At 45.4% G+C, this 101,979-nt stretch overlaps 46 non-coding genes and 8 pseudogenes across 46 annotated transcripts; 25 read left to right on the top strand and 29 right to left on the bottom strand.

The window, feature by feature from the left end:
- Nucleotides 1-6,344: 6,344 nt before the first annotated feature.
- On the bottom strand, nucleotides 6,345-6,508 carry LOC135021492 (U1 spliceosomal RNA). The gene has a single exon (XR_010218741.1). It is a non-coding gene; the product is annotated as a U1 spliceosomal RNA (small nuclear RNA).
- A 144-nt stretch (nucleotides 6,509-6,652) lies between these two features.
- On the top strand, nucleotides 6,653-6,768 carry LOC135021600 (U5 spliceosomal RNA). Its single transcript, XR_010218824.1, has one exon. It is a non-coding gene; the product is annotated as a U5 spliceosomal RNA (small nuclear RNA).
- Nucleotides 6,769-7,038: 270 nt separating this feature from the next.
- LOC135021650 (U5 spliceosomal RNA) lies at nucleotides 7,039-7,155 on the top strand. The gene has a single exon (XR_010218873.1). It is a non-coding gene; the product is annotated as a U5 spliceosomal RNA (small nuclear RNA).
- A 286-nt stretch (nucleotides 7,156-7,441) lies between these two features.
- Nucleotides 7,442-7,557, top strand: LOC135021605 (U5 spliceosomal RNA). Its single transcript, XR_010218829.1, has one exon. It is a non-coding gene; the product is annotated as a U5 spliceosomal RNA (small nuclear RNA).
- Nucleotides 7,558-14,245: 6,688 nt separating this feature from the next.
- Nucleotides 14,246-14,409, bottom strand: LOC135021390 (U1 spliceosomal RNA). The gene has a single exon (XR_010218642.1). It is a non-coding gene; the product is annotated as a U1 spliceosomal RNA (small nuclear RNA).
- A 671-nt stretch (nucleotides 14,410-15,080) lies between these two features.
- LOC135021579 (U1 spliceosomal RNA) lies at nucleotides 15,081-15,243 on the bottom strand. The gene has a single exon (XR_010218808.1). It is a non-coding gene; the product is annotated as a U1 spliceosomal RNA (small nuclear RNA).
- A 152-nt stretch (nucleotides 15,244-15,395) lies between these two features.
- On the bottom strand, nucleotides 15,396-15,559 carry LOC135021381 (U1 spliceosomal RNA). Its single transcript, XR_010218633.1, has one exon. It is a non-coding gene; the product is annotated as a U1 spliceosomal RNA (small nuclear RNA).
- Nucleotides 15,560-16,230: 671 nt separating this feature from the next.
- On the bottom strand, nucleotides 16,231-16,393 carry LOC135021528 (U1 spliceosomal RNA). Its single transcript, XR_010218765.1, has one exon. It is a non-coding gene; the product is annotated as a U1 spliceosomal RNA (small nuclear RNA).
- A 152-nt stretch (nucleotides 16,394-16,545) lies between these two features.
- Nucleotides 16,546-16,709, bottom strand: LOC135021672 (U1 spliceosomal RNA). Its single transcript, XR_010218894.1, has one exon. It is a non-coding gene; the product is annotated as a U1 spliceosomal RNA (small nuclear RNA).
- Nucleotides 16,710-17,400: 691 nt separating this feature from the next.
- On the bottom strand, nucleotides 17,401-17,546 carry LOC135021537 (U1 spliceosomal RNA; annotated as a pseudogene).
- A 152-nt stretch (nucleotides 17,547-17,698) lies between these two features.
- On the bottom strand, nucleotides 17,699-17,861 carry LOC135021416 (U1 spliceosomal RNA). The gene has a single exon (XR_010218667.1). It is a non-coding gene; the product is annotated as a U1 spliceosomal RNA (small nuclear RNA).
- Nucleotides 17,862-20,222: 2,361 nt separating this feature from the next.
- LOC135021599 (U1 spliceosomal RNA) lies at nucleotides 20,223-20,378 on the top strand. The gene has a single exon (XR_010218823.1). It is a non-coding gene; the product is annotated as a U1 spliceosomal RNA (small nuclear RNA).
- Nucleotides 20,379-21,053: 675 nt separating this feature from the next.
- On the top strand, nucleotides 21,054-21,217 carry LOC135021464 (U1 spliceosomal RNA). The gene has a single exon (XR_010218715.1). It is a non-coding gene; the product is annotated as a U1 spliceosomal RNA (small nuclear RNA).
- Nucleotides 21,218-21,369: 152 nt separating this feature from the next.
- Nucleotides 21,370-21,532, top strand: LOC135021518 (U1 spliceosomal RNA). Its single transcript, XR_010218756.1, has one exon. It is a non-coding gene; the product is annotated as a U1 spliceosomal RNA (small nuclear RNA).
- Nucleotides 21,533-26,377: 4,845 nt separating this feature from the next.
- Nucleotides 26,378-26,541, bottom strand: LOC135021479 (U1 spliceosomal RNA). Its single transcript, XR_010218729.1, has one exon. It is a non-coding gene; the product is annotated as a U1 spliceosomal RNA (small nuclear RNA).
- Nucleotides 26,542-27,233: 692 nt separating this feature from the next.
- Nucleotides 27,234-27,375, bottom strand: LOC135021507 (U1 spliceosomal RNA; annotated as a pseudogene).
- A 152-nt stretch (nucleotides 27,376-27,527) lies between these two features.
- Nucleotides 27,528-27,691, bottom strand: LOC135021402 (U1 spliceosomal RNA). The gene has a single exon (XR_010218654.1). It is a non-coding gene; the product is annotated as a U1 spliceosomal RNA (small nuclear RNA).
- A 692-nt stretch (nucleotides 27,692-28,383) lies between these two features.
- LOC135021506 (U1 spliceosomal RNA) lies at nucleotides 28,384-28,525 on the bottom strand (annotated as a pseudogene).
- A 152-nt stretch (nucleotides 28,526-28,677) lies between these two features.
- LOC135021615 (U1 spliceosomal RNA) lies at nucleotides 28,678-28,841 on the bottom strand. The gene has a single exon (XR_010218839.1). It is a non-coding gene; the product is annotated as a U1 spliceosomal RNA (small nuclear RNA).
- Nucleotides 28,842-29,533: 692 nt separating this feature from the next.
- On the bottom strand, nucleotides 29,534-29,675 carry LOC135021505 (U1 spliceosomal RNA; annotated as a pseudogene).
- A 152-nt stretch (nucleotides 29,676-29,827) lies between these two features.
- LOC135021604 (U1 spliceosomal RNA) lies at nucleotides 29,828-29,991 on the bottom strand. Its single transcript, XR_010218828.1, has one exon. It is a non-coding gene; the product is annotated as a U1 spliceosomal RNA (small nuclear RNA).
- Nucleotides 29,992-36,738: 6,747 nt separating this feature from the next.
- On the bottom strand, nucleotides 36,739-36,854 carry LOC135021640 (U5 spliceosomal RNA). Its single transcript, XR_010218863.1, has one exon. It is a non-coding gene; the product is annotated as a U5 spliceosomal RNA (small nuclear RNA).
- Nucleotides 36,855-37,140: 286 nt separating this feature from the next.
- Nucleotides 37,141-37,256, bottom strand: LOC135021633 (U5 spliceosomal RNA). The gene has a single exon (XR_010218856.1). It is a non-coding gene; the product is annotated as a U5 spliceosomal RNA (small nuclear RNA).
- A 282-nt stretch (nucleotides 37,257-37,538) lies between these two features.
- LOC135021628 (U5 spliceosomal RNA) lies at nucleotides 37,539-37,654 on the bottom strand. The gene has a single exon (XR_010218851.1). It is a non-coding gene; the product is annotated as a U5 spliceosomal RNA (small nuclear RNA).
- Nucleotides 37,655-37,798: 144 nt separating this feature from the next.
- LOC135021587 (U1 spliceosomal RNA) lies at nucleotides 37,799-37,926 on the top strand (annotated as a pseudogene).
- A 593-nt stretch (nucleotides 37,927-38,519) lies between these two features.
- On the top strand, nucleotides 38,520-38,683 carry LOC135021412 (U1 spliceosomal RNA). The gene has a single exon (XR_010218664.1). It is a non-coding gene; the product is annotated as a U1 spliceosomal RNA (small nuclear RNA).
- A 152-nt stretch (nucleotides 38,684-38,835) lies between these two features.
- On the top strand, nucleotides 38,836-38,998 carry LOC135021488 (U1 spliceosomal RNA). The gene has a single exon (XR_010218737.1). It is a non-coding gene; the product is annotated as a U1 spliceosomal RNA (small nuclear RNA).
- A 674-nt stretch (nucleotides 38,999-39,672) lies between these two features.
- LOC135021663 (U1 spliceosomal RNA) lies at nucleotides 39,673-39,836 on the top strand. Its single transcript, XR_010218885.1, has one exon. It is a non-coding gene; the product is annotated as a U1 spliceosomal RNA (small nuclear RNA).
- Nucleotides 39,837-39,988: 152 nt separating this feature from the next.
- On the top strand, nucleotides 39,989-40,151 carry LOC135021541 (U1 spliceosomal RNA). Its single transcript, XR_010218774.1, has one exon. It is a non-coding gene; the product is annotated as a U1 spliceosomal RNA (small nuclear RNA).
- A 675-nt stretch (nucleotides 40,152-40,826) lies between these two features.
- On the top strand, nucleotides 40,827-40,990 carry LOC135021447 (U1 spliceosomal RNA). The gene has a single exon (XR_010218698.1). It is a non-coding gene; the product is annotated as a U1 spliceosomal RNA (small nuclear RNA).
- Nucleotides 40,991-41,142: 152 nt separating this feature from the next.
- LOC135021539 (U1 spliceosomal RNA) lies at nucleotides 41,143-41,305 on the top strand. The gene has a single exon (XR_010218772.1). It is a non-coding gene; the product is annotated as a U1 spliceosomal RNA (small nuclear RNA).
- A 9,743-nt stretch (nucleotides 41,306-51,048) lies between these two features.
- LOC135021394 (U1 spliceosomal RNA) lies at nucleotides 51,049-51,212 on the bottom strand. The gene has a single exon (XR_010218646.1). It is a non-coding gene; the product is annotated as a U1 spliceosomal RNA (small nuclear RNA).
- Nucleotides 51,213-51,867: 655 nt separating this feature from the next.
- On the bottom strand, nucleotides 51,868-52,030 carry LOC135021481 (U1 spliceosomal RNA). Its single transcript, XR_010218731.1, has one exon. It is a non-coding gene; the product is annotated as a U1 spliceosomal RNA (small nuclear RNA).
- Nucleotides 52,031-52,182: 152 nt separating this feature from the next.
- LOC135021434 (U1 spliceosomal RNA) lies at nucleotides 52,183-52,346 on the bottom strand. The gene has a single exon (XR_010218685.1). It is a non-coding gene; the product is annotated as a U1 spliceosomal RNA (small nuclear RNA).
- Nucleotides 52,347-53,020: 674 nt separating this feature from the next.
- Nucleotides 53,021-53,183, bottom strand: LOC135021524 (U1 spliceosomal RNA). The gene has a single exon (XR_010218761.1). It is a non-coding gene; the product is annotated as a U1 spliceosomal RNA (small nuclear RNA).
- Nucleotides 53,184-53,335: 152 nt separating this feature from the next.
- LOC135021421 (U1 spliceosomal RNA) lies at nucleotides 53,336-53,499 on the bottom strand. Its single transcript, XR_010218672.1, has one exon. It is a non-coding gene; the product is annotated as a U1 spliceosomal RNA (small nuclear RNA).
- A 1,381-nt stretch (nucleotides 53,500-54,880) lies between these two features.
- TRNAN-AUU (transfer RNA asparagine (anticodon AUU)) lies at nucleotides 54,881-54,954 on the bottom strand. The gene has a single exon. It is a non-coding gene; the product is annotated as a tRNA-Asn (tRNA).
- A 6,779-nt stretch (nucleotides 54,955-61,733) lies between these two features.
- LOC135021420 (U1 spliceosomal RNA) lies at nucleotides 61,734-61,897 on the top strand. Its single transcript, XR_010218671.1, has one exon. It is a non-coding gene; the product is annotated as a U1 spliceosomal RNA (small nuclear RNA).
- A 152-nt stretch (nucleotides 61,898-62,049) lies between these two features.
- On the top strand, nucleotides 62,050-62,212 carry LOC135021523 (U1 spliceosomal RNA). Its single transcript, XR_010218760.1, has one exon. It is a non-coding gene; the product is annotated as a U1 spliceosomal RNA (small nuclear RNA).
- A 673-nt stretch (nucleotides 62,213-62,885) lies between these two features.
- LOC135021433 (U1 spliceosomal RNA) lies at nucleotides 62,886-63,049 on the top strand. Its single transcript, XR_010218684.1, has one exon. It is a non-coding gene; the product is annotated as a U1 spliceosomal RNA (small nuclear RNA).
- Nucleotides 63,050-63,201: 152 nt separating this feature from the next.
- Nucleotides 63,202-63,364, top strand: LOC135021480 (U1 spliceosomal RNA). Its single transcript, XR_010218730.1, has one exon. It is a non-coding gene; the product is annotated as a U1 spliceosomal RNA (small nuclear RNA).
- A 655-nt stretch (nucleotides 63,365-64,019) lies between these two features.
- LOC135021393 (U1 spliceosomal RNA) lies at nucleotides 64,020-64,183 on the top strand. Its single transcript, XR_010218645.1, has one exon. It is a non-coding gene; the product is annotated as a U1 spliceosomal RNA (small nuclear RNA).
- A 9,594-nt stretch (nucleotides 64,184-73,777) lies between these two features.
- Nucleotides 73,778-73,940, bottom strand: LOC135021555 (U1 spliceosomal RNA). Its single transcript, XR_010218786.1, has one exon. It is a non-coding gene; the product is annotated as a U1 spliceosomal RNA (small nuclear RNA).
- A 152-nt stretch (nucleotides 73,941-74,092) lies between these two features.
- On the bottom strand, nucleotides 74,093-74,256 carry LOC135021423 (U1 spliceosomal RNA). Its single transcript, XR_010218674.1, has one exon. It is a non-coding gene; the product is annotated as a U1 spliceosomal RNA (small nuclear RNA).
- A 2,718-nt stretch (nucleotides 74,257-76,974) lies between these two features.
- On the top strand, nucleotides 76,975-77,138 carry LOC135021649 (U1 spliceosomal RNA). The gene has a single exon (XR_010218872.1). It is a non-coding gene; the product is annotated as a U1 spliceosomal RNA (small nuclear RNA).
- A 152-nt stretch (nucleotides 77,139-77,290) lies between these two features.
- Nucleotides 77,291-77,432, top strand: LOC135021504 (U1 spliceosomal RNA; annotated as a pseudogene).
- A 692-nt stretch (nucleotides 77,433-78,124) lies between these two features.
- LOC135021591 (U1 spliceosomal RNA) lies at nucleotides 78,125-78,288 on the top strand. Its single transcript, XR_010218816.1, has one exon. It is a non-coding gene; the product is annotated as a U1 spliceosomal RNA (small nuclear RNA).
- A 152-nt stretch (nucleotides 78,289-78,440) lies between these two features.
- Nucleotides 78,441-78,582, top strand: LOC135021552 (U1 spliceosomal RNA; annotated as a pseudogene).
- Nucleotides 78,583-79,274: 692 nt separating this feature from the next.
- LOC135021382 (U1 spliceosomal RNA) lies at nucleotides 79,275-79,438 on the top strand. The gene has a single exon (XR_010218634.1). It is a non-coding gene; the product is annotated as a U1 spliceosomal RNA (small nuclear RNA).
- A 3,302-nt stretch (nucleotides 79,439-82,740) lies between these two features.
- On the bottom strand, nucleotides 82,741-82,903 carry LOC135021565 (U1 spliceosomal RNA). The gene has a single exon (XR_010218796.1). It is a non-coding gene; the product is annotated as a U1 spliceosomal RNA (small nuclear RNA).
- Nucleotides 82,904-83,055: 152 nt separating this feature from the next.
- Nucleotides 83,056-83,219, bottom strand: LOC135021499 (U1 spliceosomal RNA). Its single transcript, XR_010218748.1, has one exon. It is a non-coding gene; the product is annotated as a U1 spliceosomal RNA (small nuclear RNA).
- A 674-nt stretch (nucleotides 83,220-83,893) lies between these two features.
- Nucleotides 83,894-84,049, bottom strand: LOC135021592 (U1 spliceosomal RNA). The gene has a single exon (XR_010218817.1). It is a non-coding gene; the product is annotated as a U1 spliceosomal RNA (small nuclear RNA).
- A 2,361-nt stretch (nucleotides 84,050-86,410) lies between these two features.
- On the top strand, nucleotides 86,411-86,574 carry LOC135021411 (U1 spliceosomal RNA). Its single transcript, XR_010218663.1, has one exon. It is a non-coding gene; the product is annotated as a U1 spliceosomal RNA (small nuclear RNA).
- A 152-nt stretch (nucleotides 86,575-86,726) lies between these two features.
- LOC135021572 (U1 spliceosomal RNA) lies at nucleotides 86,727-86,861 on the top strand (annotated as a pseudogene).
- The last annotated feature ends 15,118 nt before the right edge of the window (nucleotides 86,862-101,979 follow it).

Here is a 101,979-nt window from a genome sequence, read left to right as displayed (position 1 = left end):
GGCTTTATTTTTATGATAACAAATTTGTACTCTGAAAAGTGTCCACAAAGCCAAGTATCTGATTAACATCTTTGTAGGGATGGTTTTTCACCTATTACTAAATTAAACTTGCTTCATTGGAAAGGCAGCAAGATGCATCCTCATTTCAATATCTACGGAAATAATACAGGTTGACACCAGGAAACATTAACGCCACTGCATCTTTGCTGTTTTCTCATGTGGAAGTCTGTTTAATGTGAAAACAAGGTGATATCTAATTAGCACACAGGTAAGGAATTAAGAAAATCTTTATTTAAGGGTGAAGATGTTTCTCACAAAATCGTTGCCCCAATGCATCATTGAAATTCAAGCTGGAAAGATGATTTTAATATATCACTTGTACATTTTGTATTGCTCTTCTGGTGACAATGTAGTTTGTTTTTGTCAATTACCATTTTAATAATCGGGTAAAGAAAATTAATTGGATTTTTGAAAGAAAACAATACTGTCAATATACTATTAAAACAAATTAAAATGGTAAAAGTTATTGTACTTTAAGTAAAAATAAAAGAGCAAAAATATCAATCCCAGTTTTGGATTACTTTAATTAACAAAAAAAATGCATATAGCAGAGGATAGTTTCAATCTGCCTACCTCTGGGTTATGGACCCAGCATGCTTCCATTACAGTACTCTGCTGCACATGTAAGTGCAAGAGATCCTGAAGCACTCACTCATCATGGGAAAGTACCAATGTGTTTCTTCATTGGTTGATGGAAGAAACATCTTACAAAAACTCTCCACATTATTGACTTTTTAAAATGTTTCTAGGAATCGTTCTAGATGAATGCTTATTAGCCTTTGTCAGTATATACTTTTGCAAAGTGTCGCTGTGGCGCAATCAGTTAGTGTGTAAGGCTATTAACCAAAAGGTTGGTGGTTCAATCCCACCCAGGGACTTAATTGACCTTGTTATCAGATTTTGGTGATCTTTAAGTAGACAAGTCAAAATTTCAAACCCCCTGTTATGGTGTAGGGTACCTGGCCTTCTCTGATGTAATCAGAGTTAGATTTGATTCAGTGATTTTATAAAAACAGCTAGGAAGCACAATTTAGCAGTGGGTTGCAGAGAAAAAGAAATATGTGGCAGAAAAATCCAATTGAGTGATTAAACAGCTCTTCATTTTCTGGCTTTATTTTTATGCTAACTAATTTGTTCTCTGAAAAGAGTCCACAAAGCCAAGTATCTGATTAACATATTTGTAGGGATGGTTTTTCACCTATTACTAAATTAAACTTGCTTCATTGGAAAGGCAGCAAGATGCATCCTCATTTCAATATCTACTGAAATAATACAGGTTGACACCAGGAAACATTAACGCTACTGCATCCTTGCTGCTTTCTCATGTGGAAGTCTGTTTAATGTGAAAACAAGGTGATATCTAATTAGCACACAGGTAAGGAATTAAGAAAATCTTTATTTAAGGGTGAAGATGTTTCTCACAAAATCGTTGCCCCAATGCATCATTGAAATTCAAGCTGGAAAGATGATTTTAATATATCACTTGTACATTTTGTATTGCTCTTCTGGTGACAATGTAGTTTGTTTTTGTCAATTACCATTTTAATAATAGGGTAAAGAAAATTAAGTGGATTTTTGAAAGAAAACAATGCTGTCAATATACTATTAAAACATATTAAAATGGTAAAAGTTATTGTACTTTAAGTAAAAATAAAAGAGAAAAAATATCAATCCCAGTTTTGGATTACTTTAATTAACAAAAAAAAATGCATATAGCAGAGGATAGTTTCAATCTGCCTACCTCTGGGTTATGAACCCAGCATGCTTTCATTACAGTACTCTGCTGCACATGTAAGTGCAAGAGATCCTGAAGCACTCACTCATCATGGGAAAGTACCAATGTGTTTCTTCGTTGGTTGATGGAAGAAACATCTTACAAAAACTCTCCAGATTATTGACTTTTTAAAGTTTTTCTAGGAAACGTTCTAGATGAATGCTTATTAGCCTTTGTCAGTATGGACTTTTGCAAAGTGTCTCTGTGGTGCAATCGGTTAGTGTGATTGGTTATTAACCAAAGGGTTGGTGGTTCAATCCCACCCAGGGATGTAATTGACCTTGTTATCAGATTTTGGTGATCTTTAAGTAGACAAGTCAAAATTTCAAAAACCCCTGTTATGGTGTAGGGTACCTGGCCTTCTCTGATGTAATCAGAGTTAGATTTGATTCAGTGATTTTATAAAAACAGCTAGGAAGCACAATTTAGCAGTGGTTTGCAGAGAAAAAGAAATATGCTGGCAAAAAAATCCAATTGAGTGATTAAACAGCTCTTCATTTTCTGGCTTTATTTTTATGCTAACAAATTTGTTCTCTGAAAAGTGTCCACAAAGCCAAGTATCTGATTAACATCTTTGTAGGGATGGTTTTTCACCTATTACTAAATTAAACTTGCTTCATTGGAAAGGCAGCAAGATGCATCCTCATTTCAATATCTACTGAAATAATACAGGTTGACACCAGGAAACATTAACGCCACTGCATCCCTGCCGATGATAACCTCAAGTTGGGTCATTCGGTGCTGCAGAGTCGTACGCACTCTTCCACCCGTTCAAGAGCTTTGGTATAACCCCATGGTTCTTAATGTGACCCCAGCATCCTCTAGGTCGTATGAGAAAATAGGATTTTAATACCTACCGGTAAATCCTTTTCTCTTAGTCTGTAGAGGATGCTGGGCACCCGTCCCAGTCCATACTGTGTCTGCAGTTATTACTTGTGGTTATACACATGTTGTGTTATGGTTCTGGTCAGCTTTTTGCTGCAATTGTTCATGCCGTTGGCTTGTGTTCTGTTGAATGCCACGTTCTGCGGCATGCTTAAGGTGTGAGCTGGTAAGATGCTCACCTTAGTTTAACAATAAATCCTTTCCTCGAAATGTCCGTCTCCCTGGGCACAGTTCCTATAACTGGAGTCTGGAGGAGGGGCATAGAGGGAGGAGCCAGTTCACACCCTTTGATAGTCTTAAAGTGCCCATGTCTCTTGCGGATCCCGTCTATACCCCATGGTTCTTAATGTGACCCCAGCATCCTCTACGGACTAAGAGAAAAGGATGCCCTTGCGCACTATCCTGACTTCTCCTCCCGTCTGCTTACTTTGTGCCTTCCAACACACAATGCGAACTACAGGTGGTGCTGCAGGGCCCACACCCTTTTACTTGCCTTACAGAACAGCTCTGGAGCTGTTACAGTGCCCAGCTGCTGCAAGAAATCAGCTTGAATGCTTCAGGGGATGGGGCATGGCCAACATGAGCCCCACACCAAAGGAGGGTGGGGGTGTTTAATGAGAACTAGGGGTCATCCAAGCACTGCAAAAGGCCGCCATGCCCTGCACGCCCCTTTTCTCTTTTCATATGCAGATGAGGGTTCCAGCCAACTTTGGCCCACTGCTTGGATAACATCACTGTATGCAAATCCGTCTGCTGCAGACCTTCCCCCAGGAATGCTTGTACTAGATGTTGCATATGGTTTGATATTTGATGGTGCTTCAGTATTAGGCAGCCTTCCGCCCTCCCATGTTCATCTGAAAAGATGTGGTCTCCCTGCAGTTGTTGTCCCCAGACGAGAGTTCCCTTGTGCTTCCTCAGTTGAATCTCCTTAACTTGACGGGGGAGGGGCTGCCAGAGCAGACACCCTCCCCAGCCCTATCCCAACTCATACTTATTTTGCATATGAGATTTCTTGATCATGAAGATTGTTCTCACAGGGTGAGGTTCATCCATTATATTTTAAAATAGGAAGGTACAAATTACATATTTGAATTGCATTTATGTGCTGGATTCAAATGTCCCCCCCCCCCCCCTTCCATTCTCAATTGTGCCCGTCAGCAGCTATTCTAAGGTTGCTGCCAATGGGTGTGACACATTAATTTCTTCTGTGGGGTACACTGGACTCCACAAGGATTCACATTGGGGTGTAGAGTAGGATCTTGATCTGAGGCACCAACCGGCTCAAAGCTTTTGACTGTTCCCAAGATGCTCAGTGCATTCTCCTCTATAACCCCGCTTCCATGAACAGGGAGCTCAGTGTGTAGTTGGTGCCTTCAGTAGCAGGCCACTTAACAGGGGCCTGCCTCAGGCAGCCTATTCTTAGCTATAAATTTTGACAAGAAAAGAAGAACTTGTTTTATGAGAATCTACAAGGGCTGCAGCAGGCTAGGTCTAATAGACATCTTTACTGCAGCTTCATCACTCCCAGCGGCGCTGTATACTCCCGTGCCCTGGTTGCTGGGTCACTGCAGCGGAGGCTCCGGTTTCATCCTAAGGTCAGTCACACACACACCACCCTTCCGGATCACGAGGCCGCTGTTGAAGGGGAGCGTGGCCGTAGGGGGTGGACCATGTGCGCACTGGCGTGGACACTGATTACTGGGCAGCCGCTCCACTAGTCACCAGGTACAGTTAAGGAGCACAGGTCTGGGGGTTTTTCTCCTATATTAACCCAATTTTGTACTGCCCGCAGCGCATTGTGATAGGTAATAGGGCCTGATTCAGGTTGGATTGCAATCACAATAAGCGATCCAACTGCAAAAATTGCTAAGAGCATACGCATGTGCCTGCATTTTCTGCGGCACCCTGCAGAGAATGCGATCGCCTCTGCCTGTCAATCGGGGCGGGGGGGGGGGGGGATAGGTGGGTCAGCAACACTCCATTTCCAAGTCAGGGATGGAGCGGTGCAGGGGCAATGCTTCAAAATGGGGTCTGCAACGGAGGAGACACAGGGGGCGTGGTCACAGCGGCTGTATGACATCACATTCAGCCGCTGTGATCACAAAAATGGTGGCGGCTTCCTGCGCGCACATACAGTCTGCACCAGCAGGAGGCTACACCATTTTTTATGATCACGCTGAACTGCAGTGCGACTGCAATTACAGCATGGTCAAGAAGGGAGGCGTCATGCTGGGTGGCCATGCCTTTTCACTGTGCAGGAGCCAGCACCGCTCACACACTAGTCCCCGGGTGCAGCCCCCAACCCCCGGGACACCCGGAGCAACAAAATGTAGATTCAGGCCACCAGGCCACGTCCCTACCTATGAAACCATGCCTCCTTTTTACCATTGCGCTGCTTATCTGCGCGTACTGCATTACAATCTCCCTCGCCACCTCTCTGGGTGTCACCAGTAATAGTGACACCTCTGCCATGCTTGTAGCAGCTGGTCCTAAGATCTACGCCTCAAGCCCTGAGTGTTTGCCCTTGTGACTTGTTGATCATCATAGCGAAGCAGATGCTTACAGAAAACTGCAGGGGCTTAGATTGAAAATAAAAAAATTGATGGGTATAAGGTAGAGAGGAGCGGGTTCGGTTCTCCGAGAACCGAATTCCCCACGAACTCCACGTGGTTTACACTGGTCCGAGGCAGGCTCGGTTGTTCCCGCCTGACTCGGAAAACCTGAACAAGGGAAAATGTCATCATCCCGCTGTCGGATTCTCGCGAGATTCGGATTCCATATAAAGAGCTGCGCGTTGCCGCCATTTTTACTCGTGCATTGAAGAGAGAGCGGAATGGACGTGGCTATGTTCTCTCAGTGGAAATCTCAATAGCAGTGCTCAGTATCAGTGGTTACTTATTGCTGCTCAGTAATACTAGTAGTGTGTCTCTCCTGCTCAGTGTCAGTTCTCAGTAGTATCCTCATCAGTGCTCAGTATCACTGCTCATTGTCTTGTGCTGCATTGTGGTGCTCAGCATACTACAGTACATTACTAATAGTCCAGTGCTGCATCTTGCTGCTCAGTGTCAGTTCTAGTATCCTCATCAGTGCTCACTATCACTGTTCATTGCATTTTGGTTTTCTGTATACTACAGTAACATAGTAATATAGTAACATATAGTAACATAGTTTTTGAGGTTGAATAGAGGCAAATTGCCCATCGTGTTCAACCTGTTTTAAGTTGTGATGATTCTACATACTTGCTGAATAATGTTTTATGACTAGTTAGCTACTATAACTCATGTTACCCCCGGATTAACCATGTTGATATTTTAAGTATTATAACCTTGGATAGCTTTTTCATTCAGAAATGTATCCATTCCTTTTTTAAATCCAATTACAGAGTCCGCCATTACCACCTTCCCTGGCAGGGAATTCCACATCCTGATTGCCCTAACAGTGAAGATCATAGTATCTCACCTGGCAGGTAAGTAGGAGTTGGGCTAGAGCTGTGGAGGATTGCTGCTCGGGCACCCCCTCTCAAGTGAAGGAGATCCAACTGAGGCAGCACAAGGGAACTCTCGAAAGAAGAACAAGGCTAGAGGAAGATCTGAGACAAAGAAATCTGACTTTTACCAGAGCTGACCAGAGGAAAGCACAAACACAGTCCCCCACTACCACAAATAATGCAGTCGAGTTTCCCACATTTGGGGAAATCACAGGGGTCAGCATACCCAGAATGCAATGAATGAACCTCACCCTGGGAGAACAATCTTCATGACCATGGTATCTCCTATGCAAAATAAGTATGATTTGGGATAGGGCTGGGGAGGGCCGCTGCTCAGGCACATCTCTGTCAAGTAAAGGAGATTCAACTGAGGCAGCACAAGGGAACTCTCATCTGGGGACAACAACTGCAGGGAGAACACATATTTTCAGATGAAAATCTTGGTCATGCTCTGGTTTCTCTTCAGAACGAACAAATCTTTCGCCTTTTACTAAAGATTTCCGTGGAGAGGAGCAAAACTGAGTTTTACCTCAATTTTTGCATGCCCCATCTTTTTGGGGTTTCTTTTATCGGTTTAAAGATAGAATGAGTGTGCTTTAATGAAAGCTCATTTGCATAGAAATTACAGTAAATGTTTGTTTCTTTTCAAACAGAACTTTCTTGACCATGCTACTTGCTTGAAAGATCTGGGAGCACATGGAATACAGTACAAACCATGCTTATAGCAAGGAGAAGCCAGGTGAGAAATCTGCTTTCTTTCAAATTGGGCGCTCACTTTGATCTGAATGAGGACTGCTGGCATGGCACTCAGGCGACAGGTGGAATCTTGGTCATGCTCTGGTTTCTCTTCAGAATGAACAAATCTTTCGCCTTTTATTAAAGATTATCCGTGGAGAGGAGCAAAACTGAGTTTTATCTCAATTTTTGCATGCCCCATATTATTGGGGTTTCTTTTATCAGTTTAAAGACAGAACGAGTGAGCTTTCTTGTTGGCTTTAATGTAAGTTTATTTGTATAACAATGACAGTAAATGTCTGTTTCTTTTCAAGCAGAACTTTCTTGACCATACTAATTGCTTGAAAGATCTGGGAGCACATGGAAAAGAGTACAAACCATGCTTATAGCAAGGGGAAGCCTGGTGAGAAATCTGCTTTCTTTCTTTCATATTGGGTGCTCACTTTGAGCTGAATGAGGACTGCTGGCATGGCACTCAGGCGACAGGTGGAATCTTGGTCATGCTCTGGTTTCTCTTCAGAACGAACAAATCTTTCGCCTTTTACTAAAGATTTCCGTGGAGAGGAGCAAAACTGAGTTTTATCTAAATTTTTGCATGCCCCATATTATTGGGGTTTCTTTTATCAGTTTAAAGACAGAACGAGTGTGCTTTCTTGTTAGCTTTAATGTAAGTTGCCATAGATGCAGTGAAACACGCGTGTAGGGCACGGCGTGTCCGCGTGTATTTGACTCATGTGAAATGTTATAAAACAAAAATATATGATTATGATGTTAGCTGTTAGTCTCCACTAATAGGGAATAGAAGCTGAGCTATAAGAAAGGAATACACTAGATATGATGTCACTTAGCAATTACAATGTCTAAAGTGCATACAGATAGCTACTAATAACTCTTGATAAGAATGTATATCAGTGTGGGTATATTTATATGATGGGATATTGGGACTAGTGAATATATATCACTCCTGCTGTCCAGATTGGCAATAACCAGACAATTATGATAAGAGTAGAGATGTCACATGGGCTGCTATAGATATTAATTTAATGCTGTATGTGTCATTTGTTACAAATGGATACATTTTCTATGAGTCAGCCTAGCAGCTGCATGTTCTAACAGAACACTATCCTCACACAGAATCTGCTAACCTTGAGATAACTAAATGACAGTGTGTAACAGTCTCTTTACTATAAGACTGTTACAAAGTAATACAGAATCTGCTAACCTTGAGATAACTAAATGACAGTGTGTAACAGTCTCTTTACTATAAGACTGTTACAAAGTAATACCGGTATATATATTTGAAGTCAGTCTAGCAGCTGTGTGTTCCAGCAGTTTATAAGACAAAGAAAATCTCCTATTGTGGAATCTAGACACATGGGACTGCTGGCCTGTGTCATACTATTTCTATGTAATACCAGTAACATGTATATAACTGTTACATAATTGTTACAAATGGATAAATCTTTGAGTCAGCCTAGCAGCTGCATGTCCTAACAGGACACCATAAATCCTTTACAGTGTAACAAATTGATTGGTAACACTTAAAGGCTGGAGAGCAGTTATATGCCTTACTAGCATACTCAATATACCACATTATTACACCAGTTACCACGATTATTGACAGCGCATTTGATATATTATATTACCCTCACACTGAGTCTGTTTACCTTTAGATAACTAAGTGACCGAATATGTAACGGTTTCTCTATCATAAGACTGTTACAAAGTGAGATAGATATATTTGGAAGTCAGTCAAATAGCTGTGTGTTTCAGCGGTTTATAAGAAAATTCCTCATTGTGGAATCTGGACCACTAAGGGTTATTATATATATAGCACATGGAATTGCCACATCTCCCTATATGATAATTTCATTACACTGTAACATAATAAGAATTAACTCTTTAACAGTGTAAATAGAGAGTAATGAATCTCTGACACATGGAATATATTATTTCTTAGATGAATTGGATAAACCATTATGACAGACACTTTGCTTCCTAATAAGAATTGAGGTGGCTATACCTCTAAGGAAAGCATTATTGCCTACGCCTAGATCAGATTAAATAAGATCTGGCTGAATATATGAAGGAAGGTTGCTATTTATATGAGAATTGGAATTGCTATATTCCTTAAGGCAACCCCACCGATTGATATATGTTGTCAATTAAGTATATCTGAACGGCTATATCTGGACCAGATTTAATAAGATCTGGCTGATTATATGAAGGAGGGCTGCTATTTATATTAGAATTGCCATATTCCTTAAGGCAACCGCACCTGTTGGTATATCTCGCCAATTAACTATATCTAAACAGCTAAATTAAAGCTATTCATCATTTTTTTAGTTTGGATATTAATAAATATGATCTTTCCATGATGCATAGAGATTTCCCTATCAAGTGATTCCTTATCCGATATAGAAAGCTATGGTATTGAATTTAGGAATATAGTCTTAGGGGACACAGAGAAATAAGTGATCCCCATCTACCTAAGCACCCCACAAATTGGAGGTTAGCTTACCGGTTATACTCAATCACCCCCACAAATTCGCCAATGGGGATGGCTTCCCGGGAGGTAACCCCTATTGAGTGAAGGGAGTATATAGGATACGACCCAGTGGTACCTGACGACATAGATACTAACAGCTATTTAATAACATTACGCTAGAAAGTGATTATTAGCAACATATATATCTATATAAACAACCCCGCCAGGGTTGTGCCTTCAAAAATAATCACACACGGACACGCTTTTTAAACCTTTTTTTCACATCTCTTTATTCTTCTTATGCACATGTATGTTAGTTCTGTGATTTTAACCTTTATGTTTCACTGCAGTTTGGGATAATAATATTAATATTTATCCAATTTTAATACATACTTAATAAAGGTTATATTTTATGATTCATTCATTCTGTCCAGTGCGTCAACAGTGCAGATTTCTTCTTGTTTTTTCTCCCAAATTCTATAACAATGACAGTAAATGTTGTTACTTTTCAAACAGAACTTTCTTGACCATGCTACTTGCTTGAAAGATCTGGGAGCACATGGAAAACAGTACAAACCATGCAGTATCACAAGAGCCTTTATTTGATCTTTCATGAAGATAGAGCAGAATTGAGGACACGTCAACAATTTCTGCAGAAGGTGGTTCATCTTTCCACATGGTGCCTTTGGCCACTGACACCTTCGTTGAGTCAAAGTCTCTGGCTGTGGTCAGAACTTTGAAAATTTATGTCACCAGAACGGTTCAGATTAGGAAAACAGAGGCTCTGTTTGTCCTGTATGCTCCCAACAGGATTGGGTGTCCTGCTTCCATGTAGACCATTATGCGCTGGATCTGTGGTAAGATTCAGCATGCTCATTCCACGGCAGGATTGCCGTTACTGAATTAGGTGAAGACCCATTCTACTAGAAAGGTGGGTTCATCCTGGGCAGCTGGTCGGGGAGTCTCGGCATTGCAACTTTGCCGAGCAGCTATTTAGTAAACACTTTTGCTAAGTTTTACAAGTTTGATACCTTGGCTGATGATAACCTCAAGTTGGGTCATTCGGTGCTGCAGAGTCGTACGCACTCTCCCACCCGTTCAAGAGCTTTGGTATAACCCCATGGTTCTTAATGTGACCCCAGCATCCTCTAGGTCGTATGAGAAAATAGGATTTTAATACCTACCGGTAAATCCTTTTCTCTTAGTCCGTAGAGGATGCTGGGCACCCGTCCCAGTCCATACTGTGTCTGCAGTTATTACTTGTGGTTATACACATGTTGTGTTATGGTTCTGGTCAGCTTTTTGCTGCAATTGTTCATGCCGTTGGCTTGTGTTCTGTTGAATGCCACGTTCTGCGGCATGCTTAAGGTGTGAGCTGGTAAGATGCTCACCTTAGTTTAACAATAAATCCTTTCCTCGAAATGTCCGTCTCCCTGGGCACAGTTCCTATAACTGGAGTCTGGAGGAGGGGCATAGAGGGAGGAGCCAGTTCACACCCTTTGAAAGTCTTAAAGTGCCCATGTCTCTTGCGGATCCCGTCTATACCCCATGGTTCTTAATGTGACCCCAGCATCCTCTACGGACTAAGAGAAAAGGATGCCCTTGCGCACTATCCTGACTTCTCCTCCCGTCTGCTTACTTTGTGCCTTCCAACGCACAATGCGAACTACAGGTGGTGCTGCAGGGCCCACACCCTTTTACTTGCCTTACAGAACAGCTCTGGAGCTGTTACAGTGCCCAGCTGCTGCAAGAAATCAGCTTGAATGCTTCAGGGGATGGGGCATGGCCAACATGAGCCCCACACCAAAGGAGGGTGGGGGTGTTTAATGCGAACTAGGGGTCATCCAAGCACCGCAAAAGGCCGCCATGCCCTGCATGCCCCTTTTCTCTTTTCATATGCAGATGAGAGTTCCAGCCAACTTTGGTCCACTGCTAGGATGACATCACTGTATGCAAATCCGTCTTCTGCAGACCTTCCCCCTGGAATGCTTGTACTAGTTGTTGCATATGGTTTGATATTTGATGGTGCTTCAATATTAGGCAGCCTTCCACCCTCCCATGTTCATCTGAACAGATGTGGTCTCCCTGCAGTTGTTGTCCCCAGACGAGAGTTCCCTTGTGCGTCCTCAGTTGAATCTCCTTAACTTGACGGGGGAGGGGCTGCCCGAGCAGCCACCCTCCCCAGCCCTATCCCAACTCATACTTATTTTGCATATGAGATCTCTTGATCATGAAGATTGTTCTCACAGGGTGAGGTTCATCCATTATATTTTAAAATAGGAAGGTACAAATTACATATTTGAATTGCATCTATGTGCTGGATTCAAATGTCCCCCCCCCCCTTCCTTTCTCAATTGTGCCCGTCAGCAGCTATTCTAAGGTTGCTGCCAATGGGTGTGACACATTAATTTCTTCTGTGGGGTACACTGGACTCCACAAGGATTCACATTGGGGTGTAGAGTAGGATCTTGATCTGAGGCACCAACCGGCTCAAAGCTTTTGACTGTTCCCAAGATGCTCAGTGCATTCTCCTCTATAACCCCGCTTCCATGAACAGGGAGCTCAGTTTGTAGTTGGTGCCTTCAGTAGCAGGCCTCTTAACAGGGGCCTGCCTCAGGCAGCCTATTCTTAGCTATTAATTTTGACAAGAAAAGAAGAACTTGTTTTATGAGAATCTACAAGGGCTGCAGCAGGCTAGGTCTAATAGACATCTTTACTGCAGCTTCATCACTCCCAGCGGCGCTGTATACTCCCGTGCCCTGGTTGCTGGGTCACTGCAGCGGAGGCTCCAGTTTCTTCCTAAGGTCAGTCACACACACACCGCCCTTCCGGATCACGAGGCCGCTGATGAAGGGGAGCGTGGCCGTAGGGGGTGGACCGTGTGCGCACTGGCGTGGACACTGATTACTGGGCAGCCGCTCCACTAGCCACCAGGTACAGTTAAGGAGCACAGGTCTGGGAGTTTTACTCCTATATTAACCCAATTTTGTACTGCCCGCAGCGCATTGTGATAGGTAATAGGGCCTGATTCAGGTTGGATTGCAATCACAATAAGCGATCCAACTGCAAAAATTGCTAAGAGCATACGCATGTGCCTGCATTTTCTGCGGCACCCCGCAGAGAATGCGATCGCCTCTGCCTGTCAATCGGGGTGGGGGGGGGGGAGAGGGGGGTCAGCAACACTCCATTTCCAAGTCAGGGATGGAGCGGTGCGGGGGCAAGGCTTCAAAATGGGGTCTGCAACGGAGGAGACACAGGGGGCGTGGTCACAGCGGCTGTATGACATCACATTCAGCCGCTGTGATCACAAAAATGGTGGCGGCTTCCTGCGCGCACATACAGTCTGCACCAGCAGGAGGCTACACCATTTTATATGATCACGCTGAACTGCAGTGCGACTGCAATTACAGCATGGTCAAGAATGGAGGCGTCATGCTCGGTGGCCATGCCCTGTCACTGTGCAGGAGCCAGCACCGCACACACACTAGTCCCCGGGTGCAGCCCCCAACCCCCGGGACACCCGGAGCAACAAAATGTAGATTCAGGCCACCAGGCCACGCCCCTACCTATGAAACCATGCCTCCTTTTTACCATTGCACTGCTTATCTGCGCGCACTGCATTACAATCTCCCTCGCCACCTCTCTGGGTGTCACCAGTGATAGTGACACCTCTGCCATGCTTGTAGCAGCTGGTCCTAAGATCTACGCGTGTTTGCCCTTGTGACTTGTTGATCATCATAGCGAAGCAGATGCTTACAGAAAACTGCAGGGGCTTAGATTGAAAATAAAAAAATTGATGGGTATAAGGTAGAGAGGAGCGGGTTCGGTTCTCCGAGAACCGAATTCCCGACGAACTCCACGTGGTTTACACTGGTCCGAGGCAGGCTCGGTTGTTCCCGCCTGACTCGGAAAACCTGAACAAGGGAAAATGTCATCATCCCGCTGTCGGATTCTCGCGAGATTCGGATTCCATATAAAGAGCTGCGCGTTGCCGCCATTTTTACTCGTGCATTGAAGAGAGAGCGGAGAGGACGTGGCTATGTTCTCTCAGTGGAAATCTCAATATCAGTGCTCAGTATCAGTGGTTACTTATTGCTGCTCTGTAATACTAGTAGTGTGTCTCTCCTGCTCAGTGTCAGTTCTCAGTAGTATCCTCATCAGTGCTCAGTATCACTGCTCATTGTCTTGTGCTGCATTGTGGTGCTCAGCATACTACAGTACATTACTAATAGTCCAGTGCTGCATCTTGCTGCTCAGTGTCAGTTCTAGTATCCTCATCAGTGCTCACTATCACTGCTCATTATATTGTGGTGTTCTGTATACTACAGTAACATAGTAATATAGTAACATATAGTAACATAGTTTTTGAGGTTGAATAGAGGCAAATTGCCCATCGTGTTCAACCTGTTTTAAGTTGTGATGATTCTACATACTTGCTGAATAATGTTTTATGACTAGTTAGCTACTATAACTCATGTTACCCCCGGATTAACCATGTTGATATTTTAAGTATTATAACCTTGGATAGCTTTTTCATTCAGAAATGTATCCATTCCTTTTTTAAATCCAATTACAGAGTCCGCCATTACCACCTTCCCTGGCAGGGAATTCCACATCCTGATTGCCCTAACAGTGAAGATCATAGTTCACCTGGCAGGTAAGTAGGAGTTGGGCTAGAGCTGTGGAGGATTGCTGCTCGGGCACCCCCTGTCAAGTGAAGGAGATCCAACTGAGGCAGCACAAGGGAACTCTCGAAAGAAGAACAAGGCTAGAGGAAGATCTGAGACAAAGAAATCTGACTTTTACCAGAGCTGACCAGAGGAAAGCACAAACACAGTCCCCCACTACCACAAATAATGCAGTCGAGTTTCCCACATTTGGGGAAATCACAGGGGTCAGCATACCCAGAGTGCAATGAATGAACCTCACCCTGGGAGAACAATCTTCATGACCATGGTATCTCCTATGCAAAATAAGTATGATTTGGGATAGGGCTGGGGAGGGCCGCTGCTCAGGCACATCTCTGTCAAGTAAAGGAGATTCAACTGAGGCAACACAAGGGAACTCTCATCTGGGGACAACAACTGCAGGGAGAACACATATTTTCAGATGAACATGGGAGGGCAGAAGGCTGCCTAATACTGAAGCACCCCCAAACAACAAACCAAATGCAACTACTAGTGCAAACATTCCTGGTAGTAGGCCTGCAGCAGATGGATTTGCATATGGTGATGTCATCCAAGCAGTGGGTCAAAGTTTGCTTCAACCCTCGTCTGCATATGAAAATAAAAATGGGGTGTGCAGGGCATGGCTGCCTTTTGCGGCGCTTGGATGACCCCTAGTTCGCATTAAACACCTCCACCTTCCTTCGGTGTGGGGCTCATGTTGGCTATGCCCCAGCCCCTGAAGCATTAAAGCTGATTTCTTGCAGCAGCTGGGCACTGTAACAGCTCCAGAGCTGCTCTGTAAAGCAAGTAAAAGGGTGTGGGCCCTGCAGCACTACCTGTAGTTTGCATTGTGCGTTGGAAGGCACAAAGTAAGCAGACGGGAGAAGTCAGGATAGTGCACAAGGGCATAGAAGGGAGCGGCTCAAGAAAAGAGAAGTGGAAACAGACAGCAAACTAGGCTGGAGAGAGACCTGAGACAAAGAGATCTGAATTATACGAGAGCCGACCAGAGGAAACACAAATTATGTAATCAAGTGTCCCACATTTGGGGAAATCGTAGGAGCAGCACACCCAGAGTGCATTGGGTGAGCCTTGCCCTGGGAGAAGCACCTTCCTGATCATAGTATCTCACCTGGCAGGTAAGTAGGAGTTGGGCTAGAGCTGGGGAGGGTCGCTGTTCGGGCACCCCCCTGTCAAGTGAAGGAGATCCAACTGAGGCAGCACAAGGAAACTCTCGAAAAAAGAACAAGGCTAGAGGAAGATCTGAGACAAAGAAATCTGACTTTTACCAGAGCTGACCAGAGGAAAGCACAAACACAGTCCCCCACTACCACAAATAATGCAGTCGAGTTTCCCACATTTGGGGAAATCACAGGGGTCAGCATACCCAGAATGCAATGAATGAACCTCACCCTGGGAGAACAATCTTCATGACAATGGTATCTCCTATGCAAAATAAGTATGATTTGGGATAGGGCTGGGGAGGGCCGCTGCTCAGGCACATCTCTGTCAAGTAAAGGAGATTCAACTGAGGCAGCACAAGGGAACTCTCATCTGGGGACAACAACTGCAGGGAGAACAGATATTTTCAGATGAACATGGGAGAGCAGAAGGCTGCCTAATACTGAAGCACCCCCAAACAACAAACCAAATGCAACAACTAGTACAAGCATTCCTGGGAAAAGGTCTGCAGAAGACGGATTTGCATACGGTGATGTCATCCAAGCAGTGGGCCAAAGTTGGCTGGAACCCTCATCTGCATATGAAAAGAGAAAAGGGGTATGCAGGGCATGGCGGCCTTTTGCGGCGCTTGGATGACCCTTAGTTCGCATTAAACACCTCCACCCTCCGTCGGTGTGGGGCTCATGTTGGCTATGCCCCAGCCCCTGAAGCATTCAAGCTGATTTCTTGCAGCAGCTGGGCACTGTAACAGCTCCAGAGCTGCTCTGAAAGGCAAGTAAAAGGGTGTGGGCCCTGCAGCACTACCTGTAGTTTGCATTGTGCGTTGGAAGGCACAAAGTAAGCAGACAGGAGAAGTCAGGAGAGTGCACAAGGGCATAGAAGGCAGCGGCTCAAGAAAAGAGAAGTGGAAACAGACAGCAAACTAGGCTGGAGAGAGACCTGAGACAAAGAGATCTGAATTATACGAGAGCCGACCAGGGGAAACACAAATTATGCAGTCAAGTTTCCCACATTTGGGGAAATCGCAGGAGCAGCACACCCAGAGTGCAATGGGTGAGCCTTGCCCTGGGAGAAGCACCTTCATGATCATAGTATCTCACCTGGCAGGTATGTAGGAGTTGGGCTAGAGCTGGGGAGGGTCGCTGCTTGGGTACCCCCCTGTCAAGTGAAGGAGATCAAACTGAGGCAGCACAATGGAACTCTCGAAAGAAGAACAAGGCTAGAGGAAGATCTGAGACAAAGAAATCTGACTTTTACCAGAGCTGACCAGAGGAAAACACAAACACAGTCCCCCACTACCACAAATAATGCAGTTGAGTTTCCCACATTTGGGGAAATCACAGGGGTCAGCATACCCAGAATGCAATGAATGAACCTCACCCTGGGAGAACAATCTTTATGACCATGGTATCTCCTATGCAAAATAAGTATGATTTGGGAATTGGCTGGGGAGGGCCGCTGCTAAGGCACATCTCTGTCAAGTAAAGGAGATTCAACTGAGGCAGCACAAAGGAACTCTCATCTGGGGACAACAACTGCCGGGAGAACACATATTTTCAGATGAACATGGGAGGGCAGAAGGCTGCCTAATACTGAAGCACCCCCAAACAACAAACCAAATGCAACAACTAGTACAAGCATTCCTGGGGGAAGGTCTGCAGAAGACGGATTTGCATACAGTGATGTCATCCAAGCAGTGGGCCAAAGTTGGCTGGAACCCTCATCTGCATATGAAAAGAGAAAAGGGGTATGCAGGGCATGGCGGCCTTTTGCGGCGCTTGGATGACCCTTAGTTCGCATTAAACACCCCCACCCTCCTTCGGTGTGGGGCTCATGTTGGCCATGCCCCAGCCCCTGAAGCATTCAAGCTGATTTCTTTCAGCAGCTTGGCACTGTAACAGCTCCAGAGCTGCTCTGTAAGGCAAGTAAAAGGGTGTGGGCCCTGCAGCACTACCTGTAGTTTGCATTGTGCATTGGAAGGCACAAAGTAAGCAGACAGGAGGAGAAGTCAGGATAGTGCACAAGGGTGTAGAAGGGAGGGGCTCAAGAAAAAAGAAGTGGAAACAGACAGCAAACTAGGCTGGAGAGAAACCTGAGACAAAGAGATCTGAATTATATGAGAGCCGACTAGGGAAAACACAAATTATGCAGTCAAGTTTCCCACATTTGGGGAAATCGCAGGGGCAGCACACCCAGAGTGCAATGGGTGAGCCTTGCCCTGGGAGAAGCAACTTCATGATCATAGTATCTCACCTGGCAGGTAAGTAGGAGTTGGGCTAGAGCTGGGGAGGGTCGCTGCTCGGGCACCCCCCTGTCAAGTGAAGGAGATCCAACTGAGGCAGCACAAGGGAACTCTTGAAAGAAGAACAAGGCTAGAGGAAGATCTGAGACAAAGAAATCTGACTTTTACCAGAGCTGACCAGAGGAAAGCACAAACACAGTCCCCCACTACCACAAATAATGCAGTTGAGTTTCCCACATTTGGGGAAATCACAGAGGTAAGCTACCCAGAATGCAATGAATGAACCTAACCCTGGGAGAACAATCTTCATGACCATGGTATCTCCTATGCAAAATAAGTATGATTTGGGATAGGGCTGGGGAGGGCCGCTGCTCAGGCACATCTCTGTCAAGTAAAGGAGATTCAACTGAGGCAGCACAAGGGAACTCTCATCTGGGGACAACAACTGCAGGGAGAACACATATTTTCAGATGAACATGGGAGGGCAGAAGGCTGCCTAATACTGAAGCACCCCCAAACAACAAACCAAATGCAACAACTAGTGCAAGCATTCCTGGGGGAAGGCCTGCCGCAGATGGATTTGCATATGGTGATGTCATCCAAGCAGTGGGTCAAAGTTGGCTTCAACCCTCGTCTGCATATGAAAAGAGAAAAGGGGCATGCAGGGCATGGCGGCCTTTTGCGGCGCTTGGCTGACCCCTAGTTTGCATTAAACACCTCCACCCTCCGTCGGTGTGGGGCTCTTGTTGGCTATGCCCCAGCACCTGAAGCATTCAAGCTGATTTCTTGCTGCAGCTGGGCACTGTAACAGCTCCAGAGCTGCTCTGTAAGGCAAGTAAAAGGGTGTGGGCCCTGCAGCACTACCTGTAGTTTGCATTGTGCGTTGGACGGCACAAAGTAAGCAGACAGGAGAAGTCAGGAGAGTGCACAAGGGTATAGAAGGCAGCGGCTCAAGAAAAGAGAAGTGGAAACAGACAGCAAACTAGGCTGGAGAGAGACCTGAGACAAAGAGATCTGAATTATACGAGAGCCGACCAGGGGAAACACAAATTATGCAGTCAAGTTTCCCACAGGAGTATATAGGATACGACCCAGTGGTACCTGACGACATAGATACTAACAGCTATTTAATAACATTACGCTAGAAAGTGATTATTAGCAACATATATATCTATATAAACAACCCCGCCAGGGTTGTGCCTTCAAAAATAATCACACACGGACACGCTTTTTAAACCTTTTTTTCACATCTCTTTATTCTTCTTATGCACATGTATGTTAGTTCTGTGATTTTAACCTTTATGTTTCACTGCAGTTTGGGATAATAATATTAATATTTATCCAATTTTAATACATACTTAATAAAGGTTATATTTTATGATTCATTCATTCTGTCCAGTGCGTCAACAGTGCAGATTTCTTCTTGTTTTTTCTCCCAAATTCTATAACAATGACAGTAAATGTTGTTTCTTTTCAAACAGAACTTTCTTGACCATGCTTCTTTTTTGAAAGATCTGGGAGCACATGGAAAACAGTACAAACCATGCAGTATCACAAGAGCCTTTATTTGATCTTTCATGAAGATAGAGCAGAATTGAGGACACGTCAACAATTTCTGCCGAAGGTGGTTCATCTTTCCACATGGTGCCTTGGGCCACTGACACCTTCGTTGAGTCAAAGTCTCTGGCTGTGGTCAGAACCTCGAAAATTTATGTCACCAGAACGGTTCAGATTAGGAAAACAGAGGCTCTGTTTGTCCTGTATGCTCCCAACAGGATTGGGTGTCCTGCGTCCATGTAGACCATTATGCGCTGGATCTGTGGTAAGATTCAGCATGCTCATTCCACGGCAGGATTGCCGTTACTGAATTAGGTGAAGACCCATTCTACTAGAAAGGTGGGTTCATCCTGGGCAGCTGGTCGGGGAGTCTCGGCATTGCAACTTTGCCGAGCAGCTATTTAGTAAACACTTTTGCTAAGTTTTAAAAGTTTTAGAGTAAAGGAGATTCAACTGAGGCAGCACAAGGGAACTCCCATCTGGGGACAACAACTGCAGTGAGAACACATATTTTCAGATGAACATGGGAGGGCAGAAGGCTGCCTAATACTGAAGCACCCCCAAACAACAAACCAAATGCAACAACTAGTACAAGCATTCCTGGGGGAAGGTCTGCAGAAGACGGATTTGCATACAGTGATGTCATCCAAGCAGTGGGCCAAAGTTGGCTGGAACCCTCATCTGCATATGAAAAGAGAAAAGGGGTATGCAGGGCATGGCGGCCTTTTGCGGCGCTTGGATGACCCTTAGTTCGCATTAAACACCCCCACCCTCCTTTGGTGTGGGGCTCATGTTGGCCATGCCCCAGCCCCTGAAGCATTCAAGCTGATTTCTTGCAGCAGCTTGGCACTGTAACAGCTCCAGAGCTGCTCTGTAAGGCAACTAAAAGGGTGTGGGCCCTGCAGCACTACCTGTAGTTTGCATTGTGCATTGGAAGGCACAAAGTAAGCAGACAGGAGGAGAAGTCAGGATAGTCCACAAGGGTATAGAAGGGAGGGGCTCAAGAAAAAAGAAGTGGAAACAGACAGCAAACTAGGCTGGAGAGAGACCTGAGACAAAGAGATCTGAATTATATGAGAGCCGACCAGGGGAAACACAAATTATGCAGTCAAGTTTCCCACATTTGGGGAAATCGCAGGGGCAGCACACCCAGGTGAGATACTATAATCAGGACGGTGCTTCTCCCAGGGCAAGGCTCACCCATTGCACTCTGGGTGTGCTGCTCCTACGATTTCCCCAAATGTGGGACACTTGACTGCATAATTTGTGTTTCCTCTGGTCGGCTCTCGTATAATTCAGATCTCTTTGTCTCAGGTCTCTCTCCAGCCTAGTTTGCTGTCTGTTTCCACTTCTTTTTTTCTTGAGCCCCTCCCTTCTATACCCTTGTGCACTATCCTGACTTCTCCTCCCGTCTGCTTACTTTGTGCCTTCCAATGCACAATGCAAACTACAGGTAGTGCTGCAGGGCCCACACCCTTTTACTTGCCTTACAGAGCAGCTCTGGAGCTGTTACAATGCCCAGCTGCTGCAAGAAATCAGCTTGAATGCTTCATGGGATGGGGCATGGCCAACATGAGCCCCACACCAAAGGAGGGTGGGGGTGTTTAATGCGATCTAGGGGTCATCCAAGCACCGCAAAAGGCTGCCATGCCCTGCACGCCCCTTTTCTCTTTTCATAAGCAGATGAGGGTTGAAGCCAACTTTGACCCACTGCTTGGATAACATCACCATATGCAAATCCATCTGCTGCAGGCCTTCCCCCAGGAATGCTTGCACTAGTTGTTGCATTTGGTTTGTTGTTTGGGGGTGCTTCAGTATTAGGCAGCCTTCTGCCCTCCCATGTTCATCTGAAAATATGTGTTCTCCCTGCAGTTGTTGTCCCCAGATGAGAGTTCCCTTGTGCTGCCTCAGTTGAATCTCCTTTACTTGACAGAGATGTGCCTGAGCAGCGGCCCTCCCCAGCCCTATCCCAAATCATACTTATTTTGCATAGGAGACACCATGGTCATGAAAATTGTTCACCCAGGGTGAGTTTCATTCATTGCATTCTGGGTATGCTGACCCCTGTGATTTCCCCAAATGTGGGAAACTCGCCTGCATTATTTGTGGTAGTGGGGGACTGTGTTTGTGTTTTCCGCTGGTCAGCTCTGGTAAAAGTCAGATTTCTTTGTCTCAGATCTTCCTCTAGCCTTGTTCTTCTTTCGAGAGTTCCATTGTGCTGCCTCAGTTGGATCTCCTTCACTTGACAGGGGGGTGCCCGAGCAGCGACCCTCCCCAGCTCTAGCCCAACTCCTACTTACCTGCCAGGTGAGATACTATGATCTTGAAGGTGCTTCTCCCAGGGCAAGGCTCACCCATTGCACTCTGGGTGTGCTGCCCCTGCGATTTCCCCAAATGTGGGAAACTTGACTGCATAATTTGTGTTTCCCCTGGTCGGCTCTCGTATAATTCAGATCTCTTTGTCTCAGGTCTCTCTCCAGCCTAGTTTGCTGTCTGTTTCCACTTCTCTTTTCTTGAGCCGCTCCCTTCTATGCCCTTGCGCACTATCCTGACTTCTCCCGTCTGCTTACTTTGTGCCTTCCAACGCACAATGCGAACTACAGGTAGTGCTGCAGGGCCCACACCCTTTTATTTGCCTTACAGAGCAGCTCTGGAGCTGTTACAGTGCCCAGCTGCTGCAAGAAATCAGCTTGAATGCTTCAGGGGCTGGGGCATAGCCAACATGAGCCCCACACCGAAGGAGGGTGGAGGTGTTTAATGCGAACTAGGGGTCATCCAAGCGCCGCAAAAGGCCGCCATGCCCTGCATAACCCTTTTCTCTTTTCATATGCAGATGAGGGTACCAGCCAACTTTGGCCCACTGCTTGGATGACATCACCGTATGCAAATTCGTCTCCTGCAGACCTTCCCCCAGGAATGCTTGTACTAGTTATTGCATATGGTTTGATATTTGATGGTGCTTCAGTATTAGGCAGCCTTCCGCCCTCCCATGTTCATCTGAAAAGATGTGGTCTCCCTGCAGTTGTTGTCCCCAGACGAGAGTTCCCTTGTGCTTCCTCAGTTGAATCTCCTTAACTTGACGGGGGAGGGGCTTGCCCGAGCAGCCACCCTCCCCAGCCCTATCCCAACTCATGCTTATTTTGCATATGAGATCTCTATATCATGAAGATTGTTCTCACAGGGTGAGGTTCATCCATTATATTTTAAAATAGGAAGGTTCAAATTACATATTTGAATTGCATCTATGTGCTGGATTCAAATGTTCCTCCCCCTTCCTTTCTCAATTGTGCCCGTCAGCAGCTATTCTAAGGTTGCTGCCAATGGGTGTGACACATTAATTTCTTCTGTGGGGTACACTGGACTCCACAAGGATTCACATTGGGGTGTAGAGTAGGATCTTGATCTGAGGCACCAACCGGCTCAAAGCTTTTGACTGTTCCCAAGATGCTCAGCGCATTCTCCTCTATAACCCCGCTTCCATGAACAGGGAGCTCAGTTTGTAGTTGGTGCCTTCAGTAGCAGGCCACTTAACAGGGGCCTGCCTCAGGCAGCCTATTCTTAGCTATTAATTTTGACAAGAAAATAAGAACTTTTTTTATGAGAATCTACAAGGGCTGCAGCAGGCTAGGTCTAATAGACATCTTTACTGCAGCTTCATCACTCCCAGCGGCGCTGTATACTCCCGTGCCCTGGTTGCTGGGTCACTGCAGCGGAGGCTCCGGTTTCTTCCTAAGGTCAGTCACACACACACCGCCCTTCCGGATCACGAGGCCGCTGATGAAGGGGAGCGTGGCCGTAGGGGGTGGACCGTGTGCGCACTGGCGTGGACACTGATTACTGGGCAGCCGCTCCACAAGCCACCAGGTACAGTTAAGGAGCACAGGTCTGGGGGTTTTTCTCCCATATTAAACCAATTTTGTACTGCCCGCAGCGCATTGCGATAGGTAATAGGGCCTGATTCAGGTTGGATTGCAATCACAATAAGCGATCCAACTGCAAAAATTGCTAAGAGCATACGCAAGTGCCTGCATTTTCTGCGGCACCCCGCAGAGAATGCGATCGCCTCTGCCTGTCAATCGGGGCAGGGGGGGAGAGGGGGGTCAGCAAAACTCCATTTCCAAGTCAGGGATGGAGCGGTGCGGGGGCAAGGCTTCAAAATGGGGTCTGCAACGGAGGAGACACAGGGGGCGTGGTCACAGCGGCTGTATGACATCACATTCAGCCGCTGTGATCACAAAAATGGTGGCGGCTTCCTGCGCGCACATACAGTCTGCACCAGCAGAAGGCTACACCATTTTTTATGATCACGCTGAACTGCAGTGCGACTGCAATTACAGCATGGTCAAGAAGGGAGGCGTCATGCTGGGTGGCCATGTCCTGTCACTGTGCAGGAGCCAGCACCGCTCACACACTAGTCCCCGGGTGCAGCCCCCAACCCCCGGGACACCCGGAGCAACAAAATGTAGATTCAGGCCACCAGGCCACGCCCCTACCTATGAAACCATGCCTCCTTTTTACCATTGCGCTGCTTATCTGCGCGCACTGCATTACAATCTCCTTCGCCACCTCTCTGGGTGTCACCAGTGATAGTGACACCTCTGCCATGCTTGTAGCAGCTGGTCCTAAGATCTACGCCTCAAGCCCTGAGTGTTTGCCCTTGTGACTTGTTGATCATCATAGCGAAGCAGATGCTTACAGAAAACTGCAGGGGCTTAGATTGAAAATAAAAAAAATTATGGGTATAAGGTAGAGAGGAGCGGGTTCGGTTCTCCGAGAACCGAATTCCCCACGAACTCCACGTGGTTTACACTGGTCCGAGGCAGGCTCGGTTGTTCCCGCCTGACTCGGAAAACCTGAACAAGGGAAAATGTCATCATCCCGCTGTCGGATTCTCGCGAGATTCGGATTTCATATAAAGAGCTGCGCGTTGCCGCCATTTTTACTCGTGCATTGAAGAGAGAGCGGAGAGGACGTGGCTATGTTCTCTCAGTGGAAATCTCAATATCAGTGCTCATTATCAGTGGTTACTTATTGCTGCTCAGTAATACTAGTAGTGTGTCTCTCCTGCTCAGTGTCAGTTCTCAGTAGTATCCTCATCAGTGCTCAGTATCACTGCTCATTGTCTTGTGCTGCATTGTGGTGCTCAGCATACTACAGTACATTACTAATAGTCCAGTGCTGCATCTTGCTGCTCAGTGTCAGTTCTAGTATCCTCATCAGTGCTCACTATCACTGCTCATTACATTGTGGTGTTCTGTATACTACAGTAACATAGTAATATAGTAACATATAGTAATATAGTTTTTGAGGTTGAAAAGAGGCAAATTGCCCATCGTGTTCAACCTGTTTTAAGTTGTGATGATTCTACATACTTGCTGAATAATGTTTTATGACTGGGAGTTTTTTTAAGGTCAGTGCGCTTAGTCTCGCGTCCAAATATTCCTTTAAAGCAAAGGGTCGTCAAACAGGTTCTACTGTTTGGATTCAGTCAGTTGTGGATGCTCCGTCAGAAAACACCTCTCCAAACTTCTTTGGTGGCTGCTCAGTTCTTCAGAATATGACTTGGGTATGTTCAGTCATGAAATTCTGTGAAGGCAGGGGAGAAGAACAAGCGCCATATGGTGTAGTATTTTGAATAAATTGGAGTGATAGATAGGTATATACGAAGTAAGTACCGGATAGATTCTTGAGATTAGGCCTGTCTGTCTCACTAAATTCTTTGTGGCTGTTCCCCACCTAGGAGACAAAAGATCATCGCCATACGGTGTAGTAACCTCAGATATATCTTGGGGTACCCTCCCCTCTATTTCATGCGTACCAAAAGGAAAATTCAATATAGCATATAGGATATATTTATATCCAGGTAGATCAAGTCGGTCCAATATGATGTAATGGCTGAATCAGTCGACTGTTGCTGCCTTATATAGTATTATCAATAAAAAATTTTAATCCACAAAATAATAATACAAATTCAGATAAAAAATAAATAAAACAAATCAGAAAATCTTAGCTGATTGGTGTAGGCAGTAGTTAGGTCAGTCTCAACGCGTTTCGCCTCCAGGGCTTCCTCAGGAGAATACATCATATCAAAAGATACACATATTTATAGTGCTTTCAGTTTCGTTTTGGCCAGCACTTCCGGTTCTAACCTAAACCGGAAGTGACGCGGCAGTGGCCGGGACGAGCCGCGTCACTTCCGGTTTCACGGAGCAAACGGACTCTATGTCCGTCTTGCGCTACTTATACAGACTGATCTAAAATTTATATTAACACTGCACCACCAATGCAATCTAATGTTAAATATCAAGCCACATATGCATTTAGTATGTAAGTCGGACCGAGCACTTCCGGTTCCGGAAATGACGCGAACCGGAAGTGCTGGCCAAAATGAAACTGAAAGCACTATAAATATGTGTATCTTTTGATATGATGTATTCTCCTGAGGAAGCCCTGGAGGCGAAACGCGTTGAGACTGACCTAACTACTGCCTACACCAATCAGCTAAGATTTTCTGATTTGTTTTATTTATTTTTTATCTGAATTTGTATTATTATTTTGTGGATTAAAATTTTTTATTGATAATACTATATAAGGCAGCAACAGTCGACTGATTCAGCCATTACATCATATTGGACCGACTTGATCTACCTGGATATAAATATATCCTATATGCTATATTGAATTTTCCTTTTGGTACGCATGAAATAGAGGGGAGGGTACCCCAAGATATATCTGAGGTTACTACACCATATGGCGATGATCTTTTGTCTCCTAGGTGGGGAACAGCCACAAAGAATTTAGTGAGACAGACAGGCCTAATCTCAAGAATCTATCCGGTACTTACTTCGTATATACCTATCTATCACTCCAATTTATTCAAAATACTACACCATATGGCGCTTGTTCTTCTCCCCTGCCTTCACAATGTTTTATGACTAGTTAACTACTACAACTCATGTTCCCCCTGGATTAACCATGTTGATATTTTAAGTATTATAACCTTGGATAGCTTTTTCATTCAGAAATGTATCCATTCCTTTTTTAAATCCAATTACAGAGTCCACCATTACCACCTTCCCTGGCAGGGAATTCCACATCCTGATTGCCCTAACAGTGAAGATCATAGTATCTCACCTGGCAGGTAAGTAGGAGTTGGGCTAGAGCTGTGGAGGATTGCTGCTTGGGCACCCCCTGTCAAGTGAAGGAGATCCAACTGAGGCAGCACAAGGGAACTCTCGAAAGAAGAACAAGGCTAGAGGAAGATCTGAGACAAAGAAATCTGACTTTTACCAGAGCTGACCAGAGGAAAGCACAAACACAGTCCCCCACTACCACAAATAATGCAGTCGAGTTTCCCACATTTGGGGAAATCACAGGGGTCAGCATACCCAGAATGCAATGAATGAACCTCACCCTGGGAGAACAATCTTCATGACCATGGTATCTCCTATGCAAAATAAGTATGATTTGGGATAGGGCTGGGGAGGGCCGCTGCTCAGGCACATCTCTGTCAAGTAAAGGAGATTCAACTGAGGCAGCACAAGGGAACTCTCATCTGGGGACAACAACTGCAGGGAGAACACATATTTTCAGATGAACATGGGAGGGCAGAAGGCTGCCTAATACTGAAGCACCCCCAAACAACAAACCAAATGCAACAACTAGTGCAAGCATTCCTGGGGGAAGGCCTGCAGCAGATGGATTTGAATATGGTGATGTCATCCAAGCAGTGGGTCAAAGTTGGCTTCAACCCTCGTCTGCATATGAAAAGAATAAAGGGGTGTGCAGGGCATGGCGGCCTTTTGCAGCGCTTGGATGACCCCTAGTTCGCATTAAACACCTCCACCCTCCTTCGGTGTGGGGCTCATGTTGGCTATGCCCCAGCCCCTGAAGCATTCAAGCTGATTTCTTGCAGCAGCTGGGCACTGTAACAGCTCCAGAGCTGCTCTGTAAAGCAAGAAAAAGGGTGTGGGCCCTGCAGCACTACCTGTAGTTTGCATTGTGCGTTGGAAGGCACAAAGTAAGCAGACGGGAGAAGTCAGGATAGTGCACTAGGGTATAGAAGGGAGGGGCTCAAGAAAAAAGAAGTGGAAACAGACAGCAAACTAGGCTGGAGAGAGACCTGAGACAAAGAGATCTGAATTATATGAGAGCCGACCAGGGGAAACACAAATTATGCAGTCAAGTTTCCCACATTTGGGGAAATCGCAGGGGCAGCACACCCAGAGTGCAATGGGTGAGCCTTGCCCTGGGAGAAGCATCTTCATGATCATAGTATCTCACCTGGCAGGTAAGTAGGAGTTGGGCTAGAGCTGGGGAGGGTCGCTGCTCGGGCACCCCCCTGTCAAGTGAAGGAGATCCAACTGAGGCAGCACAAGGGAACTCTCGAAAGAAGAACAAGGCTAGAGGAAGATCTGAGACAAAGAAATCTGACTTTTACCAGAGCTGACCAGAGGAAAGCACAAACACAGTCCCCCACTACCACAAATAATGCAGTTGAGTTTCCCACATTTGGGGAAATCACAGGGGTCAGCATACCCAGAATGCAATGAATGAACCTAACCCTGGGAGAACAATCTTCATGACCATGGTATATCCTATGCAAAATAAGTATGATTTGGGATAGGGCTGGGGAGGGCCGCTGCTCAGGCACATCTCTGTCAAGTAAAGGAGATTCAACTGAGGCAGCACAAGGGAACTCTCATCTGGGGACAACAACTGCAGGGAGAACACATATTTTCAGATGAACATGGGAGGGCAGAAGGCTGCCTAAAACTGAAGCACCCCCAAACAACAAACCAAATGCAACTACTAGTGCAAGCATTCCTGGGGGAAGGCCTGCAGCAGATGGATTTGCATATGGTGATGTCATCCAAGCAGTGGGTCAAAGTTGGCTTCAACCCTCGTCTGCATATGAAAAGAAAAAAGGGGTGTGCAGGGCATGGCGCCCTTTTGCGGCACTTGGATGACCCCTAGTTCGCATTAAACACCTCTACCCTCCTTCGGTGTGGGGCTCATGTTGGCTATGCCCCAGCCCCTGAAGCATTTAAGCTGATTTCTTGCAGCAGCTGGGCACTGTAACAGCTCCAGAGCTGCTCTGTAAAGCAAGTAAAAGGGTGTGGGCCCTGCAGCACTACCTGTAGTTTGCATTGTGCGTTGGAAGGCACAAAGTAAGCAGACGGGAGAAGTCAGGATAGTGCACAAGGGTATAGAAGGGAGGGGCTCAAGAAAAAAGAAGTGGAAACAGACAGCAAACTAGGCTGGAGAGAGACCTGAGACAAAGAGATCTGAATTATATGAGAGCCGACCAGGGGAAACACAAATTATGCAGTCAAGTTTCCCACATTTGGGGAAATCGCAGGGGCAGCACACCCAGAGTGCAATGGGTGAGCCTTGCCCTGGGAGAAGCATCTTCATGATCATAGTATCTCACCTGGCAGGTAAGTAGGAGTTGGGCTAGAGCTGGGGAGGGTCGCTGCTCGGGCACCCCCCTGTCAAGTGAAGGAGATCCAACTGAGGCAGCACAAGGGAACTCTCGAAAGAAGAACAAGGCTAGAGGAAGATCTGAGACAAAGAAATCTGACTTTTACCAGAGCTGACCAGAGGAAAGCACAAACACAGTCCCCCACTACCACAAATAATGCAGTTGAGTTTCCCACATTTGGGGAAATCACAGGGGTCAGCATACCCAGAATGCAATGAATGAACCTAACCCTGGGAGAACAATCTTCATGACCATGGTATCTCCTATGCAAAATAAGTATGATTTGGGATAGGGCTGGGGAGGGCCGCTGCTCAGGCACATCTCTGTCAAGTAAAGGAGATTCAACTGAGGCAGCACAAGGGAACTCTCATCTGGGGACAACAACTGCAGGGAGAACACATATTTTCAGATGAACATGGGAGGGCAGAAGGCTGCCTAATACTGAAGCACCCCCAAATAACAAACCAAATGCAACAACTAGTGCAAGCATTCCTGGGGGAAGGCCTGCAGCAGATGGATTTGAATATGGTGATGTCATCCAAGCAGTGGGTCAAAGTTGGCTTCAACCCTCGTCTGCTTATGAAAAGAATAAAGGGGTGTGCAGGGCATGGCGGCCTTTTGCGGCGCTTGGATGACCCCTAGTTCGCATTAAACACCTCCACCCTCCTTCGGTGTGGGGCTCATGTTGGCTATGCCCCAGCCCCTGAAGCATTCAAGCTGATTTCTTGCAGCAGCTGGGCACTGTAACAGCTCCAGAGCTGCTCTGTAAAGCAAGTAAAAGGGTGTGGGCCCTGCAGCACTACCTGTAGTTTGCATTGTGCGTTGGAAGGCACAAAGTAAGGAGACGGGAGAAGTCAGGATAGTGCACAAGGGTATAGAAGGGAGGGGCTCAAGAAAAAAGAAGTGGAAACAGACAGCAAACTAGGCTGGAGAGAGACCTGAGACAAAGAGATCTGAATTATATGAGAGCCGACCAGGGGAAACACAAATTATGCAGTCAAGTTTCCCACATTTGGGGAAATCGCAGGGGCAGCACACCCAGAGTGCAATGGGTGAGCCTTGCCCTGGGAGAAGCATCTTCATGATCATAGTATCTCACCTGGCAGGTAAGTAGGAGTTGGGCTAGAGCTGGGGAGGGTCGCTGCTCGGGCACCCCCCTGTCAAGTGAAGGAGATCCAACTGAGGCAGCACAAGGGAACTCTCGAAAGAAGAACAAGGCTAGAGGAAGATCTGAGACAAAGAAATCTGACTTTTACCAGAGCTGACCAGAGGAAAGCACAAACACAGTCCCCCACTACCACAAATAATGCAGTTGAGTTTCCCACATTTGGGGAAATCACAGGGGTCAGCATACCCAGAATGCAATGAATGAACCTAACCCTGGGAGAACAATCTTCATGACCATGGTATCTCCTATGCAAAATAAGTATGATTTGGGATAGGGCTGGGGAGGGCCGCTGCTCAGGCACATCTCTGTCAAGTAAAGGAGATTCAACTGAGGCAGCACAAGGGAACTCTCATCTGGGGACAACAACTGCAGGGAGAACACATATTTTCAGATGAACATGGGAGGGCAGAAGGCTGCCTAATACTGAAGCACCCCCAAACAACAAACCAAATGCAACAACTAGTTCAAGCATTCCTGGGGGAAGGCCTGCCGCAGATGGATTTGCATATGGTGATGTCATCCATGCAGTGGGTCAAAGTTGGTTCAAACACCTTTGCAAAGTTCTATAAGTTTGATACCCTGGCTGAGGAGGACCTCCTGTTTGCTCAATCAGTGCTGCAGAGTCATCCGCACTCTCCTGCCCGTTTGGGAGCTTTGGTATAATCCCCATGGTCCTTACGGAGTCCCCAGCATCCTCTAGGACGTAAGAGAAAATAAGATTTTAAACCTACCGGTAAATCTTTTTCTCGTAGTCCGTAGAGGATGCTGGGTGCCCGTCCCAAGTGCGGTCTACTTCTGCAAGACTTGTATATAGTTATTGCTTACATAAGGGTTATATGTTAGTTTTCATCGGTCTTGGACTGATGCTATGTTGTTTTCATACTGTTAACTGGGTAGTATATCACAAGTTATACGGTGTGATTGGTGTGGCTGGTATGAATCTTGACCTTGGATTAACAAAAATCCTTTCCTCGTACTGTCCGTCTCCTCTGGGCACAGTTTCTCTAACTGAGGTATGGAGGAGGGGCATAGAGGGAGGAGCCAGTGCACACCCAGATCAAAAGTCTTTCTTAAAGTGCCCATGTCTGCTGCGGAGCCCGTCTATCCCCCATGGTCCTTACGGAGTCCCCATCATCCTCTACGGACTACGAGAAAAAAAAATTACCGGTAGGTTTAAAATGTTATTTTTTTCTCTGCAACCCACTGCTAAATTGTGCTTCCTAGCTGTTTTTTATAAAATCACTTAATTAAATCTAACTCTGATTACGTCAGAGAAGGCCAGGTACCCTACACCATAAGAGGGGGTATGAAATTTTGACTTGTCTTCTTAAAGATCACCAAAATCTGTTGACAAGGTCAATTACATCCCTGGGTGGGATTGAACCACCAACCTTTTGGTTAATAGCCCATGTAAGTGCAAGAAATCCTGAAGCACTCACTCATCATGGGAAAGTACCAATGTGTTTCTTACAAAAATTCTCCAGATTATTGACTTTTTAAAGTTTTTCTAGGAAACGTTCTAGATGAATGCTTATTAGCCTTTGTCAGTATTGACTTTTGCAAGGTGTCTCTGTGGCGCAATCGGTTAGCATGTTTGGCTATTAACCAAAAGGTTGGTGGTTCAATCCCACCCAGGGATGTAATTGACCTTGTAATCAGATTTTGGTGATCTTTAAGTAGACAAGTCAAAATTTCAAAAACCCCCCTTATGGTGTAGGGTACCTGGCCTTCTCTGATGTAATCAGAGTTAGATTTGATTAAGTGATTTTATAAAAAAACAGCTAGGAAGCACAATTTAGCAGTGGGTTGCAGAGAAAAAAAATTATGCTGGCAGAAAAGTACAATTGAGTGATTAAACAGCTCTTCATTTTCTGATTTTATGTTTATGCTAACAAATTTGCTCTCTGAAAAGTGTCCACAAAGCCAAGTCTCTGATTAACACCTTTGTAGGAATGGTTTTTCACCTATTACTGAATTAAACTTGCTTCATTGGAAAGGCATCAAAGATGCATCCTCATTTCAATGTCTACTGAAATAATACAGGTTGACACCAGGAAACGTCACTGCATCATTGCTGCTTCCTCATGGGGAAGTCTGTTTAATGTGAAAACAAGGTGATATCTAATCAGCACACAGGTAAGGAATTAAGAAAATCTTTCTTTATGGGTGAAGATGTTTCTCACAAATTGTTGTCCCAATGCATCATTGAAATTCAAGATGGAAGATGATTTTCATATATCACTTGTACATTTTGCATTGCTCTTCTGGTGACAATGTAGTTTGTTTTTGTCAATTACCATTTCAGTAATAGGGTAAAGAAAATTAAGTGGATTTTTTAAAGAAAACAATGCTGTCAATATACTATTAAAACAAATTAAAATGATAAAAGTTATTGTACTTTAAGTAAAAATAAAAGAGCCAAAATATCAATCCCAGTTTTTGATTACTTTAATTATAAAAAAAAAAATGCACATAGCAGAGGATAGTTTCGATCAATCGACCTCTGGGGTATGGGCCCAGCATGCTTCCATTGCACTACTCTGCTGCTCATGGAAGTGTAAGAGATCCTGAAGACTAAATTGATTAAAGGCCTAAAAGTACTTGACTATAAGGAAAGACTTACTAGGCTGAATATTTATACACTAGAAAAGAGGTGCCTAAGAGGAGATATTATTAATATCTTCAAATATGTAAAGATACATAACAAAGAGTTATCAGAGGAATTATTTATTAAAAGAACACGTGGTCACTCGCTGCGACTGGAGGAAAGTTCAGAACGCAATGGAGGAAAGGATTCTTCACTGTTAGGGCAATCAGGATGTGGAATTCCCTGCCAGGGAAGGTGGTAATGGCGGACTCTGTAATTGGATTTAAAAAAGGAATGGATACATTTCTGAATGAAAAAGCTATCCAAGGTTATAATACTTAAAATATCAACATGGTTAATCCGGGGGTAACATGAGTTATAGTAGCTAACTAGTCATAAAACATTATTCAGCAAGTATGTAGAATCATCACAACTTAAAACAGGTTGAACACGATGGGCAATTTGCCTCTATTCAACCTCAAAAACTATGTTACTATATTACTATGTTATTGTAGTATACAGAACACCACAATGCAATGAGCAGTGATAGTGAGCACTGATGAGGATACTAGAACTGACACTGAGCAGCAAGATGCAGCACTGGACTATTAGTAATGTACTGTAGTATGCTGAGCACCACAATGCAGCACAAGACAATAAGCAGTGATACTGAGCACTGATGAGGATACTACTGAGAACTGACACTGAGCAGGAGAGACACACTACTAGTATTACTGAGCAGCAATAAGTAACCACTGATACTGAGCACTGATATTGAGATTTCCACTGAGAGAACATAGCCACGTCCTCTCCGCTCTCTCTTCAATGCACGAGTAAAAATGGCAGCAACGCGCAGCTCTTTATATGGAATCCGAATCTCGCGAGAATCCGACAGCGGGATGATGACATTTTCCCTTGTTCAGGTTTTCCGAGTCAGGCGGGAACAACCGAGCCTGCCTTGGACCAGTGTAAACCACGTGGAGTTTGTGGGGAATTCGGTTCTCGGAGAACCGAACCTGCTCCTCTCTACCTTATACCCATCAATTTTTTTATTTTCAATCTAAGCCCCTGCAGTTTTCTGTAAGCATCTGCTTCGCTATGATGATCAACAAGTCACAAGGGCAAACACTCAGGGTTTGAGGCGTAGATCTTAGGACCAGCTGCTACAAGCATGGCAGAGGTGTCACTATCACTGGTGACACCCAGAGAGGTGGCGAGGGAGATTGTAATGCAGTGCGCGCAGATAAGCAGCGCAATGGTAAAAAGGAGGCATGGTTTCATAGGTAGGGGCGTGGCCTGGTGGCCTGAATCTACATTTTGTTGCTCCGGGTGTCCCGGGGGTTGGGGGCTGCACCCGGGGACTAGTGTGTGAGCGGTGCTGGCTCCTGCACAGTGACAGGGCATGGCCACCCAGCATGACGCCTCCCTTCTTGACCATGCTGTAATTGCAGTCGCACTGCAGTTCAGCGTGATCATAAAAAATGGTGTAGGCTCCTGCTGGGGCAGACTGTATGTGCGCGCAGGAAGCCGCCACCATTTTTGTGATCACAGCGGCTGAATGTGATGTCATACAGCCGCTGTGACCATGCCTCCTGTGTCTCCTCTGTTGCAGACCCCATTTTGAAGCCTTGCCCCCGCACCGCTCCATCTCTGACTTGGAAATGGAGTGTTGCTGACCCACCTCTCCCCCCCTTCCCCGCCCCGATTGACAGGCAGAGGCGATCACATTCTCTGCGGGGTGCCGCAGAAAATGCAGGCACATGCGTATGCTCTTAGCAATTTTTGCAGTTGGATCGCTTATTGTGATTGCAATCCAACCTGAATCAGGCCCTATTACCTATCACAATGCGCTGCGGGCAGTACAAAATTGGGTTAATATAGGAGAAAAACCCCCAGACCTGTGCTCCTTAACTGTACCTGGTGGCTAGTGGAGCGGCTGCCCAGTAATCAGTATCCACCGCAGTGCGCACACGGCCCACCCCCTACGGCCTCGCTCCCCTTCATCAGCGGCCTCGTGATCCGGAAGGGTGGTGTGTGTGTGACTGACCTTAGGATGAAACCGGAGCCTCCGCTGCAGTGACCCAGCAACCAGGGCACGGGAGTATACAGCGCCGCTGGGAGTGATGAAGCTGCAGTAAAGATGTCTATTAGACCTAGCCTGCTGCAGCCCTTGTAGATTCTCATAAAACAAGTTCTTCTTTTCTTGTCAAAATTAATAGCTAAGAATAGGCTGCCTGAGGCAGGCCCCTGTTAAGCGGCCTGCTACTGAAGGCACCAACTACAAACTGAGCTCCCTGTTCATGGAAGCGGGGTTATAGAGGAGAATGCACTGAGCTTCTTGGGAACAGTCAAAAGCTTTGAGCCGGTTGGTGCCTCAGATCAAGATCCTACTCTACACCCCAATGTGAATCCTTGTGGAGTCCAGTGTACCCCACAGAAGAAATTAATATGTCACACCCATTGGCAGCAACCTTAGAATAGCTGCTGACGGGCACAATTGAGAAAGGAAGGGGGGGGGGACATTTGAATCCAGCACATAGATGCAATTCAAATATGTAATTTGTACCTTCCTATTTTAAAATATAATGGATGAACCTCACCCTGTGAGAACAATCTTCATGATCAAGAGATCTCATATGCAAAATAAGGATGAGTTGGGATAGGGCTGGGGAGGGTGGCTGCTCGGGCAGCCCCTCCCCCGTCAAGTTAAGGAGATTCAACTGAGGAAGCACAAGGGAACTCTCGTCTGGGGACAACAACTGCAGGGAGACCACATCTTTTCAGATGAACATGGGAGGGCGGAAGGCTGCCTAATACTGAAGCACCATATGCAACAACTAGTACAAGCATTCCTGGGGGAAGGTCTGCAGCAGACGGATTTGCATACGGTGATGTTATCCAAGCAGTGGGCCAAAGTTGACTGGAACCCTCATCTGCATATGAAAAGAGAAAAAGGGCATGCAGGGCATGGCGGCCTTTTGCAGTGCTTGGATGACCCCTAGTTCACATTAAACACCCCCACCCTCCTTTGGTGTGGGGCTCATGTTGGCCATGCCCCATCCCCTGAAGCATTCAAGCTGATTTCTTGCAGCAGCTGGGCACTGTAACAGCTCCAGAGCTGTTCTGTAAGGCAAGTAAAAGGGTGTGGGCCCTGCAGCACCACCTGTAGTTCGCATTGTGCGTTGGAAGGCACAAAGTAAGCAGACGGGAGGAGAAGTCAGGATAGTGCGCAAGGGCATTCTTTTCTCTTAGTCCGTAGAGGATGCTGGGGTCACATTAAGAACCATGGGGTATAGACGGGATCCGCAAGAGACATGGGCACTTTAAGACTTTCAAAGGGTGTGAACTGGCTCCTCCCTCTATGCCCCTCCTCCAGACTCCAGTTATAGGAACTGTGCCCAGGGAGACGGACATTTCGAGGAAAGGATTTATTGTTAAACTAAGGTGAGCATCTTACCAGCTCACACCTTAAGCATGCCGCAGAAAGTGGCATTCAACAGAACACAAGCCAACGGCATGAACAATTGCAGCAAAAAGCTGACCAGAACCATAACACAACATGTGTATAACCACAAGTAATAACTGCAGACACAGTATGGACTGGGACGGGTGCCCAGCATCCTCTACAGACTAAGAGAAAAGGATTTACCGGTAGGTATTAAAATCCTATTTTCTCATACGACCTAGAGGATGCTGGGGTCACATTAAGAACCATGGGGTTATACCAAAGCTCTTGAACGGGTGGGAGAGTGCGTACGACTCTGCAGCACCGAATGACCCAACTTAAGGTTATCATCAGCCAAGGTATCAAACTTGTAAAACTTAGCAAAAGTGTTTACTAAATAGCTGCTCGGCAAAGTTGCAATGCCGAGACTCCCCGACCAGCTGCCAAGGATGAACCCACCTTTCTAGTAGAATGGGTCTTCACCTACTTCAGTAACGGCAATCCTGCCGTGGAACGAGCATGCTGAATCTTACCACAGATCCAGCGCATAATGGTCTACATGGAAGCAGGACACCCAATCCTGATGGGAGCATACAGGACAAACAGAGCCTCTGTTTTCCTAATCTGAACCGTTCTGGTGACATAAATTTTCAAAGTTCTGACCACAGCCAGAGACTTTGACTCAACGAAGGTGTCAGTGGCCAAAGGCACCATGTGGAAAGATGAACCACCTTCGGCAGAAATTGTTGACGTGTCCTCAATTCTGCTCTATCTTCATGAAAGATCAAATAAAGGCTCTTGTGATACTGCATGGTTTGTACTGTTTTCCATGTGCTCCCAGATCTTTCAAGCAAGTAGCATGGTCAAGAAAGTTCTGTTTGAAAAGAAACAAACATTTACTGTCATTGTTATGCAAATAAACTTACATTAAAGCTAACAAGAAAGCACACTCGTTCTGTCTTTAAACTGATAAAAGAAACCCCAATAATATGGGGCATGCAAAAATTGAGATAAAACTCAGTTTTGCTCCTCTCCACGGAAATCTTTAATAAAAGGCGAAATATTTGTTAGTTCTGAAGAGAAACCAGAGCATGACCAAGATTCCACCTGTCGCCTGAGTGCCATGCCAGCAGTTCTCATTCAGATCAAAGTGAGCACCCAATTTGAATGAAAGAAAGCAGATTTCTCACCAGGCTTCCCCTTGCTATAAACATGGTTTGTACTCTTTTCCATGTGCTCCCAGATCTTTCAAGCAATTAGTATGGTCAAGAAAGTTCTGCTTGAAAAGAAACAGACATTTATAGTCATTGTTATGCAAATAAACTTACATTAAAGCTAACAAGAAAGCACACTCGTTCTGTCTTTAAACTGATAAAAGAAACCCCAATAATATGGGGCATGCAAAAATTGAGATAAAACTCAGTTTTGCTCCTCTCCACAGAAATCTTTAATAAAAGGCGAAAGATTTGTTCGTTCTGAAGAGAAACCAGAGCATGACCAAGATTCCACCTGTCGCCTAAATGCTGTGCCAGCAGTCCTCATTCAGATCAAAGTGAGCGCCCAACTTGAAAGAAAGCAGATTTCTCACCTGGCTTCTCCTTGCTATAAGCATGGTTTGTACTGTATTCCATGTGCTCCCAGATCTTTCAAGCAAGTAGCATGGTCAAGAAAGTTCTGTTTGAAAAGAAACAAACATTTACTGTCATTTCTATGCAAATGAGCTTACATTAAAGCTAACAAGAAAGCACACTCGTTCTGTCTTTAAACTGATAAAAGAAACCCCAATAATATGGGGCATGCAAAGATTGAGATAAAACTCGGTTTTGCTCCTCTCCACAGAAATCTTTAGTAAAAGGCGAAAGATTTGTTCGTTCTGAAGAGAAACCAGAGCATGACCAAGATTTTCATCTGAAAATATGTGTTCTCCCTGCAGTTGTTGTCCCCAGATGAGAGTTCCCTTGTGCTGCCTCAGTTGAATCTCCTTTACTTGACAGAGATGTGCCTGAGCAGCGGCCCTCCCCAGCCCTATCCCAAATCATACTTATTTTGCATAGGAGATACCATGGTCATGAAGATTGTTCTCCCAGGGTGAGGTTCATTCATTGCATTCTGGGTATGCTGACCCCTGTGATTTTCCCAAATGTGGGAAACTCGCTTTTATACCCTTGTGCACTATCCTGACTTCTCCTCCTGTCTGCTTACTTTGTGCCTTCCAATGCACAATGCAAACTACAGGTAGTGCTGCAGGGCCCACACCCTTTTACTTGCCTTACAGAGCAGCTCTGGAGCTGTTACAGTGCCAAGCTGCTGCAAGAAATCAGCTTGAATGCTTCAGGGGATGGGGCATGGCCAACATGAGCCCCACACCGAAGGAGGGTGGGGGTGTTTAATGCGAACTAAGGGTCATCCAAGCGCCGCAAAAGGCCGCCATGCCCTGCACACCCCTTTTCTCTTTTCATATGCAGATGAGGGTTCCAGCCAACTTTGGCCCACTGCTTGGATGACATCACCGTATGCAAATCCGTCTTCTGCAGAACTTCCCCCAGGAATGCTTGTACTAGTTGTTGCATTTGGTTTGTTGTTTGGGGGTGCTTCAGTATTAGGCAGCCTTCTGCCCTCCCATGTTCATCTGAAAAAATGTGTTCTCCCTGCAGTTGTTGTCCCCAGATGAGAGTTCCCTTGTGCTGCCTCAGTTGAATCTCCTTTACTTGACAGAGATGTGCATGAGCAGCGGCCCTCCCCAGCCCTATCCCAAATCATACTTATTTTGCATAGGAGATACCATGGTCATGAAGATTGTTCTCCCAGGGTGAGGTTCATTCATTGCATTTTGGGTATGCTGACCCCTGTGATTTACCCAAATGTGGGAAACTCAACTGCATTATTTGTGGTAGTGGGGGACTGTGTTTGTGCTTTCCTCTGGTCAGCTCTGGTAAAACTCAGATTTCTTTGTCTCAGATTTTCCTCTAGCCTTGTTCTTCTTTCGAGAGTTCCCTTGTGCTGCCTCAGTTGGATCTCCTTCACTTTACAGGGAAGTACCCGAGCAGCGACCCTCCCCAGCTCTCGCCCAACTCCTACTTACCTGCCAGGTGAGATACTATGATCATGAAGGTGCTTCTCCCAGGGCAAGGCTCACCCATTGCACTCTGGGTGTGCTGCTCCTGCGATTTCCCCAAATGTGGGAAACTTGACTGCATAATTTGTGTTTCCCCTGGTCGGCTCTCGTATAATTCAGATCTCTTTGTCTCAGGTCTCTCTCCAGCCTAGTTTGCTGTCTGTTTCCACTTCTCTTTTCTTGAGCCGCTCCCTTCTATGCCCTTGCGCACTATCCTGACTTCTCCTCCTTTCTGCTTACTTTGTGCCTTCCAACGCACAATGCGAACTATAGGTAGTGCTGCAGGGCCCACACCCTTTTACTTGCCTTACAGAGCAGCTCTGGAGCTGTTACAGTGCCCAGCTGCTGCAAGAAATCAGCTTGAATGCTTCAGGGGCTGGGGCATAGCCAACATGAGCCCCACACCGAAGGAGGGTGGAGGTGTTTAATGCAAACTAGGGGTCATCCAAGTGCCGCAAAAGGCCGCCATGCCCTGCATAACCCTTTTCTCTTTTTATATGCAGATGAGGGTTCCAGCCAACTTTGGCCCACTGCTTGGATGACATCACCGTATGCAAATCCGTCTTCTGCAGACCTTCACCCTGGAATGCTTTTACTAGTTGTTGCATTTGGTTTGTTGTTTGGGGATGCTTCAGTATTAGGCAGCCTTCTGCCCTCCCATGTTCATCTGAAAATATGTGTTCTCCCTGCAGTTGTTGTACCCAGATGAGAGTTCCCTTGTGCTGCCTCAGTTGAATCTCCTTTACTTGACAGAGATGTGCCTGAGCAGCGGCCCTCCCCAGCCCTATCCCAAATCATACTTATTTTGCATAGGAGTTACCATGGTCATGAAGATTGTTCTCCCAGGGTGAGGTTCATTCATTGCATTCTGGGTATGCTGACCCCTGTGATTTCCCCAAATGTGGGAAACTCGACTGCATTATTTGTGGTAGTGGGGGACTGTGTTTGTGCTTTCCTCTGGTCAGCTCTGGTAAAAGTCAGATTTCTTTGTCTCAGATCTTCCTCTAGCCTTGTTCTTCTTTCGAGAGTTTCTTTGTGCTGCCTCAGTTGGATCTCCTTCACTTGACAGGGGGGTGCCCGAGCAGCGACCCTCCCCAGCTCTAGCCCAACTCCTACTTACCTGCCAGGTGAGATACTATGATCAGGAAGTTGCTTCTCCCAGGGCAAGGCTCACCCATTGCACTCTGGGTGTGCTGCTCCTACGATTTCCCCAAATGTGGGACACTTGACTGCATAATTTGTGTTTCCTCTGGTCGGCTCTCGTATAATTCAGATCTCTTTGTCTCAGGTCTTTCTCCAGCCTAGTTTGCTGTCTGTTTCCACTTCTTTTATCTTGAGCCCCTCCCTTCTATACCCTTGTGCACTATCCTGACTTCTCCTCCCGTCTGCTTACTTTGTGCCTTCCAATGCACAATGCAAACTACAGGTAGTGCTGCAGGGCCCACACAATCTTTTACTTGCCTTACAGAGCAGCTCTGGAGCTGTTACAGTGCCCAGCTGCTGCAAGAAATCAGCTTGAATGCTTCAGGGGATGGGGCATGGCCAACATGAGCCCCACACCAAAGGTGGGTGGGGGTGTTTAATGCGAACTAGGGGTCATCCAAGCACCGCAAAAGGCCGCCATGCCCTGCACGCCCCTTTTCTCTTTTCATATGCAGATGAGGGTTGAAGCCAACTTTGACCCACTGCTTGGATGACATCACCATATGCAAATCCATCTGCGGCAGGCCTTCCCCCAGGAATGCTTGCACTAGTTGTTGCATTTGGTTTGTTGTTTGGGGGTGCTTCAGTTTTAGGCAGCCTTCTGCCCTCCCATGTTCATCTGAAAATATGTGTTCTCCCTGCAGTTGTTGTCCCCAGATGAGAGTTCCCTTGTGCTGCCTCAGTTGAATCTCCTTTACTTGACAGAGATGTGCCTGAGCAGCGGCCCTCCCAGCCCTATCCCAAATCATACTTATTTTGCATAGGAGACACCATGGTCATGAAGATTGTTCACCCAGGGTGAGGTTCATTCATTGCATTCTGGGTATGCTGACCCCTGTGATTTCCCCAAATGTGGGAAACTCGCCTGCATTTTTTGTGGTAGTGGGGGACTGTGTTTGTGTTTTCCTCTGGTCAGCTCTGGTAAAAGTCAGATTTCTTTGTCTCATATATTCCTCTAGCCTTGTTCTTCTTTCGAGAGTTCCCTTGTGCTGCCTCAGTTGGATCTCCTTCACTTGACAGGGGGGTGCCCGAGCAGTGACCCTCCCCAGCTCTAGCCCAACTCCTACTTACCTGCCAGGTGAGATACTATGATCATGAAGGTGCTTCTCCCAGGGCTAGGCTCACCCATTGCACTCTGGGTGTGCTGCTCCTGCGATTTCCCCAAATGTGGGAAACTTGATTGCATAATTTGTGTTTCCCCTGGTCGGCTCTCGTATAATTCAGATCTCTTTGTCTCAGGTCTCTCTCCAGCCTAGTTTGCTGTCTGTTTCCACTTCTCTTTTCTGGAGCCACTGCCTTCTATGCCCTTGCGCACTATCCTGACTTCTCCCGTCTGCTTACTTTGTGCCTTCCAACACACAATGCGAACTACAGGTAGTGCTGCAGGGCCCACACCCTTTTAGTTGCCTTACAGAGCAGCTCTGGAGCTGTTACAGTGCCCAGCTGCTGCAAGAAATCAGCTTGAATGCTTCAGGGGCTGGGGCATAGCCAACATGAGCCCAACACCAAAGGAGGGTGGGGGTGTTTAATGCGAACTAGGGGTCATCCAAGCACCGCAAAAGGCCGCCATGCCCTGCATGCCCCTTTTCTCTTTTCATATGCAAATGAGGGTTCCAGCCAACTTTGGCCCACTGCTTGGATGACATCACCGTATGCAAATCCGTCTGCTGCAGACCTTCCCCCAGGAATGCTTGTACTAGTTGTTGCATATGGTTTGATATTTGATGGTGCTTCAGTATTAGGCAGCCTTCTGCCCTCCCATGTTCATCTGAAAAGATGTGGTCTCCCTGCAGTTGTTGTCCCCAGACGAGAGTTCCCTTGTGCTTCCTCAGTTGAATCTCCTTAACTTGACGGGGGAGGGGCCGAGCAGCCACCCTCCCCAGCCCTATCCCAACTCATACTTATTTTGCATATGAGATCTCTTGATCATGAAGATTGTTCTCACAGGGTGAAGTTCATCCATTATATTTTAAAATAGGAAGGTACAAATTACATATTTGAATTGCATCTATGTGCTGGATTCAAATGTCCCCCCCCCCCTTCCTTTCTCAATTGTGCCCATCAGCAGCTATTCTAAGGTTGCTGCCAATGGGTGTGACACATTAATTTCTTCTGTGGGGTACACAGGACTCCACAAGGATTCACATTGGGGTGTAGAGTAGGATCTTGATCTGAGGCACCAACCGGCTCAAAGCTTTTGACTGTTCCCAAGATGCTCAGTGCATCCTCCTCTATAACTCCGCTTCCATGAACAGGGAGCTCAGTTTGTAGTTGGTGCCTTCAGTAGCAGGCCACTTAACAGGGGCCTGCCTCAGGCAGCCTATTCTTAGCTATTCATTTTGACAAGAAAAGAAGAACTTGTTTTATGAGAATCTACAAGGGCTGCAGCAGGCTAGGTCTAATAGACATCTTTACTGCAGCTTCATCACTCCCAGCGGCGCTGTATACTCCCGTGCCCTGGTTGCTGGGTCACTGCAGCGGAGGCTCCGGTTTCTTCCTAAGGTCAGTCACACACACACCGCCCTTCCGGATCACGAGGCCGCTGATGAAGGGGAGCGTGGCCGTAGGGGGTGGACCGTGTGCGCACTGGCGTGGACACTGATTACTGGGCAGCCGCTCCACTAGCCACCAGGTACAGTTAAGGAGCACAGGTCTGGGGGTTTTTCTCCTATATTAAACCAATTTTGTACTGCCCGCAGCGCATTGTGATAGGTAATAGGGCCTGATTCAGGTTGGATTGCAATCACAATAAGTGATCCAACTGCAAAAATTGCTAAGAGCATACGCATGTGCCTGCATTTTCTGCGGCACCCCGCAGAGAATGCGATCGCCTCTGCCTGTCAATCGGGGCAGGGGGGGAGAGGGGGGTCAGCAACACTCCATTTCCAAGTCAGGGATGGAGCGGTGCGGGGGCAAGGCTTCAAAATGGGGTCTGCAATGGAGGAGACACAGGGGGCGTGGTCACAGCGGCTGTATGACATCACATTCAGCCGCTGTGATCACAAAAATGGTGGCGGCTTCCTGCGCGCACATACAGTCTGCACCAGCAGGAGGCTACACCATTTTTTATGATCACGCTGAACTGCAGTGCGACTGCAATTACAGCATGGTCAAGAAGGGAGGCGTCATGCTGGGTGGCCATAAGAGATGAGCGGGTTCGGTTCCTCGGAATCCGAACCCGCCCGAACTTCACCCTTTTTTGCACGGGTCCGAGCAGACTCGGATCCTCCCGCCTTGCTCGGTTAACCCGAGCGCGCCCGAACGTCATCATCCCGCTGTCGGATTCTCACGAGACTTGGATTCTATATAAGGAGCCGCGCGTCGCCGCCATTTTCACATGTGCATTGAGATTGATAGGGAGAGGACGTGGCTGGCGTCCTCTCCGTTTAGATTAGAAGATAGAGACGAGTGACATTTGATTTACTACTAATTTGGGGAGCAGTTGAACTTGTCAGGAGTACTCAGTAGTGCAGAGTTTTGCTGATAGTGACCACCAGTTTTATTATTTATAATCCGTTCTCTGCCTGAAAAAAAACGATACACATACCATATCTGTGCTCAGCCTCAGTGTGCTGCATGATATATCATCTATGTATATCTGACTGTGCTGAGTGCTCACTGCTCACACAGCTTAATTGTGGGGGAGACTGGGGAGCAGTTATAGCAGGAGTACAGTGCACACTTTTGCTGCCAGTGTGACCACCAGTATATTGTCTGCCTGAAAAAGTTAAACACTCCTGTGGTGTTTTTTTTTTATTCTATAAACGCATTCTGCTGACAGTGTCCAGCAGGTCCGTCATACATATATTATATAAATATTTATCTGCAGTAGTGTTATATTTTTTTTTTCATCTTTATCATCTCTATATTAGCAGACGCAGTACGGTAGTCCACGGCTGTGGCTATCTCTGTGTCGTCAGTGCTCGTCCATAATTGTATACCTACCTACCTGTGGTGGTTTTTTTTTTTCTATCTTCTTCATACTAGTAGTTTAGGAGTCTACTGACAGTGTCCACCAGGTCCATCATTATATTATATACCTACAGTAGTAATATATTTATTATATTATCTATACTAGCAGACGCAGTACGGTAGTCCACGGCTGTGGCTATCTCTGTGTCGTCAGTGCTCGTCCATAATTGTATACCTACCTACCTGTGGTGGGGTTTTTTTTTTATCTTCTTCATACTAGTAGTTTAGCAGTCTGCTGACAGTGTCCACCAGGTCCGTCATTATATTATATACCTACAGTAGTAATATATTTATTATATTATCTATACTAGCAGACGCAGTACGGTAGTCCACGGCTGTACCTACCTCTGTGTCGTCAGTGCTCGTCCATAATTGTATACCTACCTGTGGTGGGGTTTTTTTTTCTATCTTCTTCATACTAGTAGTTTAGGAGTCTGCTGACAGTGTCCACCAGGTCCGTCATTATATTATATACCTACAGTAGTAATATATTTAGTATATTATCTATACTAGCAGACGCAGTACGGTAGTGCACGGCTGTACCTACCTCTGTGTCGTCACTCGTCCATAATTGTATACCTAACTGTGGTGGGTTTTTTTTTCTATCTTCTTCATACTAGTAGTTTAGCAGTCTGCTGACAGTGTCCACCAGGTCCATCATTATATTATATATACCTACAGTAGTTATATATATTTTTTTTTATATCATTAATTATCATCTCTATACTAGCAGACGCAGTACGGTAGGCCACGGCTGTGGCTATCTCTGTGTCGTCAGTGCTCGTCCATAATTGTATACCTACCTACCTGTGGTGCAAGTTTTTTTCTATCTTCTTCATACTAGTAGTTTAGCAGTCTGCTGACAGTGTCCACCAGGTCCGTCATTATATTATATATACCTACAGTAGTTATATATATATTTTTTTATATCATTAATTATCATCTCTATACTAGCAGACGTAGTACGGTAGTCCACGGCTGTAGCTACCTCTGTGTCGTCAGTCACTCGTCATCCATAAGTATACTAGTATCCATCCATCTCCATTGTTTACCTGAGGTGCCTTTTAGTTGTGCCTATTAAAATATGGAGAACAAAAATGTTGAGGTTCCAAAAATAGGGAAAGATCAAGATCCACTTCCACCTCGTGCTGAAGCTGCTGCCACTAGTCATGGCCGAGACGATGAAATTCCATCAACGTCGTCTGCCAAGGCCGATGCCCAATGTCATAGTACAGAGCATGTAAAATCCAAAACACAAAAGATCAGTAAAAAAAGGACTCAAAAATCTAAATAAAAATCGTCGGAGGAGAAGCGTAAACTTGCCAATATGCCATTTACCACACGGAGTGGCAAGGAACGGCTGAGGCCCTGGCCTATGTTCATGGCTAGTGGTTCAGCTTCACATGAGGATGGAAGCACTCAGCCTCTCGCTAGAAAAATGAAAAGACTTAAGCTGGCAAAAGCACAGCAAAGAACTGTGCGTTCTTCAAAATCACAAATCCACAAGGAGAGTCCAATTGTGTCGGTTGCGATGCCTGACCTTCCCAACACTGGACGTGAAGAGCATGCACCTTCCACCATTTGCACGCCCCCTGCAAGTGCTGGAAGGAGCACCCGCAGTCCAGTTCCTGATAGTCAGATTGAAGATGTCAGTGTTGAAGTACACCAGGATGAGGAGGATATGGGTGTTGCTGGCGCTGGGGAGGAAATTGACAAGGAGGATTCTGATGGTGAGGTGGTTTGTTTAAGTCAGGCACCCGGCGAGACACCTGTTGTCCGTGGGAGGAATATGGCCATTGACATGCCTGGTGAAAATACCAAAAAAATCAGCTCTTCGGTGTGGAAGTATTTCAACAGAAATGCGGACAACAGGTGTCAAGCCGTGTGTTGCCTTTGTCAAGCTGTAATAAGTAGGGGTAAGGACGTTAACCACCTCGGAACATCCTCCCTTATACGTCACCTGCAGCGCATTCATCATAAGTCAGTGACAAGTTCAAAAACTTTGGGCGACAGCGGAAGCAGTCCACTGACCAGTAAATCCCTTCCTCTTGTAACCAAGCTCACGCAAACCACCCCACCAACTCCCTCAGTGTCAATTTCCTCCTTCCCCAGGAATGCCAATAGTCCTGCAGGCCATGTCACTGGCAATTCTGACGAGTTCTCTCCTGCCTGGGATTCCTCCGATGCATCCTTGAGTGTAACGCCTACTGCTGCTGGCGCTGCTGTTGTTGCTGCTGGGAGTCGATGGTCATCCCAGAGGGGAAGTCGTAAGACCACTTTTACTACTTCCACCAAGCAATTGACTGTCCAACAGTCCTTTGCAAGGAAGATGAAATATCACAGCAGTCATCCTGCTGCAAAGCGGATAACTGAGGCCTTGGCATCCTGGGCAGTGAGAAACGTGGTTCCGGTATCCATCATTACTTCAGAGCCAACTATAGACTTGATTGAGGTACTGTGTCCCCGGTACCAAATACCATCTAGGTTCCATTTCTCTAGGCAGGCGATACCGAAAATGTACACAGACCTCAGAAAAAGACTCACCAGTGTCCTAAAAAATGCAGTTGTACCCAATGTCCACTTAACCACGGACATGTGGACAAGTGGAGCAGGGCAGACTCAGGACTATATGACTGTGACAGCCCACTGGGTAGATGTATTGACTCCCGCCGCAAGAACAGCAGCGGCGGCACCAGTAGCAGCATCTCGCAAACGCCAACTCTTTCCTAGGCAGGCTACGCTTTGTATCACCGCTTTCCAGAATACGCACACAGCTGAAAACCTCTTACGGCAACTAAGGAAGATCATCACAGAATGGCTTACCCCAATTGGACTCTCCTGTGGATTTGTGGCATCGGACAACGCCAGCAATATTGTGCGTGCATTATATCTGGGCAAATTCCAGCACGTCCCATGTTTTGCACATACCTTGAATTTGGTGGTGCAGAATTATTTAAAAAATGACAGGGGCGTGCAAGAGATGCTGTCGGTGGCCACAAGAATTGCGGGACACTTTCGGCGTACAGGCACCACGTACAGAAGACTGGAGCAACACCAAAAACGCCTGAACCTGCCCTGCCATCATCTGAAGCAAGAAGTGGTAACGAGGTGGAATTCAACCCTCTATATGCTTCAGAGGATGGAGGAGCAGCAAAAGGCCATTCAAGCCTATACATCTGACCACGATATAGGAGGTGGAATGCACCTGTCTCAAGCGCAGTGGAGAATGATTTCAACATTGTGCAAGGTTCTGCAACCTTTTGAACTTGCCACACGTGAAGTCAGTTCAGACACTGCCAGCCTGAGTCAGGTCATTCCCGTCATCAGGCTTTTGCAGAAGAAGCTGGAGACATTGAAGGAGGAGCTAAGACAGAGCGATTCCGCTAGGCATGTGGGACTTGTGGATGGAGCCCTTCATTCGCTTAACCAGGATTCACGGGTGGTCAATCTGTTGAAATCAGAGCACTACATTTTGGCCACCGTGCTCGATCCTAGATTTAAAACCTACGTTGTATCTCTCTTTCCGGCAGACACAAGTCTGCAGGGGTTCAAAGACCTGCTGGTGAGAAAATTATCAAGTCAAGCGGAACTTGATCGGTCAACAGCTCCTCCTTCACATTCTCCCGCAATTGGGGGTGCGAGGAAAAGGCTCAGAATTCCGAGCCCACCCGCTGGCGGTGATGCAGGGCAGTCTGGAGCGACTGCTGATGCTGACATCTGGTCCGGACTGAAGGACCTGCCAACGATTACGGACATGTCGTCTACTGTCACTGCATATGATTCTCTCACCATTGAAAGAATGGTGGAGGATTATATGAGTGACCGCATCCAAGTAGGCATGTCAGACAGTCCGTACGTATACTGGCAGGAAAAAGAGGCAATTTGGAGGCCCTTGCACAAACTGGCTTTATTCTACCTAAGTTGCCCTCCCACAAGTGTGTACTCCGAAAGAGTGTTTAGTGCCGCCGCTCACCTTGTCAGCAATCGGCGTACGAGGTTACTTCCAGAAAATGTGGAGAAGATGATGTTCATTAAAATGAATTATAATCAATTTCTCCGTGGAGACATTGACCAGCAGCAATTGCCTCCACAAAGTACACAGGAAGCTGAGATGGTGGATTCCAGTGGGGACGAATTGATAATCTGTGAGGAGGGGGATGTACACGGTGATGAATCGGAGGATGATGATGAGGTGGACATCTTGCCTCTATAGAGCCAGTTTGTGCAAGGAGAGATTAATTGCTTCTTTTTTGGTGGGGGTCCAAACCAACCCGTCATTTCAGTCACAGTCGTGTGGCAGACCCTGTCACTGAAATGATGGGTTGGTTAAAGTGTGCATGTCCTGTTTATACAACATAAGGGTGGGTGGGAGGGCCCAAGGCAATTCCACCTTGCACCTCTTTTTTCTTTTATTTTTCTTTGCGTCATGTGCTGTTTGGGGAGTGTTTTTTGGAAGGGCCATCCTGCGTGACACTGCAGTGACACTCCTAGATGGGCCAGGTGTTTGTGTCGGCCACTTGGGTCGCTGAGCTTAGTCACACAGCTACCTCATTGCGCCTCTTTTTTTCTTTGCGTCATGTGCTGTTTGGGGAGTGTTTTTTGGAAGGGCCATCCTGCGTGACACTGCAGTGACACTCCTAGATGGGCCAGGTGTTTGTGTCGTCCACTTGGGTCGCTGAGCTTAGTCACACAGCTACCTCATTGCGCCTCTTTTTTTCTTTGCGTCATGTGCTGTTTGGGGAGTGTTTTTTGGAAGGGCCATCCTGCGTGACACTGCAGTGCCACTCCTAGATGGGCCAGGTGTTTGTGTCGGCCACTTGGGTCGCTGAGCTTAGTCACACAGCTACCTCATTGCGCCTCTTTTTTTCTTTGCGTCATGTGCTGTTTGGGGAGTGTTTTTGGAAGGGCCATCCTGCGTGACACTGCAGTGCCACTCCTAGATGGGCCAGGTGTTTGTGTCGGCCACTTGGGTCGCTGAGCTTAGTCACACAGCTACCTCATTGCACCTCTTTTTTTCTTTGCGTCATGTGCTGTTTGGGGAGTGTTTTTTGGAAGGGCCATCCTGCGTGACACTGCAGTGCCACTCCTAGATGGGCCAGGTGTTTGTGTCGGCCACTTGGGTCGCTGAGCTTAGTCACACAGCTACCTCATTGCGCCTCTTTTTTTCTTTGCGTCATGTGCTGTTTGGGGAGTGTTTTTTGGAAGGGCCATCATGCGTGACACTGCAGTGCCACTCCTAGATGGGCCAGGTGTTTGTGTCGGCCACTTGGGTCACTGAGCTTAGTCATCCAGCGACCTCGGTGCAAATTTTAGGACTAAAAATAATATTGTGAGGTGTGAGGTGTTAAGAATAGACTGAAAATGAGTGGAAATTATGGTTATTGAGGTTAATAATACTTTGGGATCAAAATGACTCCCAAATTCTATGATTTAAGCTGTTTTTTAGGGTTTTTTGAAAAAAACACCCGAATCCAAAACACACCCGAATCCGACAAAAAAAATTCGGTGAGGTTTAGCCAAAACGCGTTCGAACCCAAAACACGGCCGCGGAACCGAACCCAAAACCAAAACACAAAACCCGAAAAATTTCCGGTGCACATCTCTAGTGGCCATGCCATGTCACTGTGCAGGAGCCAGCACCGCTCACACACTAGTCTCCGGTGCAGCCCCCAACCCCCGGGACACCCGGAGCAACAAAATGTAGATTCAGGCCACCAGGCCACGCCCCTACCTATGAAACCATGCCTCCTTTTTACCATTGCGCTGCTTATCTGCGCGCACTGCATTACAATCTCCCTCGCCACCTCTCTGGGTGTCACCAGTGATAGTGACACCTCTGCCATGCTTGTAGCAGCTGGTCCTAAGATCTACGCCTCAAGCCCTGAGTGTTTGCCCTTGTGACTTGTTGATCATCATAGCAAAGCAGATGCTTACAGAAAACTGCAGGGGCTTAGATTGAAAATAAAAAAAATTGATGGGTATAAGGTAGAGAGGAGCGGGTTCGGTTCTCCGAGAACCGAATTCCCCACGAACTCCACGTGGTTTACACTGGTACGAGGTAGGCTCGGTTGTTCCCGCCTGACTCGGAAAACCTGAACAAGGGAAAATGTCATCATCCCGCTGTCGGATTCTCGCGAGATTCGGATTCCATATAAAGAGCTGCGCGTTGCCGCCATTTTTACTCGTGCATTGAAGAGAGAGCGGAGAGGACGTGGCTATGTTCTCTCAGTGGAAATCTCAATATCAGTGCTCAGTATCAGTGGATACTTATTGCTGCTCAGTAATACTAGTAGTGTGTCTCTCCTGCTCAGTGTCAGTTCTCAGTAGTATCCTCATCAGTGCTCAGTATCACTGCTCATTGTCTTGTGCTGCATTGTTGTGCTCAGCATACTACAGTACATTACTAATAGTCCAGTGCTGCATCTTGCTGCTCAGTGTCAGTTCTAGTATCCTCATCAGTGCTCACTATCACTGCTCATTGCATTGTGGTGTTCTGTATACTACAGTAACATAGTAATATAGTAACATATAGTAACATAGTTTTTGAGGTTGAATAGAGGCAAATTGCCCATCGTGTTCAACCTGTTTTAAGTTGTGATGATTCTACATACTTGCTGAATAATGTTTTATGACTAGTTAGCTACTACAACTCATGTTACCCCCGGATTAACCATGTTGATATTTTAAGTATTATAACCTTGGATAGCTTTTTCATTCAGAAATGTATCCATTCCTTTTTTAAATCCAATTACAGAGTCCGCCATTACCACCTTCCCTGGCAGGGAATTCCACATCCTGATTGCCCTAACAGTGAAGATCATAGTATCTCACCTGGCAGGTAAGTAGGAGTTGGGCCAGAGCTGTGGAGGATTGCTGCTCGGGCACCCCCTGTCAAGTGAAGGAGATCCAACTGAGGCAGCACAAGGGAACTCTCGAAAGAAGAACAAGGCTAGAGGAAGATCTGAGACAAAGAAATCTGACTTTTACCAGAGCTGACCAGAGGAAAGCACAAACACAGTCCCCCACTACCACAAATAATGCAGTCGAGTTTCCCACATTTGGGGAAATCACAGGGGTCAGCATACCCAGAATGCAATGAATGAACCTCACCCTGGGAGAACAATCTTCATGACCATGGTATCGCCTATGCAAAATAAGTATGATTTGGGATAGGGCTGGGGAGGGCCGCTGCTCAGGCACATCTCTGTCAAGTAAAGGAGATTCAACTGAGGCAGCACAAGGGAACTCTCATCTGGGGACAACAACTGCAGGGAGAACACATATTTTCAGATGAACATGGGAGGGCAGAAGGCTGCCTAATACTGAAGCACCCCCAAACAACAAACCAAATGCAACAACTAGTACAAGCATTCCTGGGGGAAGTTCTGCAGAAGACGGATTTGCATACGGTGATGTCATCCAAGCAGTGGGCCAAAGTTGTCTGGAACCCTCATCTGCATATGAAAAGAGAAAAGGGGTATGCAGGGCATGGCGGCCTTTTGCGGCGCTTGGATGACCCTTAGTTCGCATTAAACACCCCCACCCTCCTTCGGTGTGGGGCTCATGTTGACAATGCCCCAGCCCCTGAAGCATTCAAGCTGATTTCTTACAGCAGCTTGGCACTGTAACAGCTCCAGAGCTGCTCTGTAAGGCAAGTAAAAGGGTGTGTAGTTTGCATTGTGCATTGGAAGGCACAAAGTAAGCAGACAGGAGGAGAAGTCAGGATAGTGCACAAGGGTATAAAAGGGAGGGGCTCAAGAAAAAAGAAGTGGAAACAGACAGCAAACTAGGCTGGAGAGAGACCTGAGACAAAGAGATCTGAATTATACGAGAGCCGACCAGGGGAAACACAAATTATGCAGTCAAGTTTCCCACATTTGGGGAAATCGCAGGGGCAGCACACCCAGAGTGCAATGGGTGAGCCTTGCCCTGGGAGAAGCACCTTCATGATCATAGTATCTCACCTGGCAGGTAAGTAGGAGTTGGGCTTGAGCTGGGGAGGGTCGCTGCTCGGGCACCCCCCTGTCAAGTGAAGGAGATCCAACTGAGGCAGCACAAGGGAACTCTCGAAAGAAGAACAAGGCTAGAGGAAGATCTGAAACAAAGAAATCTGACTTTTACCAGAGCTGACCAGAGGAAAACACAAACACAGTCCCCCACTACCACAAATAATGCAGTCGAGTTACCCACATTTGGGGAAATCACAGGGGTCAGCATACCCAGAATGCAATGAATGAACCTCACCCTGGGAGAATAATCTTCATGACCATGGTATCTCCTATGCAAAATAAGTATGATTTGGGATAGGGCTGGGGAGGGCCGCTGCTCAGGCACATCTCTGTCAAGTAAAGGAGATTCAACTGAGGCAGCACAAGGGAACTCTCATCTGGGGACAACAACTGCAGGGAGAACACATATTTTCAGATGAACATGGGAGGGCAGAAGGCTGCCTAATACTGAAGCACCCCCAAACAACAAACCAAATGCAACAACTAGTGCAAGCATTCTTGGGGGAAGGCCTGCCGCAGATGGATTTGCATATGGTGATGTCATCCAAGCAGTGGGTCAAAGTTGGCTACAACCTTCGTCTGCATATGAAAAGAGAAAAGGGGCGTGCAGGGCATGGCGGCCTTTTGCGGTGCTTGGATGACCCTTAGTTTGCATTAAACACCCCCACCCTCCTTCGGTGTGGGTCTCATGTTGGCCATGCCCCAGCCCCTGAAGCATTCAAGCTGATTTCTTGCAGCAGCATGGCACTGTAACAGCTCCAGAGCTGCTCTGTAAGGCAAGTAAAAGGGTGTGGGCCCTGCAGCACTACCTGTAGTTTGCATTGTGCATTGAAAGGCACAAAGTAAGCAGACAGGAGGGGAAGTCAGGATAGTGCACAAGGGTATAAAAGGGAGGGGCTCAAGAAAAAAGAAGTGGAAACAGACAGCAAACTAGGCTGTAGAGAGACCTGAGACAAAGAGATCTGAATTATACGAGAGCCGACCAGGGGAAACACAAATTCTGCAGTCAAGTTTCCCACATTTGGGGAAATCGCAGGGGCAGCACACCCAGAGTGCAATGGGTGAGCCTTGCCCTGGGAGAAGCACCTTCATGATCATAGTATCTCACCTGGCAGGTAAGTAGGAGTTGGGCTAGAGCTGTGGAGGGTCGCTGCTCGGGCACCCCCCTGTCAAGTGAAGGAGATCCAACTGAGGCAGCACAAGGGAACTCTCGAAAGAAGAACAAGGCTAGAGGAAGATCTGAGACAAAGAAATCTGACTTTTACCAGAGCTGACCAGAGGAAAACACAAACACAGTCCCCCACTACAACAAATAATGCAGTCGAGTTACCCACATTTGGGGAAATCACAGGGGTCAGCATACCCAGAATGCAATGAATGAACCTCACCCTGGGAGAACAATCTTCATGACCATGGTATCTCCTATGCAAAATAAGTATGATTTGGGATAGGGCTGGGGAGGGCCGCTGCTCAGGCACATCTCTGTCAAGTAAAGGAGATTCAACTGAGGCAGCACAAGGGAACTCTCATCTGGGGACAACAACTGCAGGGAGAACACATATTTTCAGATGAACATGGGAGGGAAGAAGGCTGCCTAATACTGAAGCACCCCCAAACAACAAACCAAATGCAACAACTAGTGCAAGCATTCCTGGGGGAAGGCCTGCAGCAGATGGATTTGCATATGGTGATGTCATCCAAGCAGTGGGTCAAAGTTGGCTTCAACCCTCGTCTGCATGTGAAAAGAGAAAAGGGGCGTGCAGGGCATGGCGGCCTTTTGCGGCGCTTGGATGACCCCTAGTCCGCATTAAACACCTCCACCCTCCTTCGGTGTGGGGCTCATGTTGGCTATGCCTCAGCCCCTGAAGCATTCAAGCTGATTTCTTGCAGTAGCTGGGCTCTGTAACAGCTCCAGAGCTGCTCTGTACGGCAAGTAAAAGGGTGTGGGCCCTGCAGCACTACCTGTAGTTTGCATTGTGCATTGGAAGGCACAAAGTAAGCAGACGGGAGAAGTCAGGATAGTGCGCAAGGGCATAGAAGGGAGCAGCTCAAGAAAAGAGAAGTGGAAACAGACAGCAAACTAGGCTGGAGAGAGACCTGAGACAAAGAGATCTGAATTATACGAGAGCCGACCAGGGGAAACACAAATTATGCAGTCAAGTTTCCCACATTTGGGGAAATCTGTCACCAGAAGAGCAATGCAAAATGTACAAGTGATATATTAAAATCATCTTCCATCTTGAATTTCAATGATGCATTGGGACAACAATTTTGTGAGAAACATCTTCACCCATAAAGAAAGATTTTCTTAATTCCTTATCTGTGTGCTGATTAGATATTACCTTGTTTTCACATTAAACAGACTTCCACATGAGAAAGCAGCAAGGATGCAGTAACGTTTATGTTTCCTGGTGTCAACCTGTATTATTTCAGTAGACATTGAAATGAGGATGCATCTTGCTGCCTTTCCAATGTAGCAAGTTTAATTCAGTAATAGGTGAAAAAACATTCCTACAAAGGTGTTAATCAGAGACTTGGCTTTGTGGACACTTTTCAGAGAGCAAATTTGTTAGCATAAAAATAAAGTCAGAAAATGAAGAGCTGTTTAATCACTCAATTGGACTTTTCTGCCAGCATAATTTTTTTTTCTCTGCAACCCACTGCTAAATTGTGCTTCCTAGCTGTTTTTTATAAAATCACTTAATCAAATCTAACTCTGATTACATCAGAGAAGGCCAGGTACCCTACACCATAAGAGGGGGTTTGAAATTTTGACTTGTCTACTTAAAGATCACCAAAATCTGATCACAAGGTCAATTACATCCCTGGGTGGGATTGAACCACCAACCTTTTGGTTAATAGCCAAACATGCTAACCGATTGCACCACAGAGACACCTCGTAAAAGTCCATTCTGACAAAGGCTAATAAGCATTCATCTAGAACGTTTCCTAGAAAAACTTTAAAAAGTCAATAATCTGGAGAGTTTTTGTAAGAAACACATTGCTACTTTCCCATGATGAGTGAGTGCTTCAGGATCTCTTGCACTTACATGAGCAGCAGAGTACTGCAACGGAAGCATGCTGGGCCCATAACCCAGAGGTAGGCAGATTGAAACTATCTTCTGCTATATGCATTGTTTTTTGTTAATTAAAGTAATCCAAAACTGGGATTGATATTTTGGCTCTTTTATTTTTACTTAAAGTACAATAACTTTTACCATTTTAATTTGTTTTAATAGTATATTGACAGTATTGTTTTCTTTCAAAAATCCACTTAATTTTCTTTACCCTATTATTAAAATGGTAATTGACAAAAACAAACTACATTGTCACCAGAAGAGCAGTACAAAATGTACAAGTGATATATTAAAATCATCATTCCAGCTTGAATTTCAATGATGCTTTGGTGCAACAATTTTGTGAGAAACATCTTCACCCATAAAGAAAGATTTTCTTAATTCCTTACCTGTGTGCTGATTAGATATCACCTTGTTTTCACATTAAACAGACTTCCCCATGAGGAAGCAGCAAGGATGCAGTGACGTTTATGTTTCCTGGTGTCAACCTGTATTATTTCAGTAGACATTGAAATGAGGATGCATCTTGCTGCCTTTCCAATGAAGCAAGTTTAATTCAGTAATAGGTGAAAAACCATTCCTACAAAGGTGTTAATCAGAGACTTTACTTTGTGGACACTTTTCAGAGAGCAAATTTGTTAGCATAAACATAAAATCAGAAAATGAAGAGCTGTTTAATCACTCAATTGGACTTTTCTGCCAGCATAGTTTTTTTTCTCTGCAACCCACTGCTAAATTGTGCTTCCTAGCTGTTTTTTATAAAATCACTTAATCAAATCTAACTCTGATTACATCAGAGAAGGCCAGGTACCCTACACCATAAAAGGGAGTTTGACATTTTGACTTGTCTACTTAAAGATTACCAAAATCTAATCACAAGGTCAATTACATCCATGGGTGGGATTGAACCACCAACCTTTTGGTTAATAGCCAAACATGCTAACCGATTGCACCACAGAGACACCTCGTAAAAGTATATACTGACAAAGGCTAATAAGCATTCATCTAGAACGTTTCCTAGAAAAACTTTAAAAAGTCAATAATCTGGAGAGTTTTTGTAAGAAACACATTGGTACTTTCCCATGATGAGTGAGTGCTTCAGGATCTCTTGCACTTACATGAGCAGCAGAGTACTGCAACGGAAGCATGCTGGGCCCATAACCCAGAGGTAGGCAGATTGAAACTATCCTCTGCTATATGCATTGTTTTTTGTTAATTAAAGTAATCCAAAACTGGGATTGATATTTTGGCTCTTTTATTTTTACTTAAAGTACAATAACTTTTACCATTTTAATTTGTTTTAATAGTATATTGACAGTATTGTTTTCTTTCAAAAATCCACTTAATTTTCTTTACCCTATTATTAAAATGGTAATTGACAAAAACAAACTACATTGTCACCAGAAGAGCAGTACAAAATGTACAAGTGATATATTAAAATCATCTTTCCAGCTTGAATTTCAATGATGCTTTGGTGCAACAATTTTGTGAGAAACATCTTCACCCATACCCAAGACTTACTAGGCTGAATATGTATACACTAGAAAAGAGGTGCCTAAGAGGAGATATTATTAATATCTTCAAATATGTAAAGATACATAACAAAGAGTTATCAGAGGAATTATTTAATAAAAGAACACGTGGTCACTCGCTGCGACTGGAGGAAATTCAGAATGCAATGGAGGAAAGGGTTCTTCACTGTTAGGGCAATCAGGATGTGGAATTCCCTGCCAGGGAAGGTGGTAATGGCGGACTCTGTAATTGGATTTAAAAAAGGAATGGATACATTTCTGAATGAAAAAGCTATCCAAGGTTATAATACTTAAAATATCAACATGGTTAATCCGGGGGTAACATGAGTTATAGTAGTTAACTAGTCATAAAACATTATTCAGCAAGTATGTAGAATCATCACAACTTAAAACAGGTTGAACACGATGGGCAATTTGCCTCTATTCAACCTCAAAAACTATGTTACTATATGTTACTATATTACTGTAGTATACAGAACACCACAATGCAATGAGCAGTGATAGTGAGCACTGATGAGGATACTAGAACTGACACTGAGCAGCAAGATGCAGCACTGGACTATTAGTAATGTACTGTAGTATGCTGAGCACCACAATGCAGCACAAGACAATGAGCAGTGATACTGAGCACTGATGAGGATACTACTGAGAACTGACACTGAGCAGGAGAGACACACTACTAGTATTACTGAGCAGCAATAAGTAACCACTGATACTGAGCACTGATATTGAGATTTCCACTGAGAGAACATAGCCACGTCCTCTCCGCTCTCTCTTCAATGCACGAGTAAAAATGGCGGCAACGCGCAGCTCTATATATAATATCCGAATCTCGCGAGAATCCGACAGCGGGATGATGACATTTTCCCTTGTTCAGGTTTTCCGAGTCAGGCGGGAACAACCGAGCCTGCCTCAGACCAGTGTAAACCACGTGGAGTTCGTGGGGAATTCGGTTCTCGGAGAACCGAACCCGCTCCTCTCTACCTTATACCCATCAATTTTTTTTATTTTCAATCTAAGCCCCTGCAGTTTTCTGTAAGCATCTGCTTCGCTATGATGATCAACAAGTCACAAGGGCAAACACTCAGGGCTTGAGGCATAGATCTTTGGACTAGCTGCTACAAGCATGGCAGAGGTGTCACTATCACTGGTGACACCCAGAGAGGTAACGAGGGAGATTGTAATGCAGTGCGTGCAAATAAGCAGCGCAATGGTAAAAAGGAGGCATGATTTCATAGGTAGGGGCGTGGCCTGGTGGCCTGAATCTACATTTTGTTGCTCCGGGTGTCCCGGGGGTTGGGGGCTGCACCCGGGGACTAGTGTGTAAGCGGTGCTGGCTCCTGCACAGTGACAGGGCATGGCCACCCAGTATGACACCTCCCTTCTTGACCATGCTGTAATTGCAGTCGCACTGCAGTTCAGCGTGATCATAAACAATGGTGTAGCCTCCTGCTGGTGCAGACTGTATGTGCGCGCAGGAAGCCGCCACCATTTTTGTGATCACAGCGGCTGAATGTGATGTCATACAGCCGCTGTGACCACGCCCCCTGTGTCTCCTCCATTGCAGACCCCATTTTGAAGCCTTGCCCCCGCACTGCTCCATCCCTGACTTGGAAATGGAGTGTTGCTGACCCCACTCTCCCCCCCTGCCCCGATTGACAGGCAGAGGCGATCGCATGCAGGCACATGCGTATGCTCTTAGCAATTTTTGCAGTTGGATTGCTTATTGTGATTGCAATCCAACCTGAATCAGGCCCTATTACCTATCACATAGCGCTGCGGGCAGTACAAAATTGGGTTAATATAGGAGAAAAACCCCCAGACCTGTGCTCCTTAACTGTACCTGGTGGCTAGTGGAGCGGCTGCCCAGTAATCAGTGTCCACCCCAGTGCGCACACGGCCCACCCCCTACGGCCACGCTCCCCTTAATCAGCGGCCTCGTGATCCGGAAGGGCGGTGTGTGTGTGACTGACCTTAGGAAGAAACCGGAGCCTCCGCTGCAGTGACCCAGCAACCAGGGCACGGGAGTATACAGCGCCGCTGGGAGTGATGAAGCTGCAGTAAAGATGTCTATTAGACCTAGCCTGCTGCAGCCCTTGTAGATTCTCATAAAACAAGTTCTTCTTTTCTTGTCAAAATTAATAGCTAAGAATAGGCTGCCTGAGGCAGGCCCCTGTTAAGTGGCCTGCTACTGAAGGCACCAACTACAAACTGAGCTCCCTGTTCATGGAAGCGGGGTTATAGAGGAGGATGCGCTGAGCATCTTGGGAACAGTCAAAAGCTTTGAGCCGGTTGGTGCCTCAGATCAAGATCCTACTCTACACCCCAATGTGAATCCTTGTGGAGTCCAGTGTACCCCACAGAAGAAATTAATGTGTCACACCCATTGGCAGCAACCTTAGAATAGCTGCTGACGGGCACAATTGAGAAAGGAAGGGGGGGGGCATTTGAATCCAGCACATAGATGCAATTCAAATATGTAATTTGTACCTTCCTATTTTAAAATATAATGGATGAACCTCACCCTGTGAGAACAATCTTCATGATCAAGAGATCTAATATGTAAAATAAGTATGAGTTGGGATAGGGCTGGGGAGGGTGGCAGCTCGGGCAGCCCCTCCCCCGTCAAGTTAAGGAGATTCAACTGAGGAAGCACAAGGGAACTCTCGTTTGGGGACAACAACTGCAGGGAGACCACATCTTTTCAGATGAACATGGGAGGGCGGAAGGCTGCCTAATACTGAAGCACCATCAAATATCAAACCATATCCAACAACTAGTACAAGCATTCCTGGGGGAAGGTCTGCAGCAGACGGATTTGCATACGGTGATGTCATCCAAGCAGTGGGCCAAAGTTGGCTGGAACCCTCATCTGCATATAAAAAGAGAAAAGGGGCATGCAGGGCATGGCGGCCTTTTGCAGTGCTTGGATGACCCCTAGTTCGCATTAAACACCCCCACCCTCCTTTGGTGTGGGGCTCATGTTGGCCATGCCCCATCCCCTGAAGCATTCATGCTGATTTCTTGCAGCAGCTGGGCACTGTAACAGCTCCAGAGCTGCTCTGTAAGGCAAGTAAAAGGGTGTGGGCCCTGCAGCACCACCTGTAGTTCGCATTGTGCGTTGGAAGGCACAAAGTAGGCAGACGGGAGGAGAAGTCAGGATAGTACACAAGGGCATCCTTTTCTCTTAGTCCGTAAAGGATGCTGGGGTCACATTAAGAACCATGGGGTATAGACGGGATCCGCAAGAGACATGGGCACTTTAAGACTTTCAAAGGGTGTGAACTGGCTCCTCCCTCTATGCCCCTCCTCCAGACTCCAGTTATAGGAACTGTGCCCAGGGAGACGGACATTTCGAGGAAAGGATTTATTGTTAAACTAAGGTGAGCATCTTACCAGCTCACACCTTAAGCATGCCGCAGAACGTGGCAGAACGTGGCATTCAACAGAACACAAGCCAACGGCATGAACAATTGCAGCAAGAAGGCCAGGTACCCTACACCATAACAGGGGTTTTCGAAATTTTGACTTGTCTACTTAAAGATCACCAAAATCTGATAACAAGGTCAATTACATCCCTGGGTGGGATTGAACCACAAACCTTTTGGTTAATAGCCGTACACACTAACTGATTGCGCCACAGCGACACTTTGCAAAAGTACTTACTGACAAAGGCTAATAAGCATTCTCATGCTGCTTTCTCATGTGGAAGTCTGTTTAATGTGAAAACAAGGTGATATCTAATTAGCACACAGGTAAGGAATTAAGAAAATCTTTATTTAAGGGTGAAGATGTTTCTCACAAAATTGTTGCCCCAATGCATCATTGAAATTCAAGCTGGAAAGATGATTTTAATATATCACTTGTACATTTTGTATTGCTCTTCTGGTGACAATGTAGTTTGTTTTTGTCAATTACCATTTTAATAATAGGGTAAAGAAAATTAAGTGGATTTTTGAAAGAAAACAATACTGTCAATATACTATTAAAACAAATTAAAATGGTAAAAGTTATTGTACTTTAAGTAAAAATAAAAGCTAAAATATCAATCCCAGTTTTGGATTACTTTAAATGGACTGCAGATCTCTCTTGGCCTGGACCTATGGGGGTCAAATGCAGGACATTGCATGTCAGCCATGTTGTCACATCTCGGCTGAAAGAATACAAAATTATATATATACAGTCACTTGAAAACATTATTGGTGATTATTCCTGCAGGTAATCACCACACCTTAGATCACATATAATTTGTGATCCTCCTTTCTCTATTCAAACGTGACAGCAAGGCTCACCCATTGCACTCTGGGTGTGCTGCTCCTGCGATTTCCCCAAATGTGGGAAACTTGACTGCATAATTTGTGTTTCCCCTGGTCGGCTCTCGTATAATTCAGATCTCTTTGTCTCAGGTCTCTCTCCAGCCTAGTTTGCTGTCTGTTTCCACTTCTCTTTTCTTGAGCTGCTCCCTTCTATGCCCTTGCGCACTATCCTGACTTCTCCCGTCTGCTTACTTTGTGCCTTCCAATGCACAATGCAAACTACAGGTAGTGCTGCAGGGCCCACACCCTTTTACTTGCCGTACAGAGCAGCTCTGGAGCTGTTACAGAGCCCAGCTACTGCAAGAAATCAGCTTGAATGCTTCAGGGGCTGAGGCATAGCCAACATGAGCCCCACACCGAAGGAGGGTGGAGGTGTTTAATGCGGACTAGGGGTCATCCAAGCGCCGCAAAAGGCCGCCATGCCCTGCACGCCCCTTTTCTCTTTTCACATGCAGACGAGGGTTGAAGCCAACTTTGACCCACTGCTTGGATGACATCACCATATGCAAATCCATCTGCTGCAGGCCTTCCCCCAGGAATGCTTGCACTAGTTGTTGCATTTGGTTTGTTGTTTGGGGGTGCTTCAGTATTAGGCAGCCTTCTTCCCTCCCATGTTCATCTGAAAATATGTGTTCTCCCTGCAGTTGTTGTCCCCAGATGAGAGTTCCCTTGTGCTGCCTCAGTTGAATCTCCTTTACTTGACAGAGATGTGCCTGAGCAGCGGCCCTCCCCAGCCCTATCCCAAATCATACTTATTTTGCATAGGAGATACCATGGTCATGAAGATTGTTCTCCCAGGGTGAGGTTCATTCATTGCATTCTGGGTATGCTGACCCCTGTGATTTCCCCAAATGTGGGTAACTCGACTGCATTATTTGTTGTAGTGGGGGACTGTGTTTGTGTTTTCCTCTGGTCAGCTCTGGTAAAAGTCAGATTTCTTTGTCTCAGATCTTCCTCTAGCCTTGTTCTTCTTTCGAGAGTTCCCTTGTGCTGCCTCAGTTGGATCTCCTTCACTTGACAGGGGGGTGCCCGAGCAGCGACCCTCCCCAGCTCTAGCCCAACTCCTACTTACCTGCCAGGTGAGATACTATGATCATGAAGGTGCTTCTCCCAGGGCAAGGCTCACCCATTGCACTCTGGGTGTGCTGCCCCTGCGATTTCCCCAAATGTGGGAAACTTGACTGCAGAATTTGTGTTTCCCCTGGTCGGCTCTCGTATAATTCAGATCTCTTTGTCTCAGGTCTCTCTACAGCCTAGTTTGCTGTCTGTTTCCACTTCTTTTTTCTTGAGCCCCTCCCTTTTATACCCTTGTGCACTATCCTGACTTCTCCTCCTGTCTGCTTACTTTGTGCCTTCCAATGCACAATGCAAACTACAGGTAGTGCTGCAGGGCCCACACCCTTTTACTTGCATTACAGAGCAGCTCTGGAGCTGTTACAGTGCCAAGCTGCTGCAAGAAATCAGCTTGAATGCTTCAGGGGCTGGGGCATGGCCAACATGAGACCCACACCGAAGGAGGGTGGGGGTGTTTAATGCAAACTAAGGGTCATCCAAGCACCGCAAAAGGCCGCCATGCCCTGCACGCCCCTTTTCTCTTTTCATATGCAGACGAAGGTTGAAGCCAACTTTGACCCACTGCTTGGATGACATCACCATATGCAAATCAATCTGCGGCAGGCCTTCCCCCAGGAATGCTTGCACTAGTTGTTGCATTTGGTTTGTTGTTTGGGGGTGCTTCAGTATTAGGCAGCCTTCTGCCCTCCCATGTTCATCTGAAAATATGTGTTCTCCCTGCAGTTGTTGTCCCAGATGAGAGTTCCCTTGTGCTGCCTCAGTTGAATCTCCTTTACTTGACAGAGATGTGCCTGAGCAGCGGCCCTCCCCAGCCCTATCCCAAATCATACTTATTTTGCATAGGAGATACCATGGTCATGAAGATTATTCTCCCAGGGTGAGGTTCATTCATTGCATTCTGGGTATGCTGACCCCTGTGATTTCCCCAAATGTGGGTAACTCGACTGCATTATTTGTGGTAGTGGGGGACTGTGTTTGTGTTTTCCTCTGGTCAGCTCTGGTAAAAGTCAGATTTCTTTGTTTCAGATCTTCCTCTAGCCTTGTTCTTCTTTCGAGAGTTCCCTTGTGCTGCCTCAGTTGGATCTCCTTCACTTGACAGGGGGGTGCCCGAGCAGCGACCCTCCCCAGCTCAAGCCCAACTCCTACTTACCTGCCAGGTGAGATACTATGATCATGAAGGTGCTTCTCCCAGGGCAAGGCTCACCCATTGCACTCTGGGTGTGCTGCCCCTGCGATTTCCCCAAATGTGGGAAACTTGACTGCATAATTTGTGTTTCCCCTGGTCGGCTCTCGTATAATTCAGATCTCTTTGTCTCAGGTCTCTCTCCAGCCTAGTTTGCTGTCTGTTTCCACTTCTTTTTTCTTGAGCCCCTCCCTTTTATACCCTTGTGCACTATCCTGACTTCTCCTCCTGTCTGCTTACTTTGTGCCTTCCAATGCACAATGCAAACTACACACCCTTTTACTTGCCTTACAGAGCAGCTCTGGAGCTGTTACAGTGCCAAGCTGCTGTAAGAAATCAGCTTGAATGCTTCAGGGGCTGGGGCATTGGCAACATGAGCCCCACACCGAAGGAGGGTGGGGGTGTTTAATGCGAACTAAGGGTCATCCAAGCGCCGCAAAAGGCCGCCATGCCCTGCATACCCCTTTTCTCTTTTCATATGCAGATGAGGGTTCCAGACAACTTTGGCCCACTGCTTGGATGACATCACCGTATGCAAATCCGTCTTCTGCAGAACTTCCCCCAGGAATGCTTGTACTAGTTGTTGCATTTGGTTTGTTGTTTGGGGGTGCTTCAGTATTAGGCAGCCTTCTGCCCTCCCATGTTCATCTGAAAATATGTGTTCTCCCTGCAGTTGTTGTCCCCAGATGAGATTTCCCTTGTGCTGCCTCAGTTGAATCTCCTTTACTTGACAGAGATGTGCCTGAGCAGCGGCCCTCCCCAGCCCTATCCCAAATCATACTTATTTTGCATAGGCGATACCATGGTCATGAAGATTGTTCTCCCAGGGTGAGGTTCATTCATTGCATTCTGGGTATGCTGACCCCTGTGATTTCCCCAAATGTGGGAAACTCGACTGCATTATTTGTGGTAGTGGGGGACTGTGTTTGTGCTTTCCTCTGGTCAGCTCTGGTAAAAGTCAGATTTCTTTGTCTCAGATCTTCCTCTAGCCTTGTTCTTCTTTCGAGAGTTCCCTTGTGCTGCCTCAGTTGGATCTCCTTCACTTGACAGGGGGTGCCCGAGCAGCAATCCTCCACAGCTCTGGCCCAACTCCTACTTACCTGCCAGGTGAGATACTATGATCTTCACTGTTAGGGCAATCAGGATGTGGAATTCCCTGCCAGGGAAGGTGGTAATGGCGGACTCTGTAATTGGATTTAAAAAAGGAATGGATACATTTCTGAATGAAAAAGCTATCCAAGGTTATAATACTTAAAATATCAACATGGTTAATCCGGGGGTAACATGAGTTGTAGTAGCTAACTAGTCATAAAACATTATTCAGCAAGTATGTAGAATCATCACAACTTAAAACAGGTTGAACACGATGGGCAATTTGCCTCTATTCAACCTCAAAAACTTTGTTACTATATGTTACTATATTACTATGTTACTGTAGTATACAGAACACCACAATGCAATGAGCAGGGATAGTGAGCACTGATGAGGATACTAGAACTGACACTGAGCAGCAAGATGCAGCACTGGACTATTAGTAATGTACTGTAGTATGCTGAGCACAACAATGCAGCACAAGACAATGAGCAGTGATACTGAGCACTGATGAGGATACTACTGAGAACTGACACTGAGCAGGAGAGACACACTACTAGTATTACTGAGCAGCAATAAGTATCCACTGATACTGAGCACTGATATTGAGATTTCCACTGAGAGAACATAGCCACGTCCTCTCCGCTCTCTCTTCAATGCACGAGTAAAAATGGCGGCAACGCGCAGCTCTTTATATGGAATCCGAATCTCGCGAGAATCCGACAGCGGGATGATGACATTTTCCCTTGTTCAGGTTTTCCGAGTCAGGCGGGAACAACCGAGCCTGCCTCGTACCAGTGTAAACCACGTGGAGTTCGTGGGGAATTCGGTTCTCGGAGAACCGAACCCGCTCCTCTCTACCTTATACCCATCAAATTTTTTTATTTTCAATCTAAGCCCCTGCAGTTTTCTGTAAGCATCTGCTTTGCTATGATGATCAACAAGTCACAAGGGCAAACACTCAGGGCTTGAGGCGTAGATCTTAGGACCAGCTGCTACAAGCATGGCAGAGGTGTCACTATCACTGGTGACACCCAGAGAGGTGGCGAGGGAGATTGTAATGCAGTGCGCGCAGATAAGCAGCGCAATGGTAAAAAGGAGGCATGGTTTCATAGGTAGGGGCGTTGCCTGGTGGCCTGAATCTACATTTTGTTGCTCCGGGTGTCCCGGGGGTTGGGGGCTGCACCGGGGACTAGTGTGTCAGCGGTGCTGGCTCCTGCACAGTGACATGGCATGGCCACTAGAGATGTGCACCGGAAATTTTTCGGGTTTTGTGTTTTGGTTTTGGGTTCGGTTCCGCGGCCGTGTTTTGGGTTCGAACGCGTTTTGGCTAAACCTCACCGAATTTTTTTTGTCGGATTCGGGTGTGTTTTGGATTCGGGTGTTTTTTTCAAAAAACCCTAAAAAACAGCTTAAATCATAGAATTTGGGAGTCATTTTGATCCCAAAGTATTATTAACCTCAATAACCATAATTTAACTCATTTTCAGTCTATTCTTAACACCTCACACCTCACAATATTATTTTTAGTCCTAAAATTTGCACCGAGGTCGCTGGATGACTAAGCTCAGTGACCCAAGTGGCCGACACAAACACCTGGCCCATCTAGGAGTGGCACTGCAGTGTCACGCATGATGGCCCTTCCAAAAAACACTCCCCAAACAGCACATGACGCAAAGAAAAAAAGAGGCGCAATTAAGTAGCTGTGTGACTAAGCTCAGCGACCCAAGTGGCCGACACAAACACCTGGCCCATCTAGGAGTGGCACTGCAGTGTCACGCAGGATGGCCCTTCCAAAAAACACTCCCCAAACAGCACATGACGCAAAGAAAAAAAGAGGCGCAATGAGGTAGCTGTGTGACTAAGCTCAGCGACCCAAGTGGCCGACACAAACACCTGGCCCATCTAGGAGTGGCACTGCAGTGTCACGCAGGATGGCCCTTCCAAAAACACTCCCCAAACAGCACATGACGCAAAGAAAAAAAGAGGCGCAATGAGGTAGCTGTGTGACTAAGCTCAGCGACCCAAGTGGCCGACACAAACACCTGGCCCATCTAGGAGTGGCACTGCAGTGTCACGCAGGATTGCCCTTCCAAAAAACACTCCCCAAACAGCACATGACGCAAAGAAAAAAAGAGGCGCAATGAGGTAGCTGTGTGACTAAGCTCAGCGACCCAAGTGGCCGACACAAACACCTGGCCCATCTAGGAGTGGCACTGCAGTGTCACGCAGGATGGCCCTTCCAAAAAACACTCCCCAAACAGCACATGATGCAAAGAAAAATAAAAGAAAAAAGAGGTGCAAGGTGGAATTGCCTTGGGCCCTCCCACCCACCCTTATGTTGTATAAACAGGACATGCACACTTTAACCAACCCATCATTTCAGTGACAGGGTCTGCCACACGACTGTGACTGAAATGACGGGTTGGTTTGGACCCCCACCAAAAAAGAAGCAATTAATCTCTCCTTGCACAAACTGGCTCTATAGAGGCAAGATGTCCACCTCATCATCATCCTTCGATTCATCACCGTGTACATCCCCCTCCTCACAGATTATCAATTCGTCCCCACTGGAATCCACCATCTCAGCTCCCTGTGTACTTTGTGGAGGCAATTGCTGCTGGTCAATGTCTCCACGGAGAAATTGATTATAATTCATTTTAATGAACATCATCTTCTCCACATTTTCTGGAAGTAACCTCGTACGCCGATTGCTGACAAGGTGAGCGGCGGCACTAAACACTCTTTCGGAGTACACACTTGTGGGAGGGCAACTTAGGTAGAATAAAGCCAGTTTGTGCAAGGGCCTCCAAATTGCCTCTTTTTCCTGCCAGTATACGTACGGACTGTCTGACGTGCCTAATTGGATGCGGTCACTCATATAATCCTCCACCATTCTTTCAATGGTGAGAGAATCATATGCAGTGACAGTAGACGACATGTCCGTAATCGTTGGCAGGTCCTTCAGTCCGGACCAGATGTCAGCATCAGCAGTCGCTCCAGACTGCCCTGCATCACCGCCAGCGGGTGGGCTCGGAATTCTGAGCCTTTTCCTCGCACCCCCAATTGCGGGAGAATGTGAAGGAGGAGCTGTTGACCGATCAAGTTCCGCTTGACTTGATAATTTTCTCACCAGCAGGTCTTTGAACCCCTGCAGACTTGTGTCTGCCGGAAAGAGAGATACAACGTAGGTTTTAAATCTAGGATCGAGCACGGTGGCCAAAATGTAGTGCTCTGATTTCAACAGATTGACCACCCGTGAATCCTGGTTAAGCGAATGAAGGGCTCCATCCACAAGTCCCACATGCCTAGCGGAATCGCTCTGTCTTAGCTCCTCCTTCAATGTCTCCAGCTTCTTCTGCAAAAGCCTGATGACGGGAATGACCTGACTCAGGCTGGCAGTGTCTGAACTGACTTCACGTGTGGCAAGTTCAAAAGGTTGCAGAACCTTGCACAACGTTGAAATCATTCTCCACTGCGCTTGAGACAGGTGCATTCCACCTCCTATATCGTGGTCAGATGTATAGGCTTGAATGGCCTTTTGCTGCTCCTCCATCCTCTGAAGCATATAGAGGGTTGAATTCCACCTCGTTACCACTTCTTGCTTCAGATGATGGCAGGGCAGGTTCAGGCGTTTTTGGTGTTGCTCCAGTCTTCTGTACGTGGTGCCTGTACGCCGAAAGTGTCCCGCAATTCTTGTGGCCACCGACAGCATCTCTTGCACGCCCCTGTCGTTTTTTAAATAATTCTGCACCACCAAATTCAAGGTATGTGCAAAACATGGGACGTGCTGGAATTTGCCCAGATATAATGCACGCACAATATTGCTGGCGTTGTCCGATGCCACAAATCCACAGGAGAGTCCAATTGGGGTAAGCCATTCTGTGATGATCTTCCTCAGTTGCCGTAAGAGGTTTTCAGCTGTGTGCGTATTCTGGAAAGCGGTGATACAAAGCGTAGCCTGCCTAGGAAAGAGTTGGCGTTTGCGAGATGCTGCTACTGGTGCCGCCGCTGTTGTTCTTGCGGCGGGAGTCAATACATCTACCCAGTGGGCTGTCACAGTCATATAGTCCTGAGTCTGCCCTGCTCCACTTGTCCACATGTCCGTGGTTAAGTGGACATTGGGTACAACTGCATTTTTTAGGACACTGGTGAGTCTTTTTCTGAGGTCTGTGTACATTTTCGGTATCGCCTGCCTAGAGAAATGGAACCTAGATGGTATTTGGTACCGGGGACACAGTACCTCAATCAAGTCTATAGTTGGCTCTGAAGTAATGATGGATACCGGAACCACGTTTCTCACTGCCCAGGAAGCCAAGGCCTCAGTTATCCGCTTTGCAGCAGGATGACTGCTGTGATATTTCATCTTCCTTGCAAAGGACTGTTGGACAGTCAATTGCTTGGTGGAAGTAGTAAAAGTGGTCTTACGACTTCCCCTCTGGGATGACCATCGACTCCCAGCAGCAACAACAGCAGCGCCAGCAGCAGTAGGCGTTACACTCAAGGATGCATCGGAGGAATCCCAGGCAGGAGAGAACTCGTCAGAATTGCCAGTGACATGGCCTGCAGGACTATTGGCATTCCTGGGGAAGGAGGAAATTGACACTGAGGGAGTTGGTGGGGTGGTTTGCGTGAGCTTGGTTACAAGAGGAAGGGATTTACTGGTCAGTGGACTGCTTCCGCTGTCGCCCAAAGTTTTTGAACTTGTCACTGACTTATGATGAATGCGCTGCAGGTGACGTATAAGGGAGGATGTTCCGAGGTGGTTAACGTCCTTACCCCTACTTATTACAGCTTGACAAAGGCAACACACGGCTTGACACCTGTTGTCCGCATTTCTGTTGAAATACTTCCACACCGAAGAGCTGATTTTTTTGGTATTTTCACCAGGCATGTCAATGGCCATATTCCTCCCACGGACAACAGGTGTCTCGCCGGGTGCCTGACTTAAACAAACCACCTCACCATCAGAATCCTCCTTGTCAATTTCCTCCCCAGCGCCAGCAACACCCATATCCTCCTCATCCTGGTGTACTTCAACACTGACATCTTCAATCTGACTATCAGGAACTGGACTGCGGGTGCTCCTTCCAGCACTTGCAGGGGGCATGCAAATGGTGGAAGGTGCATGCTCTTCACGTCCAGTGTTGGGAAGGTCAGGCATCGCAACCGACACAATTGGACTCTCCTTGTGGATTTGTGATTTTGAAGAACGCACAGTTCTTTGCTGTGCTTTTGCCAGCTTAAGTCTTTTCATTTTTCTAGCGAGAGGCTGAGTGCTTCCATCCTCATGTGAAGCTGAACCACTAGCCATGAACATAGGCCAGGGCCTCAGCCGTTCCTTGCCACTCCGTGTGGTAAATGGCATATTGGCAAGTTTACGCTTCTCCTCCGACGATTTTTATTTAGATTTTTGAGTCCTTTTTTTACTGATCTTTTGTGTTTTGGATTTTACATGCTCTGTACTATGACATTGGGCATCGGCCTTGGCAGACGACGTTGATGGAATTTCATCGTCTCGGCCATGACTAGTGGCAGCAGCTTCAGCACGAGGTGGAAGTGGATCTTGATCTTTCCCTATTTTTGGAACCTCAACATTTTTGTTCTCCATATTTTAATAGGCACAACTAAAAGGCACCTCAGGTAAACAATGGAGATGGATGGATACTAGTATACTTATGGATGACGAGTGACTGACGACACAGAGGTAGCTACAGCCGTGGACTACCGTACTGCGTCTGCTAGTATAGAGATGATAATTAATGATATAAAAAAAATATATATATAACTACTGTAGGTATATATAATATAATGACGGACCTGGTGGACACTGTCAGCAGACTGCTAAACTACTAGTATGAAGAAGATAGAAAAAAACTTCCACCACAGGTAGGTAGGTATACAATTATGGACGAGCACTGACGACACAGAGATAGCCACAGCCGTGGACTACCGTACTGCGTCTGCTAGTATAGAGATGATAATTAATGATATAAAAAAAAATATATATAACTACTGTAGGTATATATAATATAATGACGGACCTGGTGGACACTGTCAGCAGACTGCTAAACTACTAGTATGAAGAAGATAGAAAAAAAAAACCACCACAGTTAGGTATACAATTATGGACGAGTGACGACACAGAGGTAGGTACAGCCGTGAACTACCGTACTGCGTCTGCTAGTATAGATAATATACTAAATATATTACTACTGTAGGTATATAATATAATGACGGACCTGGTGGACACTGTCAGCAGACTCCTAAACTACTAGTATGAAGAAGATAGAAAAAAAAAACCCACCACAGGTAGGTATACAATTATGGACGAGCACTGACGACACAGAGGTAGGTACAGCCGTGGACTACCGTACTGCGTCTGCTAGTATAGATAATATAATAAATATATTACTACTGTAGGTATATAATATAATGACGGACCTGGTGGACACTGTCAGCAGACTGCTAAACTACTAGTATGAAGAAGATAAAAAAAAAACCCACCACAGGTAGGTAGGTATACAATTATGGACGAGCACTGACGACACAGAGATAGCCACAGCCGTGGACTACCGTACTGCGTCTGCTAGTATAGATAATATAATAAATATATTACTACTGTAGGTATATAATATAATGATGGACCTGGTGGACACTGTCAGTAGACTCCTAAACTACTAGTATGAAGAAGATAGAAAAAAAAAACCCACCACAGGTAGGTAGGTATACAATTATGGACGAGCACTGACGACACAGAGATAGCCACAGCCGTGGACTACCGTACTGCGTCTGCTAATATAGAGATGATAAAGATGAAAAAAAAAATATAACACTACTGCAGATAAATATTTATATAATATATGTATGACGGACCTGCTGGACACTGTCAGCAGAATGCGTTTATAGAATAAAAAAAAAACACCACAGGAGTGTTTAACTTTTTCAGGCAGACAATATACTGGTGGTCACACTGGCAGCAAAAGTGTTCACTGTACTCCTGCTATAACTGCTCCCCAGTCTCCCCCACAATTAAGCTGTGTGAGCAGTGAGCACTCAGCACAGTCAGATATACATAGATGATATATCATGCAGCACACTGAGGCTGAGCACAGATATGGTATGTGTATCGTTTTTTTTCAGGCAGAGAACGGATTATAAATAATAAAACTGGTGGTCACTATCAGCAAAACTCTACACTACTGAGTACTCCTGACAAGTTCAACTGCTCCCCAAATTAGTAGTAAATCAAATGTCACTCGTCTCTATCTTCTAATCTAAACGGAGAGGACGCCAGCCACGTCCTCTCCCTATCAATCTCAATGCATGTGTGAAAATGGCGGCGACGCGCGGCTCCTTATATAGAATCCAAGTCTCGTGAGAATCCGACAGCGGGATGATGACGTTCGGGCGCGCTCGGGTTAACCGAGCAAGGCGGGAGGATCCGAGTCTGCTCGGACCCGTGCAAAAAAGGGTGAAGTTCGGGCGGGTTCGGATTCCGAGGAACCGAACCCGCTCATCTCTTATGGCCACCCAGCATGACGCCTCCCTTCTTGACCATGCTGTAATTGCAGTCGCACTGCAGTTCAGCGTGATCATAAAAAATGGTGTAGCCTCCTGCTGGTGCAGACTGTATGTGCGCGCAGGAAGCCGCCACCATTTTTGTGATCACAGCGGCTGAATGTGATGTCATACAGCCGCTGTGACCACGCCCCCTGTGTCTCCTCCATTGCAGACCCCATTTTGAAGCCTTGCCCCCGCACCGCTCCATCCCTGACTTGGAAATGGAGTGTTGCTGACCCCCCTCTCCCCCCCTGCCCCGATTGACAGGCAGAGGCGATCGCATTCTCTGCGGGGTGCCGCAGAAAATGCAGGCACATGCGTATGCTCTTAGCAATTTTTGCAGTTGGATCACTTATTGTGATTGCAATCCAACCTGAATCAGGCCCTATTACCTATCACAATGCGCTGCGGGCAGTACAAAATTGGTTTAATATAGGAGAAAAACCCCCAGACCTGTGCTCCTTAACTGTACCTGGTGGCTAGTGGAGCGGCTGCCCAGTAATCAGTGTCCACGCCAGTGCGCACACGGTCCACCCCCTACGGCCACGCTCCCCTTCATCAGCGGCCTCGTGATCCGGAAGGGCGGTGTGTGTGTGACTGACCTTAGGAAGAAACCGGAGCCTCCGCTGCAGTGACCCAGCAACCAGGGCACGGGAGTATACAGCGCCGCTGGGAGTGATGAAGCTGCAGTAAAGATGTCTATTAGACCTAGCCTGCTGCAGCCCTTGTAGATTCTCATAAAACAAGTTCTTCTTTTCTTGTCAAAATGAATAGCTAAGAATAGGCTGCCTGAGGCAGGCCCCTGTTAAGTGGCCTGCTACTGAAGGCACCAACTACAAACTGAGCTCCCTGTTCATGGAAGCGGGGTTATAGAGGAGGATGCACTGAGCATCTTGGGAACAGTCAAAAGCTTTGAGCCGGTTGGTGCCTCAGATCAAGATCCTACTCTACACACCAATGTGAATCCTTGTGGAGTCCTGTGTACCCCACAGAAGAAATTAATGTGTCACACCCATTGGCAGCAACCTTAGAATAGCTGCTGATGGGCACAATTGAGAAAGGAAGGGGGGGGGGGGGACATTTGAATCCAGCACATAGATGCAATTCAAATATGTAATTTGTACCTTCCTATTTTAAAATATAATGGATGAACTTCACCCTGTGAGAACAATCTTCATGATCAAGAGATCTCATATGCAAAATAAGTATGAGTTGGGATAGGGCTGGGGAGGGTGGCTGCTCGGCCCCTCCCCCGTCAAGTTAAGGAGATTCAACTGAGGAAGCACAAGGGAACTCTCGTCTGGGGACAACAACTGCAGGGAGACCACATCTTTTCAGATGAGCATGGGAGGGCGGAAGGCTGCCTAATACTGAAGCACCATCAAATATCAAACCATATGCAACAACTAGTACAAGCATTCCTGGGGGAAGGTCTGCAGCAGACGGATTTGCATACGGTGATGTCATCCAAGCAGTGGGCCAAAGTTGGCTGGAACCCTCATTTGCATATGGAAATAGAAAAGGGGCATGCAGGGCATGGCGGCCTTTTGCGGTGCTTGGATGACCCCTAGTTCGCATTAAACACCCCCACCCTCCTTTGGTGTGGGGCTCATGTTGGCTATGCCCCAGCCCCTGAAGCATTCAAGCTGATTTCTTGCAGCAGCTGGGCACTGTAACAGCTCCAGAGCTGCTCTGTAAGGCAACTAAAAGGGTGTGGGCCCTGCAGCACTACCTGTAGTTCGCATTGTGTGTTGGAAGGCACAAAGTAAGCAGACGGGAGAAGTCAGGATAGTGCGCAAGGGCATAGAAGGCAGTGGCTCCAGAAAAGAGAAGTGGAAACAGACAGCAAACTAGGCTGGAGAGAGACCTGAGACAAAGAGATCTGAATTATACGAGAGCCGACCAGGGGAAACACAAATTATGCAATCAAGTTTCCCACATTTGGGGAAATCGCAGGAGCAGCACACCCAGAGTGCAATGGGTGAGCCTTGCCCTTGGAGAAGCACCTTCATGATCATAGTATCTCACCTGGCAGGTAAGTAGGAGTTGGGCTAGAGCTGGGGAGGGTCACTGCTCGGGCACCCCCCTGTCAAGTGAAGGAGATCCAACTGAGGCAGCACAAGGGTACTCTCGAAAGAAGAACAAGGCTAGAGGAATATATGAGACAAAGAAATCTGACTTTTACCAGAGCTGACCAGAGGAAAACACAAACACAGTCCCCCACTACCACAAAAAATGCAGGCGAGTTTCCCACATTTGGGGAAATCACAGGGGTCAGCATACCCAGAATGCAATGAATGAACCTCACCCTGGGAGAACAATCTTCATGACCATGGTATCTCCTATGCAAAATAAGTATGATTTGGGATAGGGCTGGGGAGGGCCGCTGCTCAGGCACATCTCTGTCAAGTAAAGGAGATTCAACTGAGGCAGCACAAGGGAACTCTCATCTGGGGACAACAACTGCAGGGAGAACACATATTTTCAGATGAACATGGGAGGGAAGAAGGGAATTCCACATCCTGATTGCCCTAACAGTGAAGAAACCTTTCCTCCATTGCGTTCTGAACTTTCCTCCAGTCGCAGCGAGTGACCACGTGTTCTTTTAATAAATAATTCCTCTGATAACTCTTTGTTATGTATCTTTACATATTTGAAGATATTAATAATATCTCCTCTTAGGCACCTCTTTTCTAGTGTATAAATATTCAGCCTAGTAAGTCTTTCCTTATAGTCCAGTACTTTAAGGCCTTTAATCAATTTAGTCTTCAGGATCTCTGACACTTCCATGAGCAGCAGAGTAGTGCAATGGAAGCATGCTGGGCCCATAACCCAGAGGTCGATTGATCGAAACTATCCTCTGCTATGTGCATTTTTTTTTTTATAATTAAAGTAATCAAAAACTGGGATTGATATTTTGGCACTTTTATTTTTACTTAAAGTACAATAACTTTTATCATTTTAATTTGTTTTAATAGTATATTGACAGCATTGTTTTCTTTAAAAAATCCACTTAATTTTCTTTACCCTATTACTGAAATGGTAATTGACAAAAACAAACTACATTGTCACCAGAAGAGCAATGCAAAATGTACAAGTGATATATGAAAATCATCTTCCATCTTGAATTTCAATGATGCATTGGGACAACAATTTGTGAGAAACATCTTCACCCATAAAGAAAGATTTTCTTAATTCCTTACCTGTGTGCTGATTAGATATCACCTTGTTTTCACATTAAACAGACTTCCCCATGAGGAAGCAGCAAGGATGCAGTGACGTTTCCTGGTGTCAACCTGTATTATTTCAGTAGACATTGAAATGAGGATGCATCTTTGATGCCTTTCCAATGAAGCAAGTTTAATTCAGTAATAGGTGAAAAACCATTCCTACAAAGGTGTTAATCAGAGACTTGGCTTTGTGGACACTTTTCAGAGAGCAAATTTGTTAGCATAAACATAAAATCAGAAAATGAAGAGCTGTTTAATCACTCAATTGGACTTTTCTGCCAGCATAATTTTTTTTCTCTGCAATTCACTGCTAAATTGTGCTTCCTAGCTGTTTTTTTATAAAATCACTTAATCAAATCTAACTCTGATTACATCAGAGAAGGCCAGGTACCCTACACCATAAGGGGGGTTTTTGAAATTTTGACTTGTCTACTTAAAGATCACCAAAATCTGATTACAAGTTCAATTACATCCCTGGGTGGGATTGAACCACCAACCTTTTGGTTAATAGCCAAACATGCTAACCGATTGCGCCACAGAGACACCTTGCGAAAGTCCATTCTGACAAAGGCTAATAAGCATTCATCTAGAACGTTTCCTAGAAAAACTTTAAAAAGTCAATAATCTGGAGAATTTTTGTAAGAAACACATTGGTACTTTCCCATGATGAGTGAGTGCTTCAGGATTTCTTGCACTTACATGGGCTATTAACCAAAAGGTTGGTGGTTCAATCCCACCCAGGGATGTAATTGACCTTGTCATCAGATTTTGGTGATCTTTAAGTAGACAAGTCAAAATTTCAAACCCCCTCTTATGGTGTAGGGTACCTGGCCTTCTCTGACGTAATCAGAGTTAGATTTAATTAAGTGATTTTATAAAAAACAGCTAGGAAGCACAATTTAGCAGTGGGTTGCAGAGAAAAAAATAACATTTTAAACCTACCGGTAATTTTTTTTTCTCGTAGTCCGTAGAGGATGATGGGGACTCCGTAAGGACCATGGGGGATAGACGGGCTCCGCAGCAGACATGGGCACTTTAAGAAAGACTTTAGATCTGGGTGTGCACTGGCTCCTCCCTCTATGCCCCTCCTCCATACCTCAGTTAGAGAAACTGTGCCCAGAGGAGACGGACAGTACGAGGAAAGGATTTTTGTTAATCCAAGGTCAAGATTCATACCAGCCACACCAATCACACCGTATAACTTGTGATATACTACCCAGTTAACAGTATGAAAACAACATAGCATCAGTCCAAGACCGATGAAAACTAACATATAACCCTTATGTAAGCAATAACTATATACAAGTCTTGCAGAAGTAGACCGCACTTGGGACGGGCACCCAGCATCCTCTACGGACTACGAGAAAAAGATTTACCGGTAGGTTTAAAATCTTATTTTCTCTTACGTCCTAGAGGATGCTGGGGACTCCGTAAGGACCATGGGGATTATACCAAAGCTCCCAAACGGGCAGGAGAGTGCGGATGACTTTGCAGCACCGATTGAGCAAACAGGAGGTCCTCCTCAGCCAGGGTATCAAACTTATAGAACTTTGCAAAGGTGTTTGAACCAATTTTGACCCACTGCTTGGATGACATCACCATATGCAAATCCATCTGCGGCAGGCCTTCCCCCAGGAATGCTTGCACTAGTTGTTGCATTTGGTTTGTTGTTTGGGGGTGCTTCAGTATTAGGCAGCCTTCTGCCCTCCCATGTTCATCTGAAAATATGTGTTCTCCCTGCAGTTGTTGTCCCCAGATGAGAGTTCCCTTGTGCTGCCTCAGTTGAATCTCCTTTACTTGACAGAGATGTGCCTGAGCAGCGGCCCTCCCCAGCCCTATCCCAAATCATACTTATTTTGCATAGGAGATACCATGGTCATGAAGATTGTTCTCCCAGGGTTAGGTTAATTCATTGCATTCTGGGTATGCTGACCCCTGTGATTTCCCCAAATGTGGGAAACTCAACTGCATTATTTGTGGTAGTGGGGGACTGTGTTTGTGCTTTCCTCTGGTCAGCTCTGGTAAAAGTCAGATTTCTTTGTCTCAGATCTTCCTCTAGCCTTGTTCTTCTTTCGAGAGTTCCCTTGTGCTGCCTCAGTTGGATCTCCTTCACTTGACAGGGGGGTGCCCGAGCAGAGATCCTCCCCAGCTCTAGCCCAACTCCTACTTACCTGCCAGGTGAGATACTATGATCATGAAGATGCTTCTCCCAGGGCAAGGCTCACCCATTGCACTCTGGGTGTGCTGCCCCTGCGATTTCCCCAAATGTGGGAAACTTGACTGCATAATTTGTGTTTCCCCTGGTCGGCTCTCATATAATTCAGATCTCTTTGTCTCAGGTCTCTCTCCAGCCTAGTTTGCTGTCTGTTTCCACTTCTTTTTTCTTGAGCCCCTCCCTTCTATACCCTTGTGCACTATCCTGACTTCTCCCGTCTGCTTACTTTGTGCCTTCCAACGCACAATACAAACTACAGGTAGTGCTGCAGGGCCCACACCCTTTTACTTGCTTTACAGAGCAGCTCTGGAGCTGTTACAGTGCCCAGCTGCTGCAAGAAATCAGCTTGAATGCTTCAGGGGCTGGGGCATAGCCAACATGAGCCCCACACCGAAGGAGGGTGGAGGTGTTTAATGCGAACTAGGGGTCATCCAAGCGCCGCAAAAGGCCGCCATGCCCTGCACACCCCTTTATTCTTTTCATATGCAGACGAGGGTTGAAGCCAACTTTGACCCACTGCTTGGATGACATCACCATATTCAAATCCATCTGCTGCAGGCCTTCCCCCAGGAATGCTTGCACTAGTTGTTGCATTTGGTTTGTTGTTTGGGGGTGCTTCAGTATTAGGCAGCCTTCTGCCCTCCCATGTTCATCTGAAAATATGTGTTCTCCCTGCAGTTGTTGTCCCCAGATGAGAGTTCCCTTGTGCTGCCTCAGTTGAATCTCCTTTACTTGACAGAGATGTGCCTGAGCAGCGGCCCTCCCCAGCCCTATCCCAAATCATACTTATTTTGCATAGGAGATACCATGGTCATGAAGATTGTTCTCCCAGGGTTAGGTTCATTCATTGCATTCTGGGTATGCTGACCCCTGTGATTTCCCCAAATGTGGGAAACTCAACTGCATTATTTGTGGTAGTGGGGGACTGTGTTTGTGCTTTCCTCTGGTCAGCTCTGGTAAAAGTCAGATTTCTTTGTCTCAGATCTTCCTCTAGCCTTGTTCTTCTTTCGAGAGTTCCCTTTTGCTGCCTCAGTTGGATCTCCTTCACTTGACAGGGGGGTGCCCGAGCAGCGACCCTCGCCAGCTCTAGCCCAACTCCTACTTACCTGCCAGGTGAGATACTATGATCATGAAGATGCTTCTCCCAGGGCAAGGCTCACCCATTGCACTCTGGCTGTGCTGCCCCTGCGATTTCCCCAAATGTGGGAAACTTGACTGCATAATTTGTGTTTCCCCTGGTCGGCTCTCATATAATTCAGATCTCTTTGTCTCAGGTCTCTCTCCAGCCTAGTTTGCTGTCTGTTTCCACTTCTTTTTTCTTGAGCCCCTCCCTTCTATACCCTTGTGCACTATCCTGACTTCTCCCATCTGCTTACTTTGTGCCTTCCAACGCACAATGCAAACTACAGGTAGTGCTGCAGGGCCCACACCCTTTTACTTGCTTTACAGAGCAGCTCTGGAGCTGTTACAGTGCCCAGCTGCTGCAAGAAATCAGCTTGAATGCTTCAGGGGCTGGGGCATAGCCAACATGAGCCCCACACCGAAGGAGGGTGGAGGTGTTTAATGCGAACTAGGGGTCATCCAAGCGCCGCAAAAGGCCGCCATGCCCTGCACACCCCTTTTTTCTTTTCATATGCAGACGAGGGTTGAAGCCAACTTTGACCCACTGCTTGGATGACATCACCATATGCAAATCCATCTGCTGCAGGCCTTCCCCCAGGAATGCTTGCACTAGTAGTTGCATTTGGTTCGTTGTTTGGGGGTGCTTCAGTTTTAGGCAGCCTTCTGCCCTCCCATGTTCATCTGAAAATATGTGTTCTCCCTGCAGTTGTTGTCCCCAGATGAGAGTTCCCTTGTGCTGCCTCAGTTGAATCTCCTTTACTTGACAGAGATGTGCCTGAGCAGCGGCCCTCCCCAGCCCTATCCCAAATCATACTTATTTTGCATAGGAGATACCTTGGTCATGAAGATTGTTCTCCCAGGGTGAGGTTCATTCATTGCATTCTGGGTATGCTGACCCCTGTGATTTCCCCAAATGTGGGAAACTCGACTGCATTATTTGTGGTAGTGGGGGACTGTGTTTGTGCTTTCCTCTGGTCAGCTCTGGTAAAAGTCAGATTTCTTTGTCTCAGATCTTCCTCTAGCCTTGTTCTTCTTTCGAGAGTTCCCTTGTGCTGCCTCAGTTGGATCTCCTTCACTTGACAGGGGGTGCCCAAGCAGCAATCCTCCACAGCTCTAGCCCAACTCCTACTTACCTGCCAGGTGAGATACTATGATCTTCACTGTTAGGGCAATCAGGATGTGGAATTCCCTGCCAGGGAAGGTGGTAATGGCGGACTCTGTAATTGGATTTAAAAAAGGAATGGATACATTTCTGAATGAAAAAGCTATCCAAGGTTATAATACTTAAAATATCAACATGGTTAATCCGGGGGTAACATGAGTTGTAGTAGTTAACTAGTCATAAAACATTATTCAGCAAGTATGTAGAATCATCACAACTTAAAACAGGTTGAACACGATGGGCAATTTGCCTCTTTTCAACCTCAAAAACTATATTACTATATGTTACTATATTACTATGTTACTGTAGTATACAGAACACCACAATGTAATGAGCAGTGATAGTGAGCACTGATGAGGATACTAGAACTGACACTGAGCAGCAAGATGCAGCACTGGACTATTAGTAATGTACTGTAGTATGCTGAGCACCACAATGCAGCACAAGACAATGAGCAGTGATACTGAGCACTGATGAGGATACTACTGAGAACTGACACTGAGCAGGAGAGACACACTACTAGTATTACTGAGCAGCAATAAGTAACCACTGATACTGAGCACTGATATTGAGATTTCCACTGAGAGAACATAGCCACGTCCTCTCCGCTCCCTCTTCAATGCACGAGTAAAAATGGCGGCAACGCGCAGCTCTTTATATGAAATCCGAATCTCGCGAGAATCCGACAGCGGGATGATGACATTTTCCCTTGTTCAGGTTTTCCGAGTCAGGCGGGAACAACCGAGCCTGCCTCGGACCAGTGTAAACCACGTGGAGTTCGTGGGGAATTCGGTTCTCGGAGAACCGAACCCGCTCCTCTCTACCTTATACCCATATATTTTTTTATTTTCAATCTAAGCCCCTGCAGTTTTCTGTAAGCATCTGCTTCGCTATGATGATCAACAAGTCACAAGGGCAAACACTCAGGGCTTGAGGCGTAGATCTTAGGACCAGCTGCTACAAGCATGGCAGAGGTGTCACTATCACTGGTGACACCCAGAGAGGTGGCGAAGGAGATTGTAATGCAGTGCGCGCAGATAAGCAGCGCAATGGTAAAAAGGAGGCATGGTTTCATAGGTAGGGGCGTGGCCTGGTGGCCTGAATCTACATTTTGTTGCTCCGGGTGTCCCGGGGGTTGGGGGCTGCACCCGGGGACTAGTGTGTGAGCGGTGCTGGCTCCTGCACAGTGACAGGACATGGCCACCCAGCATGACGCCTCCCTTCTTGACCAATCTGTAATTGCAGTCGCACTGCAGTTCAGCGTGATCATAAAAAATGGTGTAGCCTCCTGCTGGTGCAGACTGTATGTGCGCGCAGGAAGCCGCCACCATTTTTGTGATCACAGCGGCTGAATGTGATGTCATACAGCCGCTGTGACCACGCCCCCTGTGTCTACTCCGTTGCAGACCCCATTTTGAAGCCTTGCCCCCGCACCGCTCCATCCCTGACTTGGAAATGGAGTGTTGCTGACCCCCCTCTCCCCCCCTGCCCCGATTGACAGGCAGAGGCGATCGCATTCTCTGCGGGGTGCCGCAGAAAATGCAGGCACATGCGTATGCTCTTAGCAATTTTTGCAGTTGGATCGCTTACTGTGATTGCAATCCAACCTGAATCAGGCCCTATTACCTATCACAATGCGCTGCGGGCAGTACAAAATTGGTTTAATATGGGAGAAAAAACCCCAGACCTGTGCTCCTTAACTGTACCTGGTGGCTCGTGGAGCGGCTGCCCAGTAATCAGTGTCCACGCCAGTGCGCACACGGTCCACCCCCTACGGCCACGCTCCCCTTCATCAGCGGCCTCGTGATCCGGAAGGGCGGTGCGTGTGTGACTGACCTTAGGAAGAAACCGGAGCCTCCGCTGCAGTGACCCAGCAACCAGGGCACGGGAGTATACAGCGCCGCTGGGAGTGATGAAGCTGCAGTAAAGATGTCTATTAGACCTAGCCTGCTGCAGCCCTTGTAGATTCTCATAAAAAAAGTTCTTATTTTCTTGTCAAAATTAATAGCTAAGAATAGGCTGCCTGAGGCAGGCCCCTGTTAAGTGGCCTGCTACTGAAGGCACCAACTACAAACTGAGCTCCCTGTTCATGGAAGCGGGGTTATAGAGGAGAATGCGCTGAGCATCTTGGGAACAGTCAAAAGCTTTGAGCCGGTTGGTGCCTCAGATCAAGATCCTACTCTACACCCCAATGTGAATCCTTGTGGAGTCCAGTGTACCCCACAGAAGAAATTAATGTGTCACACCCATTGGCAGCAACCTTAGAATAGCTGCTGACGGGCACAATTGAGAAAGGAAGGGGGGGGGCATTTGAATCCAGCACATAGATGCAATTCAAATATGTAATTTGAACCTTCCTATTTTAAAATATAATGGATGAACTTCACCCTGTGATAACAATCTTCATGATATAGAGATCTCATATGCAAAATAAGTATGAGTTGGGATAGGGCTGGGGAGGGTGGCTGCTCGGGCAAGCCCCTCCCCCGTCAAGTTAAGGAGATTCAACTGAGGAAGCACAAGGGAACTCTCGTCTGGGGACAACAACTGCAGGGAGACCACATTTTTTCAGATGAACATGGGAGGGCGGAAGGCTGCCTAATACTGAAGCACCATCAAATATCAAACCATATGCAATAACTAGTACAAGCATTCCTGGGGGAAGGTCTGCAGGAGACGAATTTGCATACGGTGATGTCATCCAAGCAGTGGGCCAAAGTTGGCTGGAACCCTCATCTGCATATGAAAAGAGAAAAGGGTTATGCAGGGCATGGCAGCCTTTTGCGGCGCTTGGATGACCCCTAGTTCGCATTAAACACCTCCACCCTCCTTCGGTGTGGGGCTCATGTTGGCTATGCCCCAGCCCCTGAAGCATTCAAGCTGATTTCTTGCAGCAGCTGGGCACTGTAACAGCTCCAGAGCTGCTCTGTAAGGCAAATAAAAGGGTGTGGGCCCTGCAGCACTACCTGTAGTTCGCATTGTGCGTTGGAAGGCACAAAGTAAGCAGACGGGAGAAGTCAGGATAGTGCGCAAGGGCATAGAAGGGAGCGGCTCAAGAAAAGAGAAGTGGAAACAGACAGCAAACTAGGCTGGAGAGAGACCTGAGACAAAGAGATCTGAATTATACGAGAGCCGACCAGGGGAAACACAAATTATGCAGTCAAGTTTCCCATATTTGGGGAAATCGCAGGGGCAGCACACCCAGAGTGCAATGGTTGAGCCTTGCCCTGGGAGAAGCACCTTCAAGATCATAGTATCTCACCTGGCAGGTAAGTAGGAGTTGGGCTAGAGCTGGGGAGGGTCGCTGCTCGGGCACCCCCCTGTCAAGTGAAGGAGATCCAACTGAGGCAGCACAATGGAACTCTCGAAAGAAGAACAAGGCTAGAGGAAGATCTGAGACAAAGAAATCTGACTTTTACCAGAGCTGACCAGCGGAAAACACAAACACAGTCCCCAACTACCACAAATAATGCAGGCGAGTTTCGCACATTTGGGTAAATCACAGGGGTCAGCATACCCAGAATGCAATGAATGAACCTCACCCTGGGTGAACAATTTTCATGACCATGGTGTCTCCTATGCAAAATAAGTATGATTTGGGATAGGGCTGGGGAGGGCCGCTGCTCAGGCACATCTCTGTCAAGTAAAGGAGATTCAACTGAGGCAGCACAAGGGAACTCTCATATGGGGACAACAACTGCAGGGAGAACACATATTTTCAGATGAACATGGGAGGGCAGAAGGCTGCCTAATACTGAAGCACCCCCAAACAACAAACCAAATGCAACAACTAGTGCAAGCATTCCTGGGGGAAGGCCTGCAGCAGATGGATTTGCATATGGTGATGTTATCCAAGCAGTGGGTCAAAGTTGGCTTCAACCCTCATCTGCATATGAAAAGAGAAAAGGGGCGTGCAGGGCATGGCGGCCTTTTGCGGTGCTTGGATGACCCCTAGATCGCATTAAACACCCCCACCCTCCTTTGGTGTGGGGCTCATGTTGGCCATGCCCCATCCCATGAAGCATTCAAGCTGATTTCTTGCAGCAGCTGGGCACTGTAACAGCTCCAGAGCTGCTCTGTAAGGCAAGTAAAAGGGTGTGGGCCCTGCAGCACTACCTGTAGTTTGCATTGTGCATTGGAAGGCACAAAGTAAGCAGACGGGAGGAGAAGTCAGGATAGTGCACAAGGGTATAGAAGGGAGGGGCTCAAGAAAAAAGAAGTGGAAACAGAGAGCAAACTAGGCTGGAGAGAGACCTGAGACAAAGAGATCTGAATTATACGAGAGCCGACCAGAGGAAACACAAATTATGCAGTCAAGTGTCCCACATTTGGGGAAATCGTAGGAGCAGCACACCCAGTGTGCAATGGGTGAGCCTTGCCCTGGGAGAAGCACCTTCCTGATTATAGTATCTCACCTGGGTGTGCTGCCCCTGCGATTTCCCCAAATGTGGGAAACTTGACTGCATAATTTATGTTTCCCCTGGTCGGCTCTCATATAATTCAGATCTCTTTGTCTCAGGTCTCTCTCCAGCCTAGTTTGCTGTCTGTTTCCACTTCTTTTTTCTTGAGCCCCTCCCTTCTATACCCTTGTGGACTATCCTGACTTCTCCTCCTGTCTGCTTACTTTGTGCCTTCCAATGCACAATGCAAACTACAGGTAGTGCTGCAGGGCCCACACCCTTTTACTTGCCTTACAGAGCAGCTCTGGAGCTGTTACAGTGCCCAGCTGCTGCAAGAAATCAGCTTGAATGCTTCAGGGGCTGGGGCATGGCCAACATGAGCCCCACACCGAAGGAGGGTGGGGGTGTTTAATGCGAACTAAGGGTCATCCAAGCGCCGCAAAAGGCCGCCATGCCCTGCATACCCCTTTTCTCTTTTCATATGCAGATGAGGGTTCCAGCCAACTTTGGCCCACTGCTTGGATGACATCACTATATGCATATCCGTCTTCTGCAGACCTTCCCCCAGGAATGCTTGTACTAGTTGTTGCATTTGGTTTGTTGTTTGGGGGTGCTTCAGTATTAGGCAGCCTTCTGCCCTCCCATGTTCATCTGAAAATATGTGTTCTCACTGCAGTTGTTGTCCCCAGATGAGAGTTCCCTTGTGCTGCCTCAGTTGAATCTCCTTTACTCTAAAACTTGTAAAACTTAGCAAAAGTGTTTACTAAATAGCTGCTCGGCAAAGTTGCAATGCCGAGACTCCCCGACCAGCTGCCCAGGATGAACCCACCTTTCTAGTAGAATGGGTCTTCACCTAATTCAGTAACGGCAATCCTGCCGTGGAATGAGCATGCTGAATCTTACCACAGATCCAGCGCATAATTGTCTACATGGAAGCAGGACACCCAATCCTGTTGGGAGCATACAGGACAAACAGAGCCTCTGTTTTCCTAATCTGAACCGTTCTGGTGACATAAATTTTCAAAGTTCTGACCACAGCCAGAGACTTTGACTCAACGAAGGTGTCAGTGGCCAAAGGCACCATGTGGAAAGATGAACCACCTTCGGCAGAAATAGTTGACGTGTCCTCAATTCTGCTCTATCTTCATGAAATATCAAATAAAGGCTCTTGTGATACTGCATGGTTTGTACTGTTTTCCATGTGCTCCCAGATCTTTCAAGCAAGAAGCATGGTCAAGAAAGTTCTGTTTGAAAAGAAACAACATTTACTGTCATTGTTATAGAATTTGGGAGAAAAAACAAGAAGAAATCTGCACTGTTGACGCACTGGACAGAATGAATGAATCATAAAATATAACCTTTATTAAGTATGTATTAAAATTGGATAAATATTAATATTATTATCCCAAACTGCAGTGAAACATAAAGGTTAAAATCACAGAACTAACATACATGTGCATAAGAAGAATAAAGAGATGTGAAAAAAAGGTTTAAAAAGCGTGTCCGTGTGTGATTATTTTTGAAGGCACAACCCTGGCGGGGTTGTTTATATAGATATATATGTTGCTAATAATCACTTTCTAGCGTAATGTTATTAAATAGCTGTTAGTATCTATGTCGTCAGGTACCACTGGGTCGTATCCTATATACTCCTGTGGGAAACTTGACTGCATAATTTGTGTTTCCCCTGGTCGGCTCTCGTATAATTCAGATCTCTTTGTCTCAGGTCTCTCTCCAGCCTAGTTTGCTGTCTGTTTCCACTTCTCTTTTCTTGAGCCGCTGCCTTCTATGCCCTTGTGCACTCTCCAGACTTCTCCTGTCTGCTTACTTTGTGCCTTCCAACGCACAATGCAAACTACAGGTAGTGCTGCAGGGCCCACACCCTTTTACTTGCCTTACAGAGCAGCTCTGGAGCTGTTACAGTGCCCAGCTGCAGCAAGAAATCAGCTTGAATGCTTCAGGGGCTGGGGCATAGCCAACATGAGCCCCACACCGACGGAGGGTGGAGGTGTTTAATGCAAACTAGGGGTCAGCCAAGCGCCGCAAAAGGCCGCCATGCCCTGCATGCCCCTTTTCTCTTTTCATATGCAGACGAGGGTTGAAGCCAACTTTGACCCACTGCTTGGATGACATCACCATATGCAAATCCATCTGCGGCAGGCCTTCCCCCAGGAATGCTTGCACTAGTTGTTGCATTTGGTTTGTTGTTTGGGGGTGCTTCAGTATTAGGCAGCCTTCTGCCCTCCCATGTTCATCTGAAAATATGTGTTCTCCCTGCAGTTGTTGTCCCCAGATGAGAGTTCCCTTGTGCTGCCTCAGTTGAATCTCCTTTACTTGACAGAGATGTGCCTGAGCAGCGGCCCTCCCCAGCCCTATCCCAAATCATACTTATTTTGCATAGGAGATACCATGGTCATGAAGATTGTTCTCCCAGGGTTAGGTTCATTCATTGCGTTCTGGGTATGCTGACCTCTGTGATTTCCCCAAATGTGGGAAACTCAACTGCATTATTTGTGGTAGTGGGGGACTGTGTTTGTGCTTTCCTCTGGTCAGCTCTGGTAAAAGTCAGATTTCTTTGTCTCAGATCTTCCTCTAGCCTTGTTCTTCTTTCAAGAGTTCCCTTGTGCTGCCTCAGTTGGATCTCCTTCACTTGACAGGGGGGTGCCCGAGCAGCGACCCTCCCCAGCTCTAGCCCAACTCCTACTTACCTGCCAGGTGAGATACTATGATCATGAAGTTGCTTCTCCCAGGGCAAGGCTCACCCATTGCACTCTGGGTGTGCTGCCCCTGCGATTTCCCCAAATATGGGAAACTTGATTGCATAATTTGTGTTTCCCCTAGTCGGCTCTCATATAATTCAGATCTCTTTGTCTCAGGTCTCTCTCCAGCCTAGTTTGCTGTCTGTTTCCACTTCTTTTTTCTTGAGCCCCTCCCTTCTATACCCTTGTGCACTATCCTGACTTCTCCTCCTGTCTGCTTACTTTGTGCCTTCCGATGCACAATGCAAACTACAGGTAGTGCTGCAGGGCCCACACCCTTTTACTTGCCTTACAGAGCAGCTCTGGAGCTGTTACAGTGCCCAGCTGCTGCAAGAAATCAGCTTGAATGCTTCAGGGGCTGGGGCATAGCCAACATGAGCCCCACACCGACGGAGGGTGGAGGTGTTTAATGCGAACTAAGGGTCATCCAAGCGCCGCAAAAGGCCGCCATGCCCTGCATACCCCTTTTCTCTTTTCATATGCAGATGAGGGTTCCAGCCAACTTTGGCCCACTGCTTTGATGACATCACTGTATGCAAATCCGTCTTCTGCAGACCTTCCCCCAGGAATGCTTGTACTAGTTGTTGCATTTGGTTTGTTGTTTGGGGGTGCTTCAGTATTAGGCAGCCTTCCACCCTCCCATGTTCATCTGAACAGATGTGGTCTCCCTGCAGTTGTTGTCCCCAGACGAGAGTTCCCTTGTGCGTCCTCAGTTGAATCTCCTTAACTTGACGGGGGAGGGGCTGCCCGAGCAGCCACCCTCCCCAGCCCTATCCCAACTCATACTTATTTTGCATATGAGATCTCTTGATCATGAAGATTGTTCTCACAGGGTGAGGTTCATCCATTATATTTTAAAATAGGAAGGTACAAATTACATATTTGAATTGCATCTATGTGCTGGATTCAAATGTCCCCCCCCCCCCTTCCTTTCTCAATTGTGCCCGTCAGCAGCTATTCTAAGGTTGCTGCCAATGGGTGTGACACATTAATTTCTTCTGTGGGGTACACTGGACTCCACAAGGATTCACATTGGGGTGTAGAGTAGGATCTTGATCTGAGGCACCAACCGGCTCAAAGCTTTTGACTGTTCCCAAGATGCTCAGCGCATCCTCCTCTATAACCCCGCTTCCATGAACAGGGAGCTCAGTTTGTAGTTGGTGCCTTCAGTAGCAGGCCACTTAACAGGGGCCTGCCTCAGGCAGCCTATTCTTAGCTATTAATTTTGACAAGAAAAGAAGAACTTGTTTTATGAGAATCTACAAGGGCTGCAGCAGGCTAGGTCTAATAGACATCTTTACTGCAGCTTCATCACTCCCAGCGGCGCTGTATACTCCCGTGCCCTGGTTGCTGGGTCACTGCAGCGGAGGCTCCAGTTTCTTCCTAAGGTCAGTCACACACACACCGCCCTTCCGGATCACGAGGCCGCTGATGAAGGGGAGCGTGGCCGTAGGGGGTGGACCGTGTGCGCACTGGCGTGGACACTGATTACTGGGCAGCCGCTCCACTAGCCACCAGGTACAGTTAAGGAGCACAGGTCTGGGAGTTTTACTCCTATATTAACCCAATTTTGTACTGCCCGCAGCGCATTGTGATAGGTAATAGGGCCTGATTCAGGTTGGAATGCAATCACAATAAGCGATCCAACTGCAAAAACAATACAGCTTTTCCTTGCCGATATCTCTCTTTTGCAAAGAGCTAGGCATTGGAAAATTCAGGGCTATAACGTGTAGATGAAGCACTAACAGTAGGCTTTAAAATTTTCATTCTAGTGTCTTTAGTTTGGGAGAAAAATGCAAAGGTACAATACAGCTTTTCCTTGCCGATATCTCTCTTTTGCAAAGAGATAGGCATTGGAAAATTCAGGGCTATAACGTGTAGATGAAGCACTAACAGGAGGCTTTAAAATTTTCATTCTAGTGTCTTTCGTTTGGGAGAAAAATGCAAAGGTACAATACAGCTTTTCCTTGCCAATATCTCTCTTTTGCAAAGAGCTAGGCATTGGAAAATTCAGGGCTATAACGTGTAGATGAAGCACTAACAGGAGGCTTTAAAATTTTCATTCTAGTGTCTTTCGTTTGGGAGAAAAATGCAAAAGTACAATGCAGCTTTTCCTTGCCGATATCTCTCTTTTGCAAAGAGATAGGCATTGGAAAATGCAGGGCTATAACGTGTAGATGAAGCACTAACAGTAGGCTTTAAAATTTTCATTCTAGTGTCTTTAGTTTGGGAGAAAAATGCAAAGGTACAATACAGCTTTTCCTTGCCGATATCTCTCTTTTGCAAAGAGATAGGCATTGGAAAATTCAGGGCTATAACGTGTAGATGAAGCACTAACAGGAGGCTTTAAAATTTTCATTCTAGTGTCTTTCGTTTGGGAGAAAAATGCAAAGGTACAATACAGCTTTTCCTTGCCGATATCTCTCTTTTGCAAAGAGATAGGCATTGGAAAATTCAGGGCTATAACGTGTAGATGAAGCACTAACAGGAGGCTTAAAAATTTTCATTCTAGTGTCCTTCGTTTGGGAGAAAAATGCAAAGGTACAATACAGCTTTTCCTTGCCAATATCTCTCTTTTGCAAAGAGATAGGCATTGGAAAATTCAGGGCTATAACGTGTAGATGAAGCACTAACAGGAGGCTTTAAAATTTTCATTCTAGTGTCTTTCGTTTGGGAGAAAAATGCAAAGGTACAATACAGCTTTTCCTTGCCGATATCTCTCTTTTGCAAAGAGATAGGCATTGGAAAATTCAGGGCTATAACGTGTAGATGAAGCACTAACAGGAGGCTTAAAAATTTTCATTCTAGTGTCCTTCGTTTGGGAGAAAAATGCAAAGGTACAATACAGCTTTTCCTTGCCGATATCTCTCTTTTGCAAAGAGATAGGCATTGGAAAATTCAGGGCTATAACGTGTAGATGAAGCACTAACAGGAGGCTTTAAAATTTTCATTCTAGTGTCCTTCGTTTGGGAGAAAACTGCAAAGGTACAATACAGCTTTTCCTTGCCGATATCTCTCTTTTGCAAAGAGATAGGCATTGGTAAATTCAGGGCTATAACGTGTAGATGAAGCACTAATAGGAGGCTTTAAAATTTTCATTCTAGTGTCCTTCGTTTGGGAGAAAAATGCAAAGGTACAATACAGCTTTTCCTTGCCGATATCTCTCTTTTGCAAAGAGATAGGCATTGGAAAATTCAGGGCTATAACGTGTAGATGAAGCACTAACAGGAGGCTTTAAAATTTTCATTCTAGTGTATTTCGTTTGGGAGAAAAATGCAAAGGTACAATACCGCTTTTCCTTGCCGATATCTCTCTTTTGCAAAGAGCTAGGCATTGGAAAATTCAGGGCTATAACGTGTAGATGAAGCACTAATAGGAGGCTTTAAAATGTTCAATCTAGTGTCCTTCGTTTGGGAGAAAAATGCAAAGGTACAATACAGCTTTTCCTTGCCAATATCTCTCTTTTGCAAAGAGCTAGGCATTGGAAAATTCAGGGCTATAACGTGTAGATGAAGCACTAACAGGAGGCTTTAAAATTTTCATTCTAGTGTCTTTCGTTTGGGAGAAAAATGCAAAAGTACAATGCTGCTTTTCCTTGCCAATATCTCTCTTTTGCAAAGAGATAAGCATTGGAAAATTCAGGGCTATAACGTGTAGATGAAGCACTAACAGGAGGCTTTAAAATTTTCATTCTAGTGTCCTTCGTTTGGGAGAAAAATGCAAAGGTACAATACAGCTTTTCCTTGCCAATATCTCTCTTTTGCAAAGAGATAGGCATTGGAAAATTCAGGGCTATAACGTGTAGATGAAGCACTAACAGGAGGCTTTAAAATTTTCATTCTAGTGTCTTTCGTTTGGGAGAAAAATGCAAAGGTACAATACAGCTTTTCCTTGCCGATATCTCTCTTTTGCAAAGAGATAGGCATTGGAAAATTCAGGGCTATAACGTGTAGATGAAGCACTAACAGGAGGCTTAAAAATTTTCATTCTAGTGTCCTTCGTTTGGGAGAAAAATGCAAAGGTACAATACAGCTTTTCCTTGCCGATATCTCTCTTTTGCAAAGAGATAGGCATTGGAAAATTCAGGGCTATAACGTGTAGATGAAGCACTAACAGGAGGCTTTAAAATTTTCATTCTAGTGTCCTTCGTTTGGGAGAAAACTGCAAAGGTACAATACAGCTTTTCCTTGCCGATATCTCTCTTTTGCAAAGAGATAGGCATTGGTAAATTCAGGGCTATAACGTGTAGATGAAGCACTAATAGGAGGCTTTAAAATTTTCATTCTAGTGTCCTTCGTTTGGGAGAAAAATGCAAAGGTACAATACAGCTTTTCCTTGCCGATATCTCTCTTTTGCAAAGAGATAGGCATTGGAAAATTCTGGGCTATAACGTGTAGATGAAGCACTAACAGGAGGCTTTAAAATTTTCATTCTAGTGTCTTTCGTTTGGGAGAAAAATGCAAAGGTACAATACAGCTTTTCCTTGCCGATATCTCTCTTTTGCAAAGAGCTAGGCATTGGAAAATTCAGGGCTATAACGTGTAGATGAAGCACTAATAGGAGGCTTTAAAATGTTCAATCTAGTGTCCTTCGTTTGGGAGAAAAATGCAAAGGTACAATACAGCTTTTCCTTGCCGATATCTCTCTTTTGCAAAGAGATAGGCATTGGAAAATTCAGGTCTATTACGTGTAGATGAAGCACTAAAAGGAGGCTTTAAAATTTTCATTCTAGTGTCTTTCGTTTGGGAGAAAAATGCAAAAGTACAATGCAGCTTTTCCTTGCCGATATCTCTCTTTTGCAAAGAGATAGGCATTGGAAAATTCAGGGCTATAACGTGTAGTTGAAGCACTAACAGGAGGCTTTAAAATTTTCATTCTAGTGTCTTTCGTTTGGGAGAAAAATGCAAAGGTACAATACAGTTTTTCCTTGCCGATATCTCTCTTTTGCAAAGAGATAGGCATTGGAAAATTCAGGGCTATAACGTGTAGATGAAGCACTAACAGGAGGCTTTAAAATTTTCATTCTAGTGTCTTTCGTTTGGGAGAAAAATGCAAAGGTACAATACAGCTTTTCCTTGCCAATATCTCTCTTTTGCAAAGAGCTAGGCATTGGAAAATTCAGGGCTATAACGTGTAGATGAAGCACTAACAGGAGGCTTTAAAATTTTCATTCTAATGTCTTTCGTTTGGGAGAAAAATGCAAAAGTACAATGAAGCTTTTCCTTGCCGATATCTCTCTTTTGCAAAGAGATAGGCATTGAAAAATGCAGGGCTATAACGTGTAGATGAAGCACTAACAGTAGGCTTTAAAATTTTCATTCTAGTGTCTTTCGTTTGGGAGAAAAATGCAAAGGTACAATACAGCATTTCCTTGCCGATATCTCTCTTTTGCAAAGAGATAGGCATAGGAAAATTCAGGGCTATTACGTGTAGATGAAGCACTAAAAGGAGGCTTTAAAATTTTCATTCTAGTGTCTTTCATTTGGGAGAAAAATGCAAAAGTACAATGCAGCTTTTCCTTGCCGATATCTCTCTTTTGCAAAGAGATAGGCATTGGAAAATGCAGGGCTATAACGTGTAGATGAAGCACTAACAGGAGGATTTAACATTTTCATTCTAGTGTCTTTCGTTTGGGAGAAAAATGCAAAGGTACAATACAGCATTTCCTTGCCGATATCTCTCTTTTGCAAAGAGATAGGCATTGGAAAATTCAGGGCTATAACGTGTAGATGAAGCACTAACAGGAGGCTTTAAAATTTTCATTCTAGTGTCCTTCGTTTGGGAGAAAAATGCAATGGTACAAGACAGCTTTTCCTTACCAATATCTCTCTTTTGCAAAGTGCTGCGCATTTGAAAATTCAGGGCTATGTCGTGTAGATGATGGCCTAACAGGAGGCTTTCAAATTTTCTTTCTAGTGTCCTTCGTTTGGGAGAAAAATGCAAAGGTACAAGACAGCTTTTCCTTGCCAATATCTCTCTTTTGCAAAGAGCTAGGCATTGGAAAATTCAGGGCTATAACGTGTAGATGAAGCACTAACAGTAGGCTTTAAAATTTTCATTCTAGTGTCTTTAGTTTGGGAGAAAAATGCAAAGGTACAATACAGCTTTTCCTTGCCGATATCTCTCTTTTGCAAAGAGATAGGCATTGGAAAATTCAGGGCTATAACGTGTAGATGAAGCACTAACAGGAGGCTTTAAAATTTTCATTCTAGTGTCTTTCGTTTGGGAGAAAAATGCAAAGGTACAATACAGCTTTTCCTTGCCAATATCTCTCTTTTGCAAAGAGCTAGGCATTGGAAAATTCAGGGCTATAACGTGTAGATGAAGCACTAACAGGAGGCTTTAAAATTTTCATTCTAATGTCTTTCGTTTGGGAGAAAAATGCAAAAGTACAATGCAGCTTTTCCTTGCCGATATCTCTCTTTTGCAAAGAGATAGGCATTGGAAAATGCAGGGCTATAACGTGTAGATGAAGCACTAACAGTAGGCTTTAAAATTTTCATTCTAGTGTCTTTAGTTTGGGAGAAAAATGCAAAGGTACAATACAGCTTTTCCTTGCCGATATCTCTCTTTTGCAAAGAGATAGGCATTGGAAAATTCAGGGCTATAACGTGTAGATGAAGCACTAACAGGAGGCTTTAAAATTTTCATTCTAGTGTCTTTCGTTTGGGAGAAAAATGCAAAGGTACAATACAGCTTTTCCTTGCCGATATCTCTCTTTTGCAAAGAGATAGGCATTGGAAAATTCAGGGCTATAACGTGTAGATGAAGCACTAACAGGAGGCTTAAAAATTTTCATTCTAGTGTCCTTCGTTTGGGAGAAAAATGCAAAGGTACAATACAGCTTTTCCTTGCCAATATCTCTCTTTTGCAAAGAGATAGGCATTGGAAAATTCAGGGCTATAACGTGTAGATGAAGCACTAACAGGAGGCTTTAAAATTTTCATTCTAGTGTCTTTCGTTTGGGAGAAAAATGCAAAGGTACAATACAGCTTTTCCTTGCCGATATCTCTCTTTTGCAAAGAGATAGGCATTGGAAAATTCAGGGCTATAACGTGTAGATGAAGCACTAACAGGAGGCTTAAAAATTTTCATTCTAGTGTCCTTCGTTTGGGAGAAAAATGCAAAGGTACAATACAGCTTTTCCTTGCCGATATCTCTCTTTTGCAAAGAGATAGGCATTGGAAAATTCAGGGCTATAACGTGTAGATGAAGCACTAACAGGAGGCTTTAAAATTTTCATTCTAGTGTCCTTCGTTTGGGAGAAAACTGCAAAGGTACAATACAGCTTTTCCTTGCCGATATCTCTCTTTTGCAAAGAGATAGGCATTGGTAAATTCAGGGCTATAACGTGTAGATGAAGCACTAATAGGAGGCTTTAAAATTTTCATTCTAGTGTCCTTCGTTTGGGAGAAAAATGCAAAGGTACAATACAGCTTTTCCTTGCCGATATCTCTCTTTTGCAAAGAGATAGGCATTGGAAAATTCAGGGCTATAACGTGTAGATGAAGCACTAACAGGAGGCTTTAAAATTTTCATTCTAGTGTATTTCGTTTGGGAGAAAAATGCAAAGGTACAATACCGCTTTTCCTTGCCGATATCTCTCTTTTGCAAAGAGCTAGGCATTGGAAAATTCAGGGCTATAACGTGTAGATGAAGCACTAATAGGAGGCTTTAAAATGTTCAATCTAGTGTCCTTCGTTTGGGAGAAAAATGCAAAGGTACAATACAGCTTTTCCTTGCCAATATCTCTCTTTTGCAAAGAGCTAGGCATTGGAAAATTCAGGGCTATAACGTGTAGATGAAGCACTAACAGGAGGCTTTAAAATTTTCATTCTAGTGTCTTTCGTTTGGGAGAAAAATGCAAAAGTACAATGCTGCTTTTCCTTGCCAATATCTCTCTTTTGCAAAGAGATAAGCATTGGAAAATTCAGGGCTATAACGTGTAGATGAAGCACTAACAGGAGGCTTTAAAATTTTCATTCTAGTGTCCTTCGTTTGGGAGAAAAATGCAAAGGTACAATACAGCTTTTCCTTGCCAATATCTCTCTTTTGCAAAGAGATAGGCATTGGAAAATTCAGGGCTATAACGTGTAGATGAAGCACTAACAGGAGGCTTTAAAATTTTCATTCTAGTGTCTTTCGTTTGGGAGAAAAATGCAAAGGTACAATACAGCTTTTCCTTGCCGATATCTCTCTTTTGCAAAGAGATAGGCATTGGAAAATTCAGGGCTATAACGTGTAGATGAAGCACTAACAGGAGGCTTAAAAATTTTCATTCTAGTGTCCTTCGTTTGGGAGAAAAATGCAAAGGTACAATACAGCTTTTCCTTGCCGATATCTCTCTTTTGCAAAGAGATAGGCATTGGAAAATTCAGGGCTATAACGTGTAGATGAAGCACTAACAGGAGGCTTTAAAATTTTCATTCTAGTGTCCTTCGTTTGGGAGAAAACTGCAAAGGTACAATACAGCTTTTCCTTGCCGATATCTCTCTTTTGCAAAGAGATAGGCATTGGTAAATTCAGGGCTATAACGTGTAGATGAAGCACTAATAGGAGGCTTTAAAATTTTCATTCTAGTGTCCTTCGTTTGGGAGAAAAATGCAAAGGTACAATACAGCTTTTCCTTGCCGATATCTCTCTTTTGCAAAGAGATAGGCATTGGAAAATTCAGGGCTATAACGTGTAGATGAAGCACTAACAGGAGGCTTTAAAATTTTCATTCTAGTGTATTTCGTTTGGGAGAAAAATGCAAAGGTACAATACCGCTTTTCCTTGCCGATATCTCTCTTTTGCAAAGAGCTAGGCATTGGAAAATTCAGGGCTATAACGTGTAGATGAAGCACTAATAGGAGGCTTTAAAATGTTCAATCTAGTGTCCTTCGTTTGGGAGAAAAATGCAAAGGTACAATACAGCTTTTCCTTGCCAATATCTCTCTTTTGCAAAGAGCTAGGCATTGGAAAATTCAGGGCTATAACGTGTAGATGAAGCACTAACAGGAGGCTTTAAAATTTTCATTCTAGTGTCTTTCGTTTGGGAGAAAAATGCAAAAGTACAATGCTGCTTTTCCTTGCCAATATCTCTCTTTTGCAAAGAGATAAGCATTGGAAAATTCAGGGCTATAACGTGTAGATGAAGCACTAACAGGAGGCTTTAAAATTTTCATTCTAGTGTCCTTCGTTTGGGAGAAAAATGCAAAGGTACAATACAGCTTTTCCTTGCCAATATCTCTCTTTTGCAAAGAGATAGGCATTGGAAAATTCAGGGCTATAACGTGTAGATGAAGCACTAACAGGAGGCTTTAAAATTTTCATTCTAGTGTCTTTCGTTTGGGAGAAAAATGCAAAGGTACAATACAGCTTTTCCTTGCCGATATCTCTCTTTTGCAAAGAGATAGGCATTGGAAAATTCAGGGCTATAACGTGTAGATGAAGCACTAACAGGAGGCTTAAAAATTTTCATTCTAGTGTCCTTCGTTTGGGAGAAAAATGCAAAGGTACAATACAGCTTTTCCTTGCCGATATCTCTCTTTTGCAAAGAGATAGGCATTGGAAAATTCAGGGCTATAACGTGTAGATGAAGCACTAACAGGAGGCTTTAAAATTTTCATTCTAGTGTCCTTCGTTTGGGAGAAAACTGCAAAGGTACAATACAGCTTTTCCTTGCCGATATCTCTCTTTTGCAAAGAGATAGGCATTGGTAAATTCAGGGCTATAACGTGTAGATGAAGCACTAATAGGAGGCTTTAAAATTTTCATTCTAGTGTCCTTCGTTTGGGAGAAAAATGCAAAGGTACAATACAGCTTTTCCTTGCCGATATCTCTCTTTTGCAAAGAGATAGGCATTGGAAAATTCAGGGCTATAACGTGTAGATGAAGCACTAACAGGAGGCTTTAAAATTTTCATTCTAGTGTCCTTCGTTTGGGAGAAAACTGCAAAGGTACAATACAGCTTTTCCTTGCCGATATCTCTCTTTTGCAAAGAGATAGGCATTGGTAAATTCAGGGCTATAACGTGTAGATGAAGCACTAATAGGAGGCTTTAAAATTTTCATTCTAGTGTCCTTCGTTTGGGAGAAAAATGCAAAGGTACAATACAGCTTTTCCTTGCCGATATCTCTCTTTTGCAAAGAGATAGGCATTGGAAAATTCAGGGCTATAACGTGTAGATGAAGCACTAACAGGAGGCTTTAAAATTTTCATTCTAGTGTATTTCGTTTGGGAGAAAAATGCAAAGGTACAATACCGCTTTTCCTTGCCGATATCTCTCTTTTGCAAAGAGCTAGGCATTGGAAAATTCAGGGCTATAACGTGTAGATGGAGCACTAATAGGAGGCTTTAAAATGTTCAATCTAGTGTCCTTCGTTTGGGAGAAAAATGCAAAGGTACAATACAGCTTTTCCTTGCCAATATCTCTCTTTTGCAAAGAGCTAGGCATTGGAAAATTCAGGGCTATAACGTGTAGATGAAGCACTAACAGGAGGCTTAAAAATTTTCATTCTAGTGTCCTTCGTTTGGGAGAAAAATGCAAAGGTACAATACAGCTTTTCCTTGCCGATATCTCTCTTTTGCAAAGAGATAGGCATTGGAAAATTCAGGGCTATAACGTGTAGATGAAGCACTAACAGGAGGCTTTAAAATTTTCATTCTAGTGTCCTTCGTTTGGGAGAAAACTGCAAAGGTACAATACAGCTTTTCCTTGCCGATATCTCTCTTTTGCAAAGAGATAGGCATTGGTAAATTCAGGGCTATAACGTGTAGATGAAGCACTAATAGGAGGCTTTAAAATTTTCATTCTAGTGTCCTTCGTTTGGGAGAAAAATGCAAAGGTACAATACAGCTTTTCCTTGCCGATATCTCTCTTTTGCAAAGAGATAGGCATTGGAAAATTCAGGGCTATAACGTGTAGATGAAGCACTAACAGGAGGCTTTAAAATTTTCATTCTAGTGTATTTCGTTTGGGAGAAAAATGCAAAGGTACAATACCGCTTTTCCTTGCCGATATCTCTCTTTTGCAAAGAGCTAGGCATTGGAAAATTCAGGGCTATAACGTGTAGATGAAGCACTAATAGGAGGCTTTAAAATGTTCAATCTAGTGTCCTTAGTTTGGGAGAAAAATGCAAAGGTACAATACAGCTTTTCCTTGCCAATATCTCTCTTTTGCAAAGAGCTAGGCATTGGAAAATTCAGGGCTATAACGTGTAGATGAAGCACTAACAGGAGGCTTTAAAATTTTCATTCTAGTGTCTTTCGTTTGGGAGAAAAATGCAAAAGTACAATGCTGCTTTTCCTTGCCAATATCTCTCTTTTGCAAAGAGATAAGCATTGGAAAATTCAGGGCTATAACGTGTAGATGAAGCACTAACAGGAGGCTTTAAAATTTTCATTCTAGTGTCTTTCGTTTGGGAGAAAAATGCAAAGGTACAATACAGCTTTTCCTTGCCAATATCTCTCTTTTGCAAAGAGCTAGGCATTGGAAAATGCAGGGCTATAACGTGTAGATGAAGCACTAACAGGAGGCTTTACAATTTTCATTCTAGTGTCTTTCGTTTGGGAGAAAAATGCAAAGGTACAATGCTGCTTTTCCTTGCCGATATCTCTCTTTTGCAAAGAGATAGGCATTGGAAAATGCAGGGCTATAACGTGTAGATGAAGCACTAATAGGAGGCTTTAAAATTTTCATTCTAGTGTCTTTCGTTTGGGAGAAAAATGCAAAGGTACAATACAGCTTTTCCTTGCCGATATCTCTCTTTTGCAAAGAGATAGGCATTGGAAAATGCAGGGCTATAACGTGTAGATGAAGCACTAACAGGAGGCTTTAAAATTTTCATTCTAGTGTCTTTCGTTTGGGAGAAAAATGCAAAGGTACAATACAGCTTTTCCTTGCCGATATCTCTCTTTTGCAAAGAGATAGGCATTGGAAAATTCAGGGCTATAACGTGTAGATGAAGCACTAACAGGAGGCTTTAAAATTTTCATTCTAGTGTCTTTCGTTTGGGAGAAAAATGCAAAAGTACAATGCTGCTTTTCCTTGCCAATATCTCTCTTTTGCAAAGAGATAAGCATTGGAAAATTCAGGGCTATAACGTGTAGATGAAGCACTAACAGGAGGCTTTAAAATTTTCATTCTAGTGTCCTTCGTTTGGGAGAAAAATGCAAAGGTACAATACAGCTTTTCCTTGCCAATATCTCTCTTTTGCAAAGAGATAGGCATTGGAAAATTCAGGGCTATAACGTGTAGATGAAGCACTAACAGGAGGCTTTAAAATTTTCATTCTAGTGTCTTTCGTTTGGGAGAAAAATGCAAAGGTACAATACAGCTTTTCCTTGCCGATATCTCTCTTTTGCAAAGAGATAGGCATTGGAAAATTCAGGGCTATAACGTGTAGATGAAGCACTAACAGGAGGCTTAAAAATTTTCATTCTAGTGTCCTTCGTTTGGGAGAAAAATGCAAAGGTACAATACAGCTTTTCCTTGCCGATATCTCTCTTTTGCAAAGAGATAGGCATTGGAAAATTCAGGGCTATAACGTGTAGATGAAGCACTAACAGGAGGCTTTAAAATTTTCATTCTAGTGTCCTTCGTTTGGGAGAAAACTGCAAAGGTACAATACAGCTTTTCCTTGCCGATATCTCTCTTTTGCAAAGAGATAGGCATTGGTAAATTCAGGGCTATAACGTGTAGATGAAGCACTAATAGGAGGCTTTAAAATTTTCATTCTAGTGTCCTTCGTTTGGGAGAAAAATGCAAAGGTACAATACAGCTTTTCCTTGCCGATATCTCTCTTTTGCAAAGAGATAGGCATTGGAAAATTCTGGGCTATAACGTGTAGATGAAGCACTAACAGGAGGCTTTAAAATTTTCATTCTAGTGTCTTTCGTTTGGGAGAAAAATGCAAAGGTACAATACAGCTTTTCCTTGCCGATATCTCTCTTTTGCAAAGAGCTAGGCATTGGAAAATTCAGGGCTATAACGTGTAGATGAAGCACTAATAGGAGGCTTTAAAATGTTCAATCTAGTGTCCTTCGTTTGGGAGAAAAATGCAAAGGTACAATACAGCTTTTCCTTGCCGATATCTCTCTTTTGCAAAGAGATAGGCATTGGAAAATTCAGGTCTATTACGTGTAGATGAAGCACTAAAAGGAGGCTTTAAAATTTTCATTCTAGTGTCTTTCGTTTGGGAGAAAAATGCAAAAGTACAATGCAGCTTTTCCTTGCCGATATCTCTCTTTTGCAAAGAGATAGGCATTGGAAAATTCAGGGCTATAACGTGTAGTTGAAGCACTAACAGGAGGCTTTAAAATTTTCATTCTAGTGTCTTTCGTTTGGGAGAAAAATGCAAAGGTACAATACAGTTTTTCCTTGCCGATATCTCTCTTTTGCAAAGAGATAGGCATTGGAAAATTCAGGGCTATAACGTGTAGATGAAGCACTAACAGGAGGCTTTAAAATTTTCATTCTAGTGTCTTTCGTTTGGGAGAAAAATGCAAAGGTACAATACAGCTTTTCCTTGCCAATATCTCTCTTTTGCAAAGAGCTAGGCATTGGAAAATTCAGGGCTATAACGTGTAGATGAAGCACTAACAGGAGGCTTTAAAATTTTCATTCTAATGTCTTTCGTTTGGGAGAAAAATGCAAAAGTACAATGAAGCTTTTCCTTGCCGATATCTCTCTTTTGCAAAGAGATAGGCATTGAAAAATGCAGGGCTATAACGTGTAGATGAAGCACTAACAGTAGGCTTTAAAATTTTCATTCTAGTGTCTTTCGTTTGGGAGAAAAATGCAAAGGTACAATACAGCATTTCCTTGCCGATATCTCTCTTTTGCAAAGAGATAGGCATAGGAAAATTCAGGGCTATTACGTGTAGATGAAGCACTAAAAGGAGGCTTTAAAATTTTCATTCTAGTGTCTTTCATTTGGGAGAAAAATGCAAAAGTACAATGCAGCTTTTCCTTGCCGATATCTCTCTTTTGCAAAGAGATAGGCATTGGAAAATGCAGGGCTATAACGTGTAGATGAAGCACTAACAGCAGGATTTAACATTTTCATTCTAGTGTCTTTCGTTTGGGAGAAAAATGCAAAGGTACAATACAGCATTTCCTTGCCGATATCTCTCTTTTGCAAAGAGATAGGCATTGGAAAATTCAGGGCTATAACGTGTAGATGAAGCACTAACAGGAGGCTTTAAAATTTTCATTCTAGTGTCCTTCGTTTGGGAGAAAAATGCAATGGTACAAGACAGCTTTTCCTTACCAATATCTCTCTTTTGCAAAGTGCTGCGCATTTGAAAATTCAGGGCTATGTCGTGTAGATGATGGCCTAACAGGAGGCTTTCAAATTTTCTTTCTAGTGTCCTTCGTTTGGGAGAAAAATGCAAAGGTACAAGACAGCTTTTCCTTGCCAATATCTCTCTTTTGCAAAGAGCTAGGCATTGGAAAATTCAGGGCTATAACGTGTAGATGAAGCACTAACAGTAGGCTTTAAAATTTTCATTCTAGTGTCTTTAGTTTGGGAGAAAAATGCAAAGGTACAATACAGCTTTTCCTTGCCGATATCTCTCTTTTGCAAAGAGATAGGCATTGGAAAATTCAGGGCTATAACGTGTAGATGAAGCACTAACAGGAGGCTTTAAAATTTTCATTCTAGTGTCTTTCGTTTGGGAGAAAAATGCAAAGGTACAATACAGCTTTTCCTTGCCAATATCTCTCTTTTGCAAAGAGCTAGGCATTGGAAAATTCAGGGCTATAACGTGTAGATGAAGCACTAACAGGAGGCTTTAAAATTTTCATTCTAGTGTCTTTCGTTTGGGAGAAAAATGCAAAAGTACAATGCAGCTTTTCCTTGCCGATATCTCTCTTTTGCAAAGAGATAGGCATTGGAAAATGCAGGGCTATAACGTGTAGATGAAGCACTAACAGTAGGCTTTAAAATTTTCATTCTAGTGTCTTTAGTTTGGGAGAAAAATGCAAAGGTACAATACAGCTTTTCCTTGCCGATATCTCTCTTTTGCAAAGAGATAGGCATTGGAAAATTCAGGGCTATAACGTGTAGATGAAGCACTAACAGGAGGCTTTAAAATTTTCATTCTAGTGTCTTTCGTTTGGGAGAAAAATGCAAAGGTACAATACAGCTTTTCCTTGCCGATATCTCTCTTTTGCAAAGAGATAGGCATTGGAAAATTCAGGGCTATAA

This window comes from Pseudophryne corroboree, unplaced genomic scaffold (genome assembly GCF_028390025.1).
Source record: "Pseudophryne corroboree isolate aPseCor3 unplaced genomic scaffold, aPseCor3.hap2 scaffold_370, whole genome shotgun sequence".
NCBI lineage: Eukaryota > Metazoa > Chordata > Amphibia > Anura > Myobatrachidae > Pseudophryne > Pseudophryne corroboree.
The sequence above is the reverse complement of the archived record's forward strand: the minus strand, read 5'-3'. Positions and strand labels throughout refer to the sequence as shown.